At 52.3% G+C, this 110,304-nt stretch overlaps 1 protein-coding gene and 1 long non-coding RNA gene across 7 annotated transcripts; one reads left to right on the top strand and one right to left on the bottom strand.

Moving 5' to 3' along the window:
• The first annotated feature begins 1,756 nt into the window (after positions 1-1,756).
• AGPAT3 (1-acylglycerol-3-phosphate O-acyltransferase 3) lies at positions 1,757-99,111 on the top strand. Of its 6 annotated transcripts, none has more exons than XM_074324506.1 (10): positions 1,757-1,978; positions 29,543-29,605; positions 73,805-74,030; positions 82,183-82,352; positions 84,572-84,733; positions 85,625-85,778; positions 86,247-86,349; positions 89,993-90,068; positions 93,382-93,580; positions 93,865-99,111. In XM_074324506.1, the coding sequence occupies exons 3-10, from the start codon at positions 73,853-73,855 to the stop codon at positions 93,951-93,953; spliced, it is 1,131 nt and encodes a 376-aa protein (XP_074180607.1). In that variant the 5' UTR covers positions 1,757-1,978; positions 29,543-29,605; positions 73,805-73,852; the 3' UTR covers positions 93,954-99,111. The 6 variants fall into 6 exon arrangements, with proteins under 6 accessions (XP_074180607.1, XP_074180606.1, XP_074180614.1 ...); XM_074324505.1 differs by lacking the exon at positions 1,757-1,978 and adding an exon at positions 2,579-2,717; XM_074324513.1 differs by lacking the exons at positions 1,757-1,978; positions 29,543-29,605 and adding an exon at positions 2,580-2,717.
• LOC141569968 (uncharacterized) lies at positions 31,011-32,068 on the bottom strand. The gene is made up of 2 exons (XR_012493716.1): positions 31,933-32,068; positions 31,011-31,823 (listed from the first exon to the last, which is right to left on the bottom strand). It is a non-coding gene; the product is annotated as an uncharacterized LOC141569968 (long non-coding RNA).
• Positions 99,112-110,304: the final 11,193 nt, after the last annotated feature.

Here is a 110,304-nt window from a genome sequence, read left to right as displayed (position 1 = left end):
ATATAACATCTATCCATTTGAGACCAGCATTAGTGTGCTGGAGTTATCTTTAGTTTTCGTAATGTTTACGTCTTGGGTAGATATATAAAGTTCTCCTAGTAGACTGTTAAAAATGCCTATATCAGCCCCAGGGACTCTTGGGGATCAGGGAAGTCTGGGGTCGAAAACTCCTTGTTTTACAGAAAAGGAAACCGAGACCTGAAGGGTAATGACCTTGACCAAGGTCACAGGCTGGCTCCGAGTTTCCCTGGGCAGTGGCGACGGTCTGATGTCTGTGTCCAGTTGCCCAGGAAGTTCGGGCACTGGCCGACTCAGGGTCTGTGGCCAGGCTGTGGGCTGTGCTGCCCGCTGTTTCCTGTGGGGAAGCTGTGCAGCTTTGCTGTGCCTCAGTTTCCACAAAGGTAAAACGGGATGCCAATAGTTTCTGCCCACAGGCTTGTCTTCGTAAGTAGGGGAAATAATGCACACATGTATAAGCTCTCAATAAACCTGAGCGAGGACCACTTCTTCCATCAACCTGAGCCCCGCAGGTTGAGGGCTGGTTGCTGACCGCCAAGTTTCATTGACATGTTTACTCCGCTCATATGTTCAGATGAGCTTTTTCAGAGGCAAATTCCTGCTCAGCTCAGGCGTGAGTGATCAAAGATTCTAACTAAATAAAGATCAGCTTGTACGGATGACGTTTTACGCTGTTGAGACATACAGTATTTTGAGCTGATCTAAAAGCTCAAATAACTATTCAGAGGCCATCTAATATCTAAACGATGAGGTTCATTTTAATTAATTTTTAACACGTAATAAAATGTGTGCATAAGATAAACTTAAACATCAGCACCTAGCATACAATGTCTCCCTACCCTTGCCCAGCCAATAAGACTCATGTTTATCCTTCGAGGAGTTTTCTGGACATGTAAATGCACATGCTTTTTAATGTAGAAAAGGGAACATTGTATACCCATCACTCTGCATCTTCTCTTTATTTTTAATTTAACAAAACTTCGAGATTACGTAATATCAACATATATAGAATTACCACATTAAAATGTGCTGGTGTTTTAAATTAAAAATATTAAATGAATGTTCTGGACTTTATTTAACTAGGCTGTATTGGTTGTTCTCAGGTCTTTTGTAATTCTATCCTGTAAGCCAGAACATTCTGTATACACTTCCACAGGTGCCTGTGGGGATTTATCTGCACCACACGTGACTGGAAGTGGCAGTGCAGGGTCCAAGGTGTTACAAACATTAAATTGTCACGAACACTGCGAACCATAACTCCTTTTTGAAGAATGAGGGAATTGTGAGTAGAGCAGGTACACGCATGTTTATTATTTTTTAGTCTAGTTGTTTTCTAAAATAATTTGAGGAAGATTAAAACCAGACACAGTGGGCACTAAAAGCACCTGGTATTTTAAACAGCTTTCAGATGAAACTCATCCACCCTCAGAGGTCTAGGTGGACCTGAGGACCTGAGCAGGCGTTGGGTCACCCCCAGGTGTCAAGTAGAGAAAGAGTGGAAATGACCCTCTGCAAACAACGCAGCCTCAGGGCAGTTCTGCCTGGCTTGCTCCCTCGGCGGTTCCCAGGCTCAGCCACCTGGCAGGTGCCCCTTGGGGTTGCGAGCCGCTCTGCCAGGAGCCTATCGCAGTCAGTGACGGCAGACGAGGGGCAGAGCTAGCGAGGCCAGTTCAGGACCATCGCCTCCCCTCACTTCGGGAAACTTCCTACAGGGTCAGAAAACCGTACAATGCAGCCAGCTGGTGCCAACTATAAATAAGTCACAGGGCGCTGCCCGTGGGTCTGAAACGCGATCCTCTCGCGGAGCAAGGCTCCCAGGATGCTCCTCACGGTGACCCCACCCCTGCGATGACCCCCAGAGAAGACCAGGAAGCGGGGCGGGACCACCGGGAAACACCCTCAGAGCCCACATGTGGTTCCACCAGGAAGACGGGGGAGTCCAGGCGGGTCCGCACTGCAGGTGGGGCTGTCCTCTGCCCCCATTTACCCAGACCCCCGCGTACCAGGCTGTGCCCCCGGCCCTACGGCCCTACGTCCAGTCCACTCTCTGAGCCTCCAATCCCGCGCCTCCTCGGACCCAGTTGGTCCGGCCTCCCACGTGCCCCGCCGCAGGGCTCCCACCGGTCCTGCTGCCTGCGTGTCGGTTACCAGGACCCGGCCTCGTCCCTTCGCTGCCAGCGACCCGCCCGCCAACCCCTTCCCCACCCCCCGCGGTCCTACCCCTGTGTCCCCTTGTCACCCCACCAGGCCCCTCCCGCGTGCACCTGTCCTCCACGTTCCCGTCCCCGTTACACCACGTGTCCCCTCTCCCCCCCCGTGTGTTCCTCTGCCTCCCAACGTGTCCCGTGCCCCCCGCGTGTCCTCCCCGCGTGTCCCGTCACGCCACGTGTCCCCGTTACCCCCGCGTGTGTCCCCTGTGTGTGTCCCGTCCCCCCCCCCGCCCCAGCGTGTCTCGTGTCCCACCCCCCGCGTGTCTCCCGCCCCGCGCGCCGGCGGAACTGTGGGATCGGCGCGCACAGGAAGTGGCGGGGCGGCGCGGCCGAAGGCGGAGGGCGGCGGGCCGGGCGGGGGGGATGGGGGCCGGGGGCGGCGGGCGCCGCACTCGCTGAGGCCCGACGCAGGGCCGGCCGCCCAGGGCCGGAGCGCAGGCCGGAGCGGCCCGGAGGCAACGCCGGGGCCACCAACAGCGCGACGAGCAGGTGAGCGGCGCGGCCCCCGCCGAGGTCGGGCCCCCATCCCCCAGCCCGAGGTCGGCCCCCGCCCCGCCGCCCGAGGTCTGCCCCCATCTCCCACCCCGCCGCCGCCGGAGGTCGGCTCCCACCCTCCATCCCACCGCCGGAGGTCGCCCCTCCCAGCCCCGGCCTCCTCCGCAGTGGCCCGGCTGAGCGCCGCCAGGCACGGGGCCTGCGGGAGGACGGGGGCTGGGGGTCCGTGGGCCTGGATCCCCCCTCCTGGTCTCACCAGGGTCTTGTCCCGCCGAGGCCCAGGCCACATCCCCGCCTGCCCTCCGCCAGCCGCTGCGGCCTGGTGCGCTGGGCCCCGGGAGGGGTCGCCCCAGGAGAGGCCCGGCGGCGGGGCCAAGGGAGGGCGCGCCACCTCCTCCCTTCTCTCGGGACTTTGCTGGGGCCCCTCTGCTTCACCGCGGACGCAGTGCACCGCCGCCCGGTGTCGGGGGCGCTGGGGACTCGGAATCCGCGTGGCGCCCCCGACCCCGCACGCGGCGGCCCGGGACCCTGCGGAGGGCTGCCGGTGGACTGCAGGGGACAGGTGCGCTGAGTTTTCAGCTTTGGCTTTGGCGTTTGGACCAAAGGCTGGCTGTGAATTTCCACGGTGACAGTCAGGTGATGGATCCATAATCCAAGCGCCATCAGAAGGAAGCCGGCTCCACCCCAGGGCCACCCACCGGGCCCTGAGGCCTTTGATCCCCAGGTCCTCAGGAAAGGAGGGTTATTAGTAATTGAAGCTACCTTGAAAAATTATGCAGTTTTTTAAAACTTTGAGAGAAGTTCAATGCAATAGGGAAAAATGCTTTTATAAATGGCTTCTTAGACCTTTTCTTTTTGCACAATATGAAGTCTTGTCTAAGAGAATACTTGAGCAGTTGGGTTCCTTTTCGTAGGAAATATAATCCTATGAGGAGGAAAAATAAGGGCAGTTTTTCTTGAAACAAGCTGGACTGAGAAATGGCCACTTATATCAAAAGTGAAAACCATCCCAGAGAACCCACATCCATGGCTGGTGAGCTGGTGCCCACCGGCGGTGCTTTTGCAGCTCACCCGGAAGATGCCTACATGTTTGAAACTACAGCTCTGCAGGCTGACTAGACTCATTCAGGGATTGCTAATCACAGTTTTCTGCATTTAGAAGCTTCTTGAGAGATCTCGTCAGATTCTGAGCATTCTCCAATTTGATCACTTCCCTCACTTCCTCAATGTTCTCTGCCCCTCTATTCTGTCCCCTCCCCACCCCCCCCAGCCCCCTTAAAGTTTCAGAGTTAGCCTGTTACAGCTCACTTCTGTATCCATTTCTCAGTGACTCTGTAGGGATGTCTTGATTACATTGTTTAAAAAAGAAGCTACGTGTCATTGCCATTCGGGGTGCACAGAGCCTCTCCTTGACTTTGGAGGGTGTAGGTGCCTTAACGTTTTGAACCTGACTTCATGTGTATGTGGAGTGGCTGTGCTTGGCTGGAGCCCGCTGTTCACCCCACTTTTGGGGCCAGACCTGGGCATCTCTGGCCAAGAAGCCTGAGTCTTAGCTGTTGCCTGAAGAATGTGCCAGAGCAGGGCTGACGTAGCTCACAGTGAATGGTGAAGGAAGGTGCAGGAGGGTCCTTGAATTGCAGAGCCCTGATTCTGGGGGCAGCCTGCAGGGAGGGTGCGGCCACCCCTGGGCTGGCCCACTTGCCTGCTCACAGGAGCCCTGGGTCTGTATACACATCTGTGTGCCCGGGCTGGCGAGGCAAACTGGAAGTAGTTTCATTTTGGACGTTAGAAAAAGCACATCCACCAAAGTGACAGCTTTGCTTTTCGCAGCTGCTTCCCACATTAATTTGAGGTAGGTCCTGATACACTGGGTTAACCCTTGACGTGTTATGTCTGCTCGAACTTTGACCTTGTGAAAGAGTGGCCCCCAAAAACAGAGAGGTTCAGTTACCTGCCGAAGGTTAGGGCACAGATCGGGGTGGCCAGGATTAAACTCAGCTCCACCTTCTCAGACCAATCAGTCTGCGAAAAGTCCATAACTTTTATCTCTGGTCAAATTAGAGATAGAAGGGAAATGACAAAATCCTCACAAACGGGGAAAATGGAAAACAGAGGTTGTGTTTGGAAGAGCCACCTTTACTGGGGTTTTGTGGGGAAGGGCCTGGTTCATTTGTCCCGTCGTACGGGACCCCTGAGATGCACCTGCCTTTGCCTTTCAGCCTGACGTGGCTCAGGAGACCAAAGGGGTGCCCAGCCCCTCACTATTAGCAGTTCACCCCGTGTTGCCCTCAGAATGCACCCTCGGCAAGAGCAGTGGCTTCGGCTCCCATCCTCTCCGTCCTCTCTGGCCTTGTCAAAAACTCTGATATTTTACTGTTACCAGTTGGGACTGGCTGATGTATCACTGACAGCAAAGCATGGGATCAATTGGTTACATTTGTTTCTTCCTGAAGGACGAACTGGTTAAACTGGCCACGGTCTTTTCGGGTATGACTGAGATCTTTATTACTTAGTCTCATTAAAAAATTTATGTTACAATAAGATTAACTGAAGTTTGTAAGACAGTTGCTGGGAAATGTTACAGATTTTCCTTTGGTTAACCCAAGAATGCTTGAAGTTTTAAATGAGTTGTTTTACATTGTAAAGCCGTGGCTGTGACTTAATCTGTCGTTCCTAAAACCCTTAGTGGTCATTTTAAAGTTAATCCTACATTCCTAATTTTAAAATGCTGCGTTTTAGGCAAACATATTAGTGGTTCAGCCTCTGCCAGTCTTTTACCTGGTTATTCAGAAGAATTCACCGCATTTGATTATCTTTATCAAGCAAAGTGAGGAAAAAGTGAAACACTGATAACCTTTGGCGGCTGTTTGTTTTGGAGGTGAGGTGTGGAGTGGAGGGGAAAGTCGGTTCAAGTTCTCGCTGCAGGGCCGAAGATGTCTTTAGCAGGCCCCGCGCTGTGGTTAAGCTGGCCATGTCTTTTCCGCTGTGGCCAGAAGGGTCGCAGACAGGGAACCTGTGAGATGCGAGTGTTACCAAAGTGAAAGAAACATGCGTCCTTGAGCACGTGCGGGCGGGTCTTCCTGGTCGAGTGCTTTGTGTGACACAGGATCCCAAGCTGAAGCTGGGTGCTCATGGTGGGAGCGGCACGCCCGCAGCCAAGAGGCCAGCCCATCCTGTCCCCGGGTGGCTCGGGAGACCGTGCATCATTCATGTGGACCATCTGGGTCCCTTTCTGAAAGCGGGTGGGGAATGAAATCTGTAGTAAAGAACAGTAGTGATGGATTCTACCATGAGCAGTAGTAAAAGCTGCAACCAGGAAAGACCTGCCCAGAACCATTGCTCCCTGATGGGTGCAGCCCAGGTGGGGGGCTGAATTCTGAGCGCCAGAGGTGGCGGCTTTCTCTCTTCCTCATGTCCTCTGCTGACCTGAAAACTTTATAAGTACACACTGACAATAAATGTGTCCCCTGCTGCGTAACTTAGGCTTTCGTCTTGTTTCCATGATAACAGCGACAGTGATTGCACCTCCGTCAGGCGTTCTCTGTGCTCATTTTGCTGCTTAGCTCTCAAAACAACCCTGTGAGGACAGTGGTATTGCCCCATTACACAGATGGAGAAACTGAGATGGCCAAACTTGGCCAGTGAGCAAAGGGTGAGTGCAGATTTCAAACAAGGTCTGATGGCGCCTGAACTACCTTCCTGGTCAGAAAATTCAATATGTAAAAAATTTCCATTTTAGAAATAGAGTGACTGGCTTCACAGAAGCATTCATTTAAAAACTTCTCACTTGCAGACGGCTACACTTGGCGGACAGGGGTCAGAAATCCCCATCTGAAATGACTGAATCAGCCAGACAGGACATTGCATTGGGAAGAGCATAACTTCAGTGTCTGCAAGTTCACTGTGCTCAGCCTGTCCTTATGCACGTACTAGGACTAAAACCAAGAGCTGCCTATTGATCAGTATCGATGAAGAACACGCTTGCTGGTGGCTGGGTGGTTTCTCACAGGCTGACTTCTAATGCACACGGTTGTCCTCGTCTAGTGGAGTGACTGAGTGACTGAATGAATGAATGTGCTTCTTACTAGGGAGACACGTCATCCTTACAGTCAGAAATTACTCATTCGGTGAGCTTTGCAATATACGGTTCGATAGCAGTGATTTTTGCTAACAGAAGACAGAAGTCAAATTGTTAAGATTGCATCAGTTTGGGTTATGCAGGGAGCAGGTGTCAAGGTGACAAGTGCCAGCGGGGTGATAGGGAGAAGTGCTGTGGAGGCTGCAGGCAGGGGCGGGAGGAGGTGAGAGCCCTCAGACCGGCTGCTGTGACACTTGTGAGAGGAGACAGGGGACTGGGCGGAGCCTCCGCCTGGGGCCTTCAGGCCAACGTGCTCCCACCCAGGAGCCTTATGTCTCTCGGGTCCAGGCTGGCATGTGTGCCCCCACCGAGGTGTCCGGCCGGAGTGTGGCCTCAGCTTGCCCCTGTGTTGGGGTCCTGGAGGATGTCGGCGCCCCTCCCGCTGTGTGGCAGGTCCTCTCTTGATGGGGGTCTGAGTGGTGAAGCTCCGTGACTGCCTGAGACAAGCTTTCGTGATTTGGTAATCCACAAAAACAGAAGGACACAGTAGAAATGGTCCCATTTGTTAACAGGTGCATGGCCTGGGTAGTGTTTGGGTTTAGTTTTAGAAAAGGCCCCGTGGTCACAGCAGGTCTCCTTCAGCTGTCGCTCAGGCCCCTTCGCTGTGACTGGTTGTGAACTGGTGTGTCCGAAAGGGTGAGTGTCTGGCAATAGAGAAGCGGGGGCTGCCAATGGCGACAGAGATCAGAGCACACGTGCCAGTGTAGAGGTTATTCTCAGTTTTCTAACTCGAGGTGCACACTACTGTAACTTACATTCTAGGGTATTTGTTAGAAAATGCACTGGAAGCCTGCAGTTGGGTTCCAGCTCCCAGCTTGCAAAGCTTTTTCCCAGAGCCCTAACTGCTTTGTACCTTTCACGTCTTTCCTTTACGTTTTAGGGAGCCATTGGGTATAAACGTTTCTTTTTTGGTGAACACAGCTCTATGTGAAAGTTGTAAACTTCTGACAGGGGCCAGGCAGGAAAGCAAGCCAGTGACACAGCAACGATGGTTGTGCAAACTTGAGTGACGACTGAGCACCTTTTCTGGGCCTCACTCACCTGACCCCTGACTGACCCACAGCCACCACGACCCCATGGGCACAGGACCAGAATTCATAAGTCTTTTGTCTGCTGTGGTAAGCCAGAAATCTGGATTTTTATATGCGGCTGTTTATTTTTAACAGGCTGCGCAGGCAAATCAAAGACATTCCTGCTTGAATTCAGCCTGTGGGCCACTATTTTTACAACCTCTTGTTTAAACTATCGATTTAATTTTTGAAATAAAGTAACTGAGCTAATTAAATGAGGATAAAACCGGCACTTCCAAAACGCATGCAAGAGAAGCAGGAAACAAATAACAGAAACCCAAGACTTTATGTGCAGACGAAAACCAAAGAATTGTCCATCCCCCCTCATGCACGGCTGCTGGAAACAGGACGGGGGATCTGTGATGACATGGGGAGGACAGAGAAGAGGGTACCAAGAGGACGTCTGTCAGTCAGGAAACCAGGGAACACCGCGTGTCTCCGGCCTTAGCAGGCGCTCCTAGGATCTGTGTGAAGATGGGGTCTGGGAGTAATGTTTGCAGGACGTGTCTGTACATTTACAGGAGGGCCTCCTAACCTTATCTGTTTCAATGGGACGTTCTGTGTCCCTTTCTCTGGGTGCACATGTGGCATCACACAGGGCCCTCGTGCCTGCTCCGAGGGGAACACCGGGCGGTGGGTACAGGCATCTTAGGATTCACAGGGTGACTCGGGGCTGTTTCCCAGACGACTGTCCCAAGCTACACAGCCACCAGCAGTGTGTAAGGCAGACCCACGTGCACTTCAGTGCTTGATGTTGTTGTTAATTTTTGCAAATAGGATGAATGCAAAATGTTCCTTCCTTCCTTCCTTCCTTCCTTCCTTCCTTCCTTCCTTCCTTCCTTCCTTCCTTCCTTCCCTCCCTCTCCCTCCCTCCCCTCCCCCTCCCTCCCTCCCTCCCTCCCTCCCTCCCTCCCTCCCTCCCTCCCTCCCTCCCTTCCTTGTTTTTCCAGGACCCCTCAGCTCCAAGTCAAGCAGTTGTTTCAATCTAGGTGTGGAGGGCGCAGCTCACAGTGGCCCATGTGGGGATCCAACCGGCAAACCTGGTGTTAAGAGCACCGCGCTCTGACCAACTGAGCTGACCGGCCACCCCCAAAATGTTTCTGATTGTGGCCTTGATTTGTGTTTCCTGACTCCTTATAGTCTCATCCGTGTTTCCTCCTCTGTGGACTCCACCCCTTTTCTTATTGGGTCATGTCCTTTTCTTATTTATTCCTACATGTAGTTGTATATGGCACATTTTCTTATGTATCTAGTTGCTAATGTGTGTACCACATGCCTTTCCCAGTCATGTCTTTTCACTTTATTTTGAAGAATAGAAATTCTCAATTTAATGTACAATTCATCCCTCTTTTGTCCTGTTACGGGTATGCCTTTTGAGTGTTGCCGAGAAGCCGTTCCCTACCCTGGGGTCGCAAGTGTACTCACCTGTATTTTCTGGTCGAAGTCCTAAGTTTGCTCGCCACACTGAAACCCTCACTCCCCCTGTGTCTGGTAAGCAGTAGGGAGCTGGGCTCCTCCTGTCCCCATGTGGAGAACCAGTGTCCTGATGCTGCGCTGTGTGTCCCGGCCCCTCTGTCTACTGCCCGTCCCCCTGGCCAGTGTGTCTGCTTGGCTGTGGCGTAACCACCCAGCTGTCCCTGTCTTGCTGTCTGGACGTCCCTCCCGAGTCTGCAGACCCCGGGCCGCCCTTGCTGTTCGCTTTTCTGTGTGTCAAAATCAGCTTGTCAAGTTTCATGAAAATCTTTGTCAGGATTTTGATTGAAATTGCATTGACTGTGTAGACCCGTTTGAGGGGAATTTTTCCTCCTTGAGAAGTCAGTCTTCCCGCTGTAAGCAAGCGTGTCTCTGTTAATGGAGACCTTTCACTGAGACTCTGTCATATTCCACATACTGGCTTGGACTCTGTGGTTACATTTCTTCCCAAGCGCCCCCATTATTTTTGGTGCTTTTGTAAGTGTTGTTTTTAAAATTCATTTTTATTTAAAACAATGTCCAACTCTTTGTTGGTGTTGTGCAGAAATGTGGTGGCTTTGGCGTATCGACTCTGTAGCCAGTCAGCTTCCCAGTGTGTGTTTCTCGTCAGCTTGTAGATTTGGGGGTTTTCTGTGCAAATATCCCCTTGCCTGGGAATGGCGGGCGTTTGCTTCCTCCCTGTGCCTCTCGTGTTTTTCCTTCCCGTGTGCTGCATGGAAGTGGGCCAGGGCGTTTTTGTCTCCTTCCCGACTATACGGAAGTGATGCTGCCGGTTTGCCCTGTCGCGCTGGCACAGACACAGACGCTGTGAGTCCCCATTCCTCCTCCCGGGTCAGAGGCAAACAGATGCAAAGGGAAATAAAGAGGTTAAAGACTGACCTCGTGGGTCATCTGGGACATGCAAAAGGACAGCCACGGCCAGGTGCCGGCCTGCCCACCTGCGTGGCCAGGATGAGAAGAGCGCTCCGAGGCCACGCGGCCGGATCTGCAAAGGAGGCTGTTTCACGTGCAGGCCTGTGCCCAGTGTGCAGTCTGGAGCCAGCGGCCCAGCGGCCACAGCAGCACCGATGGTGGGACGAGCCTGGAGGTGCCTTATGTGCCTGGCTCGTAACAAAACGAAGAAAGAACTCGTGGTGCATTCACACGCTGGGACAGGGAACGAAGCGTGGCCAGCACAGGCAGCTGTGCCCACGGGCCCACGGGCACGAAGCACAGCAGCAGGTGACCCCAGCCGTGCTGCCTGAGTCGGACATGGTTCCAGGAGGGAGCGGAAGGGAGCGTGTGGGCCTTGGAGGCGCCTGGGGACTCTGCCTGTGTTGATTCAGGTGTTGTTTACATGGGTGTTTTCCTCAAAGATTTTTAATAAAAACATAGCTAACATGTAACATTATATCAGTTTCAGGGGTACATACAATAGTTATTCAACACTCATAGACCTAAAGAAGTGACCACCATGAGAAGTCCAGCGCCGTCTGACACCGTCTCACACAATCACAATGTTATTGACTGTATTCCCTGTGCTTTGCTTTACATCCCCATGACTATTCTGTAACTACCAATCTGTACTTCTTAATCCCTTCCCCTTTTTCACCCGGCCTCCTACACTGGTGTTTTTGGTTTGAGAGTTGATCCTATGCAGATAAGATGTGTGTATATTATACTTATATTAAAAGTTTGATAAAAGAGTTAAAGATGACAGATACAGAAGACAGGCAGGAATTTAACTCACGTGTCACCGGTGGACCCAGCATTGCACCGTCAGGAGGCCAGATGGTGCAGCTGACGGCTGTTCGCACTGCCGCTCCGGGAAGTTCTCCTCAGTAGGGAGCTGACCCAGAAGGGCCACACAGAGACCTCTGCAGTGAGACCTCCGTGGGCGGCTGAGAGATGGTCGCCTGTCAAGGAAAGAAAAGCAGGTGGCCTGTGACTCTGCTCCAGTGACGGGTACCGTCACACGTGAAAGGGTCTCAGGAAAGAAATTGGGGCCACCCTGTGTTCGGCCATACGGCCTTCAGGCCCGTCGGAGCCCTTCTGGGGAGATCAGAAGGAGCCTGACTCTGTGGCTGGGAATTGAGGTGGCAGACAGACCACACGGTGGCAATTAGCATGTTTTGGGGTGCGCTGGTGAACTCTAATGGATGGTTGGCCACAGCTCGGGGTGAAAGGGGGTAGGAACGTGTCTCTCCTCAAAACATGGCGTGTGGCCTCCCTCAGCGGGATGTGTTGTGCCCAGGAGGTTGTGGAGGGAGGGGAAGGGTGCAGCTGCTGTGGGGGGAGGGGGCCCTCACCATCACGGAGCGACCAGGGCGTGTGTCCTTTGGTCTGGCAGCCAGTCTCCTGCGGCTCCTGCTCCAGCACACCTTGGCAGTTGAGACGACAGGCAGGGCTCTGCATTTTGGCACTGGCAGCAACCCAAGGGTCTGTCTCTGGCGCTGTTGGATAAACCAGGAGATGCCCACAGACCTGGATGCTCTGCCCCTTAAAAACCGGCAATGCTATTATTTCCTGCAGGAGCCCTGCTGAGGAAGAGAGGTCGTGAAGCTGTGTGTGTAAGGTGGAGGAGGGCAGGGCCTTCTCTTCAAATTTCGTGCATTGCAATGATGGCACACGGGGAGGAGACTCAAGAAATAAGCCGGCACTCAGAGGAGAGGGAGGTACAGCTGGGAGGGGCTGTGGCTGTGAGCGTGTTGCCTCGGAATATGCTACTCGTTTAAACCAGTGAAGTTACAAAAAAAGACAATGCTTATATTTCTCTGGATACCCCCCCTTGCAGGTTAATCAAGTTCACTGTTTCTGAGACTATTTTGCAGAAAGTGTTGTTTTATCCAAGACTTTTTCTGCATGCATTGGTCTCTGTATGATTTTCTTCTTTTACCTGTTAATTTGGTGACGTACGAGCAGGTGTCCTTGCTTTTCTGGAAACGTCCCATCTCGGCCATGATGTATTATTTAGTATCACATTACTGTTTTTGGTTTGTTAACATTGGTTTAGAATTTTTTGCACTTCTGTTCAGAAGTGAGCTTGGCTTAGAACTGTCCTTTATTCTGCTGTCGTCCTCTGGGCTCGGGGTCGCAGGGTCTGGGTTGGGTAGCGTTACCGCTCCTGTTGTGTGACGGAGCTCACGTCAGGCCGACACGGTTCTTGTGCCGTTTCTGAGCCTGAGCCTGGATTCGTGCGCGTTGATTTCCTGAATGGCTGCAGATCTGCTCAGGTCTCCCCCGTTTGCTCGAGACTTGGTGACTTGTTTTTCCAGGGAGTCATCTGCACTGGTTACTTGTTGCTGTGTAAGAAATGATGCCGGTTTTGTCGGCTTTAAACAACGGTACTTGTCCCCTCACTGTTTCTGTGGTCTGGGAACGTGGGCCCAACTGCTGGGCCCTCAGGCTCCAGCCTGTCACGGGCTACCATGAGTGTCACGGGGACTGCGGTCCTATCTGAAGGCTCCGTGGGGAAGGGGCCCTGCCCAGGTTCACTCATGCGTTGTTGTCAGGGTTCTGGGGCCTCCCCAACATGGCAACCTGCTCATCAGGGCATGTAAGCACGAAAGAGGTGGGGCGGGGGCGGGAGGGAGGTTAGGGAGAGAGAGACTTAAAACCTCATCTTGGCAGTGACCGTCCCTTACGTTACGGTATTGCTTTTGTTGGAAACCAGCCACTAGGTCCAGCCCACCCTCAAGGGGAGGGGACCCACAAGGGCGTGAATCCTGGGGTCACCTCACAGCTGTGTGCTGCACTGTCCATTTCATTAAAGTCGTTAGCTTCTTACAACAAAGGTCATCACTAAACCTCTACTGTGTCTAACGTTTTTGTTCCGAAAATTGCTTTTGCTCTTCTCTTATCCTTGAGTCATCTCAGCAGAGGTTTATCTATTTTATTACTGCTCTCACAGCCAGCTTTCAGTTTTGCAGACCATGTCCATAGTCTCTGTTTTCTGTCATTAATTTCTGCTTTCATTGCCGTTATTGTCTTGCATGTTCCTTGAGTTTATTCTGCTGTTCTTTTTCTAGGTTATTGAACTGAAAGCTGAACTTTTTTTCATTTTTTCTAAGTGCAGTTTCTTAATTTTCTACACTTTATTTCTGTCATAAGCATTTAAGGCTGTAACTTTCCATCCTTGGTTCTGCTGTGCAGTATATTTTGGCATGTAGCATTTTCATTGTTGAGTTCTAAGCATTTAAAATTTCCTGATATGATTCTTCTGTGACCCATGAGTGACGTAGAAGACAACTTTATTTTCTGGATCTATGGGGGTTTGGGTTTATATTTTTAACCTCAGCTGCCTTACGGACAGAGGACATGGTCTGTATGGCACTGACTCTGTTTTGAGACGTGAATTGTATCACGTCACCGTCTCCCGGCGTCTGTTGCTGCCACCAGGCAGCCACTGTCAGTTCAGGTGTCTGTCCTGTGTCAGTAGTGAGCCTTCTCCCTGGAGGCCATTATGGTCTCCTTCCCTCTGGTGTTCCTCAGTTTCCCTGTGGCTTCTCTGGAGTGACTTTCTTTTATTTATCTTGGGATGGATTCCATGTGCTTCCTGCAGATCAAGGTTTGTGTCTTGCAGCAGTTCTGGAAGAATTTCAGTCACTGCTTTGTTGAATTTTGCTCCTACTTTATGCTTGAATTACACCATCCTTCAAGCCTGTTAAACGCTTGTCCATGTGTTTTAATCATTTTTCTCCCCTTCTGAATTCTCGTGAATTTCTTCGGCTTTCTCTTCGTTTTCCAGCTCTGTCTTCCTCTCTGTCTAATCTGCTATTTAACCTGCTCATTCAACTTTTTATCTCAATGATTATATTTTTCATTCTTAAAAGTTCTCTTTGGTTCTTTCCAAATCTGCCCCTTCTTTTGCGTGGTGTTCGTTCAGTTTCCTCTTTTCTCTCTAAACATGCTTATTTTACGTATGAAAACTAATGATACCACCATAATAATAATACCAAATATAATACCAAAGTCCGATTTTTTGAGGGTTGAATTCCACTGCTTGTTCTGCTGCCTCTCGTTCCCTGGAGCTGGTTTCTTGTGTGCTGTGTAATTTTGTGTCGTGGGCTTATGTTCGAATGAGCTTTGTGTGTCGATTGCCTGGAGTGGCTCTGCTTCTGCGAGGAGCTCAGTAGTGGGGCTGGTCTGGTACCATTTGAGGTTCATTCTCTGGACTCACAAAGGGGACTTCTGAAGATACACTTGACAAAGGAGAGAAATGACCCCAAAATAAAACTCTGAGATTGAAGAAATTGCTAATGGGCGGGTGAAACTCTACACATCCTGATGTAGGTAATGAAAGTTAGCTACAATAATGCAAGTTAAAGGAATGTCATGGATTGAGGTAACCTAAGGGACCGAGTTAACTTGGAGAAAGTGTTAACCTGGTGTAAAACTGCCTTATGGATGACAAATGTGACCTCGGGGCCAAAGCCAGGAAGTCCCTGCACCCCCAGCATGTCAGGAGCAGTGCTTTAACCAGTGTGAGGCAACATTGCAAAACGTGTCTCCTTTCACACTGAGATTTGTCTTCAGTGAACTTCCCTTCCTGTCATCTTCTGTCATCCATACAACGGAGGTGATGTCTGCCATCGTAGCCTCTGCAGATTAGGTCACCATTTAAACAGGGTTTTTTGGTAGCTGACGAACTATGATACTTAGGCAGTACATGGCCTATAGCAATGATAAAGGCCATGGTTTTTAAAGGTGTTTGATCGTAATTAAAGGGCATGATTTTGGGGGAGATGTTTCTTGCCTCTTAGTATGTCAGATGTCAAAACTAGGAAATAAATGCAAAGGGAAAGGCCATTAGAGTCTGACAGGTGTTCTCGCGGCTCCGCCTGAGGCGGCCTCGCGCTCTGGCCCTCCAGCCCCCCTGTTTCATTTCCTGTGAGCCGCAGCCCCACCCCTCTGCCTCCTCTGCAGAGCTGGCTCCTGACCCCAGGCCCACGTACTTCTCTGCAGCTCCTCTCAGGTCGGGTACCCATTGCGTGGGCCCGTGCCTGTCCCTTCTTCTGGCACCCACAAGCCTTCTTCCCGTCTCCTGCAGTGAAGTCACTGCCCACTGGTGTCCAAGCCAGACCCCGAGGCACGGCCTGTGACCCCCTCACACCGTCCCCTGCTGGCCACTGGTTGATCCTCCCTGATCCCACCTCCCATGTCATGTGCTCACCCCCCTCCTCCGAGAGGCCACACTCGGGCCGCCCCCTACCCCTGATGGCCTCCGCGCCCACTTCCGCTCCCATCAAACCCGTCCCCTACAGCTCATCCGAAATCGTATGTCAACAGCCCACATTCGGTCCTGCCACGCTCCTGTTCCAATCCCCTGCGGTGACGTCCCACTGATGCCCCCTCGTCCTCTTGCTGCCGCCACAGCCGGGCTTCTGGCTCCTTCAGTGAGCACGTTGGCCTGGACTGTCGCTCACCTTCCCCTTGGACTTCCTTCCCCCGCTGCCTGGGGAGTTCCCTCTCATCCTTCCCCGTGGTGGTGGCTATGCCCCTGCTGGGAGACCCGCCCCCGCCCCCGCCCCGTGTGAATGTGGGTGCACACACACTGAACACACAGGTGGACTCCCTTCTCGAGTGCTCTCTCCTCTCTGCAGCCTGCCTTCTTAGCTCACGGTGCACGGCTGACCTTTGTCATTTGCCCTTGTCACTGGGTAAGGACCATGAGGGTGGCACCTGACTCCACGTGTGGATGGAGGTGTATGCAGCCAGCGTGCTGACGGATGTTGAGGCTGGCTCCGTCCCTGCCCCAAACACGATGGCCACGCTGGGACGGCTCCGCTCCAGGCCACCCCTCGAGGCCAATTCTGAGCAGAGGGCCTGTGTGTTTACACGACTTGAGGTCCACATTGCCAGCTCGCCCTGGAAAGGGTCCCACTGCATCCACTCACCCCAGTGGTTCCTGAAATAATGACCCTGTTCTAGGTGCTCAGTAGTTTTTCATTTCCATTTATTTTCTGGTTTTGAAATCCAGTGTGCTAAGATTTCGTGTTGCCACATCTCACTGTGGTCTAGATAATAGCGTAATCAATTCAGTAGTGAAAATCGGTGGCAGGTGACCGGTCTTTCCTCCGGGCTCGCAGCCGAGATCAAGGGTGACAAGAGCTCGCAGCAGGTGACTTCCCTTCTCTCCCTCCCTTGGTGTTACTGAGGATTAGAAAAGATGACGGGTGAAGGCGCTTTGCGAAGAGGTGTGCGTACACAACGTACTGCATGCGTGGGGCAGACGTGACGGGACACATGGCGGTGTGTGGTGAGTGCCTGCCGGCCTGCTCTGGGACGCGAGCACCTAGAAAGGAGTGGCTGAGATCGGTGAGCGCCGCGCTGAGCAGGGAGCAGGGACAGGAAAGGGCTGACCTCTGCACAGTCGCCCGAGACTGGTCGTGAGCCCTGGGGCATCTAACCAGGGCCTGGGCCTGTCATCCTCACGCTGTCCTTGCTGCTTCCCCTTGGGTGTGGGTGAAGAAGGGGTGGCTTTTGTCCATCCCTGTTAGTGTTTGTTCTTGGAGAAGCATGGAGGTGTTACCGTGGACCATCCCACCAGGTCCTGGCGCGTTTGCGGAACACGGTGGAGGCTGGTGCGTTCGCCTGAGCTGCTGGAGTAGCCGGCACCCAGCGGGCTGTCTGTTGTCACCGTCCAGCACTGCCTTTCGGTGCCGACTTTTCGTCTTCCTTGTTGCTGAATCATTTCTTGGCTCCGTAAACCCGAGAGGAGCATCTTTCCCCTCCCTCAAAGCCGCCAGTCTGAGAGGAGCAGCGGCTGCCAGCTGCTGAGCTCACTGTGTGGCACTTGGGTGTCCGACTGGCGGGAACAGGTAAGGCCCCTTGTCCCCTGGTCGCGTGTGCTTAGGCTGCCGAGTGTCTGAGGGCTGTTGGAATTCCCGAAGAAGGGTACGTGGGGAATTTGCAAGGCGCCCTAATTGTCTAGAGCTGCGAGTTCGGTTTTAGGCTTCTAGTGAGGTGGGACCATCTGCTTTGTTGTCAGGATGCTAATGGGCCCAGAGGGGATACTCTCCCTTTTCTCAGAAGTTTGTTTATTGTCGTGTGTCTGTGTGTGTGTGTGTGTGTTGGAGGAGGTGGGGCTCACATATATATCTGTGGCTTTTTGAAAATAAATTTCAAACTTTACCATCACGTTTATGTGGACAGGTTTGTTTTATAACCTCAACTTTGCCAGTTACTCTTTTTATTCCCGTTCATGTACTTTCCCCCAAATAATGACACAGCATGTAGGTAGAGAGAGACACCCGGCCCATCTGAGCACAACAGGGCTGAGCAGACAGCTGTCACCTGAGCATTTCAGAAAAGCTTTATTTGACACTGTGTTTAATTTGACACATGTGATAAGTAGCAGTATGTTAACTGTGCAAAGCAAGAAAGATTTGTTACCAGGCTGGTGGTTTGATTATGGGGGTGATCCTGGCATAGGCGTAGGGGAGCAGGAAGAGAGAGACGGAGAAAGAGACAGAGAGACAGAGAGAGAGAGAGAGAGAGAAAGACAGAGACAGACAGAGAGACAGACTCAGAGACACACTCAGAGACAGACAGGCACTCACTGAGAGACACAGACTATAAATAAGAGAGAAGCTTGTAAATAAGAACTTTTTAGGAAACAGAGAATTGAAAAGGAGGTGATGATAATTACTAACTGTACTTGGTCATTTATCAGGTGCTTATTTCCAGAAAGGAATCAATTTCTTCTTCTCCTTCCAAAATTCACAGAAAAGATGGAATATTGGAAGTATTTACTAATTTTGTCATAATTTTTATTTTGTAATTTGTGATTAGATTGTATTTCCAGGGATGGGTTAGCTTCTTTTTTTAAATTAATGAAGAAATATGAAAACATGTAAAACACTGAGCCCCCTGATGTACCATCCAGGGGAGGAATGAACCCCTATAGACTGAAGCCAAAGAGTTGGTGAAACTAAAAGCTTCTGAAATTCGTAACATGTAAACGGAAGGAGGAGACTGGGGTGGGGGTGGGGGGTGGGGGGTGGGGGGGTGGGGGGTGGGGGGTGGGGGCGGGGAACAGCCCTCAGAGAGGGTGAGGCATTGGAGCCTGCACACGAGGTCAGAGGTCAGAGCATGCGCAACAGCCTGAGACAGGCCTTAGAATGCGTCTATGCTGATTAGATGCCGGCATGATAACATTTAGGGTACAGCGGGTTCAGTAAATGTATTACCGCATTGTTTTGGCCTGTTTCTTTTCACTTTTTAATACGGCGACCAGAAAATTTAAAGTTGCAGATGCTCTTGTCTGTGGCTCCCGGCTGTTTCCACTGGACAGGGCCTCGCGATTCTAAGCAGCCTGGTCAGGGAGGCGCTTTGCGAGCTTGGGCCAGCCCCCCATCTTTGGGCCCTGCGCCCCCAGCAGTAAATGGGGGTGGTCTGATGTGTCAGCCTCTACCCTGCTGGACCCACATGTCCCTTTTAAGTGCAGTTGATACACGTGAAATGCTTAGTATAGGGTCTGGCAAATGCTAACCACCTGGTGTGTTTGACGTTAATAAATATCGTGGAATATCCTTTAGCACAGAAATGGATTTCTTAGCTTGTCCACACCAGGATTTCAAGTTGCTAGGCCTTCTGATCTGGGCCATCCTGCCCCCGTGGGTGCTGCACGCACAGTCACTGCAGCTCGGACCTGTGGGACCCAGGGGAGCAGTCTGCCCACCTGTCCTCCTCTCAGCTGCCTCCGGGAGGGACCACTGGGTCCTGGGGACTTTCTTCTCATCATCTGGCTTTAGGGCTGGGTCTTTTGGCCACAGGAGAAGGTATCTGTCCCCTAAAACATGCCCCTTTGCCTAGCGGGGCCACCTCTCGCCAGAGCACATAGCGCCTCCATGGACGTCCCAGAATAGTCTCCGGAGTGGGGGAGAGCAGGTCCCATGGACAGCCCCTCCCCCAGCTCTCTGCCCCCCTTTCTGTGTCATGAAAACTGCTGGCTGTAGGTAATGCCTTTCTCAGTAATCCAGCTTTTTGCAACCAGCTCTCTGGTTTCAGATGAACATTATGAAACGTGACTCTCTAGCGTCCTGTATCTCTTCATTCTTCCCACACTTTTGGCAGTTTCTCAGCGTGCACGTTCTTTTCTACTCTGAAGGACCCATAGTGGTCACCCTCTGTCCCGCGTGTCGCCTGAGTGTCCTGTCATGGCCCAGGCTCCTGCTGGGGGCTCCAGGCGGCCCGCTGCCCAAAGATGGTTAAGCTGGGCCTGGTGCTGGCATCTGAGGGACAGCGACGACCGACTCGGCCTGGAGTGTGGACGTGAGCCTGCGTCAGAATTCCACCGCACACGTCAGCATCTGCTGTATATGTTGTTTCTTTGTCTCTGCTGTCCCCTCTCCCCATTACCTTTAATAATTCAGCTAACAACGATGCTTTATCCTTTTTTCAAAAATAATAGCGTTCACCCCCATGAGATGTTGTTTTCTTGGAAGCACTGGTTTTACTGAATGGCAAGGATTTGCCTCAGCCCAATGACCACACACGGCAGTGGGACAGTTAGCGGACATGAGTGAGTTCAGTGTCCCCTGAGCCCTGCAGGGCCACCCCGCAGGGCTTGTCAGTCATTGCGACTGGCTCTCCATGCCCGTGCTCCTAGTTGGTTCTTGAAGAAACACCTTTCAGTCTAATTTGTTTCTGTGCTAACAACTGCCCGTTTCTTCCGCAAGCTGATTTGGTGGGAGACGGTGCCATCCACTTTGGAGGATGGTGGGTCTGTCGGTGTGAGGCCACACTCTGGCCAGGCAGCCCAGATGCCCCCAGGTGGGGGCAGCCACAGGCCAGGGCACAGGCGGGGCTGTGGGCCCTCCCCATTCTGTGTTTTAAAGGTTACAGTGTTCTTTGGGTTTTCTGTATCTTCTTAGTATCTTTTTGTCAGATATTCTTCCTAGGCTTCTGTCCTGTTAGCTACATTTTTACCTGTATTGCTGCAAAGCTGTTCACAGCACCCTCTTGTTCTGAGCGTCCCGTGTGCCCCTTTCTGACGTCGCTGATGCCTCCTCTGTCTGTCTAGATCTCTCTCGTCACAACTGTCAACTTTATTGAACCTTTCAAAGAGCCAACTTTGTGACTTTCTTTGTTTTTTATTACATTAATTTCTGCTTTTTAAATTATTTCCTTTTTCATTTCCTTTTTGTTTTCTAACTTCTTGAGTTATGTTTTATGCCATTTGTTTTCAGCTTTTTAAGATTTCCTGCTCTGCGCTTCAGTATAACCTTCGAGCCCTTTAAGAGCTGGTTTGGCTGCAGCCTGTCAGTTGTGATACAACATATTTTTGTTACTGTTCCACTTAGTGGATTTTCTAATATCTAATTGATTTATTTTTTTGATTGTTGATAACTGTTTCGAATTTCCAAACACATGGAGATTTTTTCCCCGAATATCTTTTGTTGCTGCCTTTGTTCTTTTTAAACTTCAACACGTTGGGGTTGAAAAATACACTCTGACTGATTCCTTGCTTTGTGGCCCAGCACAGCATCAAGTTTTGGAGATGTTCCATGTGTCTTTGAAAAGATTGTATGTTTTGTGTAGGTTCCTTAAATTTCTTAAGCATGTTGCTCGAACCTTCTGCATTCAGTGGGCTTGTCACCTCTTTTCCTAAACAGGGTTTTGTGGGCTCACAGCACACCCATCTCCTACGTAACTGTCTCTGGCTGTTCTGCTCTACGGCAGGCTTGAGAAGTTGTGATACAGACCATTTGGCCTGAAAAATATAAAATATTTACTATCTGGCCCCTTCTGGAAAGTGTTTTCCGACTCCTGTATCCTTATTGATTTCTTGTATCTGCGTGTTCTATCAATTACCGGGAGAGGCCTGATAGAAGCTCTTGTCGTCACTGGGTTTGCATATTTATTCCTGCACTGCCATCAGGTTTTGCTTTATATGTTTGGAGCTATGTTGTTAGTGACACAGTTTTTAAATTGTCGTATCTTCCTTTGGTTGAGGTGTTGTCATTATGAAGTGACCTTTCTCTTCCAAGGTTTTCAGCCTTTGTCTGAAATTCATCACCTGACTCAGCTACGTTTGGTTACTGTGTGTCTTATGCGCCTCTTTCTGTTCTTTTATTTTTAACTTCTCTGTATCTTTATGTCTTAAGATGTGTCTTGTAAACAGCATATGATTGAAGTTTTTTAAATTGAAGTTTGACAGCCTTTTTTTAAATTTTAAGTCTGACAAAAACTTTTTTAACCAAAGCTTTTATCTTGTTTACTTTAACTGTAATTACTGATACATTGGAGTTTAAATCCACCATCTCACATTTTGCTGATTTATCTGCTGGTTTTTCCCTTTCCTTCTCATTTCTTGCTCTTTTTGGGTTGATGGTTGATCCTTTCGTTTTTCTCCCCCTCTACCAGTTTGGAGGTTATAGCCTCTTTCTGTTCTTCAGATGGTTTTCCCAGAAATTCCAGGATTCTTCCATATCAGAAATGTAAGACTAACTCGTACTGTATTCTTTGGGTGACCTGAGAATACCCGACACTCCCCCTTCCAGCTCATATGTTCTTTATGCTTAAGTTTTTAACCTCGCAGGATGCTGCTGCTGCCTTATTAGTATTCTTTTCTGCTTTAGGTTTGTAGACATATTTGCTACTGTCTCTGGTCTTTCTGCTTCTCTCACTTCCCACGTGAGACCACCTTTTCCTGCTTGGAGCGGCCGTGCGTTAGAAACTTCTCCAGTTAGGTGCCGCTGGTGGCAGGCCCTGCCCACGTCTGTTCTCTGCAGTGGTTTCAGTCCCCTGGTCCTACTAGGCAGGTCCTTCTGGAGGGTTGGTGAGATCATGCACTGGTCTTTGACACCCTTTAAATGCTGAGAAGTAATTGTCAAGCTGTCATTCCTTTGAAGGTAATCTGCCTTTTTCTCTGGCTGCTTTTAAGATCAAAATTAAAAACTTTTGTGCTTCATAGGACGCCATAAAGAAAGTGAAAAGACAACCCACAGATGGGAGAAAATATTTGCAAGTTACATCTCTGACAAGGGCCTTTTCTCCAGGATATAGAAAGATCTCTGACGAATCTGAGCGAGTCGTGACTGAATGCCTTGCGAGGGGACACCTGATTGTTGTCCGCAAGGAGGGCTCTGCAGCCCACATGCTCGCGGGGCCACAGGAGCGGAACACCTGTGCTTCTAAGACATGCCTTCCTGTTTTGAGCTGTAGCCTCTCTGCTCACCTGCCCCTGACTGGATGTCACCCCCCCCCCCCCCGCCCGCCCTGTGCTGCAGAATCACTGGTCATCTCTTGAGATGCCCAAATATGACTTTTCCTATGCAGCTTCTTCTGCCCCAGCCCTAGGTAGGTTCAGGAGAAGAGGTGACTGAAGTGGTGAATTATTGGTGACTGAGTGTGAGTGAGATTCTTGCCCTTATTGAGGGAGTTTGGAAGAAGAATTGATTGAGAGGAAGGGCCTTGTGTCAGAGGTGCTTTCGGCACACGGGTACCGTTTGGGTACCGCCTTGTCTCTGCTAATTAGCTGCAGGCTTGCCGTTGAGGATGAGCGTGGGCAGGCAATCAGTCCGAGGTCGCATCTAAAATAGCAAATGTGCTTTTAATGAGATGCTTTCGTTACAGTAAGTGATCTGAGAGAAGAAAGGAAGAGGTAAATGCCTTTGTTCTTTTCAAGGGATGGCTTTAGATTAGCTGTGCGGTAGTCAGGCCTTTTCTGGCAACTGGCGTTGTGCTTCAGATTTACAGATCAGTGCTTCCGGTACAAGACACATCAGTCCGATCCATTAGAGAGGCCCACTTTGGAGTAGTGAAAAATTGAATTAAAAATGCAAGATTCCAACATCCACTTCTAGCCAAGATGGGATGAGAGGGACTAAATTTCACATTCTACCTTAAACAACTGGAAACCAAACAAAAGTATGTGAGGCTGCAGAGTTCAGACACTACACAACGGAAGTGCTGGCCAGTGGTCCCTGTGAGAGGGACCAACGGCAGGGAGCCCCTGGCCTCCCAGCTCATTGCCCACAGTGTCCAGCTGAGCACAGGGAGCGCCCAAGACCAGTGGAGACAGAGCGTGGCGTTAAGGGACTTGACGAAGCCTAGAATTTATGGAGAACAGCACTGGAGAGCATGGGATTGGGAAAGAGCTCTGGGGCGGAGGAGGGGCCGCTGTAGTACTGCTCTGTGCACGTGTGTGCAAACGCCGCCACCGTCAGGGGAAGGAGCCCTGGGAAGGATGGAACAATCCCTGTGGTTCCCACAGGGCTGGCAATGAAGTCTGTGTTCTCACCAGCCGGGTGGGAAGACCTCCTGATTTGGAAGGTATGGGTGGAGTCACACCTTAGCCTTAGATGCCAGCCTGTTCACATCTCACCTAAAGAAAGTTTAAGCAGTCTTGAAAAGATCAAATGATTCTAAATAAGTTAACTACATCCCCGAACAAAGCCTAACAGTATTTAAAGGACTGCAGCAAAACTCAGCCTCCAACAACGTCATGCTGGCAATATCTGGGAGCCAACCAAAGATTCCTTGCCGTACAAATCAGGGGAAAATGTAACCCAGCAGAGGAGGAAAATCAACCGTTAGAAATAGATCCTGTTGCGTTCATGTCTATCCAGGTGGTAGAATTAGCAGACATGATGGTAAAATGCTCCAGGTGTTCAATGGCAGAGAAAACATGAACAAAATGAGGAGAAAATGGAAGATCGAAAAAGACCCAAATATGTCTTCTAGAGAGGAAAATGCACCGGAATGGGATTCGTAGCTCAGACATTGCAAAGACAAGATGAGGATTCTCAAAGACATAGCACTAGAAACTTTCTGAAATGAAGCACAGAAAAAAGAGAGGAAGAAAAACAAACAAGCAAACAAAATGGAACAGAGCACTGGCGAGCCCACATCAGGAAGAATAACATGTATGATATTGAATTCTAGAAAAGAGGTGTGTATGATTTAATAAAATAATGGCTAAAACTTTCCCAAATTTAATGAAAACTTATTTCCAAGAAGCTCAACAGATCCCAAGCAGAAGAAACATGAAGACATACCAATGCACATCATAAGCAATTTTCTGGAAGTCTGAAGAGCAGCCAGAGGCAAAAACCTACTATATACAGAGGAACAAAGATGAAATTACCGCAGACTTCTCATCAGAAGCTGTGCGATCCAGAAGATGATGGAGGAACATCTTTAACATATTCAAATGAAAAAACCTTTAATATGTTATGTTCTCTTAATGAACTGACCCCTGTATGATCAGTATAAAATATTCTTATTCCTGGAAATATTCCTTGTCCTGAAATCTAACTTGTCTGATAATAACATACCCACTTTGCATATGCTGATTCATATGCAACAGAATATCTTTCCAAAGGAAGGCCAAAAAAAAACCCCAAAAAAACAAACAACCAAAAAAAACCCACAACCCACCAGACTTTTTCAGACACTCAGAAGCTGAGAGAATTTATCAGCAGCAGACATGCACTCTAGGAAATACAGAGGAGGCCCTCCAGGGACAAGGAAAACGCACCACATGGAAATTTGGATCGAAAAAATAAAGCATAGTAGAAATGCAGGCTTTGTCCTCTCATTTTAAAAAGCCCTATAAAATAATTTACAGTTCAAAGTAAAAGTAATAATGTTTTGTGGAGTTTATATGTAGAAGTAAGAGGTTTGACAGCCCAAAGTCTATGAATGAGAAAATGGAAACTATTATAAAGTTCTTAAAATACATGTGATGTGTTATAACATTATTGGAAGGTAGACAGTGATATACTAAAGATATATATAGTAAGCCCTAGGACAACTGTTAAAAAAAACGGCAAAGAGGTATAGCTAGTAAGCCAATAATGTAAATAAAATGGAATCATTAAAAAAAAATCACTAATCCAGAAGAAGACCAAAAAAAAAGTTAATAAATAAAAAACCAATCTAGGTAGGACGGTTAGAAAAATGATAGATTTAAATTGAACCACATCAACAATCTCATCAAATGTGGATGGCCTGAAAAATCCAAATAAAAGGCATTTTGTCAAGAGTGTCAGGTCAGATAAAAAAAGTTACATAAAAGTGCTATCCACATTAAATATAAAGGTACAGAGAGGTTCAAAGTAAAAGGTTGGAAAAAGATACACCGCAAACATGAATCAGCATATGCAATTAGATATGTTACTATCAGATGAGTTAGATTTCAGGACAAGGAATATTTCCAGGAATAAGAACGACATTTTATACTGATCATACAGGGGTCAGATCATTAAGAGAACATAACATATTAAATATGCACTTAATAACAGACTTACAAAATACATGTAGCAAAAACTGATAGAACTGAAAGGAGAAATGGACACTCACAATTGTAGTTGGAGATTTCAACACTCCTCTTTCAATAATTAACAAAACAAGTACACAGCAAATCAGTACAGATGTGATGGGCTTGAACAATACCACCAGCCATTTTGACCTGATTGATGTTTACAGAACACAATGTCTCCAACAACAGCAGAATACACATCCTTTACAAGTGCACATGGATTGTTCACCAGGATACACCAGACTGTATTCTGGGCCATAAGACAAATCTCAATAAATGAAAGAGGACTGAAAATATGCAAAGCATATTCTCTGACCAACAGAGAATTAAACTAGAAATCAGTAATTGAAAAATAGCTGGAAAAAATCCCAAATATTTGGAAACTAAATAAACGCATTTTTAAATAGCCCATGGGTCAGAGGAATTCACAGGGAAATTAGACAGTTTGAACTGAGTGAAAGTTAAAACATACTGTATCAGAATTTATGGAATGCAGGTAAAACAGAGCTCAGAGAGAAATTCATAGCATAAGGATTATATTAGAACATAAAACTGTTCTCCAATTAATGATTTAAGCTTCAACCTTAAGAAAAAGTAAACAAAGGAAAGAAAGAGCAGAAAGCAATGAAATAGAAAACAAACAGGAAAAAAAAATCAATGAAACCAAAAGTTGATTCTTTGGAAAGATCATTAAAATCGACAAACTCCTAGTTAGACTGATCAGAAAAAAAGAGAGAGAAGAAAAACTACTAAAATCAGAAATAAGAGATGAGAAGTCACTATACATTCTACAGATGTGAAAATACTGGTAAGGGGATATTATGAAAAACTTTATGCCAGGAAATTTTACAATATAGATGAAATGGAGAAATTCCTAAAAAGATACAAATCACTAAAACTTATTAAAATGAAAATAAATAACCTGAATAACCCTGTATCTCTAAAAAAAAAATTGAATTTGTATATAAACACCTCCCAACAAATAACACTCTTGGCCCAGATGAGTTCATTGATGAATTCTATCAGACATTTAAGGAAGGAACATATTAATTCTACACAAAGTCCTCCAGGAATGAGAATAGGAGGGAACACTTCTCATTTCATGAGGCCAGCATTTCCTGATACCAAAACCAGACAAAGCTTATGAACCAATATCCCTCATGAACAACCATTCATGAATTAGAAAATTTTAGCAAATCAAATCCAGCAATATGTAAAAAGAAGACTACGTCATAACCAAGTAGGATTTATCCCAGGAATGCAAGATTGGTTTAACATTCAAAATCAATCATTATAATTTACTATATTAACAGACAAAAAAAAAAAGAAAGAAAAAGAAAAGCCATATGACTAAATCATCGTAGAGGAAAAATCATTTGACAAACAATACTCATTCATGGTAAAAAGAATAAAATCTCCGCAAACGAGAATAAAAGTGAACTTCCTCGATCTAATAAAGGGCCCTATGAAAAACCTGTAGCTAATGTCGATGATGAAAGACTGAAAGCTTTCCTTCTAAGACTGGGAGCATGACAAGCATGTCTGCTCTCACCACTTTTATTTAGCATTATACTGGAAAAATAAGACAAGAAAAGCAATAAAAGACATACAGAACAGAAAAGAGAAGTGGAATTGTCTTTGTTCGCTGGTGGCATGATGGTCTATGTGGCAAATCTAAGAGATCCACAAAAAAGCTACTAGAACTAATAGGTGAGTTTAGTGAGTTTACAGGATACAGGTCAATATAACAAAATGAATTTTATTTCTACAGACTAACACCAAACAATAAAAGCTGTAATAAAACACCATTTACAATCCATAAAAAATATGAAATTCTTAGGGAGAAATATAACCAAAAAATGTGCCAAGAGAAATTGAAGAAGACCTAATAAACGGGGAGCCGTACTATGTTACTGAACCAGAAGACCCAATGTGACTAGCATGTCAGTTCTACCAAAAGTGAGATGTAGATTCAGTGTAATCACAATCAAAACCCTGGCAAGGTTTTTTGGTAGAAACTTACAAGCTTATTTAAAACTTTACATGGAAATCCAAGGACCTAGAGCAGCCAGAATAATTTTGAAGAGACAACAAATGACGACCTGGTTTGAAGACTTTCTCTATTGCTACAATCATCTAGGCACCGTGGAACTGGCAAAAAGTTGTATGTGAAGATAAGTGGGTGGACTAGATTCCAGAAACAAACCCACACACTTACAGTCAGTCAATTTCCAACAGAAGTGCCAACATAATTCAATGAGGAAGTGACAGTATTTTCAACAAATGGTGCCAGGACAATTGCACACTCGTATGCAAACACAATGCACCTTTCTGATTAGTTTGTTCATTTATTCTGATCTTTAGATTCCACATAGACGTGAGATCATATGGTATTTGTCGTTCTCTGTCTGACTTATTTCACTTAGTATAATGTTCTCTAGGTCCATCCATATCGTTGCAAATGGTAAGATTTCCTTCTTCTTTGTGGGATTAGAGGATGGAGACTTTAACTTACTTTCTCTGTCTGCTGTGAATCCTGCTGAAGTTGAGGCATGTTTGCAGCAAAAATATGCATCTGCCGGCTATCTTGCTGAACATTTTATAGCTTTCAAGATGTATTTCACCTGGATAATATCGGTCACTAGTGGACAATATCACGTCTCAAATGAAAATGTACTTAAAATGGCTCCACAAAGCCTAGAAAAACATCAATTTTTAAGAAAATGAAATACTGGATCAAGTTGTGTCAAAGTTAGCAGAAAGAGTTTTGTTTTCATGAAAGTAAGGCACTGCATGACAGATTACCCTACCCCAGTGACTCTGAATTCTTAATTGTCGTTAAAAATTTAAAGTGGGAGTTTATGTTTAATAATTTGATTTACATGACTTATAGAAAGTGACTACTTATAATTGCTTTTATTAATAAACAACATATCAACTACAAAACAAACAAACAAAAAACAATGCACCTTTGCCCTACTTCATCCCATTGTAAAATAAACACAAAATGGGTCACAGACCTAAACGTGAAAGATACAACTCTTAGATTTATAGAAGAAAAATGTATGTGTACAATGGAATGTCATTCAGTTTGAAAAAGGAAGGACATCTGACACGTGCTCAAACACAGATGCAGCTGGAGGACAGATCCTGTGTGACCCCACTGATACAAGGTCCCTAGAGTCGTCACATTCATAGACACAGAAAGTGGATGATGGGGGGCGGGGTGGGGAGCTAGTGTTTGACGGGAGCAGAGTTCAGTTTGGAACATGGAAAGTTCTGGAGCTGGACGGTGGTGATGCTTACACAACAGTGTGATCTGCCTAATGCCACCGCGCTGTACACTTAGCGATGGTTAAATGCTGGGTTTTATGTATGTTTTACCACAATTTGAAGCAAGCAGAAGCAAGGACCAAAACTGGCCAGTAGGCCTGGGGTTTCTTTGTGGATCACAGGCTGGCGGCCTGGAGGGGAGCCCGGTGTGCAGGGTTAGTGGGTTTGGGCGGGAGCGAGAGTGCAGATGAGGTTGGGCATAGTCGCTGTGCAGGGAAGCGCAGAGCCGGAGGCCTGGGGGCTGCGGGGTTCCTCCTGGCACGGCCCACGGGAAGGCGGCCGCCTTCAGCTGGTCCTGGGGGCCTGTAGGGAGGCTGCAGTTGGCTTGCGGCCCTTCCTGGGGTGTGTTGGTTTGTGAGTCTGTCTTGGGGTCTCCTTATCAGGAGTGGGAAGTATCGGCTCAGAAAGGCCCCGAATAGGCACATGCCTGGTGGTGCTGAGGTTTGTGGACTCTGCAGTTCACGGGGAAATAAAGGTCATTCACAATCGTCAGTTTCCCTGACGTGCAGGAGTTGGTCACTGTGTAAGTACACGTGTTTGTGCCTTTCACTTCCAGGCCTTCAGGTTGGAAGCCTCGAAGCACCATTGCTCGCGCTGGCCCTGCTGACCCTGTGCCTGGGTAAGTCAGGAGAAGGAGGTGAGCGGTGTGTGTGTGTGCGTGCACGTGCATCTGTGCGTGCATGCATGTGAGTGTGCACGGGCGTGTGGGTGTGTATGTGTAGTGTGTGAGTGTGTGTATTAGGAGAAGGAGGTGAGTGGGGGGTGTGGGGGGCATGTGTGTTGTGTGTGGTGTGTGTGCGTGCATATGTGTGTGTGTGTGCTCCCTGCAGCAGTCCGCAGTGGGTCCCATCCCTATGACCTAGGCCTGGCTCTTGCTGGCAGCCGATGAAGTCCGTGTGCCCTGAGAGCCAGGCTGCCTGCGCCAGCTTCAGTGACATTGAAGGGACCTTGTGGGGCACAGTTGGGCCTTCGTGCGTGTCGATTGATTTTCTTAAAGGGACATACACTTTGAAGTTTTCTTACAGCCCAAGGATATTTACGAATCAGTTCTCATTCGTCCAAATCCAAATAAAAAAGTTCAGGTGTGTGGTCTCCCCTTCTGTTCACTCCTGGGGGGATGAACTGAGGGGCCGAGCTGAAAACTGCTGCTGGGCCCAGAGTGTCCTCGGGGGCACAGCAGTGGGTGTCACCCCCGCTGAGCTGGAGTCCGGGCGTCTCTGTAAGGTGGATGTAACTGTCCAGTTTAGACACTTGGGGTGATGTGTGCCCCCAAGTCTGTGTGCATGTGTGCCACGAGCAGGAAGGCCCTGTTAGCCATCGGGCCGTCAGCTCCTGTAAGGTGCTCCCCTGCGAGAGCACCAAATAGGGGTGGGTGGGGGTGCCTGGTTTGTCGGGCCTGAGGGCTGTCTGTCCTCAGGCCATCTCACAGTGGCCTCCAGTGACCCAGGACCCCTCTCCTGTCCTCCGTTGACCTGGGTCCTGGCAGTGGGGACCCTCCTTTTCGGCTCCAGGCTGCCCACCTCCCCTCTGCCCACTTTGCCCTCAGGATCTGCTGGTAGGTGAGGGGCTGCAGGCACCTGGTGCTAAGCGCCTCCTGCTGGAGTTTCCTGGGGCCTGGAGACATGGGTTCTGTAAAGCGCTCGGGCACCCCAGGCACCGGGTCTGAAAGTCTACGGTTGTAACTCATAGCTCCCAGTTCCGGGGGTGGGGGTGGGGGGTGGCAGGCAGCTCAAGCTCCTGTGTAATAATTCCAGCACACAGTGTGCTGGTAGCTACTGTTTGGTAAAAACAAAACAACTTTCGGGATATGAGTGGGATTGATGCAACCCGTCGTCAGTCTCACACTTTTTATCTTTATAATCATGACTTGTTTAAAATAATGTCGCTTAAATATGTGAACCAAGCAAGTGTCGCTTTAGAATTCAGTATTTTGTTCGGAGTGCTTATTTGATAACTGGTAACATAAGTGTGACACACACGGCAGCTCCCAGCTAACGCGTACTCTGAGCATCTCTTCGCCAACATTCTGAGTTAACTAACGTTTATTTGCTGTTTTTGCTCATTATTGATTGAATACACAGCTTATAGTTAAATTATTGCAGCTACTATTGTGTGAAAAGGAAAATCAAGCTATGCTGTATCCTGAGGCTGGGCTCAGTGTGTTCCCTTCCCGTGCTTGTCATCTGCCAATGGCTGGACTATGGCCAGGGCTCAGGGGCTTCTGTCCCTCACGAGGGTGCAGCCTGTGACGGTGTCAGGGGCTGTGAGTGGCACCAAGAGCCTGCAATCTGTGAGGCACATTGCACTGTGCACAGCAGGCTCCACGATGTGCGCCCCACGATGGCTGGTTTCTGGGGAGAGTGGCCGAGAGGCACTAGTCATCAGCCCGGCCTCTCCGAGAAAAACTGAGCTTGGGAGGTTGCAGACAGAAATCGGTTCTCTCTCCCGCATCTCTGGGGATGGGGACCTCCAAGTTCTGTAACAATCGAGGGCCTGGAAAAGACCGGGAAGAAGAGGAATGGCAAGTTGGAGACATTGTGCTTTTTAGGACTAGTCATAGCCACGGGGGCAGGTGGGGGGAGCAGATCAGACTCATAACGAGCGCCCAGTCCAGAACTCACATTCACACAGTGGGAGGCCGTCAGTTGCGTGTGCACAATTGACCTCTTTCCAGAGGCAGGAAAGAAGCAGCAAAACCACCAGATAATACTGTGCTACAGCCCCTACCCCATACGATTGACAAGCGGGTAATTGTCAGTCCGGAAATAACGCAGAACACTTGTGTATGACTCGACCAGCGCCTCTCAAAACATGATGTCCAAGGGTGTAATGAACATCTGGAAAGGTGAGCAACGTAGTCATCAGAGGGATGGAAATAAAAAACCACAGATGTGGTGTCTGCAGCAGCGGACGGGCTAAAATGAGAAACAGACAGTGGGCGCTCACCCATCGTGGGGGCTGTAACTTGGTCCAGTCACTTGGGAAAACTGTCACGACGGTGATGATGCATGTGGGTGCTGGGCCCCGCACTCTCAGAATCCCGCGTGCCATTCTCTTCCCACACACGTGGAGGAAATCTTACCATTTGTGTTTTTCAGATGAGGACACAGGCTCAGGATGAGTGTTCAGCTGCGCTCATGCCAAGCGGCCCCTGAGGATGGGTGTGTGTCCTGTCCCTGCCGGGTCCTGGTGCCCTGGTAGACACTGTGCTGGCCGGCATGTCGTGCTGCTGCCCAGGAGTGGGACGTGCTTAGCCTGCCAGAGTCCATTCTGTGGACTCCTGAAGGCTCTGGGGCTGGAGTCCTCCTGGGAACGCCGCTCGGCATGGCCTCTGGGGTGGGTGGCATATGTGGTCCCTTTGCTGTGTGGCCCCTTCACTGACAAATGGTAGGACCGATAAGCTCTCCTATGTAGCCGTTATTGCAACTTTAGCTCACACTTGTTTTCCACAACCTCTCTTCCGAGTTCTAAGGTGACCTTAAGGCTGGCCTTACTTGTTCTTATGCACGGACACTGGAAAGGCCTTTCCTGGGAGTTCATCTCACAGGCTCCTCTCCTCCCTCTGCCTGGTGTTCAGGCACCTGGCTTCCTCCTTCCAGGCGGGCCGTGGACATTGCTCTTTGCAGCAGGAGGGAACGATTGGGCGTCAGCAGAGGAACCCCTCGCAGTCCCTGAGAGTTCAGTCTGCTGCCCAACAGAATCTCCCTGACAGCCACCCGTGGGGTCAGGTCTCCTGAGGGTGAGGGTGCAGAGCAAGTCCCAGGGTGCCCGTGCGTCTCTGCTCTCAGGGTGACCAGGACGGGACCTTCAGGAGACCCGGAAGACTTTCTGAGGAAGGTGACGCAGGTATGTGATGTTTTGGTCTTTCCTGGTGAAGATCGGCAGCGCCTCTGTTTCTGGGATCCGCTGTTTTGTGAATTCTGGAAGGAGGGGAAGCCCCGGACTTCAGCTGGAGAGGCTTTGTGTCCCCTGCCTCTTTCTGTGGGCCTGTGGTTTGGTCCATGGCGGCAGAGCTGCCATGTGCTGTGAGTCCCCCGGGGAGCGGAGGCCACCACAGACCGCTCACCGCTGTGGCCCCCAGACCACGTGTACTGGGAACCGCAGTCCAGGGCCCCCTTGGGGAGGTGCCGGCATAGCTGCAAGCTCAGGTGGGCGGCGAGTCCCCTGTGCCCGCCGGGTGGGGAGGTTCTGTTTGCTCTCAACGTAGTGTAGGGGCCGGGCAAAGGCTCGGACTTTGACCAGCCAGCTTGTGTCCAGAGAAGGCACGTTTCCTGCAACATAAGCTTTTTTCCTTAAAAAACAAATCTTACCAGTGTTGAGGATAGTTAGACTGTCGTTACACCATAGAGACAAAAGGTTGGGGCTTACTAAGCAAGCAAGGACATTTCTTTCTTAATATTTAAATTTTAATTATTAAAAGTGACACATGCTTGTCAAAATTAAACACAGAACCAAATCCAATAAATAATCAAAATCCCAGATCCACTCTTTTGCTTGGAGGGAACTCCTGTAAATGGTTTGTGTTTTTACAAGTTTTACTGAGCTTGTAAAAGCACACGTCAGAACAGACATACGTGCACAGAGCTTCTACAAACGTGCTTCCGTGTCACCGCATACATCTGGGCAGCTTGACGTAACTTGTCTGGAAGTCTTTTCGGACACATAGACCTACCTCACTTCAAAAATGTAACATCCTCTGTTACGCGTGTTCTAAAGCATGTGCATGGCCCTACGTGTATGTACACGTGTGTGATAGTTTCAGAGCCCCGCATTATCACTGTTAGGACCAGCGTGTGCTTCCGAGACTGACATGTGTGTGCACGGCTCGGAAAGCGTGTGGAACTGGCACACTTGTTCCCGAATTGAGGGGCTGCTGGGATCGGGTGACGCAGTGGAGACAGTGTCTGTGAAGAGGGTGACGATGGCCCTGAGGCGCTGTGGTGTTAGTAAGCCCCACGGGGCCCAGGTTCTCAACCTGCAGGAGGGGGGACTCTGCCTCCTGCTGCGGGGGAAGTGGCTGTCCCTTCTGTCTCTGGCTGGTGCTGTCAGTAAGCTGGTAGGGGTGGAGGAGCCTCCTCAGGGACAGTGGCCTGGGCCAGGCTGCTTTCCCACCAAGGAGCATCTGTTTTCTAGAACGTTCCACACTGTGTTCCTCCCTCTGGGACGCCCATGAAGTAGGTTGTGTGCATGCAGGTTCCCGTTGTGGATTGTGTCACCGGTGCGTTCCTCCGAGCATGGAGCCGAAGCTGCAGCGGGCTGTGGCCCCCCACTCTGCTTGGCCCGGAGGCCGCGGGTCGGGGTCCAGGGTGTGTCACAGACGCAGCCGGCGTGGCAGCTCCTTGCCTCTTGGTGACTAGAACGAAAGGCTGAAGCGCCTCCTGCTGGCCGTGCCTCTTAGCAGCAGCACGTGTGCCGGTGCGGGCTTCGTACTGAGGGTTCCGGTGGGGGGAGCAGGGTCACAGGCAGCGGCTGCCGTCTTCGCCCCCTCGCTTGCGCGTGGGCTGAAGCCAGGAGGCGAGTCCGTGGGAAGCCCAGGACCGAGCCCCGCCCGCGGTGCACCCTGACGCTGAAGGGGGGGCGCCAAGGCCCCATGGCGAGTCCCAGCAGGCCCGGCACCTGCGTCAGTGTCACGCACGCGATGCCCCTGCTCGTTTTTCGCGCCCTTTGCTGTCTTGTGCCTGCAGAGTGAGCTTCTGCCAGGACGCGCGCTGGCCGCCGGGCAGACCTGGCGGAAGGTGGCGCTGCTGAGCCCCGGGACCTGGTTCGCGGCGTGTCCGGGCCCGTCCGCCACGGTGACCACAGCGTGCCCTCCTCTGTGAAGTCCTTACTTTCCGACTTGCCGTCGCCGGGCGGCAGTAAGTCCCCCGGCAGGTCCCGGGCACACGCGGAACTTCCCCTCTGCGCTCTCCGATCCACGGGAACGACCGTGTTGTTTTCCTTCTTTTTCCTCTTACTGTCAATAATTAGGTTAATTGATTTTCTGTAGTAAGCTGTTCCTGTTTCCGGGTAGAAACCAAATCTGCTCACGATTTTTTCCTGTGTTTTTTTTTTAACCTCGTGGCTGGAGTCAGGTTGCTGGTATTGTATTTATTATGCGTGTTCCCTGTGGGGGTCACGCCTACTGATTCCTGCAGCGCCTCCGGTGTTTGTCCCTTACAGCGATGGGACTTTGGGGCCCAGAGGTTGTCACTGTCTCCTGTTGTCACAGGAGAGTCTGGAGCCAGCACGGCACCTTCGGGGAAGCATGTGATGAGTGTACATGCTATTCTAAATTGCCTCGACTTTAGGGAGTGTTGTTATCAGGAAGTGAGGGTGCATTTTGTTAAATCCAGCATTCTTTTAAAAGAAATACAATGAATTTTATTAATACCATGTTTCCCTGAAAATAAGACCTAGCTAGACCATCAGCTCTAATGCGTCTTTTGGAGCAAAAGTTAATATAAGACCTGGTCTTATTTTACTATAACATAAGACTGGGTCTTATATAATATAAATAAGACCGGGTATAATATAATATAATATAATATAATATAATATAATATAATAATACCAGGTTTTTATAATATAATATAATAAATATAATATAATACCAAGTATAATATAACATAATACTGGGTCTTATATAACACCAGGTCTTATATAATATAATATAATACAATATAATGTAATACTGGATCTTATATTAATTTTTCCTCCAAAAGACACATTAGAGCTGATGGTCCAGCTAGGTCTTATATTTGGGGAAACACGGTAGATTTCCTACCATAAAACCATCCTTGCATTCCTGGAGCAAACCCCACTTGGTCATAACGTATCATTGTCTTTTTAGTGTGCTGTTAGATTCTGTTTGCTAATTTTTAAAGGAATTTGTGTTTATCTTTGTAAGTAAAGAGCAGTGGTTCTCAAAGTTTTGGTCTCTTTACACTTTTAAAAAATGACTGAGGACTGCACAGAGCCTCTGTTTTTTGTGAGTTGTATCTATTGTGGTTCTCAGCTAGGGGTGACCCCCACTAGGGCACATTTACAGTGTCAGGAGATGTTTTTAGTTGATGCAACTGGTGATGGGGAGTGTTGCTACTGGCTTCTAGTGGGTAGGGGCCTGGGATGCTGCTACATGTCCTACGGTGCCCAGGACCACTACAGAGAATGATCTGGCCCAAAATGTCAGCTGTGCCACAGTTGAGAAACCCTGCTGTTGATCTATAGAGGGTGCCAAAAAAATGTATGCATACTTTAAGAAAGGAAAAAACTGTATTAAAATTGTAATATTCAAAATATACCGACAGCAAAAGATGAATGCAAGTCACGTGTATACATTGTTTTGGCACCCCCGTTATATGGACACTGTTGGTGAGTGTTTCTGTGATGACTCTCAGGAGGTGTGTCCCTCTCATCACATGCAGCCTGGCTGTCCTGCAGCTGCACTGTGTTCATCCTGCCGTGTCTTCTGTAGCTGTTTGTAGCTCCCAACCCCTTGTTCTGCCTTGGGTTGGGAGAGATGTATCAACCTTTCCTGTCACCAGCCTGCTTTGATTGGTTTGCATGACATCCATTGTTTCTGCTTTATGAAACAAGCTGCTGGGTTCTTTGGTACATAGGCATGATATCTTCTTTAAGAACTTTAGTTGCCAGCATCATCCATGTTTCTGCTTTGTCTCATTTCATGGCGCTTGGCCTGGTATTTTATATTGTCTGATATCAAGCGTTTGAGGCCTATTTTTCTTTTTGGCATTTCCCCGTATACATTTATTCACTATTTTCAACTCTGCTGAATTGCGTTGTTTGAGGTATTTCTCTGATATCTAGCAGAGTGGGTTTTGTTTTGTCAAGTATTTCTCTTTTTCAGTAGGTGATCTCCACCTGCCTCAGGTGATCGATAGGCTCCGTGTGTTTGTGTGTTTGCAGGGTCAGAGATAAAATGTGTGTCCACGTGCCATTTGCAGACTCTCTCACAGGGCGTGTGGCCTCTGTCCTTCCCTTTCCGGTTGTTTGGTTTGTGCTGTGTTTGGTGTGGTGACCTGACGTAGCTGAGGAAGTATGTGTTTTGTCTTGGTGGTTACCTGATGCGAACCTAATGCGAGTATCTTTCTATCAAATCCTGCGTCCTCTCCTTTGAATAACGCCTGTTGTTTCTCTGCTGACGGCGACAGTGCAATGCCCCGTACCTCCCCAGCACCAGCTCTGCACCTCACGCACACCTGAGCGTCTCTGGCCCATGTTGTCAGGCCCCGCTGTCATTTCCACTCTGCTCCCTTGAAGTGCCCGTGACTTGTTCTCTGCCACCTCCCTGCCAGCCCACCCCACGTGCTGGTTGGTTGTCACAGCATTGAACGCTCACGTGCTGTACGGTCAGCTCTCGCGACTGATGCTTCCTTCTCCAGGTAAACACCTCGCAGCTCAGCCTCATGTGTGTCCAGCTCTGTCGTGGGCACAGGTTCGGATGCATGGCAAACGGAGCCGCTTGTTGTGTGTCCCAGCCCTGCTTGCCTCTCCCAGACCTCCTGCCTTCAAGTCTAGTTCACCATCTTATTTTTTACTCCAGTGTTTTGTTTTGTTTTTGCACATGTTTGTATGTCTTTTCCTTCGACTTGGTTCCTTTCTTCCTGTGACACACTGCGTGAGCTGTGTTTCTTGTAAATGGAGCAGACAGCTGGGTTTTTAACTGCTGTTTCTCTTTACGTGGTTACTAACATACTTGGACCTGCTCCGGATCACCATCATTCACCACCCTTTTCCTTGGTGTCCTGCCTTGTCTGGAATTGCACCCGTTACCTGTTAATCTATTGGAATGTCTACCTTACACCATAGGGATGCACAGCTGACTTAGCTAAAGCTCACTGCTGGCTCTGCTTTCTTCCCAAATCGTGTACAGGCCTTAGAATCAGAACTTTGGCTTCACAGTGTTTTCAGACCCGCATTTTCTGGGCATGTGCAGCACCGTGCTGGCGTTTGCACCTCACTGCTCTGACAGAGTCCCCGCGTGGCCCTCGGGAAGGCCCTGAGCCCGGAGAAGAGACCCTGGGGCAAACGCAGGACGGGGAGGGACCCTGGGTGCTCTGCGCACGTGGGCTGGACCCTGGTCGGTGAGCCCGTCTGTTCCCACGGGGGCCTCTGCTTTCCCTCCCAGTGCTCAGGGGCGAGTGTGTCCCCAAGAAAACCAGCTGTGCGATTATGGTGTTTACACTGGTGTGAGGAGAGCAGGGGTGCGTCCGAGAAGGTGGGAGGGGGACCAGTGGCACCCGGCCCTACGGGATGCACGCAGCCTGCGTGGCCTCCGCGGACAGAAGCCCAGACCTGCGGCTGGTTCCCGTGTAGACTCATCCTCGTGCTGCAAGGACAAGACGTTGGGATTGAAATGGGGATGGCGGAAGCCAGGAGCCTGGAGCTCTGTGTCCATGAGCATGAGCGGGGGCCGCCGTAACAGCTCAGGGGAGTCCTCCCCGATTGTGAATTGCAGAGTTCCACGTCTGTTAGGAGCAGGTTCAGCCACGTGCGGTAACAAATCTGCAGGTCAGCTGTTCTCCCATTACCAGTGAGACAGCCCGATGTCCCCGGCTTCCCTCTGATGTCCCTGTCAGTCGCAGCTCTGTCCTCCCCGTGACGGCTTGCTGGTCTCAAGGAGGCTGCTCCTGCCTTGCCATTTCATCTGCAGCCCACGCAGGTGGGATAAGGGCACAGCTGGGCAGTTTCCTTTTGAAGACTTGTCCCCGTGCTCCACCCACTGGCTTTCCTCCCTGTCCATGGCCGGACACAGCTGTCCAGGCTGCAGGGGAGCTGGGACCTTATCTTGTTGACTGAGGCTGTGTCTGCCCGACAGAGTGTCCGCCCTTTTGGTACAGAAGCAAGTGACAGTGAGTGCTGGACTGGCAGTGCAGGGGAGGAACAAACTTCTCTCTACCCTCAAGGTTCCTCCAGCTGGTCTAATAAGTGAACAGTCACGAGACAGATTAGCAAGAGAAAATGACCAAATTTAATACGTACATCGTCCTAGAACCCACATACATGAGAGGTTCAGAGACAGGGGAAATGAGGGGTACATGACATCCTGAGCTCAGGGTGAGGTAAGGTTCCTGAGGCTTCAGAGGGTCACTGCAGGACGATAGAAGAGCAGATGTCCAGTGATTAGTAGTTTGCCCTGCCCTGTAGAGAGGTCAAAGAAAGGTTATTTCTGCTGATATCTCTTATAATAGGCAAGGTCCCTAATTCATTTCTTCTAGGTAGTTGGGGGTGGGGACAGAAGTTTGTTTGGAGCCTACAGGGTCTTGCTTGCCTTCAGAACAACCCTCCTAACACAGAGGCCCTTTCTGAACCCCTAGAGCAGCCACCCCCTTCCTGCCACTTCCCGGGACAGTCAGCATTCCAGAAACCGGCCTAGCCTTGACCTTGGACCTGAATGTGACAGAAAGAAGGCCTTTTCCCCATTCCTTCTTGCTTCCCTCTTCACCGCACGCTATACACATTGGTAGTTCTGCAACTGTCGACTTGCATTTCTGTTCTTCCGCGTGGGGGCTGGTCAGGTCTGAGCTTTCAGTTTCTTTGAAAATAAGACAAAGGACAAGTCGACAGCCTCAAGCAGGATTCCTCCCTAATCGCTCAGCCACCTCAATTGGTGGCTGTCCAGCTGCGCGTGGGCAGCCGGACCTGTCCCCTGGACCTTGAAGCGCTTGTCCCACGCCCGCTCCTGGCTGCTGCCACCGCCCACCTTCCTGGCATGCGGACAGCTTAGGTCAGGGGTGAGAAAGACTCTGGCTGCGAGCTCCTGCCTCCCTATAGCTCCTGCCTCCCCACTGGGAGGGCCTGGGGGGACAAGAGCCCTGCCGCTCTGGCCCAGGAAGCCCACAGGTAAGGGCGCGGTACGGCCGGGATGAGGCCCCAGTAGTGGGCAGGAGAGAGTGGGGTTCAGAGCAGCACGTCTCAGACCCCATGGGCCCCGCCCGAGTCTGCACCCTCTGTGGGTCTGACGCTCCCTCCGCTCTGGCCACAGACAACAGTGGGATGTTCTTAATCCAGGACCAACCCCCCCCCCCCCCCAGCCTGCCCTGAAAAGCATCCCATTCCCCTTAATGTGCCTCGTGTCTGTCCATCCTCACCTGGAGCTAAACTCCACGTAAGAAGCGCCCAGACCTGTAGAGAATTTTTATAAGTGTTTATAGCAGCGAAACTGACAACGTGGGGAGAAGATCTCCAATGCTCTGGAGAAGGGCCGTTTGGCAGCTTCTTTTATGCATGTGAGACTAAGGAGGGGATGTAAGGAAGATTACAAGGAAGGGGAAAAGCGAGTCGGGGATCGGATTACGGGGTCATCCACAGGCTTCTGTGCTCTCTGAGGGTTAGCACCCCTCCCATGGCTATTTCGGTTATTCAAAGGTGTGTGAACAAGGACGATGGACCGGCTGGAAACCTTTCGCTAAAGAGGTTACAGGCCTAGGGCTGCCCCCACCCTGACCCGCTCAGGTGGGGATTCGGAGCCGCTCACACTGTGAGCTTCCTTCCGCAGAAGGCCAGAGGCCAGGCCTGTATATGTCTGACCTCTCTCCGCCCCTGTCAGCCCACCCACCTCAGCGCCTGCACCGCAGTCCACAGGCGGCTTCGGCAGCATGATTCCTGCGTCTCTAGTGTCTCCCTGCCAGGGTGGTCAAAGGCTTTGTCTGCCACGAACGTCCCACAAGTGACTGAAAACGCAGAATCACGGCTCACGTGTGCTGTGAGCCCTTAGAGCTGACAAGCCGACCTGACAGGCCCTGAGAGTCACACACACATGAACTTGTGGACCACAAGGACCCAGGTGACAGGTGACACAGGACGTCCCATCAACTCCCTTTAACGTTGCTGGCACATTGACGTTTTGGCTGAATGAGGTTAAATAGAATACATTATTCAGAGTAGTTTTACTTTTTCCAGTGTTTTAATGCGGGTACCTGAGCACTGAGCTTGTCACATGAATCGCTTTCTTTCTTGGAGCCGCCCGTTGAGTGTTATCTGTCAACCTCTGCCTGGGACAGACCCTGCTTGCAAAGTGCGTTTCCTCTGCTCTCCCATGCTTGTGAAATCTGGAGAGTTCTTAAGTCACATACTAGTTGAGAGGGAAGGCGGCTGTCACCCTGCCTTTGCTGCCCGGACAAGCTGTTTCTTTTTGGACGGCTATCAGGTTCACACAGGTGGCAGGAGGATGCGGTTCTGAAGGGCGAGTGTGTGTTCAGGTCCGTGTGGTGGGACGGGAGGTACAGCCTTCCATGGGTGCCCGAGGGGTGCTGGTTGGGTTCTGAGGACAGGCCCGTGCACGGGGACCATGCCTGCGAGAGAAGGGACTTAACCAGAAAGTTCTTGGGTGTGGTGGGTTTTATGCTGCAAAAGAAGTCCCCCGACATTTAAGAGAGAGGGGTTCTCTGTGGTCCTGCTCATGGTTTAGTTTCTGGGGAGTTGAAATCGATGGGTGTGGGTGTTCGTGTGGTGAGACCTGGTGCCTTGCCCAGTGGTCCTGCGTGACCCGGAGTGGATGGGCCGACGGCCAGGCCAGGTGTCCACAGGGTTTGGCACAGGCCCCACCTTGGGCCTGCGCGGCAGGAGGTGAAAAGCTTTTCTCTGATGGGAGCTGTGTGCTGGCTTCCGCAGGTGGTTTGGGTGAGTGAGAGGACTCTTGTGTGTGGCAGAGCCAAGGGCTGCCAGCGAGGGCTGGGATCGCAACAAAGGCCCTTTTCTGTAAAGACTCAACTAGACCGCTGTCAGTCTGTTCATTTCACAATCAGATGTGTGGTTACTGTTGCTGCCAGGACCTGTAGTGGGACGGGGGTGCAGAGCACCGTAGATGTGGGTCTGCCCGTGTCCAGGAGCAGGTGTGGCCACGTGGGGCACTGGTCAGCAGGCCGCGCCCGCACTCCCACGAGAGCGTGCTGATGGCCTTGCCAGGTCGGGTCACCAGAAAAGCCCATGCAGGGAGGGATCTTAGAGCCTAGGTCTTGTGGCCACGGGCGGAGGAGCAGCGGTGGGGGGGGTACTGGGGGGCTTGAGTCAGCCCTGCGGTGGTCAGCACATGCCTGCTCGGACCCCTGTGAGGAGCCTGCACAGTGCAGCCCATGCTCGGTGGCTGTCGCGATCATTGTCCACCTGGTTGAGTGGACTGGCTTCTCTGCAGAGCAGAGAGCTTGTGCAGCCGCCCCAGACTCGGGGCAGAATCCTTCCGATCCGACAGTCGTCCCTTCCCTCACGTGGTTTGATCGGCAGCTCCTTGTACTCACAAGTATTCCCAGAGGATTCAGCCTGATGTCAGCAGGAGCGACTCCTTCTGCTTCCAGCTCTGCACTGTCCCCTGCCTCCGTGTTCTTTAATTCAGTTCCGCAGCTGCAGACACAGTGGCTGCACAGCGGGTCTGGGCACTGACAATGGTTCTTCTGAACTTGGAGCTAGAGGGAGCTGAAGGTGAGCTGCTAGAGGCAGTGGGAGGTGTGCCATCAGCTCTGGGGGTCCTCGTGGGTCAGGGGAGCCACATCAGGGAGCCTCCACTGTCTATAGAGAGCGCTTGACACCTGTCAGTGAAGCTGGCTTGGCGAGCACCCACTCACCTGTGGCAGGTAAAATGGGGGAAGTCACACCCGCCTCTCAAGGAAACCAAAGCAACAGAGTATCTGATCTCAGAAACAAGGTAAGTATCCCTTGCGGGCCGGAACCAGAACTGAAGTGCTGAGCATGGGAAGGGCCCAGGCTGGGGGCTGTGGAGGCGCCACCTGGAGGTCCGCCGAGGGAAGTGCAGGGTCCCAGCTGCTCTGCCATAGAAGCAGACACTCATGGCCAGCTCATGCTGGAACCAGGGGCTGGCATGGAGGTGCCCTGCTGGTGAGAGGAGCCGAGGTAGGAGGAGGGAGGCAACACAGTGGCCGCAGCCTTCTAGGAAGCTGGGCCCAGAGAGGGCAGCAAGTACACAGCTTCTTGACGCAGAGCGAGGCAGACTGAAGGTTGGCCTCTGCCTGAGCTGCAGCGTCCCCTACATCGCGAGGCCACAAGAGCCCCAGGCACTGTCTCCTCCCTGGTCTGGATGGAAGGCTCAGACCGCCAACTGGAGGCCGCTGCACACGGCAGGATGGAAGGTTCTGCAAAACTGTGCCAAACTCGCCATCAAGATCAGAGTCACGCAGGAAGCCTGACACGAAGACAGTGCACAAAGTCTGCGCCAAGCGGATACTCTCCAGTGAAACTTGGTTTGTGATGTGATTTGGAAAGACGCTAGAAAGGTGCTGCGTTTAGTGCGCTCAGAGTGCTGGGTGAGCCTGAGCAGCTATTAAATGGCAGGACACCGTGGAGCAAAACTGGTTGTTTATAGGGGCTGCTGAGCGACCCCCACCTCCCTGTCTGGTTTGGAATTGGGAGAGGTGAAAATGTCAACTTTTCACTGATCTGTTGAGGCACGTGGGTTAAATGTCCAGCAGCCCGGCCTTCCTGATTCTGAGCCCCAGTGTGGGATGGGTGTACCTGTGTGGCAGAGCGACACCCGGGATCCTTGGGCAGGAGAGTCCAAGGACGGACACTCTGCAGGCTGGGGGCCCCGGAAGGAGGAGCTGACGGCAGGTCAGCACGTTCTCAGTGGACAGTGTGTGAGCAGCCGTCCCCGAGAGGTGACCGGAGGGCTGGGCGTGATCTCCCAGTGGTCAGAAAATGCAAGTTCAACCACGTGGGGTCACAGCCCACTCCTTAGATCAAACACCAAAGGGTGGGCTGAGGGTGCCCAAGGTGAAGGGGCCCACGTGGGAGCTGGAGGGCTTGGACTCCGGCGCAGAAAAGGGGGCCATTTACAGTGGGCATGTGCTCATGAGGGAAGGCACCTTTCCAGCACAGAGGGGCAGGAAGAGCCCTGGGAGCAGGTTCCTGGCCGTCTGGTGTCCTGGGAAGGTGCACAGGAGAGCCATGGGGCTCCCTCCCCACAGAAAGCCTGCGTATGGTGCAAGAGGGGAGGCGACACTGCCACTGTCGCTGACGTGTGACTCAGGACCCCTGTTCACAGCGGGTTTGTTCATGTTGGTGGGATTTCTGGGGCCCTTTTGTGTTGATCCAGGCACACGCATGTGTAAGCACTGGGCTGCGGGTGCAGCTGGGCCCGGCGGACCCCCGGGCTGCTGACTGCTGTAGGCAGGACTGTGGGGGTGGGGTGGGCAAAGTGCCCAAGGGGCCCCCCCAGAAGGCCCAGCAGCCCACAGCCGGGACCTACAGTGTTTTGAGCAAGGTCCAGCATCTTCTTCCTAAAGTAGCCCGTGCTTCTGTCTTTTCTCCAAACAGGAGAGCCTTTTGGCCCCTTCTCATTGTCCTGTCCCCAGTGTCATTCAGTGTCCTGGGAGCCTTGTACGGGAAAGCAGTGGGATTTAATGCAAAGAGCAGATCTGCACTCTGCTCCCAGCTCTGCCACTAGTGGGCTCGGGCTGCACTTCCTCCCCTTTCCAGAAAAACGGGAGGTGCAAACGGTCACACTCACTGGGAAATGAGGGCGTTCTAGGTGGCAGACAGCTTCTCCCGGCACCTTTTGTCTGCTCCTCCATGGAGCAGCGACCACACGCCAGGTACAGACAGCACATGCCATGGGACCCAGCGCACCTCTAGGAACCCAGGGCACCCCACATGGCCCAGGGCACCCCTCAGAGCCCAACACACCCCACGGGGCCCAGGGCATCCCACATGGCCCAGCGCACCCCTCAGAACCCCGTGCACCCACATGGCCCAACACACCCCTCGTGGCCCAGGACCCATTCAGCCTATGCTGTGCCCCCCACTCGGCTCTCTGGCCACGGGCCCATCTGGAACCGCTGTTGCGGGGTGTCTACCCCACCGCTGCATGGTGCTCTTGTCTTCAGAACCCCCCTCCACCCCTGCCACAGAGCAACCCCTTAATTAAAACAAAGAGGCAGAATCTCTGTTCATCTTTTTCATCTTGTTTGTTCTGGACGCTTGTTCCCGGGGACCTGGACAGGCCCCTGCACTGCTGTTTGTCAGGTTCTTGGTCACAAGTGCACGGTGGCCGCCTGGCCACTCCTTCTCTCAGAAGACCCGTTATTTTCCATCTGTGGTTGTACAGAAGGTGGGATTCTCAGGAACACGATGCAGATGGGGCGAGGGACCAGCTCCAGGTGAGGGAGACCTGGCCCCGCAGGGAGCAATGCGCTGGGTGCTGGCCCTCATTAGGGGTGTTGTTCACCATCCTCCCTCCCAGCCTCAGGCCTGGTCCTGCAGGACAGGGGCCGCTGCCTTCTGTTCGGTGTTTATTTTCCGTCCTCAGTTCCTGGCTACCCAAACCAGATCCTCTAACAATTTGACGTGGACGTTCTCTGGAAGGTTCTACGTTTAGTTTGAAGAATGTCTGGTCTCCACAGTGGCTTTAAGGAATTGTCTTTCTCATCAATTCCAAGCTGTTTTTCAATGGCCGTATGTGCAGTAAGGAGCTCTCAGGGAAGGGCCACCACTCACGGTGACAGTGACATCCCAGCTCCCTGTTTGGGGCGTGGCTTTCCCAGCGAGGGTTCCTTGCTAGGGAACTTTTTAATGGAGGTGGTCCTTACACTTGTTTCTTGCTTGCATTCTCTTTTAAAGGTTATGAAGATAATTCTACCCATTTTCAAAACTACAGGACTTTAGACTTCCTCCCCTGGGTCCCAAGCTGCGTCCGAGCGCCCTGAGCCCGAGCTGCTGGAGCAGGGAAGGGCCTGAGATGGGTGCCCTGCAGGCCCACTGATGACACCTCCTAGGGACGGGCCAGAAACCCACCCGGCTGGTCAGACCAGGAAACTCCCCTGGAGGCCTGAGGGCTTTTCGGTTCTCACTCTTTTGAAGATTATAGACATATCCCCATTTTCTAAGATAAAATCGATCCGGCTTTCTTACCTGGGCTTCTGAGCACGAAACCTCAGCTCTCTGAGCCACGGGTATTATCAGCACAGGGGACCCAGTCTCTCTTGAACGTCAGTGCATGGATTTTCGTGGTGTCCTTTCTACCTGAGACCTTGGTGTGCCTGGTCCACACTGTGTTGGACGGTCAGGAGGCCCAGGAAACGCCCTCTGGCTGTCGGGGTCTCGCACATCCCTGCCCACCAGGGACTCAGCATGACCTTGATGGCAGGTGTGGCATACAGACCACGATCTGCTGCGACAGAATTACCTTTGGGGTCTGTGGGCATGAATTGGGGCTTATACTAACTCTGGAACTAAAAGATATAACAAGGATTGTATATCATGCTCATGACATGGGGGAAAGACTTTGCTTCTCTTTCATATTTTTTCTTGCTAGATCTGTTTCATTGCTTAGAATGAAATTTGTCTAAGCATTTAAAATTTATATTATCTTCTTATTTTGAAATCTAAATAAATTTTTGTCGAAAAAAATCAGACTCAGACGAAGGCCAGGTGTTAAGGCTGACATGGCAAAGGGCCAAACTAGAAGCCAGGCATCAGAAAAGCCTCTTGCGCGTGAGTCCTTTCGGGAAATTGCCATTTTGTGAATTTGCGTTGTAGAAATTGTCTCCATTAGATATTTTCTACACACTGACTGAGTGAAGGTGCGGAGACCTTGTTCTGCAGGTCCACTTCACAGCCCCGTCTGTCACACAGTTGTCCCTTGTCATATGGTTGTCCCTACAAGCCAGGTGTAGCCCACGCTGGTGCACCCAGCTGGGAGCCAAGTGGGGGAAGCCGGAAAGATCTGGGCTGTGCCCAACCCCAGCCGGTTTGACAACACTGGCTCAGCTTTCAGTCCTTTATTTAAAGTTGGAGGAGACTGGGCTGAGGTGGAGGTGGCAGTGTGGAGAGAAGACGGAGGGCAGCACAGGGAGCTGGACAGGACCTGGGAGAGCAGGGTGGCAGCTGGCCCTCCCCCGCCCTAGGTAAGGTCACTGTTGGGGAGCCTGCAAGGTGTTGTCATGGTCGCTGGCTACAGGTGGTTTCTCTTTACTTTTTCTGTCTTGAGCCTTTTTCCATAAGGTTAAAAAAATTGGTTTGCTTCCCCTGGGAAAATGCTGACGTGTCAGTCGGCAGGTCGGTAATTCCACACCCAGCCACGTAATTGTCCCCTGCCCACCACGCTGCGCCACAGCGACGGGCTGAGCACTGGTGGCTGGGGCGTCACGGTTGATCCCATGGGACCTCGCGCCATCCTCATCTTTGAGGCTAAAAAGTGGAGTGGGAGACCCGGAGGTGGGTCCACCTATGGGAAACTCTACACAGCTGGAAGCTTCTCCTGTTCCCAGAAGGAGCTTGGCCGGTTTGGGCAGTAACTCGCATGGTGTTGCACACACTTGCTCACGCCCCAAGGTGAAGGGTGCGCCCCCGTTGTTACTCACAGAGCTGGTGAGAGGGAAGCCGGCAGGGCTCCGGTGGGGCCGTGCGGTGGGGCTGGGAGCCCAGAGGCTTATCCAGCATCGTGCAGTCACCCGGCAGGACTCCCCAGTGTGGAAATGGGGGGAGCAAACCCTGCGCGAGAAGGCTACTGAGGCTTAAGCAGAAATGGATCCCAGCTTGACACAGGCCAGCACCCAAACCGCCAGGTGCCGCACGCCATTCGATCCGTGTCAAGGGGTCCAAGGGGATGGCCCAGCGTCAAGTTGTTACACCACAGGTTGGGCACCTGATCCAAATATCCTCAATAGGAGAATGGTGACATACTTTTTAGTATATCGCTACAATGAAATAAATACCCTGCAGCTAATTTCCCAGGAATGAAAGTGATAGTAACGATAACAGCACCCACAGACCCTTGACTCACTGCTTCATACAACCCACTCATTTAACCCTCATAACCTGGGGATGTAGCAACCTTACCCCCGCTCTACAGATGAGGAAATGGAGGCTCAGAGAGGTTTAGTACCTTTCTCAAGGTCACACAGCTTAGGGGTGGAGAGGCCAGGATTTGAACCCAGATGGTGTGTGCTCATGTCGTATTTACTGCTTCTCGCTGTAAGGAGAGGTTTGCATGATCCAAAAGACTTCCCCGTGTCTTCGTCTGGTCAGGGTGCTATAACAGAACACCATAGACTGGGTGACTTTTAAAAACAGACGTTGATTTCTCGTAGTTCTGGAGGCTGGAAGTCCAAGCACAAGGCGCAGGTGTCTGGTGAGACCTGCTGTGGTCCACGCATGGTGCCTTCTTGCTGTGTCCTCACAGGGTGGGAGGGGCGAGGGGCCTCTCAGGTCTCTCGTGTAAGGACACAGGTCCATTTTTGGAGGCTCACCCTCATGATCTAGGCACCTCCCAGAAGCCCCACCTCCAGTAACACCCCATGGGGCCTTTGGTTTGAACATATGAATGTGGGGGGACACAAATATGCAGTCCACGGCGTAGAGCATTGAGTGAGCAAATCCATGTATAGAGTCACCCAACATCACCACATGTGGCGGCGTCTGAGTCGACCTCTTCAGCGGAGCGGACGCCACTCCACGAGCCCTGGCCGTGGAAGGGTCCTCTCTTGACGGCTTGAAATTTTTACAGCAAGAATGTATTACTCTCTGCTAACTCACAAAATCTCATTAGTTACAAAATCTTTTTGAAAACACAGAGTCAGGTGCTTTTTACAATACTTTGTTTGGCTGCTGACCTGAGTAGCGGGTCTGCACCAGGTGGTGAGTGGCTGCGGCTCGCAGTGTCCCAGGTGGAGAGAGGGGCTTTGAAGTTTTACGCTGATCCACTCAGACCTGATTTTAGAAGGTAGTGAAACAAAGCTGCTTCTTTAATCTCCTTTCCTCTGGCACACGCCTCCTTTCAGAAACCATAGAAGGCCCCTCCCCAGTGGCGAGGCTCAAGTGTTCTCTTCTTTTCAGCAGAGATGAGGGAGGGGGCATTTCCAGAGCATTTTTGTTCAATTTTGCTTCTTGGCTGTTCAGGACATGGTTCCTGTTTATAGAAGTGGTGGTTTTGCGGTTAGACGGCCTGGGTTAGAATCCTGATTCTGATGCTTACTCGCTTTCTGTGTGACTCTGGGCAAGTTGCTTAACCTCTCTGCACCTTAGTTTCCTCACCTGTAAGATGAGGCTCATAGGAGTGCCTGCCCCCTAAGGGTGCTGGGAAAAGTGAGTGAGCTGTTGCACACACAGCCGTCAGGACACCCACGCCCAGTGGCGGTGACCAGCACGCATGCGGGGGCACTAGTGACAGAACAATGAACTCCAGGTAGTGTTAGAACGTCCTGCCTGAAATTCCAGAACCCAGGCTCCCTCTCCAGGGAGCTGGGGTGGACACGGCCCACGTCCATCCTGCTGTGTTCTGATGTGTCCCCGGGGCCTGATGTGTGCTGGGCAGCTGAGCCAGCCGGGCACTGCCAGCCCCTTGCAATGCAGCAGAAGCATGGACTAGCCACTCGGCTGACTGGGGAGAGCAAAGCCTTCTGCAGGCGGTTTGGGCATGTGGTGTGGATCTGGGTGGGTGGTGTAGACCCGGGCGGGTGGTGTAGACCCGGGCAGGTGGTGTGGATCTGGGCAGATGGTGTAGACCTGGGTGGGTGGTGTGGACCCGGGCGGGTGGTGTAGACCCGGGCGGGTGGTGTAGACCTGAGAGGGTGGTGTGGATCCAGGCGGGTGGTGTGGACCCGGGTGGGTGGTGTGGACCTGGGTAGGTGGTATAGACCTGGGCGGGTGGTGTGGACGTGGGTGGGTAGTGTGGACCCGGGTGTGTGGTGCAGACTTGGTCATGTGTTGTAGACTTGGGTGGGTGCTGTAGACCCGGGCAGATGGTGTAGACCCAGGCGGGTGCTGTAGACCCAGGCAGGTGGTGTAGACCCAGGCGGGTGCTGTAGACCTGGGTGGGTGGTGTATACCTGGGCCTGTCGTGTAGACCCGGGCGGGTGGTGTAGACCCAAGCGAGTGGTGTAGGTCGGTACAACTCAGCCTAGGAAGGGGGAGGCCCCGGCTGCTGTGGCCGATCACTTAGCCCGAAGGTGTGATAGAAATTTTAACAGTGATTTTAGTTGAAATGGTTAAGAATAAAGAAGCTGACTTCCGTGAATTTGAAGCATCGTGATAATTGTTCTAACAGGTTTCACATCTGCCTGAAACCATGTTTTGTGTAACAATTGCATTCCGGGCAGGAGTTTTGTTCTGGGCTGAGTAAGGCTGAAGGTGCTGGCCAGCAGGAGGGCAGTTGCTGAGACGGGTTCACGGTGAGCTGCAGCCTGTCTGCGGCCCAGCCTGTACTTGGCTGCACAGTGTTTTGCTTCTGAATGACTACCAGGCAGTTCTCGCAGGAGCCTCAGCCGTGTGTACCCATCTTCCTCACCCTCACCTTCCACTGGACTGTCGCTGCCCTGACGTGCAGCCTTGAAAAGATCAGTTTTTAATGTTCCCATTATCTGGGCTCACCGAGGGCCGGGGAGCCCGTCTCATGTCCTTGGAAGGCTTTACAGGCACCCTGTGTCTTCGAAGAGCGTCCTCACCTCTTCGCCCTTAACAGGTGAGCCCCCCCCCCCCTCGTGGCAGCATTACCCCAGGACACCTGCTGCCGGCAACATCTGTGCGTGGCCTGCGTTCGTGAAGTGGCTGCAAGCTGCACAGACAGCGCCTGGCACAGAGTTTCTGACCTCAGAGCACTCAGAACTTGGCCGCTGGCCTCTCTGGGCTCACACCTCAGGCTGTTTACTTGTGTTTGGTTTGCATAGTAACCCGTTGGTGGAGTGTTGCGGTGTGGGTTGGGAGGACACTGTGTCAGCTGGTCCCTGCAAGCACCAGACTCCTCCCTGGAGCCTCTGCCACTGCATTTCATTTACCCTGGAGTGACTCAAAGCAAAGTGCCTTTCCACCTGGGGGGGCTTCACTTTTGTTATTTCCTTATTTTCTTGTATATTTAAAGCTGTGGAAGGGCAGATTGGTTGAGGTGTGGCATACAAACCGCCTGCCTCCCGCAGGCACCACCGCTGTGCGTCTGAGGAAGGGTCCCAGTGGAAAGGGACACAGGCCTTGGTCGTGCTCCCAGAACAGTGTGGATGTGAGCAGGCCTGGAGAAAGCTTCTCTGGGACACGCTTGGGCTGCAGACTGTGCCTCTCCTGCTTCTTCCTGAGACCAGAGGAGAAAGCGCAAGGAACTCGTGCCATTTCCAAGGCCGCCGGAAAGCACCAGGAGCTCCGTGTCCAAGCGGTCAGTGGGGCGGACGCCCTGGGCGTAAGAATGAGGGGTGAGCATGACACCGTCAGCTGCAGAGCCCAGTGAGGCCGTGGGGCTGGGGGTCGCGAGTGAGTGCGTTCAGCAACTGTCCTCCCTGTTGGTGGTCCAGCAGCGTGTGGCTGGCGTCCGGAGGGTTCTCTCCGTTCTAGTGTGCGCTCAAGTGTGGATAAACAGGCGGGTGAGAGGGCGCGTTCCCAGTGGGCTAGCAGCATCTCATTAACCTAATAAATGCAGTCGGCCGGTGTATGAGAGCCTCCGCTGCCTGGGACCAGCGTGTTTAGTGAGTGCGGAAAGCCCGGGGCACAAAGCACAGTGATGACTTCCGCAGCTTCTTTCCTTTTGGAAGTCACCACCTGTCGCTGCCCTTCTGCGGGTTTAGGCAGGTTCCACATTATAGAGGCCCAGGACAGCAGGAAGTGGCACAGTGCCTTTGGGGAAACTGGGAAGAGTGTGATTATGAATTAATAAGAGCCTGAGATATGGAGAAGTGGGGAAAAAGTCCAGGCTGCCCTGACGTCTGGGGACTGCTGCCGACGCAGTAAGCCAGGAGTCATTGCTGGGGGTCTGGGTTGGACTGGTCGCACCAGGGTCCCCAGCATCTGTGAAACCTGGTAGAACTCGTGGGTCTGCCAGTTATTTGGTGACTTTGTGCAGAATTTATCTGGAGTTGGCAGCAGTATCCAGAGAGCCCAGCTGTCATGGTCATTAGATGGATAAATTCACATGCCGTACCCGTCACTTAGCACTGCTTTGGTGTGGCTTACCTGGTTGTCACCTGCATGTTTGGCGTGGTCTCCTGCACCCGTCACCAGCCTGTCTGGGTGTGGTCTCCCTGATCTGTCACCACTGTGCCTGGGCATGGCCGGCATGGCTGTTCTTGGTTTCTGTGTGGACTCTGCAGCCTCCGACCTCAGCCCTCCCGGTTAACTCGGGCCGTCTGCACCCAGTTCTGGGATGTTTCCAGATGGGATCCACCCTTGAGGGCCAGGACTGGGAGGGGAGGCTGGCAGGAAGGGGGCCAGGTCGGAGCTCTGACCTGCACACACTGGGGCTCCCACCTGGGGAAGGGAGGTGGCCGATGGGACGAGGGCTGCAGAGCCGGGTGCTCAGGTCCGGTGCAGGCGGGGACTGGGCTGTCCCACATCCCCCTGCCCCTTCCCTGGGGGCACGCAGAGGGGATTGTGTGTCTGTCTCTGCACAGTTCCTGCAGGGAGAGCGAAGCTCTCTCTCCTGCCACCCAGGTGCCCGCCCACCTGCCCTCCCCTGGTCGCTTAGCTTCACGTCCCTCCCTGGGGGTCACGCTCTGAGGCTGTATTTTATGTTCAGTGCTGGTTGGCTCCTTGTTTCCAGGGCAGGGCTGGTAGCTCTTGGCAGATGCTGCATGGGCAGCGCATGGCTCTCTAGGGGCTGTGCTTCGCCTGTGGCCTCGGGGACCCCGATGGCTGACAGATGGGGTCCTCCGCTGGACATGGAGGTGTCAGCGGGGTAACAGAACTTTTCAAAACTACATAATGATGACAGGTTCCTATTTGTCATTCGTATTTCCCCATGTCTGATGGTCGGATAGTTACTACTAGCTAAGCAGGAGTAATTGATTATACCTTGAGTTTCTCTCAGTTGTGGGAGAAAGGGAATGTGGAAATTTTATGAGAAAACTTACTTAGTCTACAGAAAGGTTTTCTTCAGTTTTTAAAACATACCTTTCGCATGGCTGCTCTGAGGAAACCACCAGAAGAGTCTGTCAGCACACTCCTGCTCTTCTCTTTTCATATTTATCATAAATCATTAATTTTCAGGTCCAGGGAAGTCATCTAGAGATATTATATCCTTGTGACATTTCCTTGTGTAATATGTTCAAATTCGCTTTGTTTTCTTTAACCTTAAGTAAGAGACGTGGGGAACGAAACCGCGTAGTAATCCAGAGGCAGGGGTGACATCGGCCCGTGTGGAGTTCTCAGGCAGGGGGCGACGGGACCCTCGGGTGGCGGGGCCTGAGCACTGACCAGCCGGACACGCGGCCGTCAGGAGCCTGCGGGGAGTTTCCACTCAGCAGAAACACTGCCGGAAGAGGATTTGGGTAAAATTCCTATGCCAACCTTTATTTCAAAATAGATAAAGCCAAGATTCTCAACAGGCTAGGTTTGCTGCATTTGACACAAATAACGTAAAAAGCATGATGAAAAGCGACGATGAACTCAGCAATCCTTACAGGTGATAGAGCCAAACACAGGTTAGGGGTTCAGTCTTGGTTCTGCTTGGCCTGGAGAGAATTCTCAGGTGTGTCTTTTCACCTCTGCCGGCCTGTCTCCTCCAGGGCACTGGTTCAGGAAAGGCTCCCCATTTGGGGCGTTTACCACGTCAGGCATTTTTCCAGGTGCTTTCCCTGTAGCAATCCCTTAAATGTCACCACCACCCATTGATGTAGGTAGACTGATTATTCCCAGTTTACAGTAAACTGAGGCTCAGCTCGGAAGTGGGGGCAGGTGCTGGGATTGGGGCCCAGTCGCTGCCTGAGGCGGTGCGTGCACCCTCGCCAGGGTGGTCACAGCGGCCAACACAGAACCTGGGCGTTTCGGCCTCTTGCAGTGTCATCGGGAGAGAAGGGACTCTTTCGGTGACAAAGAGCCACTGAAGGCTCTGTGGTCCACAGTCCAGAGCGAGGATGAGAGCCAGGGCCTCCTCCGCCCGAGAACCGACCACCATGCTGGGGCCGGCTGTGTGCCCAGCGTGGGAAACTGGGAGTGATGGGGAGTGGGGTGGCTCAGGTGTGGCCTGTCGGCCCCTCTGCCCTCCACCCCCAGCACCCCAGAGCTCTGTGCACACCTGCCACCTTCGTGAGACCTGAGAGAGGCCCTGCGCCCAGCTCAGCCTCGAGGGCCAGTGTCCCTGAGGCTCAGATGCACCGAGGGGTCCCCGGACCCTTAAGGCTGCTGCTATCACTTCGGGATGGTTTTGTGCGGTAGATCGCTGAGCCGCTGTCTGTGAGAGGATGGTTTCTTTCCCTGATTTATTAGAAAGGCAGAGGCCCGAAAGCCTGGGAGATTGGCCTGTTTCTCAGGCTCTCAGACGAGAGCCTGCTCGTGTCCCAGGAGAGCAGGCACGGCTATTTAAAAGCCAGTCCTCCCAGGTCAGCTGCCCCTCCATCTACTTTGGGGACTCGGGACCCGGAAAGCCTTAGCCAGCAAGGTGATGCTCAGGGCAGTGCTTGGAAGCCCATTCCCAGAGGCCCGAGTAGAGGAAGGAGTTCTGACCTGCTTCCTCTCCTGATGGCTTGTTGGCCCTGAGGCCAGGGTGTAACTGTGGAGGGGCCTTCACTGTCCAGAGAACCCGGGGCCAGCCCCCAGGCCACACTGCAGACCCGCTGTGGAGCGCAGGGGTGGGGTCAGGCTTTCCCAGCTGTGAGCCCTCCCCACCGGGCGCAGGGTGGCGCCCTGGGCCCGTGGGCCATAGCCAGGTGGGGTAGGAATGGGGAGCCTGCCTGTTGCCTGCTTGGAAGCTGGTCTTTTGTGTCATGTGCCAGGGAAGGTACACAAAGCAATGACTTTTCATGTCACCTCCGTACAATGTGATAACCCTGAAATAAGATACATTGGCTGGAGAACCCTCGAGATACGCTCCCAAAGCAACCCTTCCTGCTCCATGTGTCTGTTGGGGGGCTTTCTGCACCGGCAGCAGTTTTCTCGGGGTGACATGACTCTCCCTGGATGGCTTTTTCGCGTCTTAGTTTCTTCATACAGAGTCTGTCTCAGGCTGGGGAGATGTGGGAGGGAACAGACCTTCACGTGTCTGCTCGTTCACTTGTCCAGTCTATTCACCCCTGTTTTCTGGAGAATAAGAGGTGTCACTCTTCCCACCATTCTCCGCACGGCGTTGCCTGGAGCCGTCTTGGCCCAAGGGCCTGGAGTTGGAACTGGGGGTCACATCTGGCCCGTCTGGTGGGGAGCTGGGCAGCTCTGCTCTGGACAAGGGAACTGATGGCCCCAAAGACAGGATGTCTGCCCATCGCTTGCTGGCCTTTCGGGGCCGCCTCACTGGCTCGCCCACGTGGCTGTGGGGTTGTGCAGTCGGGGTCCGTCGGCTTCTGACAGGTGAGGGGGGACAGTGTGCAGTGTCAGGTCCGCCATCCAGGGTCAGGGGCTGGGCAGGGCACATTGACCTTCCCCCTGCCTGACCCCGATGCCACCTGCCCGCAGCAGCTGGCACCGAAAGCCGCTTATTGGATTAGTGGGTGCCCGGCAGCCCCCACAGCGGCTGAGGAAAGCCCATGTTTCACGCGCGGCTTCAGGGTCCTGTTTTCACTTGAGTTGGTCTCCAAGATTTGTGGTCATAATCCCTCCTCCTTGTCCTCGGGCCAAAGGTGACACCCACTCACGCTGCCCGCCTTCTCCCTGCTCTCAGAAGCACTCGGGACAAGATGCTGGCCAGCTACTCAACCTGCCTGTTCTCAGGGGTTTGCGCTGCCCTGGTGGCCGTGGCTGTGGCCTATTACTTGTACTGGTGAGCGTGGCTGTGCCCGGGGCTGGGCCGTCCTGGGGGGGGGCTTCCAGGAGCTGAGGCTCTTCCCCTCTGTCCCACCTGCCCACCAACTGTCCCACCCCCAGTGGGACCCTCGTGGTAGGTGGGAAGCCAGTTACTTCTCGAGCACAGCCCGTCTGCTCCCCACCTCTCGAGGGCCCTTTGGGGATTATCCTGCCCTTTAGGGAACGCTCTTTTGTTTGGAATGTTCTGGAAGATGCTTCTGTAGATTTAGGCCCCTCACACTGCGCACGTCCCCATGGCTCTCGCCTCAGCTCACGTCTCCCCAGGGCGGGTGCTGCTGAAGCTGCTGACACGCGGGCTGTCAATTGAGCAGAAACGCGGTGGTTTCCATCAAAGGGACGCCGCCCTGTTGTACCCATAAGTGATGAGCTGCTTCACAGTGAGTCACATGCCACCCTCTGGCAGTTGTGACCAGAGTGCATGTCAGCTCTTGACGTGAACGTGTGTGGGGAATCGCCAAGGTGTCACGCGCCACACGGGTGGGGATCCAGAGGCTCAGTTCCAGCCAGCCCCTCCTGAGGTTGTAAAGGGGCCTCCAGTTTCCATCTGTGAAATGGGACGTTGGCCCTCCCTGTATGTGACAACCCTTGTATGTGGGCAGATACTAATGGCACCACGCAGGCTGGTACCCACCTGATGGTGGCTGTTGTCGGGTGGCCATGGGGAACCCGACAACAGCCGGGTTACTAACTTTATTTGCTAGAGCTGGAGAACGCATAGTTTCCTGTGAAGAGACATTGGCCTTCTGGAGGTTCCATCTTGGATTACTTTTGTTTCCTTGAACGTACTTGGTTGGGGTGCAAATTCTGTCCTCTGACCTGGAAGCTCTCTCTCCTGTAGCTCCGATGGATGCTGCTTCCACTTGTGGTGATGAGGAGGGGTCTGCAGGCTGCAAGGCCATCAGACCTTTTCCTGCCCCTCAGGAGCTCAGGGCCCCCTTCCTCCCAAACTCTGTAGTCATTTACTTCTTAGGATGAACTTAAGCCCCAGAGGTATTTGCTTCTTAGATCTTATGTATACATGATCGGTACAATTTACAAAGAGAATTACGCAGACCAAAAGAGAAGCGCTCGTGTAGGGCTTGGGGGAGGCATTAGCCCGGGTAAGGGAAGAAGACTTGGCCCTACTTAAAGGGGCCTCGGCCTCTGTGAGTGGGAGGTGTAGATGGGGCAGCTGTTGGCAAGGAGGTCCCCAGGCCCCCACAGGAGGAGCGGACACTTTATCATAAACTTGAGGACACTTTTGAGAGTGAAGGACCACTGCCCGCAGGCCGCCTCCCACGTGGTGCCATCCTTGGGCACCTGGGGCAGGAGGCAGGTGTGTTGGGAGTGAGGGCCCTCCGCCACTTCTGCCGTTACCGATGGCCAGTGAGGCAGGGAGAGGCGCCGGCTGCTGGCCCTGCCGGGCCTGGTGGTGCTGGTCAGAGCTGACCCGAGAAGGACGTCGCCTGCGTCACCAGGGGAGGTGTGTGCTGGTTTTCTAGGCTGTTCTCAGACGTTTCCTCTCCTAGCGCTTGTCCCAGCCACTAAGTAGTCCTCGATCCACAAATGGGTAGAGACCCTGTTCACAGAACATTCTTGAAGTTAGCTGTGATCTGACTGGAGGCGTCAGGCCACCCCTGCCACACGCTTCTGAGTCGCTATCTGAGAGTCCAACACTCAGAACTGGGAGCAAATGGTGAGGTCTTGGTTCTCTGGGTCTGCACTGGCTTCTCAGCCACCGTGTTCCCCAGTCCCCTGCCCCCCACTCTGGCCTGGCACTTGTCTTCTGCCCCAGCTGCGACCGACGCTGACTGGAGCCCAGACTCAGTTCTGTTCCATATCCCAGGGGCCGGGAGGACTTCCACTCTGGTAAAGATGCTGCCACGACTTTGTAAACTTGTGAACACTTCAAGGAGATGCTCCTGGTCTCCGTGGGGGTGCTGGGAGCTGCAGATAATATAGACCTTGGTTTCCACTAACACTGACAATGCAGAAACGCCTGTGGGAGGCAGCTTTCCTGGGTGGATCCCCGGATGACCGCGGCCCTGGCACTGACACCTGCCAACAGCACGGCATCTCTGCAGCGAGAACTTCCCGTGGCGATTCCTCCCATCACTGGCGAGGGGCTGCGGGAGCGGAGACTGGCTCTGAGGGGAAGTCTGACGGAGCGCTAAGGTCGCAGTGGGGCGTGTGGCGGCTCAGCCCCTCCCCGGCAGGTCTGTCTGCAGCTGCCGCCTCGGCACAGTGCCCAGGATGGAGCCATGTGTTCTCAGGAAGCCCTACTTCAGCTGTGGTGTATGGTCCCAGACCACCTATGACATGTGAGAAAACGCTGGTTCAGACTCCCACGCACGCATCGCTTGCCAACCGCTTTTCTTTTCACTCGACAAAGTCACCGGTAACTTCTTTCAGATGTGGCGCTGTAGCAAGACTTACAATACACACACTGGGCCATAAAATCTAAGTGTACTTCTTTAAATTGTTCCCTGATAACAAGGCCAGCGTAACTGCCAGCCCACACGCTGCTGGGCGTGAGCCCACAGCCCAGTCATGCCCGCTGTGGCTACACTGCCTGCTGCAGATGGGCGGTGTGGCGTGGAGGGTGCCTCGTGTGGGAAAGTGTTGTTGTCTTGGCTCAGTCAGGAGGCCCGTTACAACTCAGGGAAATCAGTGTGACGGGAGTGAGGCAGTTACGGAGGAAAGAGGAAAGTACCACTTAGAGAGAGAGGTAATTTCGGGGGCATTTTCCTGGGGGACCGGACAGTGTGCGGGGTACTTCATGCAAAGTGGCCACGAGTATTTCACCCTGATATGATTTTCCAACAGCAGTGCCAAACGTGAGATGGAGAGCTTGGAGTTTCTGTGCCAATTAGACGGAATTAAAAACTAAAAGCAATTAAAATGTTTTAGTGTTGCAAAATTATTCCTAAATTATTGGCATTTTTTAGTTAGAAGCTCTCTTGTATTTTTGAAAGATTGATTGGGATGGTAGAACTCTCGGGCAGGTCTCCCAAACCTTGATGGAATCTGGAAGTGTCTTTTGTTGACCATTTAATCGAATACTCTCCTGGAGCCAGCAAAATATGACTTTTTAGTTTCATTTAATCTAAGAAATCCTTAAAAATAGTGCAACAGATAATCTGCCTCTTAGTGGCAGAGCCAACATGCCCACGTTGGTCGAGTTCCAGGTGCCTTACACATGCCCTGTTCTGCGTCCTTCCTCCCCTCTCCAGGTAGGCTTTGAAAGCTTTTCCAAGGGAGGTGTCACTTCTACGAATCTGTCATGTTGCTTGGTGGCAGAATGCCTGTCTAGCAGAAAGTGCAGTTCTATCAGAAGATAAACTTGGAGGGTAGCCAGCAGCTGGTATCAGTCGCCATCCCGCATGACAAACCACACCCGACTCGCGGGCACCGGACAAGCGTCGTCGTCTCTCGGGGGCCTGTGGGCAGTCCTGCTGATTTGGGCCAGGCGAACGGTCAACTGAAAAAGTGTTGGTGTCAGAATATTCTCATTGTTACCTGTTGTAAATGATTCCCTAAAGCTGTTTTTAACTTCAAGGATGCCTTTCAGTTGTTGAAAACATTTTTATAATTATATAAGTTATCATCGTTTCAAGCTAAAAAATGTAAACGAAAAACAGAAAAAAGTGCCCCCCAAATCCACGTTCCTTTGTTACCAGAGGTCGGCACCATCACACTTTAGCTCAGGTCCTCTCGGGGGGTGTGTGTGGTAGCGATGCGTGTCCCCTCGTCAGCCTGCAGTGTGGAGTGTGCCGTGCGCTTGTCACGGAGCTCCCCACGCAGCTTGATGCCGAGGGCTGACGCGCCAGCAGCTGGCTCTGCTGGGTTTCCCGGGCTTGCCCCTCCTGTCTCCGATTTTGGGGGGGTCATCCGTAACTAACACAGTGACAGTCCTTAGACATTCCTCCTCCACCCTCTTCTGGTTTCCGCAGGATCGTTAGCGTTGTACCTCGGGGCTGAAGGATGAGGGCGTTTGAGTTTGGAGCACGTTGTGCCCGACGGCCATGCAGACGAGACGCGTCTCCTCAGAGCTGTCATTTCACGTTATTTTTCTCAGCTGATGGCAAAAGTGAATTCACCCTTTTTGTAGCTCTAGATCTTAAGGCAGTAAGTTATTTGTAGGGTTTGAAGACTTGAGGCATCTCCAGAGTTACGAAGGCATACACTGGGTACCATTCAGCTGTGCTCACAGTATGCCCTGGAAGCTCCTGGAACCTATGGGCCCTGCTGGCCCGGCTAATTCAGTGTGACCTGGAGGACCGTGTGGTGGGTCGGTTTTTGGGGACAGACACGTTGAGCCTCCAGCTGGCTGCTGGGCCCTCAGTGAGCAGATTCTGTGCTCGGCAGCACTATGGCTGTCACAAAGGGACGTGCATGTCTCTGGGGTGACCTCGGCCAGTTCCTTCACAGAAATAGAAAGGAGCGCTGTGGTGACTGGGTGCCAGGTGCCATGTGCCATGTGCCCTCAGCCAACACAGCAGTGCCATGCACGGTCACTGTGGAGGCCATGGGGGCCTCGCCTGTGCATTTGTTGGTATTTAGTAGACGTTGGTGGAATGAACCCAATCACCGCTCATTCACCACACGTTTCTCAAAGTCCCGGGCGCCATCCCGTGCAACAGGTCAGGGAGGCTGTGAACGTGGCCTCTGAAGGGCCGGGTCGCGGCTTCTAGTTCTTGGAGACCCCCCGCCCCCAGGGTGTCTCTCGGTTCCAGTGCGACACTTTCTGAGTATTGGGTTCCAGACCAAGGATGCCCTATGCTTGCTCTCCAGTGGGAAGAGAGGAAGTATAATTAATCGCGTCTCTTCTTCATCCCCCTGAAGTGCTCTTGATGGCTCAGAATGAGGAGAAAAACCCAGGCCAGGAGGCTGCATGCTCAGTGTCGGTTAGTGGCCTTCGTCCCCCACCCCTGGGGCCAGGCCCACGGTGGTCAGCCTCGGAGTAGCTCCTGGGCTTCTGAGTCCTGTGGGGCGGCCTCCGTCCCTGTGCCAGCCTGAAGGGGAAGGAAGGGCCTGCACCTGGGAGCCCGTGCCTGGCATAGGCAGCTGTGGCTCGCAGAGGAACTGTCTGGCATGTAAAATGAGGGCCGTGCTGGTGGGTCGTGCTGGGGAGAGGATGCTAGTGTGGGGACCAGCGTGACAGCACATTCGCACGTTAGTAAAGGCAGTGTCACAGAACAGCTGCATTTAGGGTCAAGGTTGAGAGGACACGCAGAGCAAGGTTCCTGTGTGTGATTGTGTTGTGTCACCATTTCTGGTCGAGTTCGGCGTCCCTTGTGAATGGGGCAGTGGAAACAGGCTGTGCCCAGGGCCACCCAGGGAGGGGCTAGGGGGCCACTTAGCAAAGGGGGCGCCGAGCTGAGTTTGAACCTTAACGTTTCCTGTCTTCCCAAGATTTGTCAGCCTTCCACTCTCACCCCATTCTTCTGTAACCAGCGTCGACCTCAGTGCCAACTGTGAAAATACGCTGCAACCCCGCGGCGCCCATTCCCTAACATTTCACCCACTTGGCAGACGCCTGTGCCCAGTCCGCTCCTGTGACCAGACGCCCCAGAGTCGCACTCAGCCCCTCGCCCTCACAGGTTGCCAGCCAATGGGTATGTCTGTGCTTGGGAGGAGCCGGCCGAGTGGGCATGGCCCGTCCCTGCCCTGTCCTTGTGTCCTGCTGGCCGAGTCCCTTGGCAGCACTCCCAGCTCCGGCCCTGGTTGCCTGGGACCCGAGCAGAGGAGAGGGAAGGAAGGAGAAAAGGCAGGTAAGGGGCCAGATCCCTGCCGCTGTCCCCACTGCCAGCTCTGCGGGGTCACTGGGGTGGGGGAGGGGAAGAACGGCAGCACGCTGGTTGCTGTGGGTTTTCTCTGACTTTTAAGGAAGGACGGTGCAGGCACAGCTGCTTGTGGGAGGGTAGCCGTCCTCCCTAAGTGGGTTCCCTGACAGGGTCGCAGGGACGCGTTCCTTCCAGGGCCCAGGACGCCTCTGATTCCTTCTCTTCCAACATCTCAAGGTCCCCAGGGGAGACACTGGGGTGGGGGCACTGGCATCGTGGGCATGTCCTCAGATGCCCGCTTCCAGCGGCCTTGTTAGGGATGCACTGGAGAATGAAAGGGGTTTGTTGTGAGCGCTTGGGGACTTGGGGAGAGCAGGACGAGAGAAAGCCTGAGGAAGGGGTGCACCCCTGTCTATTTACAATCATGGCGTACCTTCACAGCAGGGTGGGAGCCAGTGGGGACAGGCAGAGGTGGGCTGCCCGCAGCGTCTTCCCAGACTCCATTAGAGTTCCCCAGTTTTACTGGAGAGACAGACTTGGAAGGGACAGGAGCTCTCATCACGGGGGGCAGCAAGCAGGGGGGCGGGGAGTCACTTCTGACCTTGGCACCCGCTCCCCCGCACCAGTGCCGAGGGGGGACAGGGAGGGTTCCTTGTTGCTTCTGTTAAATCTTGTGGCTGCAATTCAAAGTAGACATTATAGGCTGTGTTGTGTGTCCTTGAAACTGCAACCCCAGTGACAAAGTGGGGACAGAGCAGCATGGGGCAAGGCTGGGCCAGTCCTAGAGTTGGTGTCGGATGTGGAGGTACGCTGTGGCCTTGAACTGTTCATGCCCCCCCTCGCCCATGCAGACCTTTCTTGTTTCCAGTCTGAGGAGGGTAACGATGGGTCGGAAGTGAGGAAGAGGGCAGGGTCTGGTTTCCAGGCCGGGGGCCGCACCGCCATTCGATCGCTGGCCAGGTGGCACTCTCACACTTGTGAACTGCCGCCACCCCAAAGAAGGCTGGTCCACTGTGTCACTGATGGCAGACTTTATTTCACTCTCACTTCACATTCTACTTCCTGGGTCTGATTCATGTTTTTGGAAACTGTCCTTTGCTTCAAAGCATTTGTGTATCTGAAATGCTCTGAGTTTATATTCAGACAGGAAGCTCAAGTAAGAGACAGACTGCCAGCTGACAGGTGACCCTCCTTCCGTGACTTGGGATAAGATGGACCTTTTCTGGGTTGGGGGCTGCAGTGACATGTGGGGTCTCTTCTGCAGCTGTGAGCAGAGGCCAAGGGTGGGTATTCAAAACCCAGTTAGTTTATTCCATTTTGAATCCCAACCGTTTTTAAAATCTGTTTTTTAAGGACGTGAGTCATGTTGCCTCTTTAATGGCAAAGATGAAAAACTTGTAAGTGGCTTTGTTCACCCTTTAAGGTTTGTGCTCATTATAAAAACACTGTTAAGTTCCTCCGCGTTCTAGGGTTTGTGTGGGAGAAGCTTTCACAGGACTCTTCCCAGGCAACCCTGTGATGCCAGGTGGGGGGCGTCTTGGGGAAAAGGGCTGCAGGAGGGTGAGACCTCCCCCCACAGCAGCTCTGGGACCTCACACTGTCCCAGTCATGCCGCCTCACCTGGCCTCAGCTGTTTCAGCTGAAATCCCCTTAGCAGCATCCGTCTGCCCCAGGAAACCGAGGGCTCAGTGCTGCAGGCGCACGTCTCGCCCCAGACTTCCGGGTGGCCTTTGACCTCAGATCTCTGATGGGGCCAAGAAAAGTCATGAACTTGCAGTTTGTCTAGCTTTATTCTTGTTGTAAGGGTGGAAGTGACAGGCTGTCTGCATTCCCAAGGGGAAAGAAATCAGGGCTCCGATACAACTGTTTAAGTTGTGAGATATATTGTACATGTAGAAAAGTCCATCAGCAACCAATTTATTTAATAATTATAGAGCAGACACCTCTGTTTCTGTAAGAGTAAAGTGTCATTATTATAATCAGCAGTTCATTGTCACAAAGTTATGTCTGAGTCAACTCAACTGTGACTGTTTTTTTGTGCATGAGTGCATACATGTGTATGCATGTGTGCGTGTGTGAGTGCACGTGCGCATATGTGTGTGTGTGTGTGTAAGGCACATGTATATGTGTGTATGCGTGTAAGTGCACGTGTATGTGTGCATATGTGTGTGCATGCACATGTGTATATGTGTGTGCGTGTGAGTGCACATGTATGTGTGCATGTGTGTGTGCGTGTGAGTGCACGTGTATGTGTGCATATGCTTGTGTACATGCACATGTGTATATGTGCGTGTGTGTGAGTGCACTGTGTGCATATGTGTGTACATGCACATGTATATATGTGTGTGCACGTGCATGTGTGCATATGTGTGTACATGCACATGTGTATATGTGTGTGCATGCATGTGTATGTGTGCATACGTGTGTACATGCAGTGTATATGTGTATGCATGTGAGTGCACGTGTATGTGTGCATACATGTGTACATGCACATGTGTGTATGCGTGTGTGCGTGCACGTGTATGTGTTCATACACGTGTGTGTGCGTGTGTGAGTACACGTGTATGTATGCATACGTGTGTGTACATGCACATGTATATATGCGTGTGTGCGTGCACGTGCATGTGTGCATATGTGTGTACTCTGACACGCGATCCCCATAGTCGGCCCCCGTTGGAGAGCATGCTTGTGCTCTGGCGCCACCAGCTGCCTTGAGCAGCACCCTCTGTATCCTGCAGGCCAGGAGACTTGTATTGTGCAGTCATCAGGCCCCAGGAGCTTTTCACACCCCTCCCACCTACAATCGTCCCCTCCCACAGGAAATATCGCCACTACGCAAGCCGCAAGCCTGTAAAACCATCAGAACAGCCTCAAAAAGACAAAAGATTCTGGGGCTCAGAGAACTGGGGTAGGTGGGGTGTGAATGGGGCCCTGGAGGTGCTTGGCCAGCCGCCTTCTCGCCTGGTGGCCTTCTGTGTCCCCACAGTCCTACCCCATACCTCCACTGTCCAGAGCTTGGAACAGGCCTCAGCACTTTGTGCAGCGCCCCCTCCTGCCAGGGTTCTGCAGTTTTCACAGTGGACACAGAGCCAGGAACAGACTCCTGGGGAAATGACAGCATTTTACCACCTTGATGTTGGCCCGTGGTGCCTGGGGAGCGCCTCACCTCCTTTGGAGGTGGCCTGGGGCCTCAAGGACACTTTGATGCATGTGGCCCCTCCAGTGGCCTGTGCAGGATGGACGCTGGCTGCACCTGGCTCCCGGGAAGCCCAGAGTTGTTTGTCTGCCCTCTACCACATGTCTCCAGTGAGATCTAGAAGTGTCGGCATTCTCCTGCTTACTGAGGCCAAAGTCACTTCCTCCTCCAGGCATCGTCCTGCCCCTGCCCAGCAGACTGGCCCATCGCACGTTTCCCAGGCCTTCAAGATTCTCGGATGACTGTTGTTGGGCAAAGGGCTGCATGGGCGCTTCTGTAGCATTGTTCTTCCACGAAACTTGCACTGAGGCGTTGCACTGAGGCGGCGTAGTGACTTTTGAGTGGTATGAGATTCAGGAGCCGTGCTGCCATTTGCCACAAATGTATGTGTAGTAGGTGTGAGTCATCCATTTAGCAAGCTGTCACATGCCAGACCTGTGGGAACAGCAGTGACAGCAGCGATGATGGTGCATTACGAGGGGTTTGGGCTGCAAGTAACAGAAACGGTGGTTTAAACACCTCGGCTCTCGTCCTGTTTGCCTCTTGAAGGGGGCAGCTGCTTAGGAGAGCAGACGCCTTCTGGCAGCCCCTGCAGAGTCCTCCCTGATGTCCCACTGCCCGGAACTGGGCCACAAGCCCCTCCCTGAGTCAGTCTCTTGGAGAGGGGTGGGGTTCCCTTTATGGCTGAGATCAGAGGCTGGGGCTCCCCTCCTGAGAGCCAGGGACGTGCACCCCTACAACGGCAGTGCTCTCCTCAGTGACTGCCTGCTACAGAAGTGGAGTTCTGTAATTGAGGCCAAGGGGTGGCTTTGCTGTGTCATTTCCCTGTACCTGCATTACCTGCTGGTGGAGAAAATGTGTAATGCTGGGAGAGTCCCACAGCCCAGTAACAACTTAAGCAACCTCTGTATTCTCTTTACTGTCACAGCATTTAAATACAATAGAAGTACAAAGTTGCCTGGTGTGTCTGCATGGGACCTGTTGTTCTTAGCCTGTAGCTGTGCTCAGCCCTCCTGGATTCCAAGTCCCAGCAGCTGCCAGGCCACGCATGCCCCAGGCGCCAGGGAGTCCACACGGCCTCCCATGGTCTGCACACTGTCCACCTTTGGTCGTCTCACTGGTCTGCTTGTCGGTTCATAGGCCAGTGACCACCTGCTGCAGAAGTAATTATCGAGGCTTTGTAGTGTGTTGTGATCTCTCGTAGGGCTGTTCCTTGGTTCTTTCTCATGGTTTTCCTGGCTTTTCTTTCCTGTTTGTTTTTCCATATGAACTGTAGACTCTGCATGTCTAGTTCTGGGGGTGAGGTATTTTAATTAGGGTTCAATTACCTTTATAAATTAACTTAGAATGAGTGATTTGTGAATCCTTTATGTATTACTGCCAAACAAACCACCTCAAAATGTAGCAATGAAAGTAGCCGCCATTTTGTTGGCTCACAGTCCTGTGGGTCAGCAGTTTGGGTGGGCTGGGCTCAGCTGCGGTCACTCAGGCAGCCTGCTCGGGGCACGCTGCCCCAGCTTCCTCACTTGGGGGCCCTGGGGAGGTGTGTTGGGAAGCTGCAAGTCCTCTGACGGGCCAGGCTTGGGAGTCGTATGACATCACTCCCACCGCATCCACAGCGGGACGAGCCCTAAAGCCAGCCCAGGGGACAGGCCAGAGCCTGCTCCATGTCTGGATGGGAAGGGTGGCAGCACTGCTTTGCAAAGGGCGTGCAAGAGTACGGGGAGGGCAGTGATGGCCGCCAATGGCACAGCGTTTTCCCGTTTGTTGAGTTCTGCTTTTGTATTTCTCACGATGTTCCAACGTTTCTTTGCATGGGCTTTGTTTGTTTCTTCTGAAGTTTGTGATTAGCTATTTTGTCTTTTTTATTGCAATGTAAACACTCTGTCCTCCATTATACATTCTGTTTTTGTGTGTTCACGTGGTGTGCCCACTGGGCCACCCTCCCCTGGCTGCCTGGACATGTGATGGGACCATGTGTCCTCGTCTTCCTGGTCACTAAGCACTTGAACTCTGGCTTGCCTCCCTCTTGCTTTAGAGGAAATCCCTCGTCCTCGACTTCCAATTCTCCCTTCTATCTGCTAGAGGGGGACAGCAGAGCAACCTCGGAAGCCCTGTACTGAAGCCGGGGGTGTCTGGCAGCCTGGGGCCTAAATGACCACGAGGAGCAGAGCTGCCAGCAGCCTGGCCCCAGGTGACCATGTGACAGAGCTCCCAGGCTGCTGGGGGCTCGCCCGTCTTCAGGGCATGGCTTCCTAGGCTGTTCCACGGTCCCAGTGGCCACCTGGGGTCAGTGGCCTGGAACTGGCGAGTCAGAAAGACATAAAATTTGTCTTCGTCCCTTCTCATTACTTCAGTTAGGGCTAGTTATTGACCATTATTAGAATGCTGATTTCTGTATATTGTGTTAATTTGATTCCTTTCAACATTCCTGTAATTGCTGATGATTTACGGCAGCGTTTTGGCTGCGGCGGTTTCTCGGGTCTGTAGGACCCAACCCTGCCATCGGCACATAGCGATGCTTTTACTTCTTTTCAAGTTTTCGACTTCTCAGTGATTCCAAATGCTGAGGAGGTTGGACTGGCAACAGATGATAATTAACAAAGAAGTATGCCCCATTTTCAGCCTTATTAAAAGATAAAGTGTTTCCTGTGAGTGAGTTTGCCTAAGAACAGAAGCCCCTTTAAACCTCAAAAATAGGCCTGTGCTCATCTAATCTAAAATTTTAGTTGGACTCGTAAAACCCCTTCCCTGCTTTCGAGCCTTCTTAAATAGCACGGAGAACAGGCTACAGCCCTTTGCCTCAGCGCTGTGGTTACAACAGTTCTGTATTATGAGCTCATTCGTGATGTCGTCCAGGGCAGGGCCTGCAAACCTGCTGCCAGCACTGGACACCCTCTCAGGTGGTGCTGTCTGAGGTGGCCTGCCTTGCTGCCCTCTGTGCTGCTGTCAGCAGGATGTCTGCCCCCAGCGTCTGCTTCCCCCGCCTCGCTCATCTGCTTCTTCTGTTTGGCTGTGGGCCAGGACCCCACCCAGTCCCGCTGGTCCGAGGTCCGAGCGGTGTTTACAGCAAGAACAGGGAGGAGCTGATCACGGAGCTGGCGGCCCTCCCGTGAGGCCAGTGCTTTGAGACGCCTGCTCTGGCTGCTCTGAAAGCATTGGGGGTTTATTCCTGGTTCTCACCTGTGTTCTAAACAGTATACATTGACACCTAAATTACTTTAGATACTTTTAGAATATTTGAGGTAATACTATGTGTCTACTATGCTTTGTTTCCAATAGTCAGTCCTATCTGTAGACTTTCTCCTATAGTGTATCCTGACTTGGAAATGACTATCTACACACAAACTGAAAATCGAGGGCTCACCCCAGTCTCCCCTGTGCAGCCTGGAGCCAGCACAGCCCTTCCACCTCATAGCAGAGCAGGTCTGCGCTGCACTCCGCAAATGTAGGCACTCACATCTGGGTGGGTGATGGACGGGTGGGTGGGTGGTTGGGTGGGTGGATAGATGGATGGATGGATGGATGGATGGATGGGGGGATAATGGATGGGTGGATGGATAGGTGGGTAGGTGGGTGGATGGATGGATAGGTAGGTAGGTGGGTAGATGGATGGATGGATAAGGTAGGTAGGTGGGTGGATGGGTGGGTGGACAGATGGATGGGTGGGTGGATGGATGGGTGAGTGGGTGAGTAGAAGGGCAGGTATAGGTGAGTGGAGAAATGGACACGCCTGGCCAGCACTCTGGATAGTGTAGAGGATGGTGGACTTGTGACCTCAATTTCCGTCTCAGTGGAAAGGCTTTGTTAAAAAGATGGTGGTTCCACAAAGATGAAGGGGTGTCTAGGGAGGTTTTCTGAAGATCAGACCATCTGACGGGCTAGTTCTTGAGGAAGAGAGACCAGTGCTGGTGAGAGAGGGCCCCATGGGTGTCTGGTGATGGCCTGTGAGGCAGGGTGGGTCCGCCCTTGAGCACGGTGAGGCCAGGCTGGGGTCCACTGGCAGGCTCTGGGCCACCCGGACATCGGGGCCAAGTTCACACACGCTGTGGGAGGGGCCTGTGCACTTCTACGAGTAAGGGGTCTGGGAACAAGGCTGAATGTTTATAAAAGTGGACTCATTTGCTAGGGCTACTGTGACAGAGTCCCACAGGCCGGGGCACTTAAACAACAGACATTTATTCCCTCACAGCCCGGAGGCCAGAGGCCGAGATCCCGGTGTCCCAGGGCTGGTACCTCCTGCGGCCTGTGTCCTGGGCGTGCAGACACCGTCTGCTCCCTGTGTCCTCACGTGCTCGTCCCTCTGTGTGTGTGTGTCCCGATCTCCTCTTCTCATAAGGACCCCATCTGTGGGATTAGGGCCCACCCTGATGACCTCATTTAACTTGATTACCTTGTAAAGACCATATTTTCACATACAGCCACGTTCTGAGAGGCTGGGATTAGGACCCCAACATATATTTTGGGGGGCATAACTGCCCCATAATGAAGTGCCAGAGTCAGGTCTGAAAGTGTCTGGAGCAGAGCGCAGCTGGCAGGCCGGACCCTCCCGTGACGGTGGTGAGGCGGGCGCTCACTTGTCCATGGTCCTGGCTCCTGCTCCTCCCCTCGCCTCCCGGCCTGAGCAGGACCCGCTGGGTGGCAGGAGCCTCGAGTGCAGAATTAGCAGCAGAAGCGCCTGGGCGACCGAGTGCCAGAACCACCGACAGCTCCGCTCCTCGTGGCACTGGCGCTGGGAGGTGGGTCTGGTTTGGGTCCCCAGTCCCTCTGACCCCGGAATCTGGCTGGCTTCCCCAAGCCCTGTCTCTGTGGCAGTGGGCACCACTCGAGTCCCCTGTGAGGCTAGTTGCTGCTCTGTGAGGCTTACCTGCCCTGGAACTGTTTTTAGCACAGTCTCGCTGAGCCATCTGGCTCACTTCCCCTCTCTCATTTGCCAGCAGCCTGTTCTGTCCCTTTTGTCCCTGAGGTAGTGACACCATCCTGTGTCCATCTCCCTTTGGGAAGAGTGAGCATACAGCTCGTCCCCTGCCCTGAGAAGGTGGGGTCCTGGCGGCTGGTACAGGGGCCACAAACCCAGGAGGCAGCTGCCTCGCCCTCGGGACCAGGCTGTGCAGCTACCCGGCTCCTGGAACAAGCTAAGCCTGTTACCTACTGAGGGGACTCAGACGCGGGCCTGGGTTTCCTCCCCACTGTAGCACTAAGGAGAAGGCGCCATGTGCCTGGGCTGGGCCGGCTATCCCTCCTTCCAGCCTTGATGTGGCTCTTCTCTCTGGGTGACATCTTCTGGGCGCAGGGGCCTTACCTACCCAGGTTGTCCTGTGTAAGCAGGTGATGGGAGCAGGCAGAGAGCTAGCTTCCAGGCCTTTTCTCAAGGGAACCCTTGTCTTCACGCGTCAGGAGCAGTTGGTGGCCAAAGGCTCGCTGTGGTCTCGCCCATCCTGAGCTGATGCCCCTGGGGTCCTCAGTTTCCCCGTCTGTAACAGTGTGGTTTAGAGCCCGAGAACCTGAGATATTGGAATATGATGTCTTAATCGTCAGGAAATACTGTATAAGTTACCATTATTATCAATACCATTTTACATTAGATTGGACTAAAATGAAGTCTGATTACATTCTCGTGGTGGGAATGGAAGTTGGTGGCATCCCCTCGGAAAGTTTAGCATCATCTAGAAAAGTTCAGATGGGCACAGTGTGTCGCCCAAGGACCGCAGCCCGGGGACGGTCCCAGCAGTGCTTTCATCACAGCAGAGGCTATGAATAGCCCGCTTGTCCCTGGGAGACGCCGGGCCCCACAGTGGGTCATTCCCACACTGGGCTCCTGTCTAGCAATAGACACGAGCTGCAGCTACTTGCCACTTGAGGAGTTTTAGAAACAAGATTGAGCAAAAACAGCAAATCACAGAAGACTTAAGTTCAAATCTTGACAATATCTTGCTCGGGATATAAGCAAACATTAAGGAATAGCAGTGGTTGCCCTTGGGGTGGTGAGGGGATGGGGGAAGGAGCCTCGGACGTCTGCATCATCACACCTCAGAACTTATGTGTTAGAGACACACTCCTACACTGGACTGGCCTGCGTGTTTTCTGAAAGCTCACACTGCCATCGGGAATGGCCCCATCTGTGTTGCTGCCGTTTTGAAGCATCGTGTTTGTGTCGTTAAGTTAAAAATTATTTTAAGGGGCACAGAAGCCAGTGCTCCAGGGAACTGCTGAGTCGAGGCCCCTTCCCGACGCCTTCCTGCTCTGCCAGCGTCGGGCCTTGGGGAGAGGCTGGTGAGGGCGTGGCTATATGGGGAGCAGGGCATCTTCCTGCCACCACCTTTCCAGAAGGGGAGGCAGGGCGCCCGCTGTTGTCAAAGGTCTGTGAAGTTAGCGCGTGTGGTGTGTGGTCAGGGCAGTCTGGCCGGCGGGGCCACATGCTGGGCCAAGAGGCGGCGACGTCCAAGCACATGGCTGGCCCTGGATGCTTTTGTGGGGTTCAGGGAGGGCCCCTGAACATCAGCTGGCTGACATTCCTTAGGACGGGGCCCCACAGTGAGCGACGAAGCCAGCGACCCCACATCTGGGGCATGGACAGCCGAGGCAGGAGGTCAGCAGCAGGGAGGCGTGTGGGAAGAGGGCACAGTCCCTCCAGGATTCCTGCTGGGGAGCCTGGCAGAAAGCGGGCAGGACCGTCTCAGGTGGTTCATCTTCCCCCGCAACTTGCCTGTTGACACTTGAGATGTATTTCGGTCATTATGGTGCCGAGTGGTAACATGGGAACATTTGATTCAACAGAAACACACAGCCAAGGGCAGCTGCAACCACGCAGGGAAGAAGCTTCTGGACCGATGGGGAGGTGGTGAACATGGCTCATCCAGAAGGGGGGCGGTCGTTAGGGAGCTCCACGCCAGCCAGCCCTTGTCAGGTCTCCCACGCGGCCCCAGGGGCTTGGGCCACGGAAGCCACTGGACCGGAGACATCGGGAGCGCGTTCCAGAGAGCAGCGTTGGGGCGCGTGGCCGGGTCTGAGAAACGTGGGCTGAGAGAGTGGCACAGCTCTCTGGGGCTTTTGTGGATGGATTTTCCAGATTTAGGGGACCTACCAGGGACCGCTTCACAGCACTGGACAGCAGTGAAATGGGTTCCTGAGTGAAAGCCTGCGTTCGAGCACACAGGCACAATGGCCTCCGCGTGATGCCGCAGGCCACAGACCCCCGGTGCCACCGGCAGGGGGATGCACAGACGGGGTCCACGCCATAGAAGGCCACCAGGCAGATGCCATGGGACTGGGCTGATGAAGCTCTAGAAATGGAAGATGGGCCTGGTGTCAGAAAGTGGAGTGCCGCTGTGGGGCCTGGGGTGGGGTGACGGGGAGGGGTGATGGAAAGGCCTTTGTTTGGGTTGCAGCGGTGGCTTCAGAGCGGTCATCATCTGCGTACCCAGTCAGTGCCTCTGAATGGTGTGTGAATTATACTCGATGAACCTGATTTGAAATCAGATTCTTATACTTCGTGCCCTAGCAATGGAGTCAGCAGGTCTGGCATAGAACCTGGGGCAGCTGATGTGCCAGTGTTGGAGCTGGCTTTTGGGGACCCTGGTTATTCTGGCCCACATGGTGAAGCCATGTGCCTGACCTGGGATGGTAGGGGTGAGGGTAGAGCTCGGTCTCCTGCGGCTTTGGGGTGCAGAGAGCCTACAGGGTGCCAGGCTGGGTGCCAGATGACGGGCGGCAGCATCAGGACTGGTCAAAGCCACCATCAGCAGCGCCCCAAAGAAGCCGGCCTCAGGGCTGGCCTGGCCGGCGTGTTTGAGACTCTGCCTTGTGGAGGGGCCCTGCCCATGGAGGGCGCCACGGAGAGCACGTGAACTCGGCTCTCACCACCGTTCCTACTGCTACTTACTGTGTGACCCTGAACACATCTCTTGACCTCTCTGTGCTTCCATTTGCTCACCTGTCAACTGCAGCAATAGTGGTGCCCACACGCGGGGTGTGTGGGAGACAGGAGCTAGTGCATGGGGGGTTTGCAGTGGCCCCAGAACGGTCCCACACCTGACAGGTGGCTTTGCTCTCCCTGTTGGGTTTTCTTCCCTTTGTGTTCAGAGAGTGTCAGTGACACTAACTTGCAAGAGTAATGAATTCATTTCCTCACGCTGTGTACCGAATGACCCCAACACATGGTGGCAATGCTACACCTCCATTATCCTCAGCTTCTCGGGGTCACCACTTCAGACACAGCTGGCAGGTGGGTCCACGTCACTCATGGCGGCTTGACTGGGCCTGGAGGGTCAGCTTCCACGGAGGCCCCCTCGTCTGGCGCGAGGCCTCGGCTCATTCCACATCAGGGACCTCCTGCTCGAGTGGCCTCCCATGGCAGCTGGCTTCCCCCAGGGCCAGCCAGGCAAGGGACCCTTTTATGACTCAGTCTGGGGAGTCACGCCACACCGTTTCTGGCACAGGAATATTGAGCAGTGGGCGGCCGGTCCCTTGCCCTGGGGGGGCTGAGGGAGCCTGTGCAGCTGTCCCAGGGCCAGCTCCACCCGACCCCAAAGGACCCGGTTTGCAGGGCTCAGTGCGGGGTGGCACTGCAATGTCACATGCCAGCTCTGAACTGGCCAGGGTTTGAATCCTGGCTTCCGGTGTTTCTCGCCTCACAAGGGGAATTGTGGGGCAGCTCCCTGAGCAGGTACAACCATGGAATGGCAGCTCTAGCTTCCCCTTTGAAACTAAGAAATTCATGTTGAAGGAAACGGAGAAACACCCGTTACGTTCTTGGGTGAGTCACCACTTTTGTATTAGAAACGAAAACAAAAACCTTTTAGCTTAAAAGATTTCATGTGCAGCTTTGATCTTTTAAATGAGATCGTCGAAAAATTACCCATAATGCCTTCACTTAGAGATAATCAGTATTAATATTTGGGTGTATTTCTTCTAGTCCTTTCTTCTCTTATATACCATCTGGGTGTGTGTGTGTGTTGTGTGTGGGGTGTGGTGTGCACGTGTATGCAGGTGTGTGGGTGAGTGTGCACGACACAGCTAAGAAGGGCGTGTGTGTCGGGTCACCCGTATGCCCTGTGTCACTTGCAGGAGGAAAGCTCCTTGCCCTTGGCACGGCAGATCTGGGGCTCTGGTGCGAGGGCCGTGGGTTTCTCCTCCCTCCACCTGCAGCGCTGGGCCCTGGGCCCTTGGCACTCCTCCTAAGCGCTGTTGCTGTCCCTTCCAGGACGGCTGTTCTCAGTGAAGGACCTTGCTCTCGCTACTGAGCACGACCATGGGCCTGCTCGCCTGGCTGAAGACCCAGTTCATCGTGCACGTGCTCATCGGGTTCGTCTTTGTGGTGAGTGGGCTGATCATCAACTGTGTCCAGCTGTGCACACTCGTCCTCTGGCCCGTGAACAAGCAGCTTTACCGCCGGCTGAACTGTCGCCTCGCCTACTCGCTCTGGAGCCGTGAGTACCGCCCGGGCCGCGCGTGGCAGGGGAGGGGTGCTCAGGGGGCCAGCCGTTTACTCCACACAGGAGACACGCTCACCCCAAAGTGCGTCACTAGATCGAACCACGTGACATCCTCACACTTGACCATTGACCCATAGAGGTGGCAATGTCACATGATTTAACGTGGTGCTTGGGACATTTGGAAACAAATAGTCATGAACTCGGGCCTCCATTACTAGCCCTAACTAGCTGCCAGTACGTGGCCAGTCCTGATTCACTGTCCCCCAGCCACCCACATTGAGGGCGGTGAATCTCCCCTCCGGTGGCCTGTCATTTCACTCGTGAATATTTCGGTGTCTGTCTCTGAAAGAAAAGCACTCTCCCTCTGAACTAGACGTGTGTGTCTGTACCTTACCTGTGCATGTGAACTCGTCTCTGCCGGTCAGGTGGACGCGCTGAGAACTGGCACAACGCCCCGGTGAGCTCTGCCACTGGGCACGCACGTGTCCAAGGTCAGTGCCAGGAGCCAGTGGCAGCTCCCGCCATTGTGTCTGTTGACCTGATTCTTCCACAAAATGGGAATGTAACCAGAGAGATGTCTGCAAAGGCACAATCATGCAGACGTCCTCTGCACACCGTTTTCACGTTAGCACCAGCCTGCAGCAGTGGACGTACTCGTGAACACATACTGGTCACATGGTGCCCGCCCGAAGCGGCCCCACACTCCAGTAAGGAAACAAGGCGGTCCGTCTCCACTGACAGACACCCAGCTTCAGAACACACTTAAGTGAGAAAGGAAGGTGTACAACAAAGGACCTCGTGTGGTGCCACTTGCCTATTTGTAGAGACCACGTGTGTGTGATGTGTCTGCACGTGTGTGTAGCTGTACATGCACAGAAAATGCCGATAGGACAAACAAGAAAGAAAACTGTCCAGGAAGTGGAGGATGGAAGGACTTTCACTTTTTACTTCCTACTGTTGTGCTGCTTTTTAGCATAAGAACATGTTTGTTTTATAAGGAAATAAATATGTTTTATGTCACGAGGGAAATGGTGTCTCCGTTACCCCTCCCAGGTCAGGAGCTGGTAAAAAAATAGTACTGAGGAGGCCGAGGCCGTTGGTGTCAATACATTATATTATATGTTGTGTTATATTTTGTTACATTGTATCACATTGTATCATGTTATATATATATATATATATATATATATATATATATATATATATATATATATAAAATACATCATAGTATATCATACATATACTAGATAAGCTTGTATGCATGTGATTTCCCGCTGCCTCTGAAGAGACCAGCAGCCTGGCCCTTTGCTTTAGCTTGCCTTAAACGTGTAGCAATAGCTTCAGTTCCCAGGGTTTTTTTCCCTCCTAAATGAAAGGCTACCTTGTGTATGTGAATGGGAATTGAGAATTAGAAATCATACAATATAAAACATACAGATGAGTTCTATGTGAGTATAACTGGGTACGATGAGTGCATCCCAAAAGGGCAAATACTAATTAATAAAACCTAAATTACAGGCTCCACTTCCAGCTGTATTCTGGAGTTAAAATACTACAAAACAGCTAAATCCTGGATAAAGCCCACTTTAAATGCACTGCTGGGTTCATAATAAGTAAAGGAAATCTCTCAGCCCACCCTCATCCCTGTTGAAAAAGCGGGGGCTGAGATGGGATATCGGCATTGCTTTTCAGAAACCCCCGCTTGGCCAGCTGTGCGCGAGAGAACTGATTATAAAGCAGGACTCCTGAGAGATGGTCGGAGGGGGACTGGTCAGCCGTTCCCGAGGGCTCAGCACAGAAATACACTCTGGGAGAGTATGTCACAGGTCCAAAGAATCCCACAGATTTAGACAGATCAAATAGGAACTCACAGTCAGGAAGAGCAAACATGCAAGAATAGATTTAGACAAAAGACCACCAAAAGGGACCAAATTTGAAAAAGAACCAAATGGAACGTCTGTAAGTAAAAATTGTAATTGTTGGATTTTTTTATTAATAAAAACTTAGTGAATAAATTTTCCATCAGATTAGACAGCCAGTGAGAGAATGGGCCAACTGGACATAAATCTGAAGAAATCGCCCAGAGAGTGGGGGGAGTGACAAGGCGAAAATACAGCATAGAAGTTAAAAGATACCCGGAGGGCCGGCCAGGTGGAACGTTCCAGCTTGGAACGCTGTGCTCCTAATGCTAAGGTCACCGGTTCAATTCCCACATGGGCCAGTGAGCTGCACCCTCTACAGCTAAGATTGTGAACAACAGGTCTCCCTGGAGCTGGGTGGCCATAAACAGCTGCTGTGGTCTGTCGTGAGCTGCTGTGGGCTGCTATGCTGCCGTGTGCTGCCAGGAGCGGTTGGTGGCCAGCGTGAGTGGCTGGTGACCAGCGTGATTGGCTGGCAGCCATTGTGAGTGGCCGGCAGCCGGCAAGAGCTGCCGTGAGCTGCTATGAGCGACCTACCAACAACCAGCAACCGACTGCCTCAGCCGGGGGAGCACAAGGCTCATAACACCAGCCTGGGCCAGGGAGCTGTGTCCTACACAACTAGACTGAGAAACAATGGCTTGAACCAGAGTGGGAGGTGGGGGAGGTGGAAGAAGGGGGGGAAGATGTCCAGAGAGAATGAGAAGGTCTGTGACTAGGTCTTGGACACCTGTCCCGGAAGGAGAGGGTGAGGAGAGGCAACCGTGGACGCAACGATGACTGACGATCCTCCTGAACTGATGAAAAACGTGATTCTGTAGCTCTGGAGGCAGAGGTACAGCAAGCAGGGTGAGTGAACAGAAATCTACACTTAGATGCCTCCGTGAAATCACAACCATCAGAACCAACGAGATGGTCCTCAAAATACCCGGAGAGCAGAGCTAGAGCCTGCGAAGGTTGACAGATTGACGGCGGTAATCGGAGCCAGAGACGGGGTCCCTTCAGCCTCTTGGGGGTCAGTGACCGTCAGCCCAGGATCCCAGATTCGGTAAGGTGACTTCTCAAACAAGAGTGAGATAAAGACAGCCTGAGGTGAAAAAAAACAAAGCGTGAGAGCACCCAGAGTGCAAAATGTGTCCTATCACACAGGTACGGTCTGAGTTTCATGAAAGAATGGCAGCCAGAGAGATTGGCAAGTAGGTACATTTAAACCGTCGTAAAAAATAATAGTAATGCCCAGTTCGTGAGGCTGAAAACACCCAGGACTGGACCCTGGGCAGCCTGTGTGGAAGGAATGAGGTGATCCACGTTCTGATTTTTAGAAGAGTGGCCATCTCAATCTGAGACCTCGTTGACTGAGTTGGAAAACAGACAAAGCAAACATAACCCCCAAACTAGTAGGAAAAGATGCATTAAAGAAGCAGAAACCAATTCACTTTTTTTTAAGTGCAAGAAAGAAAAAAAGCACATGCATGAGAAAAGTAAATAAGTAAAGTAAAAGTAAGTAAGTAGAAAAAACGCAAAGTTGAAGTTAAGATTAACATAGCATCCCCCAGTGTTTGGAAGGGACGCAGATATCCACGGAAAGCACCAGCCTGCTCCTGTCCCCTGAACCCACATGCTTGTGGAATTCCCCCCAAGTGATGTGTTGAATTTGGGGACATTCTCCACTTAAGTTTATTTCTTAAATATGTGAGTGAGAGTCCTTCTCAAATTTGAGCTAAGTGGGAGCTTCTCCCCAGTTCTGCGGGCATACAGTGAGGGCTAGAGGCACATTATTGTATCAATAACCCTTCAGCTGTGCACATACATCCTGTTCTCGTTCTGACACCTGGCCTTCTCGCCGCCCACCCTGAGCCTGTTCCAGTGCGGCTGTTGTCTGGCCGTGGAGTGGCCATGCTAACGGCACAGGTGTGGAGTCAGGCGGCCTGGCCCCCTGCTGGCCTGGACCCAGGCTTTACCCCTTCTTATCTGTAAAACACAGATACAGGCTCCTAGCTCCCTGCTGTATTATAAAAATTAAACGAATGCATAGAGTATGTATACAGCAAGGCTCGGTCAATGATTATTATTATTAGGCCAATTCTGATTTTTTAAAAATCAGTGGTTGAAATGTGCATAAAATGGCCAGCTTGTTGTGTGTAAGGCCAAGCATCTATCTGAATGAGGAAATCACAAAAAGAAATTCATGTGGGCCCAGGCACCAAGCAGCCAACCTCCTGATTCAGAATATTCCCCATATTGACGGCAAGGTGATTGTGGATGTGAGGCCTGGCAGCTGTCAGTGACCATCCAGCGGGACCCATGTGTCTCGCAGTCAGCAGAACGGGCCACCCCACCGCTGCCACAGGATGGAAAGGGCCCTTGTTCTCCTTAGAACATCTGCGGGGCGTTTATCCGTGTCTGTCTGTCTGTAGTCCCTTCCTCCTCGCAGGCCTACACCTGGGCCAGATTCTCAGGCCTGATCAGAACGGTGCAGGTCTTGAGCACTGGCCCAGGTAAGCAAGCTGTCGGACGGGAAGCTGCTTGTGGGAACACCATCCGTGTGTCCCTGTGCTCGGTTGCAGGGTTTCCACCTGCAGTCACAGATGACACTTCCCTCCGTGAAAGCCCCTGCGTCCTGGCTGCTGGCCCAATGGTGGCAGCGACCCAAAGATGCCTTAACTGTAGCAGCAAAGCACGGGCTTCCCGACACTGTGAGCACCTCAGGATAAAGCACGAGTTTTGATGGTAGTCCTGTGTCCACCTGGTCGAGTGCCGTTGGGGTGTCTGCTGTGGCCTATACCCGTTAGCGCTCGGCATTGAGGGCCCGGCGTGGCCTTGTGGGGGGCATGCTTAGCGCAGCAGGTGGCTGTTCTGAGCCTCGCTTGGTTTCCAGCAACATGACCTACAGGTGACCTCTGAGATGCAGTCATGGACGCCAGGGCCCTTTGCACACAGCCGAAGCGCCAGGGTGAGCGAGGCACGGATATCATGCCTCAGCGAAGAAATGGTTGTGAACAATACCTTTTAGAAAATTCCACAGGCAGCCTCACACCATCCCTGCCTCATCCGGGGTTTCTGTGTGTCCGCCTGTGTCACACAAGGCCGGCCAAAGTCCACACCGACTGAGCGTTTGCCTGCGTCAGAGCTGCTCCTGAGAGCATTGTCCGGCCTGGGCACCCTCAGCCCTCCCTGCGGGTGGGGCAGTGACAGCCCCTCTGACAGCAGAGGCTGCACAGCTGGTCAGGGCCGTCCTGGGGATCAGGGCAGCCTGCCGGCGTCAGAGTCCAGGCTCTCGTCCAGTGAGCTACAGTCACCGCCCTGTGATTGCTAAATCGGTAGGTCAATGAGAAAACATTCAGAACTGACGGAGCCGGGAGGCACCGGCACGCTCATTGCAGCCAGGATGCAGGAACGACGTCTGTCCACCGACGGGCGAGTGGATGAGCAGACATGGTGTGTCCATTCGGTGACTATTATCCAGCCTGAAAGAAGCAGGCGAGCCTGCCACGCTGGCAGCATGGGCCACTCTGGAGGACGTGGTGCCAAGGGAAACGAGCTGGCCACAGGACAATTCCGCATGGCCCAACTCACGTGAGGACCTGAAGTGGCCACACTCGTAGCGGACGGGGCTGCTGTGCGATGGGTGTGCCGTGTTGCTTATACGTGCTCGAGCTCTGCTTCCGAAGCTGCGCCTGCCGCTGACACGGAGGTGCCCAACCCCACGCTGTGGGGAATCCGTGAGTAACCGAAACCGAAGGCGGCCCTCCACACAGCAGATTCCCAGCATCAGTGAAAATACTGTCGAGCCTGAACAACGGGGCTTTGAACTACAAGAGTTCACTGAAATGCAGATTTTTTACATCTGCATATTCCTGGCATTGTACAGCCATCTCCACCATCTAATTTTATTTTTATTTTTTTTAAAGATTTTATTGGGGAAGGGGAACATGACTTTATTGGGGAACAGTGTGTACTTCTAGGACTTTTTCCAAGTCAAGTTGTTGTCCTTTCAGTCTTAGTTGTGGAGGGCGCAGCTCAGCTTCAGGTCCAGTTGCCATTGTTAATTGCAGGGGGCGCTGCCCGCCATCCTTTGTGGGAGTCGAGGAGTCGAACTGGCAACCTTGTGGTTAAGAGCCCACTGGCCCATGTGGGAATCGAACTGACAGCCTTCGGAATTAGGAGCACGGAGCTCCAACCACCTGAGCCACCAGGCCGGCCCTCCATCATCTAATTTTAGAACATTTTTAGCCTCCAAAGAAACTGTGTACCATTAACTAGTAACTAGTCACCCATTCCTCCCTTTCCTAGCCCCTGGCATTTAGTCGACTTCCTGTTTCTATGGATTTGCCATGTCTATACATTTCATGCAAACAGAATTCTACCAGGTGTGGTCCCCTGTGAGTGACCTCTTTCACTCAGTGATGGTTCCGAGGCTGGTCTACATTGTAGCAGGTGTCAGAACCCCATTCCTGTTATGGCTGAATAATAGCACCCCATATGGATACACACTGTTACCCACTCCGTCATCAGCTGATGGACAGTTGGGTTATTTCCACTTTTGGCCATGTGAATAATACTGCCGTGAACATTCGTGCACAGGTTTTAGGGTGGATGTCTGTTTTCATCTCTCGTGGGCATATACCTAGTAGTGGCATTGCCAGGTCATCTGGTAGCTCTGTCTTTGGGACTGTTTTCCAAAGTGGCTGCTCCGTTTGACATTCCCACCAGCAGCGTGTGGGGGTCCAGTTGCTCCCGTCTTGCCAGCACTTGCCGTTGCCCATCTGTTGACGACAGCGTCCTGGTGGGTACGAAGGGTTTGGTTTGCATTTCCCTGATGGCTGATGACATTGGTCATCTTTTCATGTGATTGTCGGCCTCCTGGGAATTAGCTTTGGAGAACGTCTGCTCAGATCCGTCTGTTTTTGAGTCCCTGCTCCTTTACTCAGTGCACTGGAATGTTGGATGGACGCGGCCAGGCTAACAGGTTCATTGTAGGTGCTGAGTTTGCCTCTGCGGAGTGGCCTTTCTCTTGACCCTGCATCCCCTCCGGGCCCTCTCTGGTCCCTCGATGGTGCTATGGTCAACTGACCGCTTTATGGCTTCTCCTCTGACGGCCCATCAGGTAGAAAGGACATGTGAGTGTTCAGGCGTTGTCTGAGATGGACCTTCTGTCCGGTTCCCAGCTTGTGTAGAAGGGGAGGTTGAGACCCCAGAGGCCGTGTTCTCGGCTGTTAAGGTCACAGGCTGTGTCTCATTTAGTCTGCCCAGCTGCCCTGTGAGGAAGCCGCTGTTAGCTCCTTTCTGTAAATGGGGAAACTGAGGCTCAGAGCCCAGTCTCTAAGTGCTGGGCTATGCTGCCCCATCAGCGTTCCCTGGCCCCCACCCGCAAGGGCTGCCCCTCGGGAAATGGGTGGGTGGGGGTCCAGCACACACATAGCGGGGTGGTGCTGTGTCACTCCTGAGCCTGAGCACTGCTTCCTGCTCTGCGAGGTCACCCTCCTCAGGACACCTGGCCATGGTAGGCATGACACCGCTGACCGTGGAGCCCGGGGCTGGCTGTGGGCCCGAACCCACCCTCTCCCCCCACTCCGTGAATGACATGCGTGGTATTCCATCAAACCACAGCACACGTGGCAGTCATACCTGGACACACAATAAAGATATTTGTCTAAAATGCTGGTTTTCCTCCATTTCCTCTGCCACTTTCTCGTCTTCCTGAAAGTTTTATTTTTGTCTTCTCCCCTGACTTTTTTTTGTACTAGTTTCACGTGTACAAAACAATGTACTAGTTAGACATTTACACCCCTCACAAGTGATAACCGCCTCCCCCAACCTACTACCCCTCTGACATCGTATATACATAGCTGTTACAGTTCCACTGACTCTATTCTCTGTGCTGTCCTCCACATCCTGTGACTATATATATATTAAATTATAGTTGACATTCAGTATTGTTCAGCTTCTGTTTCAGGTGTACAGTGCAGAGGTCAGGCACCTATACCGTCCATGAAGTGGTCTCCCTAATGAGACAAGTGTCCATCTGACACCCTACAAAATAAATTAGGAAAACTTACTTTATTAACTATAAACCAGCAAAAGCCATTTCTAGCAGCAAAGCCCAGTCTGGGTGACAATACTGGACGAGTCCCACCTGCGTCAGAGCTGGGGCCTGGCCTGTGCCCCCTGGGGAGGGAGGGCTGGGTGGGCCTGAGCCGCTGACACCCCCTCCCCTTTGCCCGCAGAGCTGGTCATGCTGCTGGAGTGGTGGTCCTGCACCGACTGCACCCTCTTCACCGACCAGGCCACGATGGAGCGCTTCGGGAAGGAGCACGTCGTCATCATCCTGAATCACAACTATGAGATCGACTTCCTCTGCGGGTGGACCATGTGCGAGCGGTTTGGTGTGCTGGGGGTGAGTGACGTGGGGTCCCGGGAGGGTGTGGGCTGAGTGACGTGGGGTCCCGGGAGGGTGTGGGCTGAGTGACGTGGGGTCCCGGGAGGGTGTGGGGTGGGTGACGTGGGGTCCCGGGAGGGTGTGGGCTGAGTGACGTGGGGTCCCGGGAGGGTGTGGGCTGAGTGACGTGGGGTCCCGGGAGGGTGTGGGCTGAGTGACGTGGGGTCCCGGGAGGGTGTGGGCTGAGTGACGTGGGGTCCCGGGAGGGTGTGGGCTGAGTGACGTGGGGTCCCGGGAGGGTGTGGGCTGGGTGACGTGGGGTCCCGGGAGGGTGTGGGCTGAGTGACGTGGGGTCCCGGGAGGGTGTGGGCTGAGTGACGTGGGGTCCCGGGAGGGTGTGGGCTGGGTGACGTGGGGTCCCGGGAGGGTGTGGGGTGGGTGACGTGGGGTCCCGGGAGGGTGTGGGCTGAGTGACGTGGGGTCCCGGGAGGGTGTGGGCTGGGTGACGTGGGGTCCCGGGAGGGTGTGGGGTGGGTGACGTGGGGTCCCGGGAGGGTGTGGGCTGAGTGACGTGGGGTCCCGGGAGGTGTGGGCTGGGTGACGTGGGGTCCCGGGAGGGTGGGCTGAGTGACGTGGGGTCCCGGGAGGGTGTGGGCTGAGTGGCGTGGGGTCCCGGGAGGGTGTGGGGTGAGTGACGTGGGGTCCCGGGAGGGTGTGGGCTGAGTGGCGTGGGGTCCCGGGAGGTGTGGGCTGAGTGACGTGGGGTCCCGGGAGGTGTGGGCTGAGTGACGTGGGGTCCCGGGAGGTGTGGGGTGGTGACGTGGGGTCCCGGGAGGGTGTGGGCTGAGTGACGTGGGGTCCCGGGAGGTGTGGGCTGGGTGACGTGGGGTCCCGGGAGGGTGTGGGCTGGGTGACGTGGGGTCCCGGGAGGGTGTGGGCTGAGTGACGTGGGGTCCCGGGAGGGTGTGGGCTGAGTGACGTGGGGTCCCGGGAGGGTGTGGGCTGAGTGACGTGGGGTCCCGGGAGGGTGTGGGCTGAGTGACGTGGGGTCCCGGGAGGGTGTGGGCTGAGTGGCGTGGGGTCCCGGGAGTGTGTGGGCTGAGTGGCGTGGGGTCCCGGGAGGGTGTGGGCTGGGTGACGTGGGGTCCCGGGAGGGTGTGGGCTGGGTGACGTGGGGTCCCGGGAGGGTGTGGGCTGAGTGACGTGGGGTCCCGGGAGGGTGTGGGCTGAGTGACGTGGGGTCCCGGGAGGGTGTGGGCTGGGTGACGTGGGGTCCCGGGAGGGTGTGGGCTGGGTGACGTGGGGTCCCGGGAGGGTGTGGGGTGGGTGACGTGGGGTCCCGGGAGGGTGTGGGCTGAGTGACGTGGGGTCCCGGGAGGGTGTGGGCTGAGTGACGTGGGGTCCCGGGAGGGTGTGGGCTGGGTGACGTGGGGTCCCGGGAGGGTGTGGGCTGAGTGACGTGGGGTCCCGGGAGGGTGTGGGGTGGGTGACGTGGGGTCCCGGGAGGGTGTGGGCTGAGTGACGTGGGGTCCCGGGAGGGTGTGGGCTGAGTGACATGGGGTCCCGGGAGGGTGTGGGCTGAGTGACATGGGGTCCCGGGAGTGTGTGGGCTGAGTGACGTGGGGTCCCGGGAGGGTGTGGGGTGGGTGACGTGGGGTCCCGGGAGGGCACTGGGGGTGTGATGTAGGGGTTCTGGAAGGGCTCTGGGGATGAGCAATGTGGGCGTCCCAGGAAGGTGCTGGCGTGACTCCCTGGGGTTTTAGCCCCCGGTCCGCTGAGCTATGAGTCTGAACGTGTGGCTGACAAGGGTGCCTCATATGTAGGTGCCCCTCTCCTGAGATGGGTTGTTCCCGCTTTTCCGCTCAGTCTTTACTTACTAGTCTGTGAGTCCCTGAAGCTCCCTGGGTGAGCTAGGCGCCCCAGTGAAATGTCACCACCCTGAGCCAGGCTGAGGAGTGAACGCCTGTATATGGCGGCCTTACCCTCAGGAAGGCCGGGGCCTGGCAGCCAGTCAGGAGGCTTGTCCTGGGCCTCCACCCTCCCACCAGGCCCGTGCCTTGCCTTCCTCCTCTGTGGACAGACGCGTGCCTGTGTCCTCAGGGCCAGCTTGTCCCCAGCGTCACACTCAGTGTCAGCAAGCCCCCACTGACAACGAAGGCCACACACAGCAGGGCAGTCCCGGGGCGTCCCGAGGGGCCTCGCGGCCTGGTGCGCCATCTGCTGTCCCCTCCCCCCAGAGCTCCAAGGTGCTGGCCAAGAGGGAGCTGCTGTACGTGCCGCTCATCGGCTGGACGTGGTACTTCCTGGAGATCGTGTTCTGCAAGCGCAAGTGGGAGGAGGACCGGGACACGGTGATCGGGGGGCTGCGGCGCCTGGCCGACTACCCTGAGTACATGTGGGTGAGTCCCTGCTTCGCCGCACACGCTCGGGGAGGCCATCCCACCACCGCGTCACGGGTGGGCAGGCTGGCAGTGGGGCCGGCCCTCGGGGCTGGGCTCGGGGACACCTGCCTTCACGGCCCCAGTCGAGACTCAAGCCGAGACCCAAGCCGGACTCAGGGTGCCGGGAGGGAGGGAGGTGGGTTCCTTCCCGCTCAGCAGAGGGGCTCCCGAAGAGGTGAGTGTAGGTGCCCCACTGGTGCCCAGCCTGAGCCCCCTCTGCAGGGAGGGTCTTCCTTGGAGGCAAGTTTCGGGGCGAACCAGTGAGCTGCAGGTCTGAGCAAGTCTGTCTGGCCGTCAGTCATAGCAGAAGCACAGGGCAGTGACCCCCACCTGTAACAGCAGCAGGGCCTGGGGGCTCGGCGGGTTTCCAAGCCCCTCGGGTGGGTTTGATGGACAGCGGCCAAAATTATCGGGGTCAGTCAGTGTGACTCTCCTGCTCCTCTGTCTGCTCCTTCCTTCTGGTTTGTGACAGTCCTTTGAGAGCTGGCTCCTTATTTACTGTTTCCACCTCTCATGTGTTGTCCACTCACTGACCAGAAGGCTTCTGCCCAGGGAACTTCATGGTACCTCCCTTCTGGAAAGTTCTCTTTTGCATCCTTTGAGATAAGTGCAATGCTATTAACTGTTCGGTGAGGGCATTTGTGTGGTAGAGTGCGGGTTGCAGCCTGAAAGTAAAATAATACTTCAGACCCTGCCACGTGCTTGTCACTAGACTGCTGCTGTCATTTCTACAAATGAGGCTGCAAATGTTTTGCTGCCAGTCAAGGCCGCACGTGAGGGAGACGGCTGAGCCCCTCAGGGCGTGAGTTCCCACCTGGACGATGCAGTGTCCCCATGTTTGTGTCCTAGTTTCTCCTGTACTGTGAGGGCACGCGCTTCACGGAGAAGAAACACCGTGTCAGCATGGAGGTGGCCGTCTCCAAGGGGCTGCCTGTCCTCAAGTACCACCTGCTGCCCCGCACCAAGGGCTTCACCACCGCGGTGCAGTGCCTGCGTGGGACAGGTAAGGGCCCCCGCCCCTGCCAGCGGGACGCCACCATGCCCTGGGCTCCGTGCGAAGCCAGAAAGGGAAACGGTCAAAACCTACACAAGTGAGTCACATGTAAGCTTAGGGCTGGAAAGAGAGACCCCAGTAAGTGGAGTTGACATGTTGTAATGCTCGTGTCATTTTCGAGGTGATAAAATGCTAGTTAATGGAAATGCTGAAATAATTTTAAAAGTATATAACGGAAGATCTTATAAAGGAAAAACAATGTCTAATGAGCCCAAAAGCAAGATAGAAAAAAGGGGCCGAGAACACACAGGACACATGATTAGAAAGCAGCCAGATGGCTGAAAGGCACACTGGTCAGTGAGCACACTAGTGGGGATCAGCTGAACGACCAACTTAAAGACAAGAATCCAAAGAAAAGCCCCCCTTGGCCCTGCGCGGGCGAGGCTGACGGCCTGGCTCACCCTTACCCCCCCACAGTTGCAGCCGTGTACGACGTCACGCTGAATTTCCGGGGGCACAAGAACCCGTCTTTGCTGGGGATCCTCTACGGAAAGAAGTATGAGGCGGACATGTGTGTGAGGTGAGCTCAGAGCCCGGGGGCACCCGCCCTGCCCGGCCCCCTCCCATGTCCCAGCCCTGACACGTGGCCCCTCCTGGGCTGTCCCCACGTGAAGGTGCCCCAAGTCCCACCACCCAGCAGGGCAGACATGGGGACAGACACGGGAACCACTGGCTGTCGTGCCAAGTGAACGAGCAGCCGTGAGGTGTCGGCCGCATGTTCCAGATGGTCTGGGGAGGAGTGGCCCCTCCCGCTGGAGGGAGCACAGGGGCGTTTTGAAAGAGGCTGAGCTAAAACTTGGTCAGTGACTAGGATTTCCACAGGGCGGAGGACAGCTGCCTCGGCTGAGGGGGCTCCGTGTTCCTTTGTTCAGGGTGTAGGACAAGTTAGGTCTGTGGCTTGCAGACCGCCCGGGAGAGAAGGGAGGGTCAGAGCCACAGCTGACCTCAGTGGCACTCAGGCTCTGGCTCCTGGCGACCCTGGGGCTGAGCCCGGCAGGCTCCACCACAGCAGGCTCGTATGTTCAGGGTCGTCCTGCTGGAGGGACACAGGAGCTGGTTAATGCAGAACTGTGGGGTGGCCTTGGGGGCCCTGACCACCCAAAAAGGGAAACTCAGTCAGAGGAGGGGCCTGATAAAGCCGTTAAAATGTCCTCAGAGTATCAGAAACGACTCCTGTTGACTATGCACTGAGCGTGGATTGAGTGCTTGCTGTATGCAAAGCAGGAGGCTAGAGATGGGCGGGGCAGCTGGAGGGAGCAGAGAACCAGGTTTCTGAGGGGCAGTCGCTGGTGAGACACACACATGTGCTCAGTGCCATGGGCGGGGGAAGGCGGTATGCACCCCCCTGAACAGTTCACTTCCCAGACCTTGCTCAAGTCCGACAGGGTGTGGGGTTCCCTGGGGACCGCAGTCACGTGGCTGGTGGACTCCCGGGCTGACCTTTCCCCCAGATCTATGCAGAGGCTGCAATGCAGGCTCTCCCACGGAACCTTCTGGCTGGAAGCTGCACTTACGTGACTTTTGCTGGCACTGGTGATTTCAGCCCCAGAATTTGAGGGATCTGCGTCTGAAAGGAAGAGAGTTAGAGGGAGGAGGGTCCATGTTAGGTTCCATCCTGAGTGGTTCCTGGTGCCAGTGAGACAAGAGTGAGGTGTCCAGGTGTCCACTGCAGAGCCCGAGGCTTTGTCCTGAGATGCAGGCACGACCTCCCATGGAGAGCAGCCCTCATTTCTGTAACACAGGGTCAAGGTCAGTGGCAAGGGCAGTCCCACCCAAATGGTGGCTGCATGTCTCACTGCCACACTTTGTCTCCAGGTTTCTCTGGCTCATAAACATAATCCACCCCAAAAATCTGTCTACTTAAAGCCATCTGGGGACCCCTCTATTAATGAAATGGTGTTGTGACGCTGCTTCCAGCTCAGGGCAGAGCCGCAGGCCATGCGGCTCGTCTCCTGTCTGGGTCCTCCTGGTTGAACGTGCAGGTCTCCCTGTCATGCCAATGTGCTCAGAGAGGCAAGCCCTTCCGCCCATGTCTGCCATCCGCCCCCCACCGGCGTGGTGTCCATCCTGATCAGTGAGTCCTGCGAAGACTCTGAGAGGCCCTCTCCGTTTCAGTCTTGAGAACTTCAGTCTGTATGTTTTAAAACACCACCACCCATTTCTAGGCACACGATAGGAAACTCCAGGAATCGTTGTGTGAACATAAATAACAAGCAGGCGGTTTTTTCCTTCTGAAGCTTGCGGTGGACTGGCTTAGCGTAGGGCAGGGTCTCTTGTGCCATCCTGGGGCAGGGGAAGCCCAGGAGGCCTGCCCTGAGGTCTCCAGCAGCCCTGGCGCAGTGTGCCCACTGGGGACTGGGAGATCTCTCTGGGGCCCTGGGTGGTCCTGACAGCGGCACGGAGAAGCCAGGCCAGCCTCCCCCTGGCTGTGGCTCCGACTAGAACACCTGATGTTGTCCAGGACGGTGATGGCTGTGGTGGGCTCTGTGTCAGCCCTTGCCCTCGCTGTCTGTCACCCTCACAGGACTTGGAGGCAGGTCCTGCTCTTGTCCTGCGTAGTATGAGCTGGGTGTGGTCAGACAGTCTCGGCTGCCCGGGGTCAGAGGTTGTGGGGCCGGGGGAGGCCACTGGCCCAGCTTGAGGTCGGTGCCCTGGCCACCCCACCAGGCTGCACGGCACTTCCGCGGGAACAGTGGTCCCAGTTGCAGAGGACATGTGCTTTCAGCGGTCATTCCCCCTTTGCCACAGAAAACGTGGGGTGAGGTTTTATCTAATCTTATGTGAATAGGTACAGTCTTAGAAATTGTAACAGCTCCAGCTGCCTGTTTGGTGTTACTTATTGAGTGTAGAGTAAAAGCAGAATTCCAATGGGTCAAAGCATACTTGTCATCCAATGCACGAGGCTCTCACAGCCCAGGGGGCTTTGTCTCCTTCCCTGTCCTCTGCGGGTGAAGTGACCGGGGCCTGAGGCTGGACAAGGCCAAGGGCTTTGGTGACAGTGGCCTGAGGCTCCTGCTGGCCAGTGACCCTAAGGTAGCTTGAGTCAAGTCCAGGAAATAGATGCTCATTTGTGTTTATTTTTATCTCCTTGTAAATTCTTATTGTATGTATTTCATAGTGCCTGTGGCGGATGCACAGACCCTGCGTGTGACACGCACACTATGTATATGAAGTCAGGGAGGACAGCCGGGGGTTGGAAGCCTTTAGGCTTCATGTGTCCTGGACGAACCCCGTCTGAGCCTCCTCCCTCCGGAGTCCGGTAGCGTGGGTGCTTCTAGTCTGTTTTAGTTTTGAATGTGGTGAAGATGGTTAGGCACAACCCACACAAACCAAAGTTCTCGATTTTTAGAGCAAAAATTTCAAAATACCTTAAAGGGTGGAGGTTTAGTCAGGCCATGGAAACGCCCCGTGGCCATCCTCTCACTGTGGGCCCCCCCAGGTGGGCCCCACCCCTCTGAGGACCCTCATCCCGCCGGTTACTCTAGCGCATGTGGGTGCTTGGCGCCCTCTGCTGGCAATTTTCAGGTACTACAGCTGCCGTGGAGGTGGCTCTTGTCTGGCCAGTCTTAGCAGGTCGACACCTTCAGCTGGTGGGGCTGGTAATCCGGCTGGTGATCAGGTTTATAAATAAATTAGTGTCTTAACCGGTCAGGTGTTCATTAACTGAGATTAAAGTTCTAAATCTCTATTGCTTTCCACGTTTGAAGCAAGTAGATTTCATTTGTGAAATACATAATTTTCTTTGCCTAATGAAAGACAGTCTGCGTTGATTATTTCCAAAGGATGAACTATTAGGAGAGACTAAAACTCCTGCTGAAGCTAATAAATGATCACCCTTCATGGTGGAGCCGGGGACATGATCTGCTCATTGCTCTGCCTGTGGGTAGCCCACGTGAAATGCTATCCCATGACCGTAGCTGTGTCTCTGGCCCCCCTCCCCTCCGGGCTCCTGCAGTCCCACAGAGCCCCAGGTCACCCGCATGGCACTCTGGGAGAGTGCCCGAGGACATTACTTTGATGTTTGTGTGTTTTTGGAAATTGAGAGTGAGATTGGATAGCAGAAGCAGGCCAGCAAGTAACCGTGATGCACGAGTTTTTACCCCCGTTTGCAGTTTGATGGCATCTAGTTATTGACTTTGCTTTCAATCTTCTTCATAAAACAGGAGATTTCCTCTGGAAGAGATCCCGCTGGATGAACAGGGAGCGGCTCAATGGCTTCATAAACTCTACCAGGAGAAGGTAAAGGCACACAGCTTTCCCCCCTCGGGAAGCGGTCTCAAGGGGCAGCTGAGGGGGCAGGAGCTGGCATGGTGACTTCCTCTGGAGTCAGAAGTGCTGTGCAGTTATCAAATACTTATTTCTAATCCTTTTTTCTTAGCTTTTTTATTAACGAACTAGAGAAAAGTATAAAGGGTAACATAATGGTTGTATAACCCTGGCTGATAACATTTTATCACATTTGTTTCATTTTTTCATGTAAAAGAAAGTATAGCTATATAATAGATGTATATATGTGTGTGTATGATTATGAGACACAATACAGATGACATAAAAAGATTCTTAAGACCACACCCAGCCCCGTTTCTTTTCCCATAGTACACCTCACCCTTGACTCTTGCTTCCAGTTTATTTTAGATACACAAACATACAGGACACTAGAGTTTTGTTTTCAGTGTTGTGGAAGGTTTAGATAATCAGAAAATCCTTCCAGTAATAACAAATACCCTTGAAATGCATTGATGAGCTCTCAAAAAAATAAGGGAAATCTCTAGGGAATCGAAAAAAAAAAGGAGATGTGACTGAAAACCCAGGATAAGCCTGTGGGCTGCCACTGCCATCCCCTCCTGGTGGAGTTTGCTGTTCCCCTTACCCCAAAGTCTTGAGTCTTAATGCCTACCTGGAGAAAGAAGGTAAAGGTTTGACTTCATTCAAGGCAGAAGTTAGAACTGAAAACTCTACATAAAGCTGGGCCCCTCTGAGACTTCCACCCTCACAAAGGTTAAACTGAAAAGGCATGTGCCTGCCAGCACAGGGAAATTACTCTGAAGCTTCCTTCTCTTGGTTTCAAAAAGGTCCCCCTGGTAATTCATAATCACAAGTGTGACAGCAGACAGGTTTGTGGTTTGCATTTACACAACGACAACATAGTTCAAAAAGAAAAAAGACAAAATATCAACATAAAAAGTGGTTCCAGGCAAATCTCTCTAGAGATCCTGCGAGAAGTACGTGCAAAACTGGAAGAACATGACTGCGGGCCTAAGCTGCCCAATATGTCCTCAGATAAAATTCTGCTGGAGATGAGCGCAGAGCCGGCATCCACCGGGGGCTCCACGACAGGCAAACAGGCAATAGTTAAATCCTCCAACAGCCTCAGCTACTGAGACAATCACGCAGAAACTAAAATTAGTATGTTTGAAATGAGTAAGCACCAAAGAAAGAACTGAAAAGAGAAGAGCAAGACCTAGGAAAAAATGAGTCAGATTTGAGAAAAACCAGGCAGGATTTATGGGCATAAGAAATATAGTCACTGCCAGTAAAATCTTAACAGGGGAAATAGCACATGAGATACAGCGGAAGAGAGAATTAGTAAACTGTAAGATTTAGGAGAAACTGCTCAGAATGCAGCACAGAGGAAGTATACCTATGAAAGGAAAGTCAAAAGACACCAAGCACAGACTGAGAGGCCCAATCGATAACCGTTAGAAGGCCCAGAACGAGGAAGTAGAAAGAGGGGTGAGGAGCCGCTTCAGGGATGAGACCCGTAAAACTTGTAGAATTGGCTAACGTGGATTTCATCAGGTTCAAGAAATACAAGTCTGGGATAGGATAAATAAAAATAAACTCACCGGGGCAGCCTGTTAGCTCAGCTGGTCAGAGCGCGGTGCTCTTAACAACAAGGTTGCCGGTTCCATCCCCACATGGGCCACTGTGAGCTGCGCCCTCCACAACTACATTGAAACAACTACTTGACTTGGAGCTGATGGGTCCTGGAAAAACACACTTAAAATAAGTAAAAGTTTTAAAAAACAGATACTTACGCCCACTTGGCAATGAAATTGCAGAACACCATAGACAAGAAGATGATCTGAGAATAAATAACCATTTACTAACAATTGTCACCCTAATAAACTTTAATTTAAAAGAAAAAGAATAAATAACCAGAGAGAAAAGACATACTGCCCACAAAGGAATTGGTCATATCTCTTACTCTGTATCAGAGTCTCTTCTAAAGTCTTACACGTTTTATTCTCTTAATAATCATACACACACACACACACTTACATACACATACGTTATACATGCATACGTGTGTACGCGCACACTCAAAATAAATGCAGAGAGAGTAGAACAAAGAAAAGAATAAAAATAGCGTAAATTATTTCTTTAAAAATATTACAAAATAGAAAACCTTGGGCAAGACTGACTAATTACAAGAGAACAAGAATAAAAAAAGGAACTCAACCAAAGAACAGGCAGTGAAAATAATGTGCAAGCAGTAGGACTAGCTTTATGCTCACACATTTGGAAACTTAGATAAAAACGTATCATTTCCAAGAACAACGTCACTCTACAGAAGAAAACAGAAACCTGAATTAAAAAGAAATAGGACATACACATCATGTAAATAGCTGGGCAGATGATGTGTGCGCGAGGTTGTGAAGGAGAATAGCTCTCTGAATCTGGGTCAGGTTTTAAAGTCTGAAACTGACACAAAGTGATGTTTGCTCATAGCAGTATTAATTTACCAGGAAATGAGAAGTAACCTAAAAGCGTATGAGGAAATAGATACAGTGTATATGCATATTCATTTGCTGGGATTCAGTTAAAATAAATGAACTACATATTAGCAACCAACATAACTGACTCTAGAAAATAATGTGTGAAAAAAGCAGACTGCGGTATGTGTCACTGGGGTTCCAGCTTCCTAAGCGTGGTCCTGTTCAAATGTCTACAGTCATACCTAGTGTTTGTTTAAATGGGACCTTATGGTACGTAGATATCGGCAGTGCACCCCTTGTTAACACATCCTGTGTGGTGGCCGTGGACACGTCTGTTCTGTTAGGTGTCCCCTTTCTCAGCCAGTGCGTGCTTGGTGTTTACAACACGTCCCTGTCCCACGGCTGACGGTCCCCTGACAGTGTCACCTTCCCCACGTCTTCCCCAGCTCCTCTCTCCGTGGTCATTAGCCTACAGGAATGGAGGAAGGAAGAGTGAAATAACTTTCTGTGGGTATCACCCAGCAAGTCACACCCCCCTACCCCCCGCCCTTAGATGATGAGTGATGGGGTGACAGTGCCCATCTACCAGGCACAGACTCATTATTTTCCTGGGAAACGTGCCAGGTCAGAAGGTCTGTACCCTTTCAAGCTTCCCATACACGCAGCCAAGGTTCTCCATGAAGGTCCCGCAAGCCTCATTCCCTGCCTGCAGTGCACGGTTCATCTGCTTGATGTGTGGCACTTGTGCAGGTGGCTGTGTTTCACTGTCAGCACGCTCCCTCGTGTTAAGAGGACAGCGAGTTGAGACCCCACTCTTCTGTGGATTTTTACAGGACGCCTTGCAGGAGATGTATAACCAGGAGGGCGTGTTCCCAGGGGAGCAGTTCAAACCTGCCCGCCGGCCGTGGACGCTCCTGAACTTCCTGTTCTGGGCCACTGTCCTGCTGTCGCCTCTGTTCAGCTTCGCCTTGGGCGTCTTTGCGAGTGGCTCTCCCCTCCTGATCCTGACGTTCCTGGGCTTTGTTGGGGCAGGTAAGGAGTGGACGATCACACAGCTCAAGGTTGGGCCTCGAGGCGTCCTGGAGTCGGGCATCCAACCAGAGCCTCTCAGGCCTCGGAGAGCAGGCCCTGGCCACTCCGTTGTGGAGGCCATCTGCTCTGTGGGGACAGGCTGAGCAGGTGAGGGAGGAGGGGCGTGGGCTGGCCTGCCACCCCCACAGGAAGTCGGAGGCCAGAGGTCGAGCATCCCCCCAATAACGAACTCTCCAGTTGATGGCAAAGCGGTCGTCTAACCTCGCCTTTCTCCTGTTTTAAAGCTTCCTTTGGAGTCCGCCGACTAATAGGAGTAACTGAAATAGAAAAAGGCTCCAGCTACGGAAACCAAGAATTTAAGAAAAAGGACTAATTAGTGGCTGTGATGGAACACGCATAACCTGGCACCCAGTTAACTCAACTAGAAACAGCAACACTCAGAGCGGAGAAACAGACACTTAGAAACTATTTTTCTTATTAACTGGTGACTAATATTAACCAATAAACTTGAGCCAAGAGTAAAGAAATCAGAAGGCCTGCAGGATGGAGCCCGTCGCAGCGCACCTGCAGCGCCCGTGTGCCACCTGGGAGAGCTGTGAGGAGGGCAGCGTCTGCCCTGGGGGGTGGCTTCTGGGGGACTGGTCTCACCTGAGCCATCTCTCAAAGATGCTGCTGGCCAGAGAGAGCCTCTGACGCTTTCTCTTCTTAAACTTAGGCCCTGTTTTGTTTTTTATCTGTGATTTTGGGAACGCGCCCTAGCCCCTCGCCTCTTCCCCTGCACCCTCAGCAAACTCCCTTGAGGATTCTTCCCCTGTCCTGCTGGGAACGATGTCACAGGGTCCCCAGCCCCCAATGTGACCTGCACCTTTGCTTCCAGAGGGTGGGCTGGGGGCACCATGGAGAAAGATGTCTTGGTGATAAGCACACACTGGATGTCACATGGACTGGAGCCCCGCCCCATGTCCCACCCGATCCTGGGCGTAAATACCTGAGAACTGGTGGAACGTAGTGTTCCTGCCCGCCCAGTCTCCATTCCTTTTCCCTGCAGCCAAGGGACAGCAGTCCCTGGGCTGGCAGCTGCAGAGGCCAGGCTGGGCAGGCGCCCTTGCCCCCAGCGACAGGGAGCCCAGAGGCGCTGAGTGTGCTGGAGCGAGACCCCTGCCCACAGTCCCTGGGACTCGTGGAGGCTTCTTAAAAAGGAATGTCACCCTCAAACCTCTGTCTTCTAAAGGCGGTTGGAGACTTAGCACAGAGCTTGTTTGCTTGTAGAGATTTTATTTTTATAGTTGATGGCTCTCAAGTTTAGAGGTGGTGAGACTTCCACCCTCCTTGCCACCCTCCCTCCCCCAGGCAGGCACGTGTGTCCCCTGGGAGGGCCTGCCAGGCTCTGAGCGGCCGGTGGCCTCTCCGTCTGGCATGCCCAGCAGGCAGCTAGTTCCTACTCCACTCCTGCCGCAGGGGTTCTCCGAGCTTGTCTTATGTCCTCACAGTGTCCCTTTGGCCGCAGCACTAGTGGGAGGCATTTATTCTGCAGATGGAGGTGTGTTTAATGCACCCAGGGCCTGGGGCAGGAGGAGTGGGGACATGCTACACACAGGCCTCCCCCTCTCCCCCCACCCCCACGTGGCTCAGCTGTCATTCCACTGTAAACCCACCTGCAGTGGACTTTCTCCTTAGACTTTCAACTTGGTTTTTTAAAGTCACATTCCCTTCATGTTTTTTAGCAAGGGGAAGAAAAATAATGAGTGTTCTCTCTGATACACTGTAACCAGCATTCTGAGTAGAGGCAGGTTGAATTTTCTAGGAAAACAATGGGGGATAGAAGCATGCACAAAATTATAAACTAAATTGGAAAAATAATTACGCATTGGCCCTAAGTGTTTTGGGAAGATTTATCGGATGGCATAATTCTTTATAACAATGACACTGCTGAATTTTAGGTGTGGTAACTGATGGAGGGACCGCTGCAGAAAAGTGCCCCACAAGCTAGGGTGGGTAAACACAATTCCTTGTGAGGCTAAAACAAAACAGCTTTAAAATGCTTTTGTTTCAGGAGTGCCTGCCTCTGCCCTTGAAGGCTATCTGTCCGCTCCCCCTGGGGTGAGCAGCTACCTTAGGGTTTCTTTGTCTTCACAGGACATTCTGCTCATCTGTCTTTATGTGTGTTTATCTATGTCATTGGCTAAGTCACTAACACTTAAGTCTTAAAGGAAAAAGGTGGAAGGGTACTACCAAGCAGACACATTACCCAGAAAATGCAAATTTAGATCTTTAACAACTAAATTAACCACTTAGTTAGTCCTTGTTGCCCAGATAAGTTCCCTCCGCTTAAAATGAACACATAGTATGTGAATTCTGTGTCTAGTCGGTGCGGGCTCCTCTGTAAATGGAGACTGAGACAAGGGTGTAGGTTTTAAATCTCAGTGATTCCTTCTGATTTAACACGGATCAGCTCATGCATTGAACACGGAGCCCTTTGGGAGCAATAAAAACTACGCCATGAATGTTCGGGCTTTCTTTTTTTTTTTTTTTCCTTTCAGAATAGTGCTTTTCTTTATTATTTTCCTTTACACCCCACTACTGAGCTGCATGTGTCGCTGATGTTGTCGTGTCAGGTTCAGGATGAGTATTTGGACAGGCCATGCGAGTCAGTCGCCAGTGTGCATTCTAGGCCTGGAGTCCAGGGTGCCCTCCACATGTAGCCCTGGGTCTGGCAAGGGAGAGGAGGTGTTTGCTGACCCTCTGCTGGGGGAGGTGTTTGCTGATCTTTGCTGCTGGGGGAGGTGTTTGCTGACCCTCTGTTGGGGGAGGTGTTTGCTGATCTTTGCTGCTGCGGGAGGTGTTTGCTGACCCTCTGCTGGGGGAGGTGTTTGCTGACCCTCTGTGGGGGGAGGTGTTTGCTGACCCTCTGCTGGGAGAGGTGTTTGCTGACCCTCTGTGGGGGGGTTGTTTGCTGACTATCGCTGCTGGGCAGGCTCTGGTGCTCGCAGTGTGCCTCCAGAGCCAGCCCCGCTCCTGCTGGGATGCACAGAGAAGGTCCCTTCCATGAGTGATGGACAGGCTGAGCTCCGAGCCTGGAGGACCAATGGTCGCATGTTTCTCATCAGGCCCAGGCTCCACTGTCAGACCCCATTTTCTGTGTCCTTTGTCACCTTCTACGCTTGTGTCCCCCCTGCCCAGTGAGTGGAGTTTCGCTTGTGGGCCCTCCCTGTGTGTCTGGCTGGGGAAAGGGCCACAGATTTGGGGCCCCCTCTGGGGAGTTCCAGGGGCTTCTGAGGTGCCTGTGGTCTTCCATGGTGATTCTGTAGCCGCTGCCGGCACCTGGAGACTGTTTCCCTCTCTAGGGTCTTTCAGGTACCACTGGGAGCAATGAATGACCCACTGTGTGGAAGTGAGCAGACGCCGGAGAAAGGCTGGGCTGGTCTGAGGGAACATGTGTCAAAAACCCGTGAACACTTTCTTTATGCCTCTTTTTCTACACATTGGAGCCTAGTGGAGGGTTTGAAATGGCTGCCCACTGACAAAGTTTGAACACAGAGAAAGCAGTGGCACTGGTCACTGGTACGTGGTGACAGACCTTAGATGCACAGCACTGTTGGAGGTGCTCTGCCGTCCCCGCCCTCAAGAAGCACAGTCTGGTTAGGAGATGAGCTGAGTGCGCACACCGCTAAGTGGCATAAAACGGCAATGTCAGTAGCACCTTGTGAGACGGACGCAGGTGTGGTCCTCCGCTCTGAACCCTCTCGCCCGTGCCTGTCGCGCCCTCCGTGCACCGTGCAGGAGGACTTCCCTTACCCCGTTGGGTTATTGAGCGTGAAGCCGATCTGCAGAGAAGTGTGCGCCCAGTCGCATGCGGCCATGCCCACGCCCATGTGACGACTGATTTGGGGCAGATTTGAGGCGAAGAATAAGGAACTCTCTGCATGTTGCTTTGTGTCCACCCGAGACGCCCATAGGACAAGCCAAATAGAATCTTTTCAGCCCAGCTGACTTCTTGCAGCTGAATTATTCATCCCCGTGAGTGACCCCTGCTGCGACTTTCTCACCAGTAGTGCATGCTTCCCCCGGCATGCAACACTCAGCGTTCAGTGGTGTGACGCGGCTTCCAATCTGCCCGCCTGCCATGTAACCAGGCTTACGGTCGAAACAGTGGGCCGTCATGCCCGCCTGCCTTCTCTCTGGAGACAGCACCCCCTCCGTCCACCTGCCTGCCCTTTTGTCTAGTGAGTTAGCTCCTAAAGCCTAGGCCAGCCTCTCCAAACACCTGGGCCTGGGCTGGGTGCCACCCACTGGGACCTGCCACGCTTTGTCCCAAACCCTGCATGGGGCTGCCAGGGTGCATGCGGACATTCGGCTTTCACATTCTTGCATATCAGGGCCAGAACGCAAAAACACAGGGGCAGTTTTGGGGTAGAAGATGTCACACTGTGTTCTGCCTGATTGAGGGGGTGGACACATGTGAATTAAGTTTTAGCACAAGCATTTGCTGCTACCTGATTCAGTGAAAATGGCATTCTTACAAACCACTCGGGAACTAAAAGAACAAGGTCACTTTCAGGGAACCCGGGAGGAAGTTACCGCAGAAGCTGAAATCAGTCAGCCCCAGCGGCAGCCGCGCAGTCTTCTCAAAGACAATTGAATTGCTTTAAATTTTTAAGCTTTTTAATAACAAGTTCACCTGGAGTTTTCTTTTCTCGTACACTTTCAGTTTCTTAACTTTTTGTTGTAAAAGTATTTGGACAGAAGTCAAACTGTGAATGAGATACTGAAATGCACTAAATTGTATTAAATTAAACTGGAGTTACTTGATACAATGAAGAAATGCATCTGATCTACTTGTATTTATTGTCTCAGAATTGTACGTTGTGACAATCAAATGTTACTTGCCTAAATGCCAGGAAACTCAACTGGCGTCTTAATCACCAAGATCATCAGCAAGTACTGTATCGTAAATTAATCATTAATCATTAATCATGAAGATCTGGCTTCTGAACCACAAAGACCGCCAGCAAGTAATGGATCACAAACGGATCATGGATCACAAAGGTCTGTTAGCAAGTGCTGTCACTGTAAATGAAAATCTCTTTGGAAAACCACACAAACCATTGACTCACATGCACGTGACAGACATTGGGGTCTTTTTCTATTGTTGACAATCTGCCATACTTGACCGTTGGCCAGTTTCAAGGGGTGATACATTGTATACAGGGTGCAAATATGTTATACGGACGTTCCCTTTTGTACACTTCATTTTTACAAGTTTGCTACTCACAAGCTTTATGGAGTTGAGTCTAGCGGTATTTTTGGTCTATAGGAGGCTGGTGGGGGGAGCTCACTTAGACCTTAAAAGCCTGTGTCCCAAAAAACTGACTGTGTTTGCCATGCTCTGTGAAGACCATTTTGTACACGGGCGTGCGTGAGCCCTGCCTGAGTGGCGGTATTTTGTAGATAAAATGCTGCAGGCATCATACTTGTTTATTAAAATTGCTGCTATGAAAGAGAGGGATAAAATATCCCCAGTATAAGCGAAAGTGACTGTCTGCCTCCTTCTGTTCCTTTGTTTCTAGTCTGCGTAGATTTTCCCCAGGGGAAGATAAGGACCTCGGGCACTTCCTGGCCTGTGGGGTTGTCACCTGCACTGGCAGCTCCTGTGCGCTTTGCAAGCCTCTCCTTTTCATTCCCGTTGCCTATGGAGGGGACGTGGATGAGGAGCGCCACCATCTGGCGAAAGCCAGGGAGCAAATCAGTTGGTGCAAAAACGTGCGAAATGACTGCCTCAAAATGGGTATAAAAGCCATCAAGGACAAACGGGTTTCCACACAGGCATGTGTGCATCACCAAGTATTCTTTTGTAAAAAATTCATTCTGTGGAGAAAACTAAGGACCCCTTTCTCTTATCAAGAAAAGAACTCTTGTTAGAACCAAGAGCTATTCAGGGTCTCATTTGTCTGCGGAAAATAAATGAAGCTCAAAGAACCCAGGTGTCACTTATGCTCTGGGAACCGCCGCCGTGGTGACACGCTTCTCTGCTGTGTGCCGTCTGGTTCCAGCGGCACTGGTGGGAGTGGGCAGGGCCTGTATCCACGCTCAGCTCAGCCTGAGAACTGGAAAGACCAGCTCAGACGGCCTTCTGGAAAGTCCTACATGTAGCATGACTTATTTTTAAAAATACATCTTGAGGTCAGAGCATATATGTACCAGCAGGTGACACGCACACATGCCCCGTGTGCCCGCACGTGCACACCGACGCACAGAGGTGTGGGAGTTGGGTGATGTGGTGCCGGAGGTGAAGCCGAAGGGTCCGACCCTCGTGTCCTACACACTCAGCTGTGCTTCACTCATGCACTCGTCCGCTGGGAATGAGTGTCCACGAGCAGACACAAGTGGTGTGGAAGACACCCTTGGACCCCCCCACCCAAGTCACAGACATTGGGACACCCAGGCGACGGGCCCAGCTTAATTCTGGGGCCCGCCTACTTCTGACTCTGCTGGGGGCACTTGGTATGTAAGAGTCAGCCCCCAGCCACCTGACGTGATGAGAAGTGTGTGTGAGCACGCACATACACGTGTGCACTTCACACCTGCACGCACCCATGCATCCATGCACATGCACACATGTGCCCATACATAACACGTGCAAAAACCGCATGTGTATACCACGTGCACACAAACCCATGTGGGCACACACTTGCATGCACACACGTATCTACACATGCACCCACATGCATGTACACATGTCTTACACACGTGTACACACCTCAAAGAAGAAGGGGAAGGGGAAGAAATAGATTGTCTTGTGACATCTCAGTGGAGCTCACCATGTCACTTGATCCAGCTGCAGCCCCACCAGGGAGTGGGGAGAACGTTACACCCACAGGAACATATACTGGGGGCAGGTTTTGTGGGAAGTGGACAGAAAGTATGGAATGTATGGAACGTGTGACGTAGGAAGTATGGGGTGTTTTCAGTCCCCCCAGGGAGAATCCTGCATGTAACTGGAGGGGTTCCCCCGCCATGTGGAGTGGAGCCTGACCCCCTGAGATCACTCTGTGGAGTCTAGTGAGTCCCTCAAAGTGCCTTCTAGAAGGATGTCTTGCCAAACAGGGTGTGTAAGCCTGTGGCGAGAGATGACTGCTCCGTCCAAGGCAAGACCCAGCACTGTTGCAGCCCCGACCCCCGGCCCCACAGGCCCAGAGTGTGAGGTGAGGCCCTAGGAGTCAGAAGAGGGGCTCCTGGGGACCCCAGAGCATTCTGAACCAGAAGGTGTGTGCAGGAGCCTGGGGGTGAGTTTGGAGACAAGCAAACGCTAAATGACCTTAAAGGGGGACTGCGGTAGGGGGAGGGGAAAGCAGTTCTAGCCAGGGGTGTCCAGACTGTTTGCAAAGCTATTGCAAGATCTAAGGGCCCCCCAGGGGTGCAGCTTGAGGGGGGGCTCTCCTTCTGTCTGCCTCCTGTCATGGAGGAACATGAGCCCAGACTGTGTGCCAGGGGTCAGTCCTAAAGCGATTCAGGGTGCTGGCAGCTGCAGAGCTGGGGTGCGCCTCTGCCCAGGCTGACTGAAGGTGCCGCACGCCTGCCCTGGGGTTTCTTTCATCCAGCTTCTGCCGGGACTTCAGTCGCTGCTGAGGACCAGCAAGGTGCTGGAACACAGATTCCCCACAGACCTTGTTTTACAGGGTCTCACTTCCTGGTAACGCCTTCTGACAACGTCCACCTGCCCAGGACTTCATAAGAAATCTGACCCATGGGGCCAGCCCAAGGCCATCAGATGTACCCTCCACCCTTCTACAAGACAGGGAGGTGGCTGCCACCTCCAGTGACCCTGCGGTCCGGACACAACGCAGACACTGTGCATCTTGGGATGCGACCTTGAGTGCTGAAGACAGCCGAGCAGGCGTGAATTGTCGCCACTCCTGCTCAAACCCTCTGCTGCTGCCCCCAACTGGAAAACAGTGGGAAGGGGGCCCAACCTGCGGTGCCCCCTTGACCAGCAAAAGGCTTGGTGCTGACGGAGGTGGAGCTGTGGCTCACAGTGAGGCTTGGGGTGCTTGGCGAGTGCGCTACACATGGCGCCCGCCTCCCGGGGAGCCACATGATTGTCGGGTTTGGAGGGGATCCTGCCAGCAGGGGTGAGGAGCTGGAGTCCAGAACGCAGCCCCTGGCCCTCCCTCGCCTATTTCCCCCAGACAGAGCTCCTAAAACCCTTGGAATGTCCTAGGTGGTAAGAGCACTGGTCGCCTCCTTTATCCCAATGAGGGGACCTGGGTGGCTCCTGGATGAGGGCTGTCACCGGAAGAACCAAGCCCTGATTAGAAGCTGGAACCTCCCAGCCCCGCCCCCACCCTCCAGAGGGCAGAGGGGCTGGAGATGGAGGTGATGGTCCATCATGCCTAGGAGAGGAAGCCTCCGTAACATCCCAACAGTACGGGGCTCGGGGAGCTTCCGGTGGGTGGACACATCCGCGCCCCAGGAGGGTGAGGCAGCCCTGGGCTGAGGCAGGCCTCCCTTCCCGCCAGGAGCGTGCCAGCCCAGCTCCACAGCTGTCTGTCATCTTTGGTCTGGAGCTCCTGGTCATCCTGCCAGGACCCCTTGGGCTGACTGACCGCTGAGGGAGGCCTTCAGTCCCCATGGACCTGGGCCGAGGCCCGCTGTGGCTTGGCCAGGACAGCCAGCCAGACCCTCAGAGCTGCAGCCTTCACACATTGCTCCCATGATCCCTGAAAGGATGCAGGGAGAAACTGGAATTTCTATTAATAACCATCAAATACTCAGAACATTCAAAACAAAGCATTTATTACATGTGGTCCTGAGCCAGCCAAGTTCTGAGGAGCATGTTAAACACTTAGCATTGAGATAATACATGAGCCATTGATGTTCAGTAACTCGGCCATGGACGCATCTGTTTTAGGCTGTCAGGCAACCATGGGTACCCCTCTTGGGGTGGGGGCTGTGCAGCGCGCTTGGGCTCAGAACCACATCCGGCACTGCCTGCTGCATCTTAGGTGAGTGAGCAAGGACTTGGGTGCAGGTGGCCCCAAGGAGGGGTCAGGGGCGTGGGGAGGGTGAGGAGAAGAGGCCAAGGAGCCACGACCGTGCCCGTCATGAGCTGGTTATCTCTGTGCCTCAGCCGCACCGGGCCTATCAGAAGCCATGCACGATGCGCTCTGAGCAAGGGGGGGCTGGCACATTTACCCACCGACTGGGTGCAGGACAACCTGAGGTGCCAATTCCCCGGCACTGCCTGCCGGGTCGCTCTGGGCCCCTGGAGAAGGGCCTGGGCCTGGGGCAGGAAAGTGGAGGCCCTGAACGTCCCAGAGGTGGGACCTTTCCAGTGCCTGGCTGCCCCATTGCAGTCGAATCAGAGTGAGCTGAGGGCAAGTGGCCTGGGGCATCCAACATAGCTGGTCTTCATGTACCACACAGATGCTGTGACTGGACAGTTTTCATGGTGCCGCTTAGGTGGGAAGAGACACGTGGAAACCTGGGCTGGCAACACCACCCTTCCGCCTTTTCCAGTGAAGTGTTGGTGCCTTGGAAGCCGGCGTCCTGGTTGGCTCAGCCCTTAACCGGCCCTTCCCTTCCACCCTCCTCTTCTACCTGTCACCCCGGTATTAGATATGCCAGGACTGGCACAAGAAGCATTGGCCCTGCTCCAATGGCTAAGCCAGGCCACAACTGGCTCCCGCCACCAGGATGGGGGTGGCTCCTTGGGCTTGAGAACAGCTCAGAAAGAGTGGTGAAGGACAGATGAGGGCCTCCAGCAAGATGGTCACTCCGGACCCCACCTCCCACCCCCGGTGAGCAGGGACAGGACAGGGATATGCTTGGGCATGGACAGGCGTCTTGGTGGGGGTGGGAGGTGGGGTCCGGAGTGATAACCTCAGCTTGACAGGAGAGAGTGAGAATCCAGGCTGTGAGCAAGCCAAGAAAAAAGGCAACTGACCTAAAAATAGATAGGCACAGTGAACAGAATGTCCAGAAATGCCAGCCACAGCTCCAGGTTTCATTTCATCATGGCTAATTATTTAAGTCACATAATGCAGAATGAAACCTGGGAAGAGCCTCCAGTCCTGTATAGGTGGGGCGTGTGGGTTCTTTATGAGAACAGTACACAAAGACAGCGGTGGTTAGCAGCGTGCTGAGTGCCTCCCTGAGGCCAAGAGGCCACCTGGGCCTGGTCACACCCTGGCTGAGCCCTTTACCCACAGTGCCCCCTGCTCCTGAAAACAGGACAGTAACAGCAGCACTGCCTCCCTGTGCCCTGGCTTCAAGCCCACATGAGCAAGGGGCTCACCGTGTCCCTGGTGTGGCGGGGCCCCAGGGGTCTGCTTGCCAAGCTGTCACGGGGCAAGCACTTAACCCTGTCTGTACATCCACCTCCCCGTGTGTGAGCTGGAGCTAGAAATCCCTTCTCACAGGAATTCTGTGGGGACCATGTTTTGGAGGGGGACATTCTGTTAGGAGCCCTGCTTTCAGATGAGAGAGTTGAGACTCAGGAGAGAAGTGAGGACCTATTTAGAATCCAAGTCCCCGGCTAGAATCTGCTACCTAACCTCGGGGTGTGCCCTTTTTGCAGACAGCTGGGCTCCATCCAGGTAAGTGGAGAATACAGTGGTGGGAAAAAGAGGGAAAAAGTCGTTTCCAGTCCAGGAGAGCCACTGCCAGCTTTTTGATGTGTTCCTTCCACTCTCTTTTAAAAGAGGTTTTTGCTTTTATGTACTTGTGATCATATCACATCTTCATTTTCTCCTAAGACTTTTCTTTTTTTTTTTTTTGCTTTTCAAAAGCCAATGTTTATTCCTTCTGAAATGCTCAAAATACTTTTAAAAAGGTCCAAAGGCCTAAAGATATCCCAGTTTCAGATAAGATTATAGGCCGGTGCTGACTGCTGCATTCTCCTTTGCTAAAGCGTAAATTTCAACCTGTTCAATTCCCGGCCTCTACAATCCTTCCAGCTGGGCAAAGTTCCCCAAAGGTGAGCACTCCAATTGCGACAGGTAAACCATAGCAACCACTGTCACTGCAAGGTAAAAGGTGTTCTGATCCAGGTATCGCGTGTTGCAGAAAATCAGAAACCCTTTCCAAACACCGTTCCGATGGTGATGTAACATGTCAAGTGGACATGGCATAATTTATGTAACACAGTTCTTGGTACTTATTTTAGGTTGTTTCCAGTTTTTGGCTGATGCTGTGTTTTTATCCATAAAGGTTTGGGAGAGACTCTCCTTAAGACCCACAAGTGGAGTTGCTGGGTCAGAGGACGAAAGGGTGTTACCGCCTTTTAAAAAGGTGGCAACTCAGGTGGAATGGGGCACCGTCCGCCTGCTGTCTGCCTGTCTGACTGCACCCTCACCTGCCTGGCTCTTCTCGCTTTCGTTTCCTCCCAAGTTCTTGTTAGTTTAGCAAAAAAAGAAAGAAGGAAAGTGTATGTGGTATTTCTTGGATTATTCATGAGGTCGATTATTTCCCCACATTATTACATAATTACTACCTCTATCTGCCTTTTTGTGGACTGTTTCCTCACCTGAGGATATTGTTTTTGGAAGTCTTGGTTAAATGTACACATGAAATGCATGTAAGATGACCGCTGACCCGGAGGCCCAGGGCAGTGCTGCCCCTAAACACCTCGGGGTGTGAGGTGCCCTTAAACAGAGGGGCAGGTGACTCACGTGGTACCACTTCACTCAGTTGGTTTATTTTTTTTATTAAACTTTTATTTTGAATAATTGTAGCTTCCCGTGCAGCAGTCAGAGAGATCCTATGTGGCCTCTACCCAGACCCCCAGTGGTGACATCTCGCACGACTCTAGTATCACATGGAGGATGTGGGCACTGACACGTCCAGACACAGACCGTGCCATCTGCGCACGGGTCCCTCAGCTGCCCTCCTGTGGCCACACTCTCTCTCCTCCCACCCCAGCCCCACCTTAACCCCCATCAACCACTACTCTCACCTCCATTCTGTAATTTCGTCATTTCAAGAGTGTTCCATTAATGGAGTCACACAATATATGGCTCTTTGGAGTTGGATTTTTTCCTTTAGCATCGTTCTATAAAGATCCATCCAGGTGGTTGCATGTATCAGTCGCTCAGTCCTTATTGCTGTGTAGGGTTCCATGGTCTGGGTGGACCAGTTTGCCTAACTAGCCACCTGTCACAGGACATCTGGATTGTTTGCAGGTTTTGGTCACTACAAATAAACCTGCTGGGAACATCTGCTGGCTCACCGCTCTTTATTTTTGGCCCAGCCCCCTGTGGAGAGGGCCTGAGCAGTGGGGCAGAGCAAAACCTGGGTGCCTCCCTTTAGACCCAGCAAGCATACACAATGTCCCAATACATAATTTAACAGGCTCTTTGCATCCTGGACACAATGTAATGGGCTACCAGGAAAGGCTATTTGGGCTCAAGTTCCAGCAACCTTTAAAAAAAGCAAATGCTATCTCAGGACAAAAGGATCTGAAAAAAGAAGGGACATCGATTAATAGCAATGCCACCATTTTTGCCATTATTAAATGGAATTGCTAAACCAGGATTTGTGCTGAATTCAAGCATTTCCAAAATTCCCAAGGCTCTCTGATGGTTCTGCTCAGAGAGAAAATAGCCCAAGTCCCCTTCCTTTTCACAAGCCTGAGTGTTGCCTGGAATGGATCGGAGAGCTGTGCCCTGCCCTGCCTCCCCTCCAGAAAGAAAACGCTTCCACACCGAGCTGGCCCGTGGGGCTGGGACACGGTGTGTACATCGCCAGGAAGGGTTTTTTGTGTCTGTTTTCTCAGTCTCAGGACGACGTCTCTGAGAGAACAGCCTAAAGACATGGAGGTCTGGGCTTGGAGACTACATTTGGTATTATCAGGCGTTTGTTGTTGTTGTTGATTATTTTTATTTTAGCTATTTGAGTAGATGTGAAGTGACATGTCACTATCACTTTAATTTGCATTTCCCTGATATCTGATGGACACTGAACATCTTTTCATGTGATGACTGGCCATTTGCTTTGGTCCTTTCTGACTTGTGTTCTTCTGTTGTTCCTTTCTCGCCTTCTTTTGTATTAATCAAATATTTTATATTCTTCCATTTTATTCTTCTACTGGCTTCTTAGCCAAACCCTTTTTATTATTATTTTCAGTGGTTTTGCTCTAGGGCTGGGTACATGTATCCTTATATCAAATTCCATTTCCGTCAATATTGTCTTACTGCAGTCTTCTCAATGCCTACTTCTCACTTCACATGTGACATTCCCCATTTCACAAATATAACAGACTGCCATTGCATGAGTCCTCGATCGCCCCGCCCTTTGAGCTACTGTCGTTATGCCTTTTAGTTTTACACACATTTTAAAACCATCACACAAACTTACTATGTATGACTGTCTCTTGCGGAAATTATGGCAAGAAAGTAAAGCATAACAACTTACGTTTACTCACCTGTTGCCCGTTTCCAGGGCTATCCCTTCCTTCCTGTCCGTGTAACTTTGCATCTGGTATCATTTCCTGTTACCCTGAAGAACATTCTTCAGCATTTCTTGTAGTACCTGCCTGCTGGCCACAGGTTCTCTGAACTTTATCTGAAAAAATCTTTATCTGCTCTCATTTCATTTTTGCTGGACATGGAGTTTTGGGCTAAGTTTTCAAAATTCTGCACTTTATTGGTTTTTTAAAAAAAATTTTTTTTAACAGGACTTTATTGGGGAACAGTGTACTTCCAGGACTTTTCCAAGTCAAGTTGTTGTCCTTTCAATCTTAGTTGTGGAGGGTGCAGCTCAGCTTCAAGTTGTTGTCCTTTCAATCTTAGTTGTGGAGGGCGCAGCTCAGCTCTAGGTCCCGTTGCCGTTGTTAGTTGCAGGGGGCGCAGCCCACCATCCCTTGCAGGAGTCGAACCAGCAACCTTGTGGTTGAGAGGACGCACTCCAACCGAGCCATCCAGCTCAGCGGCAGCTCAATGACTTCACTCTAGTTGCGGAGGGCACAGCTCGCTGGGCCCATGCGGGAACCGAACTGGCAGCCCCACTGCCCAGGGCTTACGCTCCAACCAACTGGGCCACCTGTCTGCCCCAGCACTTTGTTGGTTTATGCCACTGTCTTCTGGCTCAGACATTGTGTCTGACAAGAAGTCAGTAGAAATTCTTATCATTACTTCTGTGAAGGTAACATGTCTTTCTTTGCTGGCTGCTTTCAGTAATTTCTCTTTATGGTTTTCAGCAGTTTGATTGTGATGTGCCTGTATGTGACTTTGTACATATTCTGAGGTTTGGCTGAATTTCTTGATCTGTAAATCAATGTTTTTCATCAAATTTGTGGATTTTGGGGCATTATTTTTTCAAATAAAATTTCTGCCCTATTCTCACTCTCTTTTCCTTCTGGGACTCTCGTTACATGTGTTAGGCCATTCTATATTGTCCCACAGGTATGTAAGGCTCTGTTCATTTTTCTTCAATCTTTTTTCTCTTCTTCAGATTAAAGAATCTGTATTGATCTGTCTTGAATATCATTGACTCCTGCTATTTCCAATCTGCTGTTAAGCCAATGTAGTGAAATTTTCATTTCAGTTGTAATTTCAGCTCTTGAATTTCCATTTTTTAATACTTCCTATTACTCTGTTGAGTCCCTATCTCTTTAATGATTAAAACCACATTTTCATTTAATTCTTTGAACGTATTTATTATATAGCTGTTTTATAGTCTTTATCTGGAAATACATTTGGGCCATCTGAGGGTTGGTTTCTATTGACTGCTTTTTTACTTGACTATGGTTTATACTTTCCAGTTTTTCATTTCTAGTACATTTTTAGTGTATATTGGACATTGGTAAATCATAAGTAGTATAGACTGTCAATCATTTTCCACAGAAGAGTCTTGACTTGTTGTAGCTGGTGGTTCAATCACTGTCTTTATCAACTTGACCTTGTATAGGTTTGGTTTTATGCTTTGTTAGGCTGCATCTGAGGAATGTCCAAGGTGTCCCCAACTTGGCAGGATTCAACGCTCAAACTCTCTCTTGTAGATCTTGTCCAGGCTTTGCTGTACCCTTCGTTAAGGTCGGGCCAGCATGGCCTTACTTTAGGGCAGGGGTTAGGGATGGCTCACAGGCCACATCTTGGCCGTGACCTGTTTTTGTATGCCCTTTGAACTAAGAATAGTTTTTATATTTTTAAATAATTGTTTTTAAAAGATCCCAAAGAGGGGCCGGCCCGGTGGCTCAGGCAGTTGGAGCTCCGTGCTCCCAATTCCAAAGGTTGCTGGTTCGAGTCCCACATGGGCCAGTGGGCTCTCAACCACAAGGTTGCCAGTTCAATTCCTCGAGTCCCGCAAGGGATGGTGGGCAGCGCCCCCTGCAACTAAGATTGAACACGGCACCTTGAGCTGAGCTGCCGCTGAGCTCCTGGATGGCTCAGTTGGTTGGAACACGTCCTCTCAACCACAAGGTTGCTGGTTCGACTCCCGCAAGGGATGGTGGGCTGCGCCCCTGCAATTAGCAACGGCAACTGGACCTGGAGCTGAGCTGCGCCCTCCGCAACTAAGATTGAAAGGACAACAACTTGAAGCTGAACAGAACCCTCCACAACTAAGATTGAAAGGACAACAACTTGACTTGGAAAAAATCCTGGAAGTACACATTGTTCCCCAATAAAGTCCTGTTCCCCTTCCCCAATAAAATCTTTAAGAAAAATCCCAAAGAAAAACAGGAGAGAAACTGTAGTGGCCCTCAAGCCTAAAATACTTACCTAGGCCTTCACGGGTAAAGTTGGCTGAGCCCTGGGCGCATGGTCCATAATATAATGTCTCAGCTGAACTGGGTGTTAATGAGGTATCCACCAGGTCTGTCCTGGAGCCCTGACTGGCCTCTAGTCTTTGTGCCGTTCTGGACTCTGTAAGAGCCTCTTCCTGGCAAAGCCAAGACCTGACAGGGCCCCCCACATACACCTGGCTCCCCACCTCTGCCTACCTCCTCATGGGCTCCCTCTGTCCTAACTCTGAGCGTCTCCCCCTCTCCCAGCTATAGTGCACCACACACTACCCACACACACTTAGCAGCAGTGTTCACACTCAAAACTCTTTCACACGTACATTTACTTTTTCATTTGCAATAGTTACCTCAAACATACTTTCCTTACACAAGAAGCTTATAAGTAGTTAAAAGTAAGATTTCATTTTGTGCTGTTCCCAAAATGTGTACCCCACAGGGAAGGCTCTATGCAGCTGGGTACTGGGGCAGGAGAGGAGGAGGTTGGGCACGCACAGCGCCTAGTTTCAAAATGTTAGTGTTATGGACACCGGAAACCAGTGCTAACAGGAGTGGCAGGTCAGAGAGAGGTGCTTCATTCCAGTGATCTGGGTTTGTTGCAAGTTGGCCTTGGAGGTGATCCTGGAGGAGGCACTGGGGTGCTGTGGGGTCTGTGGTTGTAGTGAGAAGATAGTAAATCTTGTTCTACTTTATGGCAGCAACACTACTTCGTAAGACCTGTAAGGAGAAATACAAGACCCAGGGTTTCACAAGGACTAACGGCCATTCCGCACGGTGGCAGGAATTAATCCGGTGTCTTCACTGATTCCGCCCCCGGCATCCTGCGTTTGGTAAAAAATCGCAAGGCTAGGTCATCCCCACAAGCTCCCACAGTGAGAAACTGTGTGCCTGTGTCCACATGCTGTTGTCAGTGACCCCCTCCCCCGCTGTCCCTGCATCCACAGGTCCTTGTCAGCGACCCTGGCGTCAGCCCCATGTCCACATGCCA

This window comes from Rhinolophus sinicus, linkage group LG01, assembly GCF_036562045.2.
Source record: "Rhinolophus sinicus isolate RSC01 linkage group LG01, ASM3656204v1, whole genome shotgun sequence".
Classification (NCBI taxonomy): domain Eukaryota; kingdom Metazoa; phylum Chordata; class Mammalia; order Chiroptera; family Rhinolophidae; genus Rhinolophus; species Rhinolophus sinicus.
Note: the sequence above shows the minus strand (reverse complement) of the source record. Positions and strands in the feature narration are given on the sequence as shown.

Excerpts from the sequence above, each read along its gene's own strand:
- AGPAT3 (XM_074324506.1), top strand. The coding sequence starts at position 73,853 with ATGGGCCTGCTCGCCTGGCTGAAGACCCAGTTCATCGTGCACGTGCTC. Across the intron at positions 74,031-82,182 it reads CGCCTACTCGCTCTGGAGCC|AGCTGGTCATGCTGCTGGAG; the intron begins GTGAGTACCGCC and ends CTTTGCCCGCAG. Across the intron at positions 85,779-86,246 it reads GCAGTGCCTGCGTGGGACAG|TTGCAGCCGTGTACGACGTC; the intron begins GTAAGGGCCCCC and ends ACCCCCCCACAG.